Raw genomic sequence first — 144,179 nt, forward strand, 5'->3', positions numbered from 1 at the left:
TGTATTTATTATTTTTTATTGTTAATTGTGGTAAATAATTTCTTATTAATTAGTTATAATTGTTTGTTAATTATTAATAATTAATTGGTAAATATGTAAATTATGTTATTGTTTTAGGAGCATGTTGTCGGTTTAAAGAGGAGTAGGGTGGGAAGTAATGTAATAGTAATTAATGTATTTATATTTTTATATTTTTAATATTTATGTATTTACAAATTTATATTGTAAATTGTGATAAATAATATATTGTTAATTATTTATTAATTGGTTATTGATAAATATTAATTATTTATTAATTATGTTATTTGTGTGAGTGGGTTGTGTGTTGATAGGGGAGTAGGCTGGGAAGTAATTTAATTTCTATATTTGTTTTAATTTTTGTTTATTATAACATTTATTTTAAATTGATTTATAATGTTAATTGTGTGAATTAAATTAATATTCATTGTTTTTACATTGTTAATTTTAAATAAATAATTAATTAGGGTTATATTGTTATGTTTTACAACATTGGTGGTGTCATTTACTGGGAAATACGGTGGGAGGTAAAAAAATTTATATACATTTTTTGTTTGTTAATTATTTTTAATTATTTTACTGGAGTGGGAATTGTAAGTTATTCCTCTCCGCTATCCAACACTTTCCCTACTGTTGCACTCACTGGAGTGGGAATAGTAATTTTTACCCCTACGCTATCCAATACTTTCCCTACTGTTGCACTCACTGGAGTGGGAATAGTAATTTTTACTCCTATTCTATCCAATACTTTGCCTACTGTTGCACTTACTGGAGTGGGAATTATAATTTCTACCCCTACTTTATCCAACACTTTCCCTACTGTTGCACTCTCTGAAGTGCGAATAGTAATTTTAAACCCTACGCTAGCCAACACTTTCCCTACTGTTGCACTCTCTGGAGTGTGAATATTAATTGTTGCCTCTACTTTATCCAACACTTTCCCTACTGTTGCACTCACTGGAGTGGGAATAGTAATTTGTACCCCTACGCTATCCAACACTTTCCCTACTGTTGCACTCACTGGAGTGGGAATAGTAATTTTACCCCTCCGCTATCCACACTTTCCATACTGTTGCATGCAGTGGAGTGGGAATTGTAATTTTTACCCCTCCGCTATCCAACACTTTCCCTACTGTTGCACTCTCTGGAGAGGTAATAGTAATTTTTATGCCTATGCTATCCAACACTTTCCCTACTGTTGCACTATCTGGAGTGGGAATAGTAATTTTCACCCCTATGCTATCCAATACTTTCCCTACTGTTGCACTCACTGGAGTGGAAATAGTAATTTTTACCCCTCCGCTATCTAATATTTTCTTTACTGTTTCAGATAATGTAGTGTAAAATTTATTTTAAAAAGACTAAAAATATTTTAATCTTTTAATTTATTATATATATATATTATTTTTATTTTTGTGTTACTGGTGAATGTGTATATATATGCATTTACAATTTTTATATATTTCTAACAATTTATAATTTAATACAATAATTATTTATTAATATTACTAAGTACATATATATTATATTTTATATATATGTGTATGTTGAATTTTTGTTTAACATTATGGGCCTGATTCTGATGCGGTTAGGAAAGCATTCCCACCTAGGGCCTGATTCTGATGCTGTTAGGAAGGCCTCCTAACAGCATTTGCTCCTTCCAAATCGGATCGGGAACGTGTCTTCTCAACTGAGGGCCCAATTATGATGCGGTTAGGAACATATGCTCCCATTGAAGTCAATGGGAGTTCACCCAAATAGTATCGGGAAGTATCCGGATGCATCGTACTCCGTTGGTCGGACTCTCCTGATCCGAGTGGGTCGGAAACCATTTCCAAACCGATTCGTTCGGGAAGCTTTCCAACCCGCATCAGAATCGGGCCCTAAATGTAATACTTATAATTTTTAATAAGTTCTAATAATTCTATGTTTTTTTTATTATATGTATTATTTCCTTTATTTTACATTATTTTTTAATAAACATTAAAAAAAATGATATTTTTAACAAAAATATTTTTTCTCTCAATATTTTTTTACTTACCATTATGTAGATAGGACTTGGATATTCTGGACAATGATATTTTTGCATCAATATTTTTGTACCTCGATATTTTTGATCTCGATATACTGTTAGTGATCTGAAGTTCTTATATTCTTACCCGGAGACTGATGGGTAGAGCACAGCACCTACCCCTTGCAATACGTTGTAGGTGCTTTGTATCCTGTACCCACAGCTTGCACCCCTGCTCTACGTGCAGTGGTCTCCGCATGATATTCCTGGCAGCACTTTGGCAGTAATATCCCCATGTAAAAGGTTTACACCAGAGGTGTCAGCAGGGGCTCCATAGGTGTAAACATAGCGCTTTCCCTGACTGTAAATAGAGGCAGTTTGTTGGGGCCAGACCACTGACTTATGGCTGTGCATCAAACTATAATTGAGGTCCCATGTATGCGACTTCTTCTCCTTGGGTCTTTTGTAATGCGGGCTGGACTATCTGGTTTGCTTGCAAGACCAAGGTAGTGTAGTACAATAAAGTAAAATCATTCCCCTCTGAGACACACACAGGCCTGATTCTGAGCAGGTGGGTCATTATGAGATAATTTCCCAGAAACTTTTTGCGTTCTTGTTGAGCAGTTAATGGGCTCACACGCTCTGCTGTGCCTGATTCTTTTTAAGCACCAGTAACAATTTATAATCGTTACACAACTAGCCCCTGCTTACCTTCTGCATTCCATGGCTAACTCTGAGAGCTCTATTTGGTTCTCATTCTTTCCCAGCACACTCGTTGTCATACCATTCACGTGGGCTCCCCTTGCAGATAACATTTTGTCTGTTGAGGGACAGTGAAAAACATACTATGTTTTACTAATGATCTGTACAACAAGCACTACAACACTACTGTTGTTTGTCTTACCAAGATGGTAAATTTCCTTTAGATCTTTATGATTTTGATTATGGAGTAGGCCAAACTTGTACAGTTTTACTCGTGTGCATATTACTTACGTGCCAATATCAGATGAACTAATTTCAGCTCTGGATAGAGGCATGTGTATCTCCAGACCAGACGTCTCCAACCAGAAACTCGGGAGCTACTGTTAGCTCACCAGCACCCCCAAAGTAGCTCTCAGAGGTGAAGCCAAACCAATCCGATCTCAGGGATTCTGTGTGTATTAAAGAAGGCAGCACTGCTTGTTTCATTACCCGTAAGAGTTACAGACAGCCAAACCAATGGCAGGACCTCTTGATAACACTCAAACACACACTCTGTTGGCCTATCAATCAATCAATCAATCAATCAGGGATTTATAGAGTGCACTACTCCCTTGTGAGGGTCTCAAAGCGCTGGGGAGGGCATTTTGCAGCTCTGGTCATTCGAAAAGCCAGGTCTTGAAGCTCTTCCTGAATGCTTTCAGTGTAGGGCTTTGTCTGATGCTGAGGGGGTGTTCGTTCCAGGTCTTGGCCGTGATGTAGGAGAAGAATCTGCCTCTGTGGATGCGAGTGATTTCGGCCAAGGCCTGGTCAGCAGAGCGGAGGTATCTTTTGGAGGTGTAGAAGGAGATTCTTTCGTTGAGGTATTGGGGTCCGGTGTTGTGGAGGGCTTTGTAGGTGTGTGTGTGAGCAGCTTGAAGGTCTCTCTTTTCTCAAAGGGGAACCAGTGGAGGTCTCCTAGGTGCAGGGTGATGTGGTCTTGTCGTGGGATGCTGAGGACGAGTCTGGCTACCGTGTTCTGTCCGGTCTGGAGTTTGTGGAGCAGAGATTTGTTGATTCCGGCATGGAGGGCATTCCGGTAGTCCAGCCTGCTGGAGATGAGTGCATGGGTGACTGTCTTCCTGGATTAGGGGGGGATCCATTTAAAGGTCTTGCAAAGTATTCATGGGTGTTGAAGCATGTGGAGGCTACGGTGTTGGTCTATGGGTCTGCCACATGAACCATCTTTTTCCCCTTTAAATTTACGCAAGAAGGAGAATGGCCATGTTATATACCCTGCTCTATCAGTCACACCGTGTGTGTCATCAAAGAATAGTGGCAGCAGTAACCAGGGCTGACCCATCAATGCGTGTGACTGGAAGAACTAGAGTGAAAATGTGTTAGTTGGGAGCATGATCAACCAAAGAGATGAGGGAAGAGAGTATGCATCCAGGGCAGAGAAAATTAGAAGCATCACATTCATTTGTGTGAGGGTGTGTGACATTGTGTCCTTCCCTAATAAACAGTGATGGTTCCTTAAAGCTACTCCTAGTGTCAAGGGCTGCCAAATATGTATGCTGATCCCCATCATAAGAGTATTATCTCTGACGCAATTGTGCCCGTTCATTGTATAATTGTGCCATTGCCATTATATTTTCATCCTTGACTAGTTTGGGCATACAAGTCTAGTATTTACATACTTGCTGACTGACTTGCTTTTAGCCATTCCTGACTGAGTGGCAACTGCTTCTCCCATAATAATGTCCATAACTGATATATTTTGGGCAGCCAGCTGTGGCACAGTGGTAGCCCTGGTTTAATGGTGGGCATTATTAGCATAACAGATGCATTAATAGTGTTATGGTGAGCAAGCATGGCCTATGATTCCAATTCCTGGGTATTTGAAGCAGAATTTGTCCATCAGAGGCATTTTTACATGGCGGTACTCAACGGAAACGAAAAGCTGATGTTTAGGGACTGAATTTTCTAACAATAAAAACTGATTTGATTTCTACAGAAAAAAATATGCTTTTTCTGATAAGGTTTTTCTTTTGGAAAATTGAGTTTGATTGCTTAAAGTGGAAAGTGGTTTTGATAGAAAAATGTGTGTATTTTTAAAAACGAATATGCTAATGAAGACAAAATATTACAATTCTAAAACACATTTAAAGTTGCTAGCTGAATGATAATTCAATTTGAGGTGGGGAGACTTACTGCTGTACCCTTTGTGGCACACAGCATGTGATGATTAGAATTTTACTTGATTGCAAGCATTTTCCTAGCATTCTGCTGATACCTTCATCTGGAATGTTTGGGTGGTTACTACTGATAAAACGTTCTTAGGGTGGTCATAGTGTAATATTAATACATATCATCAGCATTTTACAGTGATAAAATATGCTAGTAGCTCGGCAGGACTTTCTTTGAGCAGAATTAGCTGTCACCACAGAAAAGGTTGGAGACCCCTGCTCCAGAACAATGCCAAGCACAGGAGACCATGCTTCATTAGTAAGCAATACATTGCCTATGAGGCTAGCTCTTCTACCTATTATGAAAGTGTTACTTGCTGGCACATCAGACCTAGTCCAACCATTCAAATAATAGGGGCCACATCCAGTGGTGGCTGACATCTACGGGGGCACTGGGGGATGGGGGGGCTGATGTGCTAATCTGTGTAAAATAATATAAAAAATGTAATAAACCTCACCAAACTCGGCGACATATATGCACTGAACCTCTTATTCTGCTGGCACAGGAACCGGATGCTGGAAATCCCTTGGCCAGTCCTGGTGCTGCTGTCACCAGCATGAGAGCAGCGCTAGGATTGATGGGAGTGGCATCACTCCCCAGTGCTCTGGAGGATTTGGCTTTAAAGACAGCTGGGTTAGAAATGTTTGAAGTGTGAATGGTGGGTGGCTGTTGAAAGATGGCTGGTCAGAAGGACTGCTGGTCAAAAAGACAGGCACACAGCCTCTGCCGGAACAGGACCGAGTACTGGAGGCTTGAGCATGCTGTGTCAGTGGATACGTGTTCACAAACTGTTGACATTGAATGGAACCGTGCCGGGGGGGGGGGAGATCCGGGAGGGTCGGGGTGGGAAGGGAGTTGGGGGGGGGCGGGAGTGAGGGTGGTTAATTGCATTCTTTTCTTACTTATATTTGATGTAAAAGACATGATGGATTGCAATGCGCTATGTACAGTCAAATGCTTTGGCAGTTGCCTCTGGGGAACAGAGCTCTGCGATCTCAATGCGATCTTTCAATAAAATTTGTTTAAAAAAAAAAAAAGACAGGCACACTTTAAAGAGTGCAATATCAGCCCTCTCTCATCCCGGCTGCTGTCACTTAGCAGCAGTCCTACCCTTACCCAGATGCGCAGCTCGGGACGAAGATGAAAAATAAAATGGTAATTAATTACCATTTTATTTTTAATGTCTAGGGCTTTGGTTTTTTCTTAAGTAGGGTGGCGCTCCTCCGCTCAAACGGAGGAGCCGCCCCTGGCCACATCTGACCAACATAGACTAAACACTCCCCATTGTACTGCACACCCCCATAAATCAGCACCCTCAGGGATCCCGGATACTCAGTCTACTTCAAGTAGCTTGAAATAAAACCTATTGATGAAGATTTTTATTTAGACAAGGAATACAGAACATTACCTAGTTACTGGAAAGATAGTTAAGAAGACTACCCAGATAAGATGTACAAGTAACACAAATAGTTAACCAGTTTCCAGGAATGCATTCTTATGATCCTTCGGCAATGGCACTCTAGTATGGTGTTCTTTTGGGGGACTGTAATTTATATTGTTATTGTAATATCATGCCTCTCATGCCTCATGGAGTGTCGCACATTGTGTGAAATGGTATCATGCACATTGGTTGTTTTACAATGCAGCCTTTAATATTTTGGTTGAATGATTGTTTGCTTTTTTTGTTTTTATACTAAATCCATGTATGCATTTGCAGTATCTGCTTAGACCCTCAGAAAACATGTAGAGGTTCCAGACATGCCATGGAGAGTCTTGTTACTTGTAAATAAAGCTTCTGGAATACTTGTTTGCCCCCTCTAGCGACCCTATACAATTGCACATAGATAAATATAAAAAAAAACCATGGAGACATTAAAAAAAGCTTTGGAAACCCAATATATCTGGCTTTGATGTTCTAACACACACAAAAAGCATTTGTGCCTGCTTGTATTTGCATGCGTTAGACTATGAAAGTCAGACCTATTGGCTTTGGCAAATATTTTTTAAACCGGAAAACGTAGGACGAATTACAACGGATAAGAAACCGGCGAAACAGGTGAAGAGCACAACAGGAGTATTTATACATGGGAAGTTATAATGTAAAATACACATAAATGAAAAGTCAATAGAAAAGGCACAGAGAGCACCGAAAGAAAGTAACAATGGGGAGCTAGACAGTGATTAAAACATTTTAAAAAAAACTGCTACAGTGAAAAAACAAAACAAAAATGATTGCTATCTCTATACCAGTGGTTCCCAAACGTTTTAGAACCACAACCCACTTTTTAGAACAAAAACATTCATGGCCCACCTACTTTTAATAGACAAGAGGCAGGCACTTTTTGAATGTAACTAAACCATCGAATGGTAGTGAATTTTCATTTAGGGGGAGCACATTCTCCATTGAACTTGCCACTAAATTTGCACAGACCTACATTTTTATTGATAAAACTATATAGCACACGAATGATAATGTCTGGAAATCGGGTTTCATTTTGATCTTATTAAAATCTGTTTTCAGTACACTTCAGAACTGCAAAAACGTGCTTCAGTTTGGCTTTGTTTACTGCTGGATGCACACGGTTCCTTTACAGGTATGTACACTTTGTTGTGTAATGCAAAAAATAACATCCTACATTGTCAAATAATTCGCTTTAAAAACTACTATCACTTTACAGTAAGAGAAATAAAAGTAAACACCACTCCCCATGATAAAAGATTAAAGCAGTCTGACATTTGACCTCCGTCTTTGAATCATTGGCAAATGTGACAAAATACACACAGGCTTTAAAGGGATCTTTAATTTAGTGCTCTGACTTTTGTCAGCCACCAAAAATGAGGTCAGGAACCACTAGTGGATCGAGACCTACAGTTTGGTAAACTCAGCTATATACATTGTATGTATGAGATAACTCATTTCATGTGCCATGATAGAGTATACATTGGAGCTATGAAATCATTCTATATGTATTGCACTGTTAGAATTTCATGTGGGTGGAATGATCAACTAAACAGACAATAAAATGAGGTGAGAGGTAAGTACTTCCCTGGGCGGAGCCAAAACCCAATTTAAGAATATTTTTAAAAATAAGCAAGAATAGATAAGGCAAGTGGCTGAGCTGCCAAGCCAGACCTAAAAACCTATTGGGCCATCGCAGAACCTTTTTGTAACTCTCCCTGAACAGCTATGAACTGTAACTACCCTTTTGGCATTTATGTTTTGCAATTGCACTTTTATGTAGTGCGGACATGTCCCGAAGGTATCAGAGCACTTTACAACAGTTGCATGATACAGGGGTGCAGCAAGTTACTGTTACAATAATTACATTCAGACGTATTGCATTGGTAGCTTCCTACCGGGAAAAAAGCAGCCGTTGGACAGGGACGTACATGGTTCAAGCACTGATGAAAATGATGGGGAAATAAAATGAAGTTAGTTCATCTCCTGGATAGAGTACTTAGATATGGTCAAGGGTTGACTGAAATGATGGGCAACCCCTATTTGATCTGGAGATTTTCAGTTTATTACTTAGATAGAGGGTGAAGAGGAGTGCAGAGCTCTGTGGGTAATGAAGGCTGTCTTGAATTGGGCCCAAGCTTCAATGGGAAGGGTTGGCAGGGTTAGCAGGGCCGGGGAAATGTGGTCACATTTCTGATATCTAGTACGAAGTTCGCTGCTGCATGGAGAGTTGCTCTCAGTGGGCCTAGGTGAACTTTGGGAATGCCTGAGAAATGAGCGATTCAATTGTCTAGTCTGGAGAGGACGAGAGACTACACCACTGTTTTGAGGTCTTGTTCCGGGATCAGTTGTCTGACGCCCCATTGCGGCCTGAGTTGGTGTTGTGTGCTTTTGGCCATGGCTGTGTCTATTAAGATGATTGTCAAGGGTGATACCAAGGGATCTAGCACTCTGGACAATGGCAGGGCAGCCATCCAGTACAGAGAAAGTTGGCCATCCATTCATGTACTGGGGATTTTGCTTTTGGAGGAGAGATCAAAAGAAATTCTGTTTTAGTTGGGTTGAGGTTTAGGTGATGGTTAGACATCTAGGTCTGAATCTTTAGGAGCGTGATTGAAAGGAGGGCAAGGTCTTCAGTGAAAGTGATTTTCATACATATTTGAGTGTTGTCAGCATAGAGGTGGAAGAGAATCCCAGCGTTTCTGAGAATCATACATGGTGGTTCTAGGTCCAGGTTAAAGAGGTTTGGGTAGAGAATCGAGCCTTGAGAGACCCCTTGATGTACATTAACTGGTCTCAAGAATGCTTTGCCCATTTTCACAATTTGGGACCTTAGCAAACAACTGAAACCTCACTGCTTCATTCTACACCAGAGTGAACCAACCCACGCCTAATCTAAATGTTGCAACGCATCCCAAATTGTCATATTCTCATTACTCCAGATGTTCTTGATCTTTTTCAGTTACAGATATTGCATCCCTGGCATCCATCAAACCACTCTCACTACTCACTACCAACATGAGCGTGAACTGCTATCTCGCTAACCCATCCCTGCTACAGTTGTCATGGTTTGTCTCTGTGTTGTTGCTTCTCTGTGAAGCACAGAAATGCCTTGCAGTGAGTGAGCGAGCGCTATAAAACACAAAACAATTACATAGGAATAGACCTGAACTGGAAAACAGACATCTAGCCAATCAGGCGAGCTGAGTACACAATCCAGGGTCAATGCTTGGGAAGGCTACAGCAGTAGCTGTTTTCCCTTTGCTGTGTACATCACAGCGATGAAGCCAGCTTGGATACACTTGCTGTATGATTTGAACCTTGCTTTCAATTCATAAATGTTATGAAACCAGAAGCACAGGGCCGAGCTGAGGATTTTAGATGTTGTGTTCTTTTCCACAGACTCATCATTTTATGGCATCTTTCCCAGGCGTATAAGCACGTCAGCCCCCAGCCAGGAGCAGTGTTTTCCACGGTTGGCCTGCTGAGGACAGGTTTTTCTGTGATGTCAGTGAGGAGATTTTGGAATTCAGCAAATCAGCCTTGGAGATGCGTGGGAAAAGGACAATGAAGAGCTGTTTTTATTTTGAATTTGTGAACACATCTTAACAGCACAGTTGATAAATGATAAGAAAGTGTTTTAAGTGATTTTAAGTGATTTTTTTCCTCCAGGTGGTCTGAAGTGGAATATCCTAGTTTCAAGCAAGATTTGGGGCCAGATGTCACAAAGGTTTTTGCACCTGCAAAATCTGCAGCAAACAGAGGGCCAGATTATTGATGCATTTTACCAGTCGCAAACGGCCCATCGCATTTTCCTATGTACCAACCGTATTTTGCGAGTCAGTAACCTATTACTGACTAGCAAAATAGGGTTTGCAAGTTGCTATTAGGAAGGGGCTTGCAAAAGGCGTCCCTTCCTAACAGCGAGTGCCACTGGTATGTATGAATGTTTTGCAACTCGGAATGTAGTTGGAATACATTTGCAGATTACCACCAAAAGCCATTCACAAACAGGAAAGAGTCCCCAAGGCACCCCCTCCCCTTTGTGAATTGGGGCTACAACATTTTTTCAGAGCAGGCAATGGCCCACTCGGGAAAAAAAAGTAAAGAAAACTTTTCATTTGCATTTCTGAAATGCATCCCTTTTTCCTTTAAGGCAAACAACATCTTCACTACCTCACCTCCCTTGACAGGGGTTTACTACAGCGTAATTGTATGAAGTTGTGGCGTACAATTACACAGTAATAAAAACATTTGGCGTACAATTACATAGTAATAAAAACATTTACAGCTATCCTTTTGTGGAAACCTGACAGGCATAAATGGAAACTTTTCTGCAGTATTTGACAGTCTCCCTCAACCATTGCCTGCTTGGTCACTGCTGGGACTGCTGTCAGCTGTGGGCTGACCGCTGCCTGTGGGTTTCACACATTTCAATCTCAGCCCCATGAACTTACTCCGTGACGGAAATGGGTGACATTCTGCATGAATTCACTTCCTGTGCATGCACCACCAACCAACCAAACACCAACCACTCTGGAAAATGATTGTTAGAGAAGCAAATGTGCTTTATAAGACACTGTTATTGTTCAGGATATGAGGGGGTTTGTGGCCTTCATTCAGTTTGGAGAATGCATTTTTAATTATTAAGCCTATTAAGTCATATAATGAGCAGCCTGTCTCACACATCGAAGCACATACATCAACCAGAGAGTTATATTTTTACATATTATGTTAGAATGCAATATATGCATCACGAAAAGAAATTTCGATATCACATTTGGAGTTAGTGATATTATATTCAGTAATGAAAATTATTATGCTACAATGAAAATACTGTTGCCACATAGCTTTATATACCGAAATGTGTTTGCTCAACAGTGAGAATAATTTAATAAAATTTGAACAAGATTTGCTGAATACAGAGAACTATTTATTAAATACCCAAATTGTCACATTTTACAATATTTATGTACCTTATCTCAAATACAATTTGTTTCATGGTAAAAACAAATTCAAGTTTTAGTGATTGCACTAGATATACTATATACAAAAACTGAGAAATGCACGAACCAGTGCTAAAATTAGTCATCAGTAGAATGACTGGACCCGGGTAACTTGATCAGGGCCGGACTGGGATCTCAAACCAGCCTGGGAAATTACGCCTGACCAGCCGTGGGGGTGGGTGGGGGGGGGGGGTTACACTGGTGCTGTGCTTTTGTTACAAGGGACTGATTTTGCAGCACTACTGCAAATCTGCCCCCCATGAACAAAAACAGCCCCCACTGGTCCAAAGCCGGCTCCATCCATCCGGCCCACCGGGGAAACGCCATGTGCCTGCTACGGCTAGTCCGGTCTTGACCTTGGTTCATCTTTCAGTAGCTCATTGCAATCCTGAGCAGAGTTATGCAGGCAGCACTAGGAACAATGTTTTCTGAAAGGATACACAACTAGCTGGAGCCCTAAGAAGAAAGGAGCTGGATGGCCAGTCAGCAGCATAGGAAGGGTGGGTGCGGTGGGTGTGGGCCGCCCCGGGTGTAATCACTGAGGGGGGTGACAAAATGGCAAAAATATGTGTTTTTAAAATAAAAAAGAAATTTTGAGGCTCACAACACTTTAAAAAAATATATATTATTTAAAACGAGTGGTGCGCAGCAAAGAATAAAACAGAAAGGCAAAGCTTCAAGTATCTTATTTTTCCTTCTTTTAATAATTTCAACTTGGGGGGGGTGACACGAAATTTTCCACACCGGGTACCACCTGACCTTGCTACACCACTGCAGGTCTTCATTTAAGCTGTTGGTGGCTGGTGGGGCCACTGACACTCATTTTTGGGGAGCAGAACTTTTTTTCCCCTCATCAGACATTTCCTGAGAACAAGAGAGGAAAAAATCACACAAATGGAAAAAAGGAGAAAGAAAAGGGCGGAAATACCATAATCAAGGGAAAAAGGTGGAACCTGAAAAAGTGAGAAAAAGAGGCAAGGGTGTCTGGTAGCGCATTGAACAGCGGTGGCTGGTACCGAATGGAGGCGGAGGGGCAGGGGTGGTGTGTGGGGAGGTGGGGGTGAGGTTAATTAATAAATGTAATTAAACTTGCCTGCTTGCCGCGTCCTCCTTGCTGCTCCTCCTTGTTGCGCCTCTCTTCCTCCTGCCGGCAGGAGCAGGAAGCAGCCAGGAAGCACTCAGGCTTCCCTGAGCCAAACACAACACTGCAATGCAGAATTGTGATTAGTCTGAGCGCTGTGGATTGGCGCTCAGATGGGGTATGGGGGCCGGGGCATGTTCTCCACCCAGGTTGTAATGCGGCCTGGGTAGAGAAGAGGGATAGTGCGCATGACTGTTATGGTCAGCCTGAGAGGTTTGGCCAAACAGTCATGTGCACTTAAGAGTGGGGTCAAACCACTCCTCGGCTGCTCTGTCAGCCCCGCCCAACCTCGCAAAGCTGCCGTGCACGAAAAAGGGAAAACTAAATCATAATAACTGAGTTATCATTTTATTTTTTATTATACCTCCTCTGCCTTAGCGGAGGAGGCGCCACTTGGATTAAAGAAGGCTGAGGTGTATTCAGGACTATGCAGCCTTGGTAATCAGTACACTATCATTTATTAGCACCGACGTGGGCTTCTGAGCAGTGCTTTTTGCACGGCACTCATTATATTTCTAATTGAGCACCGCTTGAGTCAACAAAAAACATTCTGCCATGGAAAGACATGCTGCCCATTGTTCTAAAAAACATGGATCTTTCCTTTAGTATACAAATTAATTCTGGCTGCATCAGTACTAAGGAGGAGAAAGTACAATTGTTTGAAGACAAAGAACTTTGTTACCCGTTAACAGCGGTTAATTTTGTGACATTTTAAAGTTTTTATTTCGGGTACACTTGCTTTAGAATTTCATTTCCATGCTCGTTGACCTTGTTTTACACCTCTTCTGGTGCACTTGTTGGCCTTTCTCTTATTCTGCCACAGAGAGGATGCTGGGCCTATAATTAGGATCCATGTGCTGTACAGCTGTATAGAACTGGGGTGAGGATGTGGCCTACCAGCTAGGGAGGCCGACCTTAAATCTGGGGAACTGGGTTTAAGTCTCTGCAAAGACGCTCAACATCCTGTGATTCTGGGCAAATCACTTAATATCTCCGTGCCTAACAAAAATAATGTGTCGTTATGTAATGCAACTGATGCTCCTGTAAAGCGCTCGGATACCTTCAGGTCAAGTTCGCAATATATAAAACTCCTAAAAAAAATAAAACGAAAATAAAACGGCAGAAGATTCCCTCAAAGACCGACACTGCACTACTCTGGGCCAGAAGTTGGGCCTCCTGCCAAGCAGCTCGGACAAACTTTGGGGGTAATGGGCAATGACCACTGTCCTCTTAGATTTAAAGTAGAGAGAAAAGTACAGCTTGTATGACAGGGGATTGGCTCACAGTGGTGAAGTAATGCAGGCTGGTCAGCAGGCCTTCTGGGGTTGTGGCACCCTGAGTAGAGTATGGCCAGGAAGGAGAGGGCAGAACAAGTTCACTATGTCATTGGTGCTGTGCTTTGAGAGTTGCTTGCCATTTGCTGTGGCTGTAGAGAGCCCAGTAATAGAGTGGGAGGTGGGGCTGGATGTGGGTGATGAGCATGCTACTCCTGTGTAGGGATGGATGGGGCGGGCTGCCCAGGAGAAAGCTGATTACCTGTAGGACCTTCATAAACCACAATGCTGCAAACATTCCAGGTTGGCACCCTGCCACTTCCTTTGCAATGATGATGGGATAGGCCTTCTCAGATTTTTCAGCTTCCCAAGGCTACTCCAGCATCATGGTCTGCCTAGGTGTATCTCTGTTCTTCTCTATGTGAGGCTCCCAGGAAGCTTCAGGCCTAGTTGTGGAAAGTGGAATTTTCATGTCAAACATGATGGGGCACATGCATCAATGTAGGCTTTTGCGATTCCTTAATTGCGATTATTAAGGAATCACAATTAAGGAATTGCAAAAGCCTATGCATGTAGGAATTGCTATAAAATTAACGATTCCAAACATTCCTTAATTGCGACTCGCAAATCGCGGGTCGCAATTAAGTAATGCCTTCCCATTCCTTCCTTGGGCCTATAGGCCCATAGGAAGGAATGGGAAATTGCATGCACAATTTGCGAGTATCCAATAGGTACTCGCCAATTGCGCATGCAATTTCAAGGGTGCAAGGGTGTCAAAAGGACAGGGAAAAGACCAGGGACAACAGTCCTCTTGAACTTGATGCAAAAATGTACACAAACTTCCTGGCCCAATAACTAGAGACATTCCTTCCGACATTAATGTATTTCAATCAGGCTTCATAAAGGCACGTCAGGCACATAATAACCCTAGACGGTCATCCACCTAATTGAAAAAGCAAAGAAGAAAAAGATCCCAGCATTCATCCCGGCGATCGATGCTGAGAAAGTATTTGATCAAATTAACTGGTGCTTCCCTAAAGAATACTATGGAGGTGATGGGGCTGGGTCCAAAGTTTATAACAATGGCCACGGTGGGGTACAATGCACCTAGATCGCGGGTCATCCTGAATGGATATATTTCTAAACCTTTTCAATTGGAGAGAGGTATGCACCAAAACTGTCCACTTTCCCCTGTTCAATTTACCCTTAGTATTGAGCCCCTAGCCACTCACATACACAATGGAGGGATGGCTAGGGAATACACTTAGCTGAGAGGAGCATAAGATCATATTTTATGCAGTTGACGTCCTCCTGACCCTATTACATCTCTTTCTAAAATACACAACTACTTATATCTCTTTGAAGAGGTCAGGTTTTAAAATCAATGTTTTAAAGGAACAGTGGTCCCTAGTATGATAATTAAGCAGCCACTCACAATAAAAAAGGCATTCCAAAAGCAATTTTCATGTGCATAAGTGACAGTGGGGTGCAAAAAACATGCTTTGTGCTCAGGAGAAGGTGATAGAAATACACAAGGAGCGTACCACAAATTACATATTTTGTAGACAGCCTGTATTTCTCAATATAATTAAAACAGGTCTGCACAGTTAGCACAGCTTTAACATCAATGTCACCGAATCAAAACTTCTGACCTTGACCCGTTAGTAGGGTGTCAGTAGATCCCCCCTACCCAGCCCATTCACAGTCCCATCTCCTGGTGTTGGGTATATTCAAGGGGAAGGGGCATTTAGCCCCCCTCCCAGAGTCATTTAAAGCCACAGGAACCCCATCTCCCGGGGCCAGTATATTTAAGAGAAGGGGGCACGTGACACCCTCACCAAGCCGTATTGCTTATGACCTCACATATTACATCGCTTATGACATGTTCTATGATGTCATTTTTGACATTACTGATGACATCTCAAATTGCATCATTGATGACAACACTGATGCTCCTCCCCTGGATCTTGCGCTGCTCCCTCACTGGACCCTGTCCTGCTTCTACTTATACTGTTCCCCAGGGAACCCTGCATTGCTTCCCACCCCTTTGACCGTGCGCTGCGCTTTACCCCAATGACTGAGTACTGCTCTCTTACCCCCTGACCTACCCCTTGACTCTGCACCCTATGGACCATGTGCCCCTGCTTCCTGGACCCCCAGATCCTTGGGCCATAGATACATTGTGATCCTGCACTACCTCAGTACCCTATATCCACAGGACCCTACACTGCTCTCACTAAAGCTGAGCGGTACTCCGCCTTCCAAAGAGATTTTCAATAAGCAAAACCCAACACCATTGGCATTGTCAATGCTTGTTCTAAACTATCTGGCTAAAGGAACAGTATTCGCGTTTTTCTGTGCAGTAACGCCGGGGTGAATGGATTGAAATGTTTTGTTTTTAATACGTTTTTAAAAAAAAGATTCATAGTCCTTCTTCTCAATTCCAAATTTTAAACGTTCTCATCTTTTGACAATCCTGTCCTGATTGCTTTCTAACTACATTTCTTAAAATATTCTTATGTGGTCCTAATTTGAGCCTGAGGAAATTAGGTTAAAAAAACTCCACGTATTTTCTTTCAATAACAACTAATTGTTTTTTTTCGCCTTAAATTGTTACAAGTAGACATTTTGCTTAGTGTTCTATGTCTATTATATAAATACGTTTTAATGCCTGGTTTGGAGTGAATCCCAGCAAAAAGTTATGTTTTAGATTGCAAGCCAAAACATATGTTTTCTGTTTAGCTACTATACTGGAGTTAAAATTGCATGCAGGTTTTTAACAAGGTTAAAGGGGTGGCCCTTCTATATGTCGTTCTGGACAGTCCCTGTTTATGTGGGATTTGTCATAATAGACTTTCAGTTTGCTTTTTCCCTTTTTATATGTCATTCCTTCAATACATTCATATTTCATACTTCAAACTCTCCATAATGGTGTGCCTATTTTTTTCAAAGCATGTTTTTAGTTACCCTTTTTAGGGCTATCGCGTGCCAAGACCTTTTGATTTTACTAACATTATATGAATAATAAACTTAGTGGAACATTTATTATTAATTCAGGTAATGGTGATATGGAGAATTTCTTCTGTCTTCCTGCGCTGGTGCACTGTTTGCCTTTAACACAGGCAGCTTTTCACCATGGTACAAAGGTGTCTGTCTATTGTGCAAAGATTACAGGCAGGATTGTTTTTGTACAGAAAGTGATACCGTTCTGCACAAGATAATCCTTAGAGGCATATGGAGCACAGGTGGAAAGAGGAACTAACAAGCAGATATAAAGGTATTTCTCCTCATTAGGTCTCTGTCGGGTGGACACACCTTTTTGATGCGAACCCAGAATTACAATCCTTTGTAAATCTGGGTGTGTGTCAAAACCCATGGGTGGATGCATGGGAATTTCCATATAGTAGTGCCGGAACAATTTTAGAGTGGGGTGCTTGCCAAAAAAAGTCACCTCACTACAGGTATAGTGGCTATATGTTTTTGAAAACACAACAATTGAAGCCAGAAGAAAAATGTTTGAAGGGCCCCTTTATTGTTCATTCTTCAGCTATACTCTTTCAAGTTTTATGGGGGTGCTATAGCACCTCCTGCACTGCTAGTTCCCATGCCACTGTGCCCATGCTCTACCTATGTAACTCCTACCTGATGCAAAGTAACGCAAGGGATCACTGTGCGTTGCCTTGTGTTACTTTGTATTTGCTAAACCACACAAAACCACACGAAGTGGCTTTATGTGGCTTAGTAAATATCAAATATGATTTGGCATCTAGGCTGCACCACAAAACTGACACAACCCTGGCGCAAAATCATAGTTAAGCTGGGCCTTAACTTATAGAGGCTTGCAGCCAGCCATCTTCATCCACTGGTCTGTTATTGTGTCATTAACAGTTTTATTCCACCAATTAGAGCATGAGTGCTGTAGTGGGTGAAAGAAACACTTCAGTCATTGGTCAGCCCTCTTCAGTCATTTGTTAACTGAACTATGAGTGATGGCATTCTGCCTTTTCACAAACAGGACATCCACCCACCAAATAGTTCCCATCAGTGCCCGGACTACTAGGGCAATGTGTGCTTTTCAAACCAAATATATATATATATTTTTATGTTTTCTCAAGCAAAACAGTTTTTAGATTGAGGAGAGCCTGGTAGCTTCCCCAGTAGTAACGTTTTGTAAAAACCACAACAAAAGATAACAAGCATTGACAAAGTCAAACAGCTGACAACTTGCTAGCACTGCAGATATGTCATGAGGCAGATATATCACCAAACACCTTGCTAGCACATTAACCTGTTCACTGAATAATAATAGAGCTACAGTGGATGTGACTAGGAAAGAGATGCTAGATGCCAGGACACAGGTTTTGGAAGATAATAAACATATATTCAGTGCACATTGGGGAAACAATAAAATGGCACACCAGCAGTTCAATTAAACATCCTGTGCAGATAATACTCTGCTTCAAATGCATGTCATGCTTTATCACCAGTGGTTCAAACTTGGGCAGGTTGCACCACAAGACAGCAATGCTGATTAATTCAAGACAGGACGAGTAAGAAATAGATGAAAATATAATATCAGGACTAAATGCATATCATAGCTGCAGAGTTTCAGATTTTAATGAGCGAGGAAAAACCCTAACACGATTACCAACAATAAAGCCACAACCTACAAATTAGACCTTGCCAATTCTATTTGTTGAAGAGCTTGCAGTCAGTGTAAAAACAGTTTCAATCGGGTCGGGGACAATCGATATTTGCCCGGCGGTATTGCCTCTGTGACCCTCTAGTTATTTAAATCAATGAAGAGGCAGGCGCTGGAGACTGGAAGGCAGGAAACAAGGCTTTTATTCTCTCCGGAGGAGAACACAACGAAACGGACAGAAGGTATCGTTCAGAGGTGCTCTAACTTACGTTTGAGGCCTGGCCCCTTATATACAGTGTTTTATGGTTGTATTGCAGTTTACATATATGTGACAAAGCTTTGATATACGGAAAGATATACCCGGAATCCCCCTTTGGGGCCCGTTCCCACACACATTTACAGTTGAAATCCCCACCCTAATCACAACAGGTGATGAGCATCGCGCAGCTGGATAATCCGCCGAGTCACAGAATGTGGGGGGTTTGATTGGATCTCATGGGGTGGGGGCTTTGATCAACCCGGGGATTTCTTTGATGGGGGGAAGCTTTCTATTGTACGGGGAGGGGCGAGGGTGGTATCGGCAGAGCTGGGTGTCGGCTTGGGAACGGGGAGGACAAAACGGGCACACGGGGAAAAAAAGGGGGTTTGCATCTAAGGGCCGGAGATCATGAAAGGAAAGCAGGGAGGTGTCGCGCTGGGAACAGGATGAGGGCCGGGGGCAGAGCAGCGCCGAAGAGGGGTTTATGACTCCAGGCAGGTGCAAGCAGGGGGGTGGTCAGCGGGCAGGCTTAGCGAAGGCAAAGGGCTATGTCAGGGGCCAGCGGCATGCAAAAGGGTTGGTTCTGATCGGGGCATTTTAAAATGGCGGGCGCGCACGACAAAAGTGTGGCATCAGGGGAAGAGGCAAGATGGCGCAGATAATGTTCACCAAAACGCACTAATTTTCCACAGTCCCTCCTTTAACATATTCAAGACATCTTGTTGGTTCATCTTCTACTCGGGTCTATTGTGGTAAGCATGAGAGAGAAAAACGGTAGGAAACCCAAGATAAAGAGTTGTAAACAATACATTTTGAGGTTTCTAGTTTTTAGGAGGTGCACCTATTTGATGAACTTTGATAAATTTGTTCAGCAGGAAAGTCATAGGAATGAAATACAAAAACGGCGAGCAGCAAGTACATATCATAACATAAACTGGCAGGTTAATACATATTTCGGATTCGGATTGGAGCAGGATCAATACAATGGTGGCTGGGAGAGAAATGAGGCGTAGAAAAAAACGGTGGTTTGAGGATGTCAAATGTTCGAAGTTTACGAGTTCTCATTGTTCTTTGTGATCTTTCGTTGGCGCTGTTGAGCACCGGCGGTGGAGCTACAAGTCCGGCTCTGTTCTAAGTTCTGCGTTGCAGGGCACGACCCTTTCCTCGCGTTTCTGGTCGGAAAGGTCCTTTTCGCCCTGTGTCCTTTGAGGTGATTGTCAGAAAGTTCCGATGGAAGAAGAGCGTTCAAGACAGTCCATAGGGTAGGTCAGAGGAAAAAGGGGATGGAGCAAGGCCAAATTAGGAACAAACTAGGGGAACGAGAGACTTCAAATAGGCGGGCGTGTGACGGAATTCGGAGAGCGGGGACTTGTCGACAGGCACTGGACGTCGAGCAGGGGCATCAGGTCGACCCTTTCTTTTCATGCTGTCGAAAACAGTGCCTCGTCCTGCAGCTCTTTTCAGTCGTGGTCTCGCCTTGGCTAATGTCGCAGGTGTCCCTTAGTCTGTAGTCGGGCCTCGTGCTCCCACATCCGGTCCTTCTCTCCTCCAACAGCAGTACCCTTAAACAAGTTTGAAAAGACAGTTTTTTAGAAAATTTTCGGATGACGATAATCAAAAAGTCTATTTCTCTCCCAGCTCCAGGCAAAGAATGAAAATGTCCGTCATTTTTAACGTTCACAACTGGCATATGAATGACCGGTGGCGGACCTGCTGGATTTACTATGACCTTCCTTCATAATCATTTATTACAGGCATGACGGTTCATCTGATGGTAACCCACCTTCGGGAGACAAATCTGGCAAAGATATGCCGTTCTCTAGAGTTTCACATTTACAAAAGGGTACAGTGAGTCGTCAACATGGTACTACACAGGTATTTTGCTGAGAGACGAACATGGCTAAACATTTCCTTTCTATCGGCGCATCCTGTTTTTCAGCTACTGCGAGGTTCATTTTGACGATTTCTTTACCTTGCTCTAGTCTGTTAACCTTGTAAAACATCATTCTGGGTCCTACGTAGCCTTTTACAGCCCGGTTACTTAACTAGGAAGGACAGGGGTTTTATGGGAGACAACCAGGGACATAGACAGGGGAGGCAACGGGGGTGATCGTTTTTCTGGTTTCGGTATTGCGACGATTCGGGGAGGGGAGGGTCGCGTATTCTGAGGTCCTTGTTTTATACTATAGGAGCCGTTGACATGTAGTTCCCTTATTTCGGGCCAGATTAGGGAACCTCTGTTGTCTTACCTGTCCTTTCCCTTACGGCCCAACCTGGGTTTATTGACTTCTAGCGGAAAAGGAGAGGTAATGACGCGGCCTCAGGGTGATTGCATTAAAGACAAATGTTTGTGCAAATACTGACGGTATTTGAAGCCAATTAGGTGGTGTGCTAGGGGTGGCGATCTGCCAATTTCGGGGCTAACCACTCGGGAGAGTGGTAGTGCAAAAAGAGAGAGAGAGAGAGAGAGAGAGAGAGAGAGAGAGAGAGAGAGAGAGAGAGAGAGTGAGAGAGTGAGAGAGAGAGTGTGCAACGGCAGGCTAAATAGTGCACGTGCAACGGAGAGGGCGGCAGTGCATTCAAGAAAGGCTATTTAGTGCATTACACAGTAAAGGGTATTCACGAGTCCACGTTAGAATCTTGTAATCATGCAGTTTGAGCATTAGACAGGGTAGAGGGGACGTGCTTTGGGAAAAGGAAAGAAGAAAAAAGGAGGTACCATTTTGTCGCACTTTCTCGCATTCTCGGTCCTTTGACCAGTTGGGTCAATGCTTCAGTCACACACACACACACATTCCCTCACAGTTTCGCATCATACGTGACATGGGTTCATTCTTCCGGTCTGGTTTAAGGGTGGTCACTTTTTATCAGGTTGTGCTAATTTTTCGGGCTTGTTCGATACGTGAGGAGTTTGCAGGCGTGCTTGGGCACTACCCTGCGGCGCTAGTCCGTTTCGTGTATTTGGACATGGCAAGGTCTCAGATCTTCGCCACACCTCGGCTGTAATTTCTGACGTAACCTGCAGAGGGAGGAAAAGAGGGGGGGTGGGGGAGACAGCATTCGCGCGCATTCAAATACATGGATTCATAAGTCCTTTACTTACCTCTTACTCGTCTTTTCCTCCTTGGGGCAGGGTCCACGGGGATATGGTTTTCGGAGTCGAGGGGGGGTAGTGTGTTCATGTAGGGCGTGTGCGGGGAAACATAAAAAGGAAACCAGAGGTGCCTAGTGCGAGGTATCTAGTCAAAGGATATATCTTACTATCGGGATCCTTAAACCTCTTTCGACGCCGTGGCGTTCTAAAGTTCTTCGGTTCTTGGGTCCCTGCTACTTCGGAACGTTGTACTTTACAATATTTACATTATTTCATTTCACCCTCCTTTTACATTCCCTCATTTACACCATTCGTTTTACCCATCCTTGGAAGTCACGGTCTTCCTCTACGCGAGAGTTCATGAGTCAGTCGCGTACTTTTAATGCGGAGCGTCGGGTTGTCGATCCGATCCGTCCTCCAAGGCCGGGCAACCATCTTCCTTTAACCTTAAAGAGAGAGCAGAGTAGGGTGCACAGAAAAAGAACTTTCCTACCCATCCCATATTGTTTTAAAATAAAACATGCAATACCCGTCCATAGTTTCAAAGACTTTAATTTGCAAATTCATTTCAGCATATGGATTAGGAGGGTGTGGTCGTATTTGGTCGGTCGTGGCAATGGCTAAAGTGCGTACAGTGGGGGGCGTCGTTTGCGACAGTAAAAAACATCGGAAAGTTTTACTCATTCATTTGTAAGAGACTAAAATGTCTATTAATTGGCCGGGGGTTCGGGGGCATATATTTTCATAATTTAGAAACATAATCATAACAGTTGTAATCAGATTTCCTATATACATACCGTACGCATGTATCGTAAATGAGGTTTACATCAGTTATAAAAATATAATACATTGTATATTCGTAATCAACGTTTGTAACGGGGATCTTTTCATACTGTTCGTCGAGTGAGCTCTCCTTGTCTTTTCTAGCCAAGTGTACAAAGGATCACAAAAATCTCAGAACATCAAGTTTATATTAGTGCGAAGGAACACCACGAGGTGTTCGTAGGTTCCGATTGATACCAGCGCCATTTTGGGCGGGGCCGGCACAGTCCGGAAGCAGCATCAGGGGGAAATGTTTCCATTACTGGCAGTTTGGACCAGAGTCCTTTTCGGCGGTTCTAGAATTCACGCTAACAGAAGGTGTGGCAATGTCATGTTTGTTTCGTTGGCGATCGAAGCAGCCGTCCCTTACCGGAAACCTGCTAAGGCCGAAGGCTCCGCCGGGGACCTTTGCATGATCTTCAAGGCTGCGGAGATGCTGTCGGAGATGGGGGCTCGTGCTCCATGGGACAAATGTTCGAGTTGTATGGCTGGCCAAAGTTACTCTAGTGGCCGGGACCCGCCTTCCAGCGGATCCAAACGCCATTTTGAGGCCCTACAGGGGCCACTCTCGTCGAGTTTGCAAGAATGGAAGAGACCCTTTGGAGTGAAGGGAAGAGGTCCCTGTTTTGTGAGAGCGGGACGTTCAGCTGGGGTGCAGCTGTGATGCCCCCACCTGGGGGGGCGAGGGAGGCTCGTTCACATCGTCTCCTTCTCCCGGTGCACTCCATGCCGCTCCTTTTCATCGCCCTGCATGAAGGCCTCTCCACATCCGGTGTTCCCCAAGCGTCACCATTGTACGTTCGGTGCTGCGCAAATACTGGGGTGCCACCATTGTGTGTTCGGTGCTGCGCAAGTACTGGGGTGCCACCATGGTGTGTCCGGTGCTGTGGAAGTATGGGCACCATCGCCTGACTGGGGGTGTTCGGCGCCGGGCTGGGGGCTGGGAAACCTCCTACCGGTGGAGGTGGGAGAGGCTCGTCCGCGTCGCCTCTCCCTCCCAGCCCAACTTGGACAAATTGTTGTGGAGGTACGTGCAGGACATCCCGCCGTCCAGGACTGCTGCGGCCGTGACGGAAGAGAAAAGGAAGAGGTGCCTCGCTCTCCTCTTGACATGTGGCGGGACTACCTTAGTCTTTCCAGGCCCGTTGCGGCCGGCCAAAGAGACATGTGGCGGGACTACCTGCAAATGCCCAGGCTGCGGGCTCCCGCCTCTTCTCCGGCTCCCCCATACGTTAAGATTTCCTGACCAAGAGTTGGCGGCGGGGCTCGCCTTATATGGGTTGCCGTTGGTTGGGCGTAGCCGTAACCCTACCCTATTTTGGAAGGTTCCAGAATGGGGGGGGGGCGAATGTTCTGTTTGACTTTCATTTTCTACAGTTTATCGTTATTATTCCTTGTTTGTTGTGTTAAATTAAAAGTTCAAGTTTATTAATGTTCTACGGATTTTGTTTTATCATTTCTTTCTTTCCAGGTTGCTTTTATGCTAAGTTTCTGCTAACAGGGGTCGAGTAACACGGAAACACGTGTAAAAGGGATGACGCAGATTTGTACATTACATACACACGAACTCAGACGGGGGACAGTACAAGTACGACATACAAAGACCCAAGACAAATATAAAAACAGTTATTGGTCATAATTATCTCTTTCCGTCTGTAAGTTTTTAAACGAGGCTGGGTTCCCGTCTTGACATTGCCCGACCTAGGAGAACTTGATCATGCCGCTGAGATTTTCCTGGCGAAATCTGTGCCATCGGGCATAATCAAACGTGGTGGTTCTGTCTGGCCTGTCTATGTAAGTCGGGTTCTTCTCTGTCTCGCGCCTTTTCTCGTACTGTCGGTCTGTCGTTCCTGTCGGTCCTCTGCTCCTACTCACGCTCAGTAGAGTCGGGCATTGGGCTTTCCAGTGTCCGACATACCTACAAAAAGCGCATTGGTCTGACCCTAAGTCTGGTCGTCCTTGGTATAGTGTCGGGGGGTAAGTTGTGGGTAGCGGTGTCCTGGGGTTGTCCTGTCGGTATATTTCCCTACTTGGTTTATCCTCGTCTTTTCTCTGTCGTTTCGTAGCCTCTCTGCGCCACATACCGAGACTGTCGAGCATAATTGGCGTCGTCTTATTATTTCGAAGGGCTATTTCTAACGTTTCTATTTTATCAAGGTCGAAGGATCCTGCCAGTGGCCACTGTTTGTCTTGGCTATCTTCGGTATACCTGTGCCATAATTTATTATAAGCTATGGTAACTAACCCATAGTTTATGAACATGTCCTTATTAGGGGTGCCTTCTAGTGGAGCCATATGGTCCACCTCTAACACCCGGTCCGGGCTAAACAGGCTATTTATCAATGGGGAGAAGACAGACATGACGGCTCGTAACGAGGGACTAAAAAGTCAGCACTGCCTATCTTATCACTAGGTGCAAAGACTAGACAGAATATTTCTATTCTACGTTGTTTGCAGGCAGTGAATACCTCATGGATCCCAAAAAAACCAATAGACCAACAAAATAACAATGGGGAGAATGAGTAGGACCGCAAAGATCTGCGTCACCTACCCTTTTCACTATCTGCAAAAAGGATGGTCTCTTCCCTGCTTGCAGACAGAGAATCTCCAGGAAACAATAGTTTGTGAACAACAGTTCAGTTTCAAGCAATTATTGAGTGGGGGAGAAAAAGAACAAGCACGGCTGCTACCCTACTTATCCTCCACTGCTTGCAAAGGGAGAGAGAGCCTGTTGCTTCTCCGTTTGCAGACAGTGAATCTCTAAATAAAAATAAACAAGGCAATACTAGTATTTTTTTGACAATCAATCAAAACAAATTCTTTCGCAATTTGTCGTGGCAACACGACCTTACCCGGACCATGTGGACAGTTTCTTGTCTTCCGAATCCAGCGCCCGATCGTCCTCTTTTTCTCGTATTTCTCACGGCACTCCTGATGGTTCCCAGTCAGGACCGTAGATCACTCGAGAGAGGTCTGTTCGGAACTAGTGAAGTTCGGATGATCGGCTGCCAGACGAGGGTCTATTGGGCAAGAGCTCTCCCGATCGTTGCAGTCGTTCACTCTGTCGTCGGGACCTCTCCCACTGGATCCACGAGTCGCTGATGGGCCCCACGTTGGGCGCCAATTGTAAAAACAGTTTCAATCGGGTCGGGGACAATCGATATTTGCCCGGCGGTATTGCCTCTGTGACCCTCTAGTTATTTAAATCAATGAAGAGGCAGGCGCTGGAGACTGGAAGGCAGGAAACAAGGCTTTTATTCTCTCCGGAGGAGAACACAACGAAACGGACAGAAGGTATCGTTCAGAGGTGCTCTAACTTACGTTTGAGGCCTGGCCCCTTATATACAGTGTTTTATGGTTTTATTGCAGTTTACATATATGTGACAAAGCTTTGATATACGGAAAGATATACCCGGAATCCCCCTTTGGGGCCCGTTCCCACACACATTTACAGTTGAAATCCCCACCCTAATCACAACAGGTGATGAGCATCGCGCAGCTGGATAATCCGCCGAGTCACAGAATGTGGGGGGTTTGATTGGATCTCATGGGGTGGGGGCTTTGATCAACCCGGGGATTTCTTTGATGGGGGGAAGCTTTCTATTGTACGGGGAGGGGCGAGGGTGGTATCGGCAGAGCTGGGTGTCGGCTTGGGAACGGGGAGGACAAAACGGGCACACAGGGAAAAAAAGGGGGTTTGCATCTAAGGGCCGGAGATCATGAAAGGAAAGCAGGGAGGTGTCGCGCTGGGAACAGGATGAGGGCCGGGGGCAGAGCAGCGCTGAAGAGGGGTTTATGACTCCAGGCAGGTGCAAGCAGGGGGGTGGTCAGCGGGCAGGCTTAGCGAAGGCAAAGGGCTATGTCAGGGGCCAGCGGCATGCAAAAGGGTTGGTTCTGATCGGGGCATTTTAAAATGGCGGGCGCGCACGACAAAAGTGTGGCATCAGGGGAAGAGGCAAGATGGCGCAGATAATGTTCACCAAAACGCACTAATTTTCCACATCAGTCTTGGAGAGGCAGTTTGGCTGTCGCACTGATCCTGAACTTCTTCAAACATGTATATGTGCATGTGCTTCTTTGAAACACTCCTCCTTATAATATTCTGCTTTAATGAGGGTAAGTGTAGTGCTTAGTTTGAGCTGGTGGTTTCTGGTGCTCAGCACCAGCACTTAATTGTCAGCACTGACTCAAGTTACAGTCCACCACATGGTGGCGCTATCTTTTTACGTTTGAGATGAGCACAACAAGTGTGTTGATTCGTCAAAATGCATAGAAATAGTCTGAATAGTATCACTTGTAGGAGTACAGTGGTTAGTAGCAGTGTTGGTACTGTCATTTTCAGCGCTGGCAGGGGCAATGGGTGGTGCACGCTGCCGGGGCCTCCTGAGAATGGCCCTGGCACATACTCTTTTTTACAAATTAATCGCTGGGCAAGAGGGGCCGTCGACATTGCAACTTAAGGTGTCCAGCAATAGACACAACAGAGGGACTACTGTCCTGACACTTGGACAGGATGACGAACACTTGGAAGGGTCGGTCCCTTGCAGTAATAGAATCATAAAAGAATAGTGTTTTCTAATTAAAGACCACGAACGATCTAAGGCCTTCTCCATCTGCACTCCCAGGATCTGGAACAACATCTCAATGTCCACCGGGACCACCCGAAACCTGCTCTAGTTTGGGAAAGAGCTGAAGACACGCTATACACATGTCATATATGTACATCCATACGTACATGATTAGTGGGAGGTAAATTTCTGCAGTTTCAGCTGATCAGCTACTTTATCAAAGGACGGTAAACAAGCATTGACAAGCTGAATATATGTGATAGCATTATGAAATATTAAGACAGAAACGATATTGAATGTATATGTCTATACTGATATGACTAAAACACATTACCTCTTCATCCATCTACCTCATCCCAGGCCTGATATACTTAAGGAGGCGATCTTACAATGAACAGAAGCCTCTGCATTATTTTACTGAAGAAGGCATTTCCTTTTTTGTTCAAGAGTACACCTTCTTCTGTTTTCATATGCATAGGATACAACCCAATTCCTTCCCTTGCACCCTTCACTCAAGTCCCTCCAAGATTCACCTCCTTTGTGTCTTCCCCAAATATGCTTACCTGTATTTTATCTCTAAAAACATTTGTTTACTTGCTCTCCATACATCGCTGTTCTGCAGGGTATAGCTGATTCCAGGATCAGCGCCATCTCAATAGGGCGCCATTGCTGGAGTGGGGCAGAGGGTAATGCGGCATCTCCTGGACTGGCAGCGTCATGGCACCTGACTGCGCTAACCGGTGCAGGTGCAGTATCCGCAGTGGGGGCAGAAAATAACATTGTGTCTCTTGGTCTGGGTGGCTTGTTTTGTCGCTTTGCTTCTCAGGGTCCTGCCATCGCCATGGCAGGAGATGGAGGGAGAGGATGGACCTACTTCAAGCATTGTGCTGGCACACTCAGAGCTGCAGCCAGAGGAAGGCGGGAGACATGGCGCAGAGCAACCTGTTGTGCTCAGAGGTGCTGTCGCTGGGGCAGAGAACAACATACCCTGAACATTAAACTCTGCCATTTTCCTCGAAAAGAAACTCGCCTCAAAGTTTTCACCTTCCAATGGGCTCCCAGCATTCAGAGTTCTACTATTGGATCTAGCTTCTGCTACTTGATTGTTCACCAACACATTTTCTCCAGTAGTTGACTTTTTACAGATGAAGGGGATAACATTTATTGCTTCAATATCAGATTAGTTTATGCTCTTTTTGGGGGTGAGGTACGGATTCCATTGCTGGGGGCCAAGGTATTGTTTGTGCAGCAGATCATAATTGGTAAATTGCAGAGTGATTTAGGATTGAGAACTGTAATGTCACTTTAACTACATTGTTTTCAGTAAATGTCAAATGGTTTTTTCCCATGTGAATGTGGTGTCTCCAGATGGCTGCACCACTTGAACCATATTGTTTTGACTTTTTTTCCCCAATGAATATCTATGTTTTTTTAGTATTAAATATCTTTTATTGAGCATTTCAACAAAATATGGGTACAATACATTTGTAAGAGGTCGCCAAGCAGACTGACGATTGCCAGGAATCCAGTGTAACGAAAGGGCGTTCAGCATGGTGCAGTACTGGACATTTGTCAGGCATGTTCCCGTGGCCAGGTCGTATGCCTAACCGCCTGTGAATCTAGCACCCCCACATACAACTTTTGACTAGACAGAGGGTTAGGTGAAGGGCTTGCACCCCACCATGCAGTGCACCCTACTGCGCATAAAGTCTGTGTCAGGTGTGGCATGGACTTAAGACCCAGGTTGTGGCCCTGGGTCCAACTGGCCAAGTGTTGTCGCAGTTGTGGGCAGGGCTAGCTGCAGTCCAGACCATGTGCCCAACTACCCATGTGTCACATTGTACCTTCTACCAGCCCGGATCCTACCCATAGACCTGGAGACTTATTTCTTTTTTTTTACACTTTTTTTACATTTATGAATTCCATGGAATTTGCAAATTCAGAGAAATAACTCCCATTTCTTAGTACAAAAAGCAGCCCAGTGCATGTGAATTCCTTACATTTTTCACATTAACAATACGCTAAGTGTTTTTTTGCCTATTTCTATCCATTTTGTCCATACCTTATAGCTACCCTCCTCGAGTGCTTAAAACCAGCCATTGTGTCTTCAGTTCTCTCTAAAGAATTTCTTTTTTTCCTGTACTGTTGACAAAGTGGTGTTGTCAGCATGGCAGGCAGCTTAAAGAATGACATATGTTGTATGAGTTGCTTTCCATAACCATTACATTTCAGTGGTTTTGCAATCAATTAATCAATCAATCAGAGTACTTGTAAAGCGCGCTACTTACCCGTGAGGGTCTCAAGGCGCTGAGGGGAGGGGGTGCCGCTACTGCTCGAAGAGCCAGGTCTTCAGGAGTCTTCTGAAGGCGAGTAGGTTTTGGGTCTGCCGTAGGTGGGTAGGGAGGGAACAGCGGCGAGTGCGAGGCTGGTGGAGCGGAGCTGGCGGGTGGGGGTGTAGAAGCCGAGTCTGCTGTTCAGGTAGGCTGGTCCGGCGTTGTGGAGTGCTTTGTGTGTGTGGGTGAGGAACTTGAAGGTGATCCTCTTGTCGACGGGGAGCCAGTGTAGGTCTCTCAGGTGGGGGATGATGTGGCTGCGGTGGGGGACATTGATGATCAGTCGGGCGGAGGCATTTTGGATGCGTTGTAGTCGTCGTAGGTGTTTGGCTGGGATTCCTGCTTAGAGTGCATTGCCGTAGTCCAGTCTGCTGCTGACGAGGGCCTGTGTCACCGTTCTTCTTGTTTCGGTCGGGATCCACTTGTAGATCCTGCAGAGCATGCGGAGGGTGTTGTAGCAAGAGGAGGAGACGGCGTTGACCTGTTTAGACATGGAGAGGGAGGAGTCGAGGATGAATCTTAGGTTGCGTGCATGGTCGGTGGGTGTCGGTGCTGTTCCCAGTGTGGTCGGCCACAAGGAGTCATCCCAGGCTGAGGGGGTGGGTCCGAGGATGAGTACCTCCGTCTTGTCCGAGTTCAGATTCAGACGGCTGTTCCTCATCCAGTCGGAGACAGCCTTCATTCCCTCGTGGAGGTTGGTTTTGGCAGTGTGCGGGTCCTTGATGATGGAGAGGATGAGCTGGGTATCGTCAGCGTAGGAGATGATATTGAGGTCGTGTTGGTGGGCCACTGGTGCGAGGGGGGCCATGTAGATGTTGAACAGTGTCGGGCTGAGGGATGCCGCAGATGATGTCGGTGGCCTCGGATCGGAAGGGTGGGAGGCGGACGTTCTGGGTTCTGCCGTAGAGGAAAGACGTGGTCCAGTCAAGGGCCTTCTCTTGGATTCTGGCTTCTAGGAGGCGTGTGTTTAGAGTGCGATGGCAGACCGCGTCGAAGGCGGCTGACAGGTCCAGGAGGATGAGGGCTGATGTTTCGCCGTTGTCTAGTTGGTGCCTGATGTCGTCTGTGGCGGCGATGAGGGCTGTCTCGGTGCTGTGGTTTCGTCTGAACGAGGACTTGGACAGTTCCAAGATGTTGTTGTCTTCCTGGTGGCGGGCCAGTTGCATATTGACGATTTTCTCGATGACCTTCGCCGGGAACGGGAGCAGGGAGATGGGCCGGAAGTTCTTGAGGTCCTTGGGGTCCATCTTGGGCTTCTTGAGGAGGGCGTTGATTTCAGCGTGTTTCCAGCTTTCCGTGAATGTCGCCGTTTCGAAGGAGATGTTGATGACCTTCCGTAGTTGGGGTGCGATGGCAGCGTCTGCTTTGTTGAATACGTGGTGTGGGCACGGGTCTGACGGAGATCCTGAGTGGATGGAGTTCATGACCTTACGTGTCTCATTGTGGTTGACGTTGCACCAGGAGGTCAGGCGGTTGGCGCTGGTGGTGTTCATAGGGGAGGTGGGGTCTTGCGTAGTCGGGGCAGTCATGGTGTTGAAGCTGTCATGAATGTCAGCGATTTTGCGGTGGAAGAAGATGGCCCGTAAGTTGCACAGTTCTTGTGAGGGCGGTATGTCGTTGGCATTGGGGCTGGGGTTGGAGAGTTCCTTTACAATGCTGAAAAGCTCTTTGCTGTCTTGTTCGTTGCTATCCAGGCGGTCTTTGAAGGAGGATCTCTTGGCTAATCTGATGAGGTGGTGATGTCTGCGGGTGGTGTCCTTGTAGGCTGCGTGGATGTCCGGAGTGCGTTCGTGGAGCCATATCTTCTCCAGTTTCCAGCATGCGCGTTTGGATGTCTGCAGCTCGTCGGTGAACCAGGTAGCTCTCTTGCTGGCGTGGTTGTTGGAGGGTTTCTTGATTGGGGCAAGGGTGTTGGTGCAGTCGTCAATCCACTGTCTGAGGTTGCGGGCTGCGGTGTCTGGGTTGGTGGGGTCGGTGGGTGTGTTTTGGGCGAAGGTGGTGATCAGCTGGTCTTCGGTGACTTTGCTCCAGCAGCAGCGAGGTAGCTGTTGGGTGCGGTGGTGCGTGATTGGTTTATTGAAGGTGAAACGGATGCTGCGGTGGTTGGTCCAGTGGAGTTCGGTGGTGTGGTCGAAGGTGACGTGGGTGCCTATGGATAAGACGGGGTCCAGCGTGTGGCCAGCGGAGTGGGTGGGTGGGGTGACGAGTTGTCTGAGGCCGAGGTTGTCGAGGTTGTCGATCAGGGTGGTGGAGTCGGCGTTGTTGTTGTTCTCGAGGTGGAAATTCAGGTCCCCGAGGAGGACGTAGTCCGTGGAGGCGAGTGCGTGGGTGCTGGCGAGGTCGGCGATGGAGTTGCTAAATTGAGCTCGGGGTCCAGGGGTTCTGTAGATGAGTGTTCCTCTGAGGGTGGTGTTGGGGTCGTGTGGATCCGGAAGTGCAGGTGTTCGGCAGTGTTGAGGGTGTCGTCTGCATGGGTGGCGACCTTGAGGATGGACTTGTGGACGATGGCTATTCCTCCTCCGATTCCGTTGGAGCGATGCCTGCGGTTGATCTTGTAGCCGTTCGGGATGGCTATGGCGATGTCGGGCGCCGAGGAGTCGTTTCACCAGGTCTCGGTTAGGAAGGCCGCGTCTGGTATCGAGCAGATCCCAGAGCTCGGCGGCATGTTTGCGTGCAGAGCGGGTGTTGAGGAGTATGCAGCGGAGGTGGTTGGGTCAAGTCCTTGGAGGTTTGGTGGCTCTGTCGCAGGTGAAACTGCAGGTGTGGCAGGAGAAAGGTCCATGAGTCTGTTTCGGGGCTGCTTGGAAGCAGGTGTTGTTTCGGCCGGCGTTGAGTGCGTAGAGGGTGCTGGTGTCGTAGCGGAGTCTGGTGTTGTGGCGTTCGCGGGTCCAGGGGTTCTGGCGCTGGGCGCAGTCCAGGCGCGGACAGGTGCAGAGGAGCTTGCCTTTGGCACACCTTCGGCGCACCCGCTGTGGGGCCTCCATAAGAGGGGGAAAGGGAGGGAGGAGCAGCTGGGAGGCGGGAGCGGGGTGTCCAATGGGGAGCAGGGGTGCGGGGCCGCAGGGACGCAGTGGCAGGAAGGAGCGGGAACCAGCAGGAAAACAGGCGGGCGGCAGGGAGCAGGTACGAGGCAGCTGGCGGCCGTGTGGTGGTGTGGTGAGCGACCTGCCTGCGAGTGTCAGAGCATGTGTTTTTCAGTGAATATCTAGTTTTTTTTAAAAATTAAAAAAATTATTAACTTTTTTTTCAAGCCCAGTTGTGCCACGGTGGTGCAGCCTTGCAGCCAACCTGACGCAAGCTACTAATGCCTTCTGCATATGGCCTGTGGTTGTGCACAATAGGTTTATGCTGAAAAGCTTTGCCTTTGTCCAGGTTGAGCATCCAACCCGCTGTCAGCAGCCAACCTCCGCTGCACATGCTTTAGCCGTGTGCAGCAGGTACTGGCTACAGGGCCTGGTCTTCACGAGGCCAAGCAACCAACCTGACATGACCCACCAATCCCTACTTCACATAGCACCTTTAGGAGTATAAACAATTAGCCAAGTAAACCAGCTGTTTGCGCTATATAAAACTTTATAAATAAAAAATAAAATAACGTTGCTGAATCCTGCTGACTGTGGTTTGGTATTAGTCATCATTAAAATGAACTATACATGCCAACATTTTAGACGGGGGAAAGTGGGAGATTTTTAAAAAAATAGTCAGGAGAATGTACTTCTCCCATTGACTTCTAATGAGGCCTGAATAGGGTCTATTGTCATGTACTGGGACTAAATGAAAATATGTTTTTTTTTACCTCACCTGTCAGGAGCACGGAGAAAGTGCTATGGCAGACAGAGAGAGCGTGACAAAAATATTTCTGCACTGGCCTACAGGAGCAAGTTACTGACAGTGCATACTCTGTCTGAAGAAGCCTGCAGGGGGATCGGGTTTTTGCACATATGAATCAGGAGGCAGGAGAATAGACTTGAAATTGGTAGTCTCCCACCTGAATCAGCAGGGTTGCCATGTATGCATACTGGGGGTACATTTATTGACTCCCTAAGAATTGCTAAAGGCACTTTTGAGTGACTCCGAAGGAATCATTGTCAATGTCACATATTATGATCAAATTCACAGGAATACCAAGTTGTTCCATTCTTACTTTGCTTGTCAAGGGAGGTAGACACTTCTCAAAGAAGTAAGGAGGATGTATTGAAGAAAAGAAAAAAGCTGTGTGTAAATTGTAAGGACTAATGCATCTATCCTGATTACCAAGCCTCTGTGAGTCTCAATCTATGGATCAGCATGGATCAGTGGCATTCACATGATTCCACACTCAAAAGATTTACACATGCCCGTATAACAATGACAAGAGGTAGGTGTAGTTTTCTGTTTGCTTTCAGTTGTAAATACGTAACTAAATGACTCAAAGAATGCTCCTCCAGAGAAAGTGTGCTCATGGAGAGTGTTTACAAAAAGCACCTTGACTTAAGAAGCATCTGGTTTTTCACAGCACCCTCGCACGATTCACTGAGCCAGCACACACACTGTGCAGCACTGACATGATCTGTCCATGCACGCCTGGTCCCCATGTGTGCCTAGGGCACTCTGCTCTATGCAAATAAACCCCACCGATGATTGATGACAGCCTTTCAGACCAGTCATCTTCACAATGCCATTATTTGTGTGTCCTTATTCTAAACGACAACTGCACCTGCTGTAAAGCATAAATGTGGTCGCTTGACTTCATGGATACGGGCAGATCGTGTAAATAATCAGTCTTCTAGCTGTGCGGTGCACATACGAAACTGATATAAAGCACAAAGGGGCAGATGTATCAAGACTTGTGCCACCGCACAGAAACGCAAACAGCGCAAAGTCTTGATAAAGTATTAACTTTCCAGGGCAAACCTTTTTTTTTAACACATTTTATTGGATTTTTATAAAAGGACAGGACTACCCAGGCCACCAAATATACAAACGATAAGAAATTAAATACATCCATAAACATAAGCAGAGACAATTGCACACTTCATCCCACCCCTCCAAACACAAATAAATACCCCACAAAACTGGCAAAAGAAATATAAAACATTGAATCAATTCCCTACACCAGCTCCATATCCCCGGATCTCTGCTGCAATTGTTGAGTGTGCTATGATAGTGGGAGTCATAACACTCGTCCTGTAATCGGCCCATTTCTGCCAGACCTCGGGGTGTTTTTGAGGGCAGACCCTGCACTGATATACTGCAACCTCCAGCCGTATGCAATGGTCCATCCCTTTCTTCCACACTGCAAGGGATGGTGGGGATTCCGCCTTCCACTCTCTGGCTATATCCCTTTTTGACAGGTTCAATCCCAGGAACAGGAACAGTCAGTTTTTTTCTGTTCCCCCCTATCCCCTTTGCAGTGTCAAGAAGAATCAGTTTGGGATCTAGGGGAAACCTCCCCAGACAGGATGTCCCATCTCACCAGAACCTATACAGCTCTGTGCAGCTCCACACTTCGTGAAGGAAATTGTTATGAGCCCCAATGTACCCCAATAGAGGCCTAGGTAGTTTCTTGACCTTTTACCCATATTTGTCTTACTTTGCCCTACATAACAGTTCTGGCACTCACCTTTTACCTATTTATGTGCCAAATAAATGTTGTGTGGTTTTCTTCGAAAACTAGCCTAATTTATTATGCGTGAGGATTCTTAGTATCATATCTTAATCCCCTGCCTAGGACATGCACAGCAGGATTGCCATCTTCTGTGTATTAACTCTGTACAAAAGTCCCCGCTTTCGTCATCCTTGAACGACAGAGCCACTGTACCATTAAACATCTAGGTAGAACCCCTGAAGGTACTTTTCAGGTATAAAAGAACCACATCTTCACTGGGCAACCAATCCGGATTCCGCAGCAACCACAGCACCGAGACAGCTCTACTCACTGCCATAGACGACAACCGCGCCCTCCTCAACCAAGGACACACCGTCGCCCTAATCCTACTCAGCCTCTCTGCAACACTGTATCCCACCGTACACTCACTGCCAGACTCTACAATACCGGCATACAGGGAACTGCCCTCAACTGGATCCGCTCCTTCCTCACTGGCAGAACCCAAATAACCAGACTGCCACCCTTCCGCTCTGACCCCACGGAAATCTGCAGAGTCCCCCAAGGATCATCGCTCAGCCCCACGCTCTTCAAAATCTACATGGCCCCCCTCGCCGCCATCGTCTGACAGCACGTTCTCAGCATTGTATCCTAAGCTGACGGCACCCAGCTCATCCTCTCTCTCTCCAAGGACCCCATCACCACCAGGCCCAACTTCCAGGAAGGAATGAAGGACGCTGCATCCTGGATCAGCAGCAGTTGCATGAAGCTCAACTCAGACAAGACAGAGGTCCTCATGATCGGACCCTCCCCCTCGGTATGGGACATCACCTGGTGGCCCACTGCCCTCTGCAGCCTCCCACCTCCATGGCCCATGCCTGAAACCTCGGCATCGTACTCGACTCATACTTCTCCATGACCCATCAGTTCAACGCTGTTGCCTCCAGCTGTTTCAATACCCTCTGCATCCTCCAAAAGACCTTCAAATTGATCTACCCGAATCAAGGAAGACCGTCACCCATGCACTCATAACCAACAGACTGGACTACGGAAATGCCGGACCCCAATATCCCAATGGAAGAATTTCCTTCCACGCACCCAAGAGAAACCTCTGGTCTGCTGACCTCATCCTTGCAGAAACCCAGTGCATCGGCAGAGCCAGAACAGGTGGAAGAGCCTTCTCCTACACTGCAGCCAAGACCTTGAACGAGCTCCTGGTCAACATCAGACGCACCCCCTCCCTGAAAATCTTCAGGAAGACACTCAAGACTTGGCTCTTCGACTGAACCGAGGTTTTCAAACTCCCCTCCCCCCAGCACCTTGAGACCCTCACGGGTGAGTAGCGTGCTTACAATTCCACTGATTGATTAATTGATTGAAGAGAAGCTTCCATGCTGATACAGGACGCTGAGATTCCTGTACGCAGAAACTCCAACATACATGGTCTGACATCACTTGTGGGGTGTCCAACTCAAGACCAAGACAGTGTCCTTTGTTCTCTCCCATTAGGTAATGGGATTGGCTTTTTCCTAGGGGGATTCTTGGCTATACACTCTACATACATGCTAGGTATATTTAAGTACACTTAGATAGGGGTAGCATTCATAGGAGTATGCATGATTACTTCCATGTATCTATATGCCTGCATATATTCACTGTTTTAGCACCATGGTAAAATTCTATTGTTTATTTACTCTGGCAGTGCTTGCAGTCATATATATCTGTTTCTGTCTAATGTTTGTCACAGCACACGTATTTTATACTAGAGTGACGCTGTTTCAATAAATGCTTATTGAAACGTCCCCATCGTTTATTCTGTGTATTTCTCTGAGACAAAGTGAACACGAGTGACAGAGCGAAAAGTAGTACACTGTTTCCACGATCCCTGAATGATCAAGGGCTGTTATGTTTGATAGTTGTCAGATACTATACGCTCCTTGGTAAGGTTAGGGGGCTTATGGTGGCATGGTAAGCTAGCTGGTCTAAAGGCTAACATATCCTTCGGGGGTGTCTGGAATCAGTCTGGACTCCAATCACATAATTTATGTTGTCTAAACGCACAGATACTATAAAGATTTATAGGAACAACACAACAAAAGTGCCCTCTGCCATCCCACATCTGAGGCTTGTCGGGGAGTAAATCACTCCTATGCACCACAAACAATGCCATGCGATGTATGATCTGGGGAGGTACTTGAATTGTATTAATCAGAGACAGGCTGAAATAGTAGCCCACGCATTGCCCCCAATGCTTCTGTCTAATTCACCAAGGTCTGCTTCCCATGTCTCCCGGAGGGTAGGAAGTGTGGTGGAGCTATTCGTGATTATCATCTGCTACACTTTCGCCAATTTGTGAGGTCCCAAGTCCCCCAGGAGAAGCTTACCCTCCAGTGGGTTAGATTCTGGAAGGTGTGTGAGTTTCCAGATATAAGGGGAGAGGGTATGACGGAGCTGTAGGTAATGATGGAACTGACTACGATGTAATCAGTTTGGAGCTCCTGGAAGGATTTAAAGACAGTTTCCCGCATCATCACCCCTAGAGTGGAGACTACGATTATGTCCCACCTCTGAAAGCCCTCCAACTGCACCACCTGTTTTAGCACTCTACCCTGCCACAATGGCATCCACTTTGTCAACTTCCTCCACCAGCCCATTCGCTGCAAAGAGCTCCTCCATACATTGAAAACAACATGTGTAGCTGGCAGAAGAGAGCGCAACCCCCTTCTGTCATAAAGTACACCAGTACGGGCATGTCGCCATTGCCCACCTCTCGACCGCATATGCCAGGTCGCTGTGTTGACCATACCATCAGTCTTTCAGAATCAGTAGTTGATATGCAGAATAGTAGAAGTGTATATCAGGGGCAAAACCTTTTTTGGACAGGAAAGTTGCCTTTAAAGTAGTAAAAAAAGCACATTGTGCAGCTTTCTAGCCTATAAGTCAAGGAGATATTCCAGAAGTAGTACTTGGGCACTCCCACATTACCACCCATGTTTATTTTTTTCTGTTGTGAAAGCCATATCTACAAGGATTACCAGATCTGGCTGTGTGGCAAAAATTACTGCCTCTTTGAAATAGGTACTAAGAAGGAGAGATGTTACATTTCTTTAAACATTTCAAATCATTTGATGCTTGTGGCAATGTAGAAATGATATAACACTGTCTAAGTTTGGAATTTTTTAGTACTGTAAAGAATCCTTCCAGAACAAACTCCCTTCCGGTAGAAACCCGATGCTAGACAACACCACACAACATTTCACTGAGGTGCAAAGGTGTGTGCATGGCAATAGGCACCCAGTGTGTGCACCAGGGTATGGAAAGATATCAACAGCAGGCCATATTTAGTAAATATGCATCTTTGGTTGCTGCATTGCGCTATTGTTTTTTTTTTTAGCAAATCTACCCCAAACAGTTAGCAAAATGAAAATTATATTCCTGTCTTGCTTAAGCATCATTTGCTTGAGTTGCTTAAGTGTAAAGCATTAGTTGAAATTTTGTGACGAGTTATTGCTTGCTTTCCCATGGATATAAGCGAGATATAACCCATGCTCTTAGTCATCCAAATATTGTCCACAACCTTGTCATAAAGTATTAAAAGTGGATTATATAATTACTATGTAATAACCCGGTCAAATCCCCCAGTGACTTTACAAATACTGAAATGGGGGCTAACATCGGTTCTCCGTTTATGTAAATATGCGTTGTGGACTAACCTGTCCATTTTGTAAATATCATTCTTGACCTTATGCATTTAACTTAAATACCCTAATCAATAAAAGTATCATGTGTTATTTGGATCCTTCTGTAGAACCAAGAAAAGCCCACCTCAAGGAGGAGTGGGGGCTTGGCGGGGTGGGAATTACCTGAGTCTACTCTTACCCTCCTTATATAATAAAGTGGACCCAGAAACCTTCGTCTGCAGAGAGAACCACCTTTATTACAATAGCCCGGGCTATGGAACAGAGTCCCAAGCTGGTCAGAGACAAAACCCAGGAGGCTGCTGCTTTACTCCACAGCGAACAAGCCTTATATACATTTTTATTCCACTCTTTTGGCATTCAGTCCATTGTTCAATCAGGGCGGTGCTTGTAGTTGATGACCTGATCAAGGTGGTGTTTGTAGTTGGTGACCTGATCAAGGCTCGGCATTCAGACCATTGTTCAATCAGCATGATCAAGACTTGGCATTCAGACAATTGTTCAATCAGCTTCATCAAGGCTTGGTCAGTCAGACCATTGTTCAATCAGCTTGATCAAGGCTCGGTCAGTCAGACCATTGTCCAGATGACCTGATCACGTCGTCAAGGATGTTTACCAAGCAGGGAGCAGAAGATGAAAAACAAGCATGTTTAAACAGGGCGTAGGTGTCTCATGGCTCTCTGTTGATGAATTGGTCAACTGCAAAGAACAGGGGCCTTGGGTATGTAATATTTTTTTTTAGCGTCAGATGCCATGCAACACTCCCAATGACCCCCTTAACTATGTGTCAAAGATCAGCAATTAAATTGGGTAAAATATAGGACATGCAGAAAGTGGCTGTTCCTCTGCTAAGACGGAGTCGCGTCACCCCACTGCTCAAAAATAAAAATAAAATTATAATAACATATTGTTATTATCATTTTCCTATTTCAGTCAGTGGCTCTCGGAGCAGGGCTGGCCAGTGCAGGAAAAGTGTGGTTTACACTGCCTAAGTGTGCATTACTGCTTACTTTGCATCTTCCCCACCAGGCTGTAATGCACAGCCTGGTGAGGAACCTGCCCAGCCTCCCATTCCCCGCCTGAGCATCGAACCAGGGCACTCAGACCAATCACAGCGCTGTAATGCAGTCTTGTGATTGTTAGAACGTGATCGGTGGTATGGTTGATAGGGTATAGGTGCCTCCAGGTAATTGCACTTTATATTTTAGGGTGAGTTCAGATATTGGTGTCGGTGCTGCAAGGTTGGGGAGAACCACCTGTCTCCCTAGGTTTCGGTGATCTGACCAACAAGACAAATTACAATATTATACCTCAGCACTCGTAAATTCAAAACATAATTTCAGAAATTATTAGCACACAAAAAGCAGTTCAATTTGTCCGTTTTTTTCTTTCTCCTTTTTTAATTGGTCTTCTTCTTGTTTGTTGTTCAAGATTTATTTCCCAAGCCAAGCCAACACGTGTTTCGTGGCCTCTTGTGTGAAGTACATGAGACTTGTTCACAAATTTGTTTAAGTCGATCTCATGCGCCGATCCGCGTCCTCGTACCCCACGCCGGTCGCACTCGAGTGGACCGGCGTGGGGTACGAGGATGCGGATAGGCGCATGAGATCGACTAAAACAAATTTGGGACACTGATATTGAGAGGCAACTGATGGAAATATACCCGACTTCTATTTTTTTGTGAAACTGATTTCGCCTCACGCCACAGGAGCACTTGTGGCCTGGAATTATCACCACATGTAGAACCAAAAGCCAGCGAAAACAAACAGCCATGAACAAGTCACACGTACTACCCACAAGAGGCGACAAAACACGTGTTGGCTTGGCTTGGGAAATAACTCTTGAACAACAAACAAGCAAGCAGAAGACCAATTAAAAAAGGAGAAAGAAAAAAACTGACAAATTGAACTGTTTTTTGTGTGCTAATAATTTCTGAAAAGATGTTTTGAATTTACGAGTGCTGAGGTACAATATTGTAATCAGTCTTGTGATTGGCTCATACAAGTTTGGGAGCCCGGGTGCTTCCTGCTGCTTCCTTCTGCCGGGACCGGAGACAGGAAGAAGAGGACGGAGGATAGGTTGCAGCCGGCCGTTTTCAGGTAGGTGTTTTTTATGTCTTTTTTCGTCCCAGCCCACCCTGGTCCAGTAGCAGCCGCTACTGTGGAATTGCAGCCCATAACTATTACAAATGTGTGCCATACTTCAAACACACTATACGTTTGGTACCCCTAAAAGGTTTACTAGTCTCACATTCTATTAAATACACACATCAGATCCTGCCTCATCTGCACATAGTGTCAACCTACATTCTACATGCTCTTTGGGTTTAGGATTTTCTGCATGGACTCTTCTGTGATCATGATTGTGCGGTTGCAAAGTTACAATACATTCAATGGCAAGTTGGTCTTCTCTAGTTTATGGACGGGTATGGCCCTCTGCTAATGAGGTAACCACTCTAGTCATGGGCATTTTTCATATAACTTAAACATAGTAATGGGGAAAAATGTCAAGGAGAGCTGTGATGGATGATTTTGTGTCACTTGAGTAGCAGTGAACAATTAGTATGACCCTGCTGCTACACATATTTGGAGCTGGACAGTAGATTGTTGACAATGATCGAGGTAATATGCTATATTTTACATAGTACAGGATTGAATCAATTACGATTTTTGTGTGTTTTTGCATAAAAAGAATGAAGTATTTTAGTATCAATATAACATTTTTACTCCAACACAACATTATATGGGTAGTAAGATGTTAGTGACTTGTGATCTCTGTAATTTAGGCCCCTTTATCTGTACCTATATTTATCTCAAAGGCCATAATAGACTCAGAGGCCTGCAGGATCATTTGAGATGTTATCAGTGATCTCATCAATAATGTCATTGAACATGTCATAAGTGATGTAATATGTGAGGTGATAATCGATGTTTGTTAGTATTGCACGTTATAGCATGCTCAGTAAACTATAACTGGTGAATTTCTGTCTTTTTTTGTTTTAAAACAATAGTTTTTATATTAATTTAAGGCCTAACTATAACATCACTGTTTTTTCAGTGAATTTCAATTTTTTTTAATGCAAGCTAAAATCTTAGAACCTTACATAACTCTACCATCATTTTAACCTTTATTTTTTTCAGTGAATTACTAAATTTTGTTTAATGTAAAGTAAGATATATTTCTAGACATAACTATAACATCACTTTAACCTTTGTTTTTTCGGGGTCACTGTTTTTTATCAATTCATATTTACCCAGCTTCCTTACTGAGCATACCTTTGACTGCGCGCAGTCGGGGGTTGGACACAGGGCCTGGACTCAAGGTCTGGCTTAACACCCTGCAGGTAGACAAAACTCCACCGCGCGGGGCCTTCTGCCTTGTATGGCATGAGCTTGGCCGCAAGGCCTGGCCGGTGGACAGTCCCTGTGAGTAGCCAACCCCCTCATGGACTTCCACCCTTCATTTTCCAAGTTTCCCCTCTGTTTATTGTGTTTTCAGGGTCCTGAGGTACACTGGAATCCTGTGGTACCTCACAGGAGGCCACGCTGGGCATCGCAGGAGACCTCCGGTACCTCTGCTGCACCGTGCCAGTCCCATGGGACCAAAGCGGGCGATTAGAAAAAAGCCCTCTCAGTCAATCAGATCAACCTATTTTTTTAATGTGCGATACTGCTGGACTCCTATGAAAACTCTGACCTCACTATACCTGCAAAGTGGCAATGCCACTATGCACTATATAAAGAAAATGGCAGACCTGATTGAGCACAAAAGGGAAATACAACAATACTGATTGACTTCCACTCTGGCCACCAGTAAATTGTGCTTCGGCTTGTAGGCTGGGCTCATGGGAAAATCCCCCAGTGCCCAACTTGATAGAAATACAGGGCTTCCTCCTGATGCTATTCCCCCAAACAATCTCTTTTTAATGCCCCATTGCAGTGCCTCTATTTAACAATACTGTTCCTCATAAATCATTCATACCAGAACTGAATGTATACATGAAGATACATAAAGCTATGCCATTCTAATCCCCATGTCTGTCTCTAGTATTTCTGTTATGAAGGCTGTGCCTACTTAGATGCAATTGTTAAGAATACCTGCAAAGAGGGTCTCAGAGCACCCGTAAAATAAATGCGCTAAACAGAGGCAAGGCACATGTGAATAGTATTTTAAATATAGACTTTCAATGGGAATCATGTGACATGTAAAACAGGCGTCAGAGCCTAAGAGCATGAGAAAATAATTCAGCTCAAGCACATGGGTAGAATTAAGACTTCAGAGAAAATGCACAGTAGAACCAGAGCAAAAACATGAGGACAGCACTGAGGCGATTTGATTGTGTACCGAGGAGCCCCATGGAAGTGGGTGGGCAGCTATACAGGTGGTTTCGATAGTCTTCCCAATGTTGTGGGCTCGGCAAGTGGCAGAGGAATGACAACAATGTTAGGCAATTCAAGGGACTATCAGGGTAAGCCATTATGTACCTGTAGCACTGATCATGCCTTCTCTGCTTGCCACACCAAGATCCACATGTTCTAGAAAATAGCAGCCCTTTTCCCCGGCAAATATCAGCAGGATTAACCTGAAGACATGTATCACAAACATTATAATTCTGAAATATGCGGTAACCGCACATACCAGAATTGATTGGCCCATCCGAAATAAGAGCCTAAACCAGGAGGCTATACTGGCAGAGTGGTGGACCATGTGTCTGCGAATTTTTGATAGGATTTCAGTTAATGCTTACATCTAAATGATCTCTAGGCGTTAGCCTGGGGCGAAATCTTCTTTGAAGCGATCATGATAGAATACAAAAAATTACCCGTTCAATGTTTCTTGACATAAAGATGCAATAAAGAAATTAATTCAAAGGTGAAAATGAAGCGGTTACATTTTGTGTGTTAACCACTGCATTGTCTGTAATAAAGTCTAATAGGACAATGGGATTTTCGTTACATTACTAGACTTAACATACTACAGTATCCAGCCCATGACAGCCACAGGTGGTGGCCTCCCTAATGAGGCGACTGTCCAACGAGCCAGGAGTCCAAAGACAGCCAGGCCGCTGAATAAACGATTTCCATGGCAGAGCCATTTTTGATTCTCACCCTCCTTATTATTATTAGTTTTCTTGTAACCTTTATAATGTTTGTTGGGGTACACCATTCGTTCTGCTAATGTATGATGAGTCTCCTTCTTGATTGCCTGAGGAGTAGTCACAACCCTGCACTAAATAGTACATGTGAAAGGTGGCAAGTGTCTCCTTTAGAGGGTCCCAGTGAGAAAGAACAAACATAAAGGGTAAAAAATACATCCTTGGCAATCATGTAGCTTTTGTTTGAGGATGACAGTATTTACAGAAGTTATTAGCAAGGCACTAAGCGTCCCCTAACACCAGGAAAGAGCAAAGACAGAATATCCAGCAGTAGGTCCTAGAAGAAGCTTAAACTGCAAGAAACAAAAATCATGTGTAAAATAGTAGCAAGGGGGCAAATAATGTGATGTAAAATAAGGAAATCCATAGAGGCACACACGTCACTTGTAAATCCCTTCCTTGTATATGACTGAACCAGGAAATGACATCACAGGAAACGACTCTGGAAATTTCAGATAGAAGTCTCTGGAAAACAAACAATCCCTGTAACCCCTGTACATTAGTCCCAACCTTGCCCTTGGTGTTTCTTTTTCGAAAGCCAAATATTTTCCCAAGCAGACCAAACAAACATGGCTGCCTGCTAAGAGGTGAGCTGTGATGAAAGTGCCAAAACATTGGATGCACTTTCATTACAGAGCCATGGCAGGCAGGTGGAAATTTCTAAATATGGTGAGCATTCCTTCATTGATTTTCTAAAGAAGAAAGATAAGGCTTGGGTATTGTTAATTTGATTAGGGCAGCACAACCAAAAGAAGCATTCAGTAAGTGTTCCTTGACTCCAGTCGATATGATTCCAGGAGGGTCAAGCGAACAGGGAATATTAGTTCACACCAATAGCCCTTTGCGTCGAAAGCCCCCAGGACAAGAGTTGCTGTTTGGAATACCTTGAAAAGGAAAAAAGCTAAGAAATGGTGTCCCCTAAATTGATCAAAGATGCTTTTTCTAGTTAAATAAATTCCAATGTTAGCTGAAATCTTAACTAATGATCTAGACCAGGTGGGCTTTCAGACTGGGGATGAGAGGAGAGATCTAACAAAAGTACATTTGATTTTTTCCTTGGTTGCAAATATAGTAGTGTGTGCCAAAGAGAAAATTTTATCATTTCTGTGGTGATAAACCAACTTTATTGTATTTTCACCATTTTCACAGAACACAACAGACATGCACAGGTACCGCTTCTACAATCCTCCCTGGCCCCCCCTGACATCAGAATCAGTACCGTATCTGTTCATTATCCACTAACCACTCGCCCTGTCCAAACCGTGGTATTCCCCCTTTTGCCCCACACTTTCCTGTGTTTTGTGGCCCTGCCCTTCATCAACCTGCTTTTCCTGCAGGTTGCACCAGTCTTCTCCAGCTTACCATTCGATCATTGTAGGGCGTTTAATGGATTTCCACTTCCATGCGATATCCCTCTCAGCGACCAAGAAGGCTGTACCAGGGAGCATACGCTCTGTCCTTGATCCACCCAATTCCTCCATCAGGCCCAGCAGAGCCACCTTTGCTTAGAGTTCCAGTTGTAGATTCAAGGTGCAGGAGAATTCTTGCTCAATCTTTCCCAGTATTTGGCTATCACTAGGCAAGCCCACACCCCATGAAAGAAGTCTGCGTCTGGCAAGCAGCGGCAGAAGCATCCCGCCTAGGAGATTATGCCTGCTCGGTTTAACCTCTGGGGGGGTCATGTATGTGAGATGCAGGTAATTGAGCTGGACCAATCTGAGTCTGGTGGAAATGGCCAGTACTTGATGGGCCATCTTGGCCTTTTGCCACTCTGCACCTTCCAACTCCTCCACTCACGCCTCTCACTTCTGTCTCAGCCTGTCGAAATGGTTCAATGCATTGAAAACTAGGGTGCAGTAAATCTGTGAGATGGCACCTGTTTGGGGCTTCCCTGTTAGCAATTTAGCCTCTAGAAGGCTAAACTCCAGAATGTCCGTGTCTGGTGGGATGTTGGCCAAAAGGGCATGTCGCCGCTGTATGTATTTGTGAAACTGAGTGTGCTACAATCAGAGTTGCTGTTGGATTTCTTGGAAAGTCTGTCTATGGCCACCTGTCTATACATCTCAGAGATGCATGACACCTATAGCGTCCCACTTTGAGAAACCCTCTAAGCCTGCAGTGTGATGCAGCCATTTCCCTTGCCAGAGGGGCGAGGGTCATCCTTGTCAGTCTACCATCGTAGCCCGTGAGATGGAGTGCTGACAGGGATGACCAGCTGAGGAATATCACCTGCGTAATTTCTGGCAGGGCTTGCTAGATTGCAGCCCCATACAGTATGGCCATTATCGTATCCAAGCCCAGCAAGGTTAGTTCCACTCAATACGCTGGGTCCCCCCCATTCCCTGTTAAACCTATAACTGATTATGACAAGCTGAGCTGCCATATAATAGCACTGAAGGTTCGCCATTCCCAGTCTGCCTACGTAGGGGGACTTCCCACAATGAGCCATTGCTATTTGGGTGCATCCGCCCGCCCACAGGAAATTCTGGAGCAAGGAGTTGAGTTACTGGAACCACTGCCTAGAGATTGGAAGGGGAAAATTCTGAAAGACATATAGGAAGCATGTCAACACCATAATTTTGAAGAGGGCCACCCATACCATCCCCTCTACAGAGATGGGAGATGTCTCCACATCTGTAGATCCCTCCTCATACTGGCCACCATGGGGGTCAGGTTAAGACTCAATGTCAATTCCGGGAGCAGAGATTTGTGGATGCGTAGATACTGGAATGACAGGTCCTCCCATACTGGGACCAGTAGGGATTTCGCTTCATTCACTCAGAGGCCTGAGGCCTATTCATAGATGTCGAGAAGTTCCAGACAATGCGGCACGAAGATTGCAGGACCGCTGAGAAAATGAGGACATCATCTTTGTGTAGTGCTATCCATTCCTCTGGCCCATCCCCCATGGCCATCCCTGTATACACACATCCCAACATATAAGTGTGGTCAAGGGATCAATTGCCAGTGCAAACAGTAGTGGAGAATGGGGGCAGCCTTGCCGGATGCCCCGACGGATGTGGGGGGAGGGCAATAATGAGGACTTGTGCAGATGGGTGGGAGCAAAGGAGTTTAATGGGACTATGGCGATAGGTCTCTAGAGTGGCCCATTCCATAATGCATTAAGAAAAGACCAGTCAAGCGCATCAAGGGCCTTCTCAACATCAATCAGGAACAGGACTGCCAGATGTAAGAGGAAGTGTGATTGAGAGAGCGCTACCTGGACTCTTCAGATGAAGTGGCGGGTGCTCCGAGCCAAGATAAAGCTGCACTTATCAGGGTGAATCAGTCAGGGTAGGGTAGGGTAGGGTCCATCCTGGGCGACTAGCCAAAATCTTAGCGAACACTTTGATCTCAGCGTTGATGAGGAGATTGGTCAGTAGGCAGCACATCTTTCAGGTGAAATACCTTTTTTGGGGAATCACGACAATGGTGACTCTATCTAGCTCTGGGAGAAAAGCTCTGACCTCAGCGGCTTCCTTGTAGAAAGCCAGCAGGTGCGGTAACAGGAGGGTACAAACATTTTGGAAATACTTGATCGGAAAACCATCAGGCCCAGGGTTTTACCCAGGGACATAGCAGATAAAGCTGCCTGATGTCTTCAGCCGTAAGTGAATGATCTAAGTCCCTAGCAAGGGACTGGGGGGTCGAGGGCAATGGGATCTCCTTCAAGATATGGCAGGTGACATCGGAGGGTGGCCTCAGCCTACACTCGTACAATGTCCAGAATTAATCCGCAAACAATCTCACAATCTATGAGGTGTAGATTCACGTTCGTCCATCAGAGTCAATGATCCGAGGGACCTACTTGGAAAGGAAAAAAAAAAAGAAAATTTTGATATGGCTAAGTTAAAAATCGTTTCTATAAGTATATGTGGGCTAAACGACCCACGGAAAAGACAGAATGTCGCAATAGGATTGAGATCAATGGGAGCTAACATCATGTGTCTTCAAGAGACTCACGTGGAGGCATCGCAACGCCATCTCTTACAAACGCTGGGATACAAACTTATTACAGCCACCACACAGGCAAGCAAGACACGTGGGGTAGCAATCCTGGCAAAAGGAGGAGGGCTTCAATGTACTCGCTCCGCGGCAGACAAACTTGGGAGATGGGCAATTACAGAATGTCAATACAGTTTGGGTAAGAAGTTAACCATCTGCTCTATCTATGGCTGTATCACGGATGACCCTGACCTACTGGAAGTCGTTTCTAGTGAACTATCGCACTGGCCACTCCCACTTGTAATCTCATGCGACTTTAACCTTAACCTACCCTCTGATTGGTCCTCCGGACCAAATTTCAAATACCAGGGGAGGAAGCCCAAGGTATTTAGGGCCTTTCAAACACTATACAACACACATGGGCTCTCCGACTGTTGGCAATCTAAATACCCTCATAAATCTGGGTATACGTTCTTCTCCCATCCACACCTCAAATTTGCCAGGTTAGACTATATGCTCGTCTCCCACACCCTTATTACCAAATGCCAAATCGACAAACTACCCAGGGCCCTGTCAGACCACAACCCATTAATCTTAAGTATTGACATCGACAAAATTCAAACAGATCAAAACAATTGGACATTTGAAAGGGCACTACTAATGAACGAGAATTACTGCCAACTTATTGAGAAATGGATACCGTAATTTCTGGCAGATAACCTGGGCAGCGCACCCCTAGACGTAGTGTGGGACACTTTAAAATCAGGCATCAGGGGAGAAACCCTGCACTTCTCAATAAGGAATAACAAAGCTGCCAAACAAAAGATAACTGAACTACAGGGGAAACTGATAGAGGCTGAGGAAGATCTTGTAAGAGCTATTGAAGGGGGTATAAATATAGAAACAGCATCGCGAAAAATCGCCATTACAAAAAATAGATTAACGGAAATATTTGCAGAAAAAGCAATCTGTAATGCCACGATCCAAAAAGAAAAAGTATATGAACTAAGCGAGAAAATAGGGCACCACCTCGCCATCCGCACGAGGCAAGAAAATACCGCCAACACAATCAAAGAGATTAAAGGCTGCAGCAATGTTCTCAAGCAAGACCCAGAAGAGATCAGGTCAGAATTTCAAAAATATTACCAAGATCTATATAAAGAAACCAATAAAGACCAAGAACGTATTAATGCATATTTAGAGCAGGTCACTGCACCTCAATTATCATACACTGACCAAGATAACTTAGCGACCACACCACGGTGGATGGAAATTCTGCTGTCCATCAACAGCTTAGCCAAAGGGAAGGCAGCTGGACTGGATGGAATTCCTGCCGAATTCTATGCAAGATTTCATAAATCACTAAAAAATATCTTAACTGATTTAATGATTCAAGTCTTCCTAGGGGGGGAACCACCAAAATCATGGGCACGGGCCAAAATCGTAGTGTTTCCAAAAAAAAAAAAGATCCATCAGAATTGGGATCCTATTGCCCGATCAACCTAATCAACTGCGATTTTAAAATTTACGCTAAACTTTTAGCCAGCAGACTCGCTCTAATCATCCACAAGATCATATCGGTCCGACAACATGGATTCATCCCCGGCAGATCCACGACGGATCATGTACAAAGAGTCATCACACTCTTTGACGTAGCAGAAGTTGCAGGAGACCCTATGGCGCTTATACTCTTGGACGCAGAGAAGGCTTTCGATAGGGTCTCCTGGCAATATTTATGGACGGCTATGTCAAAGAGTTTGATTGGGGAACGATTTATTAACGCTACACGCAACTTGTACCATTACCCAGAAGCAGTCATTATGATAAATGGTGGACTATCAAACAAGATAGACGTGACCAGAGGGACTAGACAGGGGTGCCCATGCTCTCCACTATTGTTCGCGATTGCTATCGACCCATTCATCCGCAAACTGGAGACTAATCCGGCTATTTTACCCATTAAGACACCATATGGAACCACCAAGACTCTAGCATACGCGGATGATATCGCGATCGTCACTAGTGATCCTTGTGTGGCCACCAAAATGATGGAAAAAGAAGCAGACCTTTTCGGCGCGATCTCAGGGTATAAACTAAATCAGGGCAAGACGCAGATAATTATAAATAAAAAAATCAATTATATAGACGAAAGGATTGTTGAGAACGCTGTATATCTAGGCGTAAAAATCACATCGAAACTAGACCAATTAGTTAAAATCAACATAGAACCACTCTTGAAAGAAACAACGGGGAATCTTAGCAAATTACACAATTTACACCTAACCTTAATAGGCAGATGTAATATCATCAAAATGATCTATCTCCCGAAATTGTTGTATTTTTTCCGCTCTATCTGCCTTAATTTTGATCTACACATATTCAAAAGAATAGACAACATATTCTCTCGATTTATATGGGGCTATACAAGATCACGTAGAGCTTACAGATATATATCACTCCCGCAAGAAAGAGGGGGACTCGCCGCCCCTAGCTTCAAGATTTACTGGTGGGCCACACTCCTGAAATATAGTAAGATCCTATTAATCCCAAATCTGAATCCTACACAAGAAGGGGACGTCCCAACTCCACAAGAACTCATTCTTGGCACTGAAGCGGGCGAACATCTATGGCGACTTACCTTTGATTGTCACTACAAAAAGGTCCGATTCAAAACAGCCGGTATATATAATGCATGGAGAGATATACGCAAGCTTCTCGGAATCGGCAGATATTCTTATTACACGAGCCTTCACCAGAATTATAATTTACCAAACATCTTCTCTGATAGCTATATGAAAAGATGGGTGAATATTGGGATCACTCGATGTGGGTGCTTCTTTACATCAGCAGGCTTTAAATCATTCGAAGAATTGAAGAATGAGTTCGGCTTAGAACACCGAGACTTCTTTAAATTCCTTCAAATAAGAGATTATCTAATAAAAAAAGGTGGTGGAAGTGCGGAATTCTATAAGATTCAAACTATAGAAATCCTTAATAGAAAGATCACAGCGAAAATAGGAGAAATATATATTAACTTGGTTTCCCTATTAACAGACGATATGGACAAACATATAATCAAATGGCAAAATAAGCTAGATCTGAACAAGAACTCAGTTCAACAGGCATTCCAACTCTATCACTCACTTTTAATGTCGCCTAAACTGCAAGTGCAATATTATAAAACCTTTTTCCAATTATATCACACACCCTATAAAATAGCCAAATGGAGCACAGGCAAAGGCACACAATGTCCTAGATGCTTGATAACAGCAGCCGACATAGTCCATCTTTTTGCCACATGTGAAAAATTAGGATCCCTTAGACACGAAATATCAACATTTTTATCCGAAATCTGGAACTCAAACATAGAAATTACAGTAGCTGAAATCATGTTAGGTAGGGACGGGAACAACAGGCCGAAAAAAATACAGGGGCTCATTTTGGTCTCCATGGCTGTTTATAGAATATGTTTAGCATCTAGCTGGCTGGATCCAAACCCCCGACCTTTTCACAGTGGCGGGCAAGACTCTTAGCTTCATACACTCTAGAGATAGCAATTTATCGGAGGAAGGGAGCAAAAAGAAAAAAAAAGGGTCTAGAAATCTGGGATCCCCTAACACAATGGATACGAAGTCAAGAACGATAAAATAGAATATAACACTTATGAAATATAAATAATGCCATTATACTCTAATGTTTAACAGTCATGTTTATGACTCTTGAACATGTCTGAATGTGATATTTTTTAATGTTTTCTTGTGATCTATCCTTCAATTCTTCTCTTTTTTTTTTCTTCTTCCCTATTTTCTTATGTTTTTTTTTCTCTCTCTTTCTTAAACTCTTTTTTTCAATCTGTGACAAGCAAACAGATGCCCGGATCGGAGAGGGTGGGGAGGGGGGCTCCGGGGCGGAGGGTTTATGCTGTAAAAAATCTCATAATAAAGAAATGTTTTTAAAAAAAAGGAAACGAACATCTCTGGTGGCTAGCTAGTACAGCAGCATCACCAATTTATCTCTGTGTTCATAAACTCGCTGAGTTGTCACTCTCCAACATTGTCATGTTTCATCCAGTGACAGCTGTTGTACCTGGGTCCTCTCCAGCGCCAACCACCAATCGCCAACTGCTGGTCAAGCTGCGCACAGGGATCTCTCATTGTACGACGCGCCAGGTTGAGGATTTGGGCCTCTAGGCCCATAATCTGCACTAGCTTCCTTTTCTCCCTACCCCTGATATGTACCTTTACTAGGCCTTGTAGTGTAAGTTTGCTAGCTGCCCACAACGTGCTGGCAGACTTCACTGTCCCTTTATTAATCTCAAAGTAGGAATGGATTTCCGACTCCATGTAGTCCAAGCTGCCCGGGTCCTGGAGATGTCACACATTACGACATCACATGGGCCAAAGAGTAGGTACAGGGAGACCCAATTGGGCGTTCAGTGGCACATGGGTAGGGACACCTAGAGGCAGTATGCTGATCACCGACAACTGCACGACAACTGTGGCCGGAAGCCAAAGAAGATAGGGGAGCTAGACTTTGGGCCGCCAAAGTGTGAGTATAGGCAGACTTGCATGGGTACCACTCCCATCAGGCATCATAGAGGCCCAGGGCCCGATTCACAGAACTAACTTAAGACAAAATCCTAAACTTACTACTTTTGGTATTCACAGAAGTTAGGATTTTGTCTTAAGTTTGTCTTAAGACAGACTTAAGACAGACTTAAGTTAGGATTTTGTCTTAAGTCTGTCTTAAGACAAACTTAAAACAAAATCCTAACTTCTGTAAATACCAAAAGTAGTAAGTTTAGGATTTTGTCTTAAGTTAGTTCTGTGAATCGGGCCCCCAGTGAGTCAGCCCAAGCCCCAGGGTGGCTGGACCAGGGCTGCCTCACCGGGCCCGGAGGGCTTAAGGAGTCCATCTCAGGATTCAGGACTGCATTGAAATCCCCTGCAAGGACAGTGGTGCCATGCAGGAGCACAAAGAGGAGTGATGTGAGTGTATTGTGTGGTGGGGAGCAACTGCTTCGAGACGTATACTGATAGGAAAGTGTAGAGTATGCCTTCCCAGGTACCCTCGACCCCAATGTATGTCCTCAATAGAGCCGTCTTTATGCTGGTTACCACCAAGGTGGAAGTTTATATGCAATAAAATGGCCACCACACTGGATTGGCGGGTGAACCCTAAGTGGCAGGGTATATTGTATCCACATCATAGAAGGAAGGGGCATTGTTCAGCCAGAAGGTGAGTCCCCTGTAGAAGGATAACCATTGGCCAGAAAAGTTTAGAATAGTGGAGGACAGCAGACCATTTTATATGGTCCAACTCGCCGTTCACATTCCATGACATTACTGTAATAACATCCATGGGGGTGGAGGGCCAATAGTGCATGTGGTACAGGTTGGCACAGTGGGTGTGGTGCGGGACAGGATAGTGTTGCCCCAGTTCAGCACTTATCGGACTTACAGTAGAAGAGAATGGCTAGCATGTATGTGTGTGGGGTGACTATGAGCTAGAAGCAGTGCATACCAACAAGTGTTAACACACTTAATTCCCTTATGCTCCAACCCCCATCCCCATTCTTCTACCCTTGAAGCATCTGTCACCCTAGAAGCTGCTATAGCAGTTGCCGCAACCAATGTCCGAGCCTAATCTTTAAAAGAAGACCTGCTGAGGAACAGGATTGAATATCAAACTGCCACATAAACCTTGTTGATGTGCACAATAGCCCCCTCTTTTCCAGCAGAAGGAAGCGAGCCCCAGTCCCTTGCTACTGCTTAAAAGCAAATTGTCATAACGATGGCCTTCCCACGCCATCCGGCTGGGACTCAAATAGTTCCAGTGTGGCTATCAGGTGCTCCCCTTGACTGCTCCCACCCACTGCACCTCCATCTACCTCCAAACCTGAAGAAGAGTCTCGACCCCCCGAGGGCTTGAGCGATGTTTGCGCAGCTATGATCATTTCTTCCTCAGCAGCAGTGAGGAGCATAAGGACCTTGCTGTTCTGGAGTCAGCTTCCCTAGGGGTTCCCATACTACAGAGGTCCTTCAATACCTCCATCCAGTCCCAGCCCTGCTCTGGTGTCTCAAAAAAGTGCACTGTGGATTTGAAAATCACCTTCAGTTTTGCAGGGAAGAGGACAATTTATTGAAGACTAAGAGCACAAAGCTTCTTTTTAACCTTGTCAAATAATCATCTGCATTGCTGTCCGCCTGTGTATAGTCGGAGAAGATGAGGATGCGCAAGTTCTGGAATGGAAGATTCTGCCTTACCCTGGCTTCTCGAACAATGGCGACTCTGTGCCGGAGGCTGAGTGTCCAGGGAGAACATTTTGTCATTAGGATTGAGTATCACTACTCCTCCTGAGGTAGAAAGTAAGGAGAACATTATAAATAAAACCATAGCCTATGATGAGGGTCTGACCGAGAAACAGAGAGAATGCATCTCATCCCACTCCAGTAATAAAACTATCCCTCGTCATCATCAGTACAATACCAGTCCCATGAGAAATGATAACATGAAGATTGTTATTTCTAATGAAACAAATTACTATAGGGCAACTTCCAGAGATGAAGATCTTAATAGGTACTCTTCTCTCACGGGTCAGGATGCAGAGGACCATCCTGGCTGAGCTGTTGATCAGTAGAATACTGTATTCATTCATAACATAAAAATAATAAGTTGGAATATTAATATATATACCAGAAAACAAGCATTTTCAATGCAATAGGTCTCACATTTGTGAAAGTTAGAGCTATTGGTGTTGTAAATGACAATGTTTGTTTTACTCACAGGTCTGTAAGCAAAAAAACCTAAGGGACAGCATATGCAGCATGACAAAGCAAGGCACAGCAACCTAAAATGGGTGTTAAGATGAATGAACATCAGGCAGCACAGCAGAAAGGTTGCGCAAGGCAGCAACTTTGAAACTTGGGTAACATGAATGTGTGAGTTTGTTACATACACCTCTATGAAGGAAAACACACTTATTAAGTCTAAAGCAAAACACTGGGATATGAGTGCGATACAGGATTCTGGATATGTTAAAAATAGTTAAAAAAATGTTTTAAATACATAGAATACTTACAGTAGAGGAGTGCTGGCTTCACGTTCCAAGACAAAAGCAAGGTGCATGGGCGGTATTATTAAAGTGAAAGTGCTGCATGGCGAGCTGGCAAAAATTAACAAAATTGTGTTGTAAAAGTTGATTTTGGCGCGCCGCACAGAATTTTTTTTTAAAAAAGGCCAACGTTTTAAATATCAACCGCCGTAGGCACAAATGGAAGGTGCGGCCGCTGTTATGAAAGTGAAAGCGTGGCATCGTGTGCAAGCACAAATGAAAAAAATTATGTTCGAAAATTGGCTGAGCCGGTTCTAAGTAAACAAAAGCACAACCGCCATATTAAAGATGAAGTGCTGTGTGCCACACGGAAAAAATAAAAGGTTTTTAATCCAGGCACTGTTACTGAGCAGCACACTAAGGGGAAAGTCACAATGCAGTGAGACACCAGGGCGGGTTGCCGAAGCAGGCTAGCATGTCGTGCCTCCTACAGCAACTACAAACAAAGCATAAACTAGCTAATTAGTGCTCAGTAATAGTTAATGAAGCATACAGAGTAAGGACACATGTCCTTATGGGAGCTTACAAGTGAAAAGAAGGAGGTACTAAAGAGGGAAAAGGAGGGACTAGTAAACAAATAAACCAATGAAATAAACACAATTCTAACAGACACTGAAAGGAGCCAATAAAATGCATGGACAGAACATGGACAGAGCCTAATTCCCAAATCTTGAATACAGCATGTCTCGAAGAGACAGCGCAAGCGCTCCCTGGGCGAGACCTAAAAAAAGAGGGTTACTTAGATATATTATTGAAGGATGTAGATATTACTTTTCTAAAGGAAACTTGGTTACAAGAGAACACAAGTATAAATGGCTTTATTGCCATCAATAGCCCAGGGACATAACATGGATGGGGACGCCTTTCAGCGGGTCTATTGATTCCACCAGTATCCACCAAAATAATTAAGAGAATTGTGTAAAGAGTACTGGACATGAGCAGATAACAAATACCAATAATGAAACTGAGTGTATATAATAATTAGATGAAACTGTTTGCATTAATAAATATTTACTTCCATAAAGTTGAACTTGTAAGTATAGGGAAATGGCTTGATGACCTTGATCCTTTATTCAATCATGTTTTTTACAGATATCCGAAGGCCATTTTGGCTATAGCAGGTGATTTTAATGCAAAATTGTTCCTAGGAATTTCTTATAGTCTGTTGCAAGATCTATTGGAAGTTATATAGTACCTGTGGCATCCTTCCCTGTGGGCATTGAAACTAATGATGATCTGCTTGATTGCCCATTTTCATGATGATATTCCTGCTGGTTGTCCTACAGATTACATGTATGTATTTGTTTGGCAATTAGGTTATTTTAAAGATTTTAAGGTATTGCACACAAAAAGTAGTGATTATCATGCAATTGAAGCAAGTTTATGTTTTATGGAAACATTGGTAAACAAGAAGGTTCTGCTCTTGGTTATGAACTTTCCTCGAAGGTTCACTAACCGTCTCGACCCTTTGCACATCAATCATCTGGCCACCTATCAGATTACAGAAAGCATGAATATTGATTATGAATTGTCTGAGGATAAAATAGCCTAGAATACGAATCATATAAGAAATGTAGTTGATTGTATTCGGATTCATGTAAATCATGATTGTTTGCGAAATAAAAAGGAAGCAAGGGTCTCAGCCCAATCATGGTTTGGCCATTCTTGTAACAAGTTAAAATCTGATCTGCGTAGGACACAGCAGAAATACAAACATGGCACCCCTCGTATTACAAAAGAAGAAGTCTGTTGTTTAAGAAATAAGTATAAATCTTATATAAAGCAAAAAACCCAGCTTTTTTTCATAATCTCGGGGAAGAAATGATTTGGATAATCTTATCAGGTGATCAGAAGACCTTCTGGAAAATAGTTACCAGTGTAAATAATGATAGCTCTGGTTTATTGACATGTATGGTTGCGGAAGATATATGGATGGCCTATTTTAAGGATTTATATGGATTTCCGGTCTTACTGAATTTTCCACCAAATTTCCCAATTGGTGCTATCCCATATGACTGATTCTCTCGGGGAAACAATCTTACCCACATTGTTATCCCTGAAATTGAGTAGAGCTGCAGGCCCAGACTATGTACCTGCTGTTATTATCAAATCGAATAGCACATGCTGGGCAGACTTGTTTTTGCATCTGTTTCACTGGATTATTTAATCTTGTCTATTTCCTGATACTTGGAAGGGCCCTGTGGTTAAACCAATATTGAAGAAAGGTGATGGTAGCCTGCATCTAATCAGTCTTTTGGATATTCCCAAAAAGGTTTTTCCAAAATGTTATTTTCTCACTTGGAAGAATGGGTGTTGTCAAACAACCTTCGGCCGATTGAACAGGGAGGATCCGGGAGGGACATTCCACCACCTATCAATGCTTTACCCTCTGTTCTATCATTAAGAAATTTTTAGATCTGAACCAGAGGCTGTGCTGTTGTTTTGTGGACTTCAGCACAGCCTATGATATGGTGGAAAGAGAGCGAGTTTAGGAGAAGCTAAGAAGCTTGAAAATCCCCAGGGATCTCCTATTTCTGATACAGTCATTGCAAACGACAAACTGGGCCCAGGTACAATTGGTCATTTCAGGCGGCTATGTAGCTGAATTCGCACAATGAACGGCCTGCCCCAAGGCTGTGTATTAGCACCTTCTCTTTTGAGTCAATTCAATTCAAAAGCTTTTATTCGATTTGTACATACAAATCATACAAGCAGAAATACATGATTGAAATATTAAAAAAACACCATATAATTATACCAAAAGGAAAAGAAGGCTAAAGTGCATCAGATTGGAAGTGATCCCACCTCTATAGGCCAACATCATTATAAAATACAAACATTCTTACATTAATTAGCTGGGGATCAGTAGGAGTTACTCACTAGACTTTTCATGGGGAACTGTACATTAAAAATTATTATAATCAATCAATACTGTGGTCAACTTCATGTTTAGCAATACCTTAATTACAGAAATTGATATAAAATTTAAAAGTGGGAACATATCTATACAGACAGGAGCGTTAAACAATAATATCATCATAAACAGATCCTGGCAGCTGTAGAGCATAAGTACAGACAGGTAAGTAGACAACATTATAATACAATACTTTTCCTGGCAGCTGTACATTTTAAAATAAAAGTAGCCAAAAAAAAACAAGTCTCCTCGTTCTCTAATGAAGATAAAAATATCAATGCTGTTTGTGTAGTGCAAATGTTATATTTAATAAAGATAGGTTTAAGGTATTTTAGCCTAAAGCACTGATAAAATTTGCAAAAAAGCAAAAAATGGCAACTACTCTGTCTAGAGGTGCTATCGCATGGACAGGGGATGTTTGAACTAGACTTTGTATTTGGAAAAGCAACCAAGTGGTGTACTATGCCCAATCTGACCCGTGTTAAAACGTACTGGTGAGAGGGGCGAGTCACAAATACAAGATAGGATTGTAGTCCGGGAGCTAGATTTAAGTCTTTATAAAATTTTATAGTAACAAGATTGCCAACGGCTTTGTCTCGTTCAGCCTTACGAAAATTAAGAAACATTATCTTGATTTCTTTTTTTGATATGGAGACAACCTTTTCAGGCTCACGAAACACATCAATATTAAAAAGAAGTAGATACCAACGATGAATGTATCTTAACCATGATACACGTGAGGAGTGATCCAGGCCTATACAGTCAAGGATAATGTCCTTGGTGAATCGAGTCTCTGGCTTAGCCCAAATAGAACGCCACAATAAGAGTGGCCGAACTGCTGCTAAGTCAGAAATATACTCGATCCCAACTTCTTCGTGAATCAGCTGGATGGAGGCAGAAGGGGGAACACATAACATCCTCCTTAAGAACTTGTTTTCCTCCTTCTGCAAGGAAATACCCTCACAGTGACCCCATACCCCTGCCCCATACAGAGCAGAGGAAACGCAGCATACATTATAAATGTTCATCATATCTAAAATACTTCGTGAGCCGAGTTTAGAGGCAAAACGAAATATGCTACTGGTAGACCGTAGCATTTTTGTTTTTACGGCCTCAAATTCCGCATTCCAAGACCCTCTATTATTATATGTTATTCCCAGATAACAAAAGGACTTTACAGAAGTTAGCTTTTCCTTATCAAGGAAGAAAGTGTGCTTTACCTGCTTGGCTGCCTGACCACATGACATTACATATGTCTTAGTTTTATTCACACGAAGCCGCCTAGCTTGAATGAACTGCATAAAATTATCAATTAGGCGCTGTAGGCCCAACTGTGTTCGCGATAAAAGAACAGCGTCATCCGCATAAAGTAACAGCGGAACAGGTTTACCATCAATCAAAGGGGCATCTGCTGGGATGTCAGTCAATGATCGGTCGACACCATTAATAAAAAGGGAAAATAAAAGCGGGGCTAAAACACAACCCTGACGTATGCCCCGTGACACTCTAAAGAACGGGGTACATTCGCCAAGGGTGCCATAGCGGACTTTACATGAGAGTTTTTCGTACAATCTAGCTAAAAAGTACACTATTTCCCTAGGTGCCCCGGCGTCAAGCAGAACCTCCCAGAGAATGTTATGGTTAACCAAATCAAAGGCGCTGCTCAAATCAGCAAAACATAAAAAGAGGTTGCCACTTTTGGCCACAGTATATTTACTAATTAAAAGGTCCAGATTTACGCATTGGTCCAGTGTACCCAGGCCTTTGCGAAAGCCATATTGGACTCTAGTTAAAATGTTAAAATCCGTTGCCCAGTCTTCTAGCCTCTTCAGCAAGATCCTACTCATCACCTTTACAGAGGCGTCCAGTAGTGAAATAGGACGATAATTAGAAGCCTCTGCCTTGTCACCTTTCTTGTGTAAGGGAATGATAATCGATTGACCCCAAGTAGAGGGAAATTCACTTTCGGCCGCACAATTGAAAACCCTCACCAAAATGGGAGCCCATAACGCTGTTTCGTCTTTGTATAAATCCAGCGGAACCCCATCGGGGCCAGGGGCCTTTCCTCCTTTACTTAAAGAGATAGCTTCCTGACATTCATCTAGTGTTATAGCCATCGGAAGGGGCAACCATGGGTTTATAAGTGGTGGTGATAACTCAGAGGTTGACCTTTCTGGATTAAATATTTTAGAGAAATGGTCAACCCAATCGCTACATGCCACGTATGAGGTCAGTTCTGGGACATTTTCTTTATTGAGAAACGGGCTGTTAATTGTTTCCCAATAGAGTTTACTATTTTTGGTCTCAGCCGCCTCCCTCAACTTATCCCATGCCTCAGACTGCAGAACCCTTTTCCTTTTATTAATAGCTGTTTTATAACAGGCCCTGAGATATTGTATGTCCGTCTTAACACGTGGTTTAGTGCCTAGTGCATTCTTTAGGTCACGGAGGGCGACTATACATGTCTTATCAAACCACCCCTGTTTTGGACCACTATTAGCTGACGGGGTCTTAGTAAAAATACCATCAATACAGCTATTCATAGATACAAAATAATCTGTTAGGCAGCCAGAATCACTGTCATCATCCAAGCAATAACTAATTTGGTTCTTGCAAAGCATAACGACCTCCTTCTGCTTGGTTTTGGAGTTTAAACCAGTCCATTTAACCCTCAGGCCCTTTGGTCTAACAGGCACTATATCAGTTATACATTTACCACCTGGAACTAATGAAGTACCATGCCCCAAGAGGGTGACTCGTAGGCTATTGTGGTCACTGAGACTTTCTTCATTCACATACAAATCCGTGTAGGCTCCACTGCTAGACAGCAAAATATGATCAATAAATGAACCTGCACCCCTGCCTGTAAATGTAGGGCATATAATTGCCTGATTATTAACATTGCAATTTAACAGGGTCAGATCTAGCATGGCTAGCATATTGTTTAAAGTGGAACCATAACTGCAGTGTTGAAAGTGGGGAGAGTCCTCCCTCCCCCCCTGATCTCCCCAATGGCTATTTAATGCTGCATCGAAACCACAGTTATTCCCATTGTACAGATGGCAGGGCTGCAAGTTAAAATCACCAGCCCAAACCACCTCAGCCTTTCTTTTCGAGATATCAAGAGCCTTATTGATTTCCCTTTCTAGAGGCAGTAAAATATCCCCCCTAGTAGCACCAAAATTATTATTATAAAAATTAACAATAACTAAATCAATGTTCTTCCTGCACTCCACCCTAATAACTTGGCTGTATGTCCCCACGGTTGTACTGTATTTAACCGTACATTCACACAGCTTAGTTGACATTAACAATAAAAGGCCCCCCTTAGCCCTACCCGAGCTAGATTTAGTTGCCCTAAGGCAGAAGGATACATACCCTTCGATGTTGATGGGGTCTGGACACCAAGTTTCTTGAAGTAGGATTAGATCAAAACCCTCACCCAAAAAACTGGTCCAAAAGGGTGTACCTAATTTGCCGGTAAGACCAGCGATGTTCCAAGAAATAAGAGAAATTCCTGCTGGTTTACCAGGATTACCTCCAACAGATATCTCCGACTGATTTGCTAGTCTTTTTGTGTCAGATTTGCCAGGGGTTTGTAAAGCTACCCGGTCATCCTCACCAAAGATGGGATACTGGCATATCCCTTGTCTCCTCTATGCTGAAGATTTAATATTAATGTACTAAACAGTGGTAGACCTGCAGCAGAAACTTAACGATCTAACACTCTACTTTAGGGAAATATAAAAAAAAAAATCTTGAAACGGCAAGATAACTATTTTTATGAGAAAGGTAATCAAACATAAATAGTTCTTGGATAAAAAAGCTAATTATGATGGGAAATTCATATGAATACCTAGGGTTGCGTTTTTAATGATGTTATGTCAATATGATGGTTTATGTGATTGTTATATGTTTTAATGATCCTGCTATTTATGTTTTATGGACATATGTCTTAATAAACTTACTATTATCCCCCGCAATCAATTTGCTGTTGTGTAGGCTGCCTGCATGTCATACATTTAAAATAGATATAAATTCCACATAACTTTTAACTTAGTGCCAGGTGGCACTGTTAACTGGGAATTTTAGAGTCCAGTACTAAAAATCCATTAGGTAAAGTTGTTTGCAATTTGCGCACCAATGTTTACTGAATGCATTTGTATTTTGTAAACCAACCTATGTACTAATAAGTCAGTTCACAAAATACAGTATAGTAATTGATCACAATTTGACCTACCTCATTAATGTTAGGGAAGTAGATTGCAAATTGCGATCCACTAAATTTGACTTCGATCACAGGGATGGTGGCCTGCTGAGGATGTATTTAAAACAAAATGAACAGTTTAAAATACGTTTTGTAGGGGTAGGCAATAGTCCATTAACCACTGCCTGATCCTAAAAATGGTTTTGTTAACATTCACAATGGGGTAGGGATCCCTAAAGGACCTAGACCCATTGAATAAATCGTACACGTCAGAAAAAGCCCAACCCTACCTAAGCAAGGCCTTAACACCGCAAGCCTGATCTAAAAGACTTTTTATGAGACTTACTACATCATGTATCGCTGATTTCAATTCAGCATGGCCCATAAGGGGGAAAATACAGAATGTAGGCTGTGCTCCTCCAAGAAGGAAGTTGCACCTCTTATGCTGCTGCCCCAATCTTAACAATGAACGTTGGCGACTCCTTCGTCCGATCTGTATTGTCCGAGGAGCAAAGACCTGGAGCGAAGTTTCAGCCTTATGTTTTTGCAAATCAAAAACTATGATCTAAGCAAGATTGGGGAAATTCACTCATCTGATCAGGGTTGCCATAACGGCCTCGCATAAACGCAATCCAGCTCTGGCAACTGGTACACCAAACCCTGCTGAAGCAAGCAGACTGGTCCCCGACAGGCACTGAGGAGTGCGCCCCTTTTTACCAGACCCATTAAGTCCATGCATTTTTAAATTTCTGATGTGGTCTTTTTAATCAAAATGAATTTCAAACAACACTTGGGACCGTGTAATATGTTTAAGATCATATGTCCAACTACAAAGCCAGGATATGGATGGAATGGGAGGGTGCAGGGGGTTGAGGGTGTAATTTGTTAAGCACAAATATGATTCTTTTAACGTCATTTGTTGTTACTGAAATGATTTTAATAAATTGATCAGTTAAAAATAAAACTAATTCAAACTGTATTTCCGAATGGGTTACCACCTCCTTTGAGGTAGTGGTAAAATATTAATGTTCTGTGACCAGATTTTGGTCACAAAACATTAATACAGACAATAAGGAACCAGTATTTTGAACCTTTAACACACCCCTTACAATACCACTTTGTAATGGTTTCCTAAACCAATTTAACAATTAGGAAAACTTTTTCCAAATCATTAAATGGACTTAGTACATTTAGAAAATGTTTTTAGCATTCACAAACCCTCTGATTTACTGAATAGGCGGTTTTGCATGTGCTAAAACTATTTGTACTTGAGGCCCATATTCTAGTCCTGTTTAAATCCTATCCTGGAATAAGGTAATGCTGTCCCTGATTTAGTTAATGTAAAGGACTTCCACGTTTTTGTAGCTATATACTTTCGACCTGGTTTATATGTTGGCAGAGAGGGAACCCTGTTGCAACTGTGTTCCCTCCCCGCTAACACAGCGTTCTGCCTGCCCAAATTAGATGTGGGTGGACCTTAAGTTTGGCTACAGCTACTCCATCTCTACCATAGCCAAAGTCCTCCGACGGTCTGGCGGAGAAAGGGCCACCGGTTATTTGGCTATATATTCATCCACCATATTAGGAAGGGTGGAAATATAGCAGTTTTTTTGCTGTCCACCACCACCAGGCAGACCCTGGCAGTGAGGGATTGTAAGAAAGAAATAATACCCCCTCACCATGAGAGATAACTCCCATGTAAGGGGGCATTATCTGTTTTATTTTCAAAAAGAAAATCTCACGTTGGGTGCAAGGCTCTGTCATGTTGGTGGCTTACAGCACCAAACTGTTAAAATCATTGACAGGAACCACTGTCACTGTGGGTCCTGGCAGTGCTTTAGATCTTGGCGCGCATTTCTAAATCTGGTGCTCCGTGTCTCCACCAGGGCGATGGAGTATTTACTCAGTCGCCCTGGCAGAACAACAGGCCATCTGCCAGTATATAAATCATGCCCTTTGCTCAACCTAAGAAACATTTCTTATTTGAAAAATAAGCACTTTTCATTTGCTATTCACTTTGGATCAATATAATGCATCACCGCTCATTATCCTGTAAAATAGGTAGCATTTGTAGGTATTTTGGGAAAAGAACAATGTTGAAGGTTAAATCTGGATAGATGACAAGGTGTAACCAAGTGGTATAATCATGTAGAGGTTTATTTGTAATCCATAGTTGTTCCATAGAAGATCTTAAGAAGGTAACTTAGTTGGTAAAGGGAATCCCACCAGGAGCTGCATGACTGCTGCTCAGCCCACTCTCTCCAACTGTCATTCTCCCTCACAAGCAATCACTCTCACACATTCCAATCACACTGTCATCAGGCATTCTAACATTCTACACACACAACTCATTCATCCTTGCTGAGCAGCTGTGAGAGGATGTACTAAGATAAATTAGATTACAACAAACAACCACTCTTCTTTTTCTTCCTGAAGGCAGTTTTATAGAAAACGTTTCCTTGCCAGGCCACCATGTATTTACTTTCTGCACTGTCGTTATTAACTAGGTTCGCCAAGCATTTGGAATTTCGAGCCGCTATATTAAGCTCTGTTTATAAACTGAAATAATAATAACTCACAGACCAGACTTCGAAGAATACATTTTCAAAATAGATTCATTATTTCAACTTTTTGATAGGAGTTCTCAAAAAAGATGTCATCTCTATGAAAACTGCAAATGTTATGCCATCAAGTGCATGTCTAAAGTGGAAAGGAGAAAACTGAACAGCAGAAAGGAAAGCAACACAGACTCAAAGTTGGAAAGCATCAAGAAGTGTGAAATCTGAGTGCTGTTGCCTAGACCACGCCTAAAGGTATCCACTTGTTATCCTTCGACAAACAAGAGGATTATACAAGAATAGGGCTATGATTATGAACTTGGTTGATAGCTAAGACAGAAAGTGCTGATCAGCTAACACAAATACTGTCACCACCCCTTGCTAGCTACCTGGGGGCACATGTACAAGCACATATCAACATGGTAACGTCACTTTTTGTGATGTTTCCGTGGCGATAGGGGTTTTGCCTTATTTACAAGGCAGTGTTACGCCACTTAACATGGTTTAACACTGCCTTGTAAATTTGGCCCCCTTTCACGCTATGCTTAGCATGAAAGGAGTGGGCAGTGGTGTTGCGGTGGGCGTTCCACGGCACTCCCATTGATTTTGATGCTGCCCCCTATTTACAAGGGTAGCGCAAATAGGAGGCATTGTCAAAGTTAAGACCAGGGAAAACCTGGTCTCAAGTTGGCGAAACAAGGAGAAATACTTTATTTCTCCTCGTTTTTGCTTTTTCCATGTGTACTGCCTTGTGCAGCACATATGGAAAAAGCAAAAAGCCTTGGATTGTTTATTTGTATGGAAGGTGACCCTTCCTGCACATAAACATTGTGACTTCCATGTGTGCTGCATTAAGCACCACAAATAGAAGTAACAAAATGGCGTTTCAAGATTGTTTATGTGCAGGAGGGACACCTTCCTACACATAAACAATCTTCCCTTGCATGCAGACACCTTTGCACTATGGTGCAAGGGTGCCTGCGTTGGCACTTCACTGCTAAGTGTAGCGCCAGTGCAGGGGGAAACGCAGGGCTGCACCATATTCTCGTAAATATGATGCAGCTTTGCGTTTCTGAAGTGGCGGAGTGAGGCGTTAAGCCATGATGGCTAACACCTCACTCCGCCACTTCTGTTGTACAAACCCCCATTAGTTTGTAGGCAAGTAATTTGGGAAATAAATTGTGGAAACATCATGTCTGCTGTAATTCTGAAACCTTTCATCAGCAACAAAACACTGCCCACGACACCTCTGACATTTACTGTGAGAGGTGATATTACTGGGTTTCTTTCACTGCACCTCCACATAATGATGGAGATATTATCCTAATGATGTGCAGTGGAAGAACTATTTAGAAACCTGATTACCAGTAATTTTTTTGCATTACACAGTTAATGCCCAGATCATAATTGGCTCCTAATGTGTACTCAGAGATATTTAATTCCGAGCTTACTTATCTCCCAGGAGCAGTTGTAATGAACATGAATTTGAAAACAAGAGGTCACTGCAACAAGACAAGAAAGCGGCAGAAGTAGAGGAAATATCAGGGCCCAGGAAGAAGTAATGTGCATCAAATGTGTTTGAACATATGTGCTATAGCATTTTAACTACTCAATAGATTCTACATCAGAGATGATTGACCCATTTCATCACCAGTGCACAATGAACCACATATGGAGCCACATAACAATACAGCTTACTCCAGCTGTGACGTGCTTCGTGTGCAATAATAAGACATTTACAAGTGGCTTCTTTGTATGCTGATCCTTAACTTCCTAGTGTTCTACTCCACTGTTGTTTCTGGTGAAATCTTGAATTTGAATTTGAATTTAAAAGGCTTGTATAGCGCATCATACACCATTACGGTTTCTTGGCGCTTTAGCGGCATGCAATAAAACAGGGATGGGACATTTAAAGTGGGAAGGCCTGAGTGAACAGAAAAGTTTTCAGTCCCTTACGAAAAAGGGAATATTGTTTTAAATTTCGGAGGTGGTCCGGCAGGGAGTTCCAGAATACCGGAGCCAGAAAGGAAAAGTTGGAACCTCCCCATTTTTTTCTGGTAAAACGGGGGACTTGCAGTAGGGCCCGATCCGACGAACGAAGGTGTCTAACAGGAACGTAGTTGGTTAGGAGAGAGGAAATGAAGGCCGGGGCCATTCCTTGTCGTGCCTGAAAGACCATGCACCCCATCTTGAAAAGCGAACGCTGCCGGACCGGCAGCCAGTGCAGTTCCTTCAACAGAGGTGTAGCATGATGGAACCGGGGAAGGCCATACACCAGCCGAGCTGCTTGGTTCTGCACAAGCTGGAGTTTACGGAGGCTGTATGCCGGAATGCCGTTGTAAAGGGCATTGGCATAGTCTAGCCGGGAGATGACCAAGGCAGACATAATGAGTTTGAGTGCCAGAGGGGAAAAGAAACGGGAAACAGTGCGGATAGTTCGAAGCATAAGAAAACAAGAAGAAACAACAGCACCAACCTGTGAGTGAAGAGTGAGCTGGTGGTTAATTTTTATGCCCAATGTTTTTACCGTAGAAGAAGGAAGGGGGGAGGTACCGAGAGTGAGGGGCCAAAAGGAAGAGTTCCAGGGACTGGGGGAGCCACCAGTAAGCACCAACTCGGTTTTATCCGGATTGAGCTTCAGATGGTTGTGGCTCATCCAGTCCCTGATAAAAATCATAATAGACTGAAAATTAGAGATAGCGTGGGGGGGAAGAAGAAAGGTCAAAAACCAGCTGGAGGTCGTCCGCATAGTTGTACACCGCGACCTCCCGCTGCTGGAGTGCAAAGATCAGAGGGTAGATGTAAAGATTAAACAATAAAGGGGAAAGAGAGGAACCTTGGGGAACACCACAAGTGATCTTCACAGGGTCTGCCGTGAACTCTCCCAGCCGGACCGCCTGTGTGCGATCCCGCAGGAAGGACGAGAGCCACACTAGTGCTGACCCTCCGATTCCCGCCGCTCCGATACGTGAAAGCAAGATGGAATGGTCCACCGTATCGAAAGCGGCGGAGAGGTCGAGGAGCACCAGGGCTTGATGTTTGTTTTGGTCCCGACCCTCCCTGAGGGTGTTTAGGACCGACACCACCACAGACTCGGTAGAGTGTTTGGGGCGGAAACCAGCCTGGCAAGATGCCAGGCCACCCGTAGCCTCAACATGGGAGCTAAGCACCGCGGCAACATGCCGCTCAAGCACTTTGCCCAGGTACGGCAGCAAAGAGATGGGCCGGTAGTTGGAAGAAATAGCTGAGTCGGCCCCTGTTTTTTTTAAGATGGGCACAATAGAAGCTACTTTAAGGGCCGGGGTCACAATTCCCTGTGAGAGGGAACTGTTTAAAAAGATAATCGGGGGCTGTGTGCAGACCGAGAAGATCTGCTGCAAGATACGAGCCGGGCAGATGTCAGCAGGTGATCCCGACTTAACTTTTAGCAGAATTTCCCGGAACCTAGTTTCCGTGATGGGAGGAATTGATATTAGACTGGGCGGCAAGGCTGGTGGGCAGGGGTCGGCATAAGAAGCGGAGGGAGGGGGAATGTTATTTTTAATGTTAAGCACCTTATCCAAAAAATAAGAATTTAATGAGTCACAGAGGGTTTGTGTAGGAAGGGGTTTGGATGTACTCCTCTTCTAGGTGAGAGTTTACCTTCAGCTGCACATCATGTTGTGGGTGGGCAGATAGGGAAGAGTCCCCTTGCTTACAGTGGTGAGGCCTTACTGCCAACATGCGAGTTGGATCTTGCACAATATCTGGAAGGTTACCATTGGTTCCAATGGAGGCCTGTGTAAGGTCAGAATTGCATATGTAATGTGAGCTTTGTAGGCATGGAATAGCCAGGCTGCTTGGTTCTGGACCAGTTGTTTTAGCAGCCTTTCAGCCTGTGAATATGTTGCACTAGGTCAGACATAATGGCAGTAGGACATGGAGCTGATGCACATTCCCCTGAACAACTCAACAATGGACAATTTTGTGTGGATTCTGATATGGATGCTCCAAGTCCTTACTTTCCCTTATGGTATGAACTATAGTGATGAGGCGACAAAAATCCTCGGTAATTGACTATTTGTTTCTTAGGCTTGCCATATTGTCAGTGAGATTGGGCAAAATTATTATATCTGGCCTTGGCATGTTCTAGTGCATAGGTAACAACATTGTTCCCATTCCTTGACTGGTTTTCAGATAGGGTTGTGCTTACAAATGATTGATACGTTTCCTATGACAAACTTTGAGTAGGCTCCAATAATATTTATTTTTGCTACAGCCATTTCAATGCCACACAGTCCATTGCACAAGTAGGTGGTGAGCATATTGTATGTAAGTAACCATACTTCCGCTGTTCTGACGGCTCTCACCAGCTAGCGATGACAGCACCAGAATCCACATTTTAAAGGCTACCGATGCCTCTGAGATTCCAATCATGGTGCTCTTTACCAGAAGCACTACAACAGAAAATGTTAAAACCACACTGCCATTTCAGAAATCCTGCAGTTCCTTTAACATGCCAATTGAAAAAAGGGCTAGCCGCAGACGGGCAGCGGAACTGCTGGACGCAATTCATTTGATTATTGTCATACACCATATTTGGTTGGTGTAGAAACTTCATCGGAGATGATGTCATAGGATTCTTTCTCAGCTGCATCCCATGTAGTGGCTCCTTTACTAGCCATGTAACCTCCTGGAGTCACCTGGATGAGCCAACCATCAAAATAAGGGTAACATCTGGCTGGATCGCGATGTATCACAATCACACAATGAGTGTTTTCACCCATTATCAGAATAAAGGAGACATAGGATACATGAAGCAACACATTTGAACTATTGGGCCACAAGCTAGAGACTAACAGGTTTGCAACTACTATAAGGGATAACAGGAGATCCCTGAGGGTGTTCAAGAGGTGTTTTACTGTCATAGGCAACACTTACAATTACCACCAAATGAACTTGCCCATTTCGTCGAGGTCCTTTCACTTTAAATGCTAATGTACCAAATTCCGAGATGGAAGCCTTTTGAAGATAGTATGTTCTTGAAAAGACGAGATTCAATTTGAGGATGTGTGTCCACTTGAAATTGCTCATAATGCAGCTGACTTGTGAAGGTGGTACAGAATATGATTTTATCTAAACTCTGACTCCAACCATGATGAGATAATTTTTTTGTAAGTGGTAAAAAGCACAACATAGACCTCACTTTGGCGTATGTGACAATTAAAGGCATTTGTGTTCAAAATCTTAACTCTGTGTTGGTAAAAGAAAGAAGGAATGTGTAAATATTGTAAACCCTTGACTTGTGGCCCGTGTGTTTTAGTTTTGGCATGGTGGTCCTTAGAACTAGCAGTCAAGAAACAACTGTGTGGTATTACAAGAACTTGGGTACTACCACAGGAACTGACAAACCATGTCACATATCCTGGGTCTGCAAAAAAGTTCTTCAATTGCCATACTTGCTTTCTCTGATCAAACCATAGCCCACCGCAGCAACAGTTTGTGTGCCTAGCATGATTCCATTTCTACACCAAATGATGTGCCTGTTGAATTAAGTGATGTCCAATTTCTCTTCTTCCTTACAAACTGAGCACTCTGCCTGTGTTAAAGGTATAGAGTGAGTATGGAGTTACATTTCCTGCCCTAAGCTCTCAACTTAGGACCCATAATGAAAGCAATTGACATAGTTCCAAAGAATCCACATTCTGTCAAACACTAAATCATAGTAACTTGTAGCAGGAAATCAGACAATAAACAATGACATTCTGTTTGTGTGAGGGAAACTTGCCATGTTTCTGTCCATGAAGTTTATATTCTCTCTAACTGAAGCATGCACTGTTTGTACCCATGTTATACTGGTTCAGTGTGAGGGGAGCTTGCAGTGCTGCTGCCACTGCTGTAACTGTTCAGTGTGAGATAAGCTTGAACTGTTGCCACCCCCAGTGGTGGCAGAGTGAGGTTTAAAGACAGGCTCACCTTTAGCATCAGATGATAGCTGCCATTCCTCCAGTTTAGGCTGAACGCACCACCCCACCCATCCAGTTTAGCGGCGCCGTCCAGACAGTCTAGGGTACCATCAGCAAGGTGGAGAAAGACTGTCCCCAGAAGCAAGAAATATGTCCCACTCTGAGGGTATGACCAGCAAAATATCACCTCATCTAGAGTTTGACAACTGAGGGAGGAGGGGCGTGGACATCCCTGGAAAGCATGGTCGCTTGTGAGCAGAACTCCATGTTCTGCGGCTGTCTCACTGCAATCCAGAGGGTCCGCCAGGGTCGCTTGGCTATCTAAATCACTGGTACTGCTGCTGCCCAGCAACACCATCTTGAGAAAGAAGCGCAGACGGTCTGTGGATGGTGGCTGATGCCCAGATGGAGCTGAGCAGGTGGCAGCAGGCAGCGGGCAGGTCCTCAGAAGCGACAGCAGCTGCTGGGTAGCCTGACGGCCTGCGTGTGCTCACACTGTTACATAGATATGGCAGAGAGCAGGGTGTCTGTCCTTGAGGATATGCCAACCACCCACGTCAAAGAGGAATCTCATCTAGAAAAGTTTCTTGTGAGTTTGGTGGCTATAAATGATAACTTAGAAGCCAGATCTTGGCAGAATAACATACTCCCAATAGTAGTGTCAGAGGCAACAGTGATAACCAGCTAGAGGTCTTTATAGAAACACTGCTGAAAGATCTGTCAACGTGGATAAAAACAGATGGTCGTTTCTTTTTTGAGTGGTTTTGAATACTGTAAATCATACCTGCAAGACCAATGGCTCTGTGGATTGACAGGTAAAGGAGTCATAAAAGAGAGAATGTTTCTTAATGAGGCTTAAACGCCAGTAGAATTGTACAAGATAGAGACTAAAATGTACATGTTTTCATACAAGTGCATCAATTTAGCACGAATGGGTATTCATAGCATTGAAAGCTGTCAGGTGCTCAAGTATGATTTTACACGTATTTGTGAAACAAATATGCTAATATACTAGTTTTGGCATATTTTTTCACAAACCCCTAAATAAATATGAAAAAATACAGTTTTAATTAACAAAACATACATTTGGATAATTACAGACGAAAATTTTTCTAAAATACTATAAAACCAGGAGTCCTATTTAAAACGAATACGTACCACGTATGAAATCAATAAAAAAGACTATGTCAACCTTGTTCTGGTTTGTATGATTAATCTGCTTTGAGATTCAACATGGTGGGCATCCTGCATGTCTCCTATTCGGAAACCAGTCATAGGTTCCTATGAGAAGGTCAATTTTGCAATAGAGTGCCTATAAAAAATATCAATAAGCGGTTTTCTATTAAATTCTTTGAAAATGACATATGTATCTACAGACAAAAATAGGATCCCTTCAGTTTGTTGATTCGAAACACCAAAAGTCAGTTGTTTCCAGGCAGATTTTTACATTTCAGATCTAAAAACTATTTAAAGTTACATATTCAATTAAATGACATCAAGCATTAAACTGCATCCAGCTCCTTCTTTTAGCCGCTGAACCTTTGCTCTGCTCCCAATATCAGCAGTCTCTTTTAGTCAATTATTTATTGACTATTCATGAGCAATTCACTTTATAATGCCCCCTCTCCTGTGGTTTGCATTGCATTAATAAATTGTTGTAGCCACTCCCGTGCACTCGATCCTTAAAAGGATCGCCCTCTTTTTGGCAGAAAGGTTATGCCAGGTTCCAACAAATACAGACCTATTCCCCTGTAGCCTTTCAAAGTACAATAAAGCTCTTAGCCTCAATACATTTACAGAGCACTCTGAAACACTCTTCAATGACCAGTACCATTTGACTTGTTCTTAACAGCAAGAAAAATGCATATCAATGTCCAGTGTCTCATATAGTTGTCTATGAAAAAATACTGACTTAAAGACAAGTCAGGGGCATAAGGAAAATTGCCTCCAGGTCCCAACCAATGCATTCACAATCTCCCTGACTTACACATCACCACACAAACCCCACAGCATCAGGTGTCGTCACAACATTCCAGATAAGCATTAACAATGTGACTCAAGCAACCCCTGCCCCTCCGCCAGTGCCCGAGAGCCAGAAATAGGTTGGCACCAAGCCAGTGTGTTAGTCTAGTCCAAACTTCCTTTTCATATTTAACATTGACACAATATATAGGACCACCAATCATGCTTGACAATTTCTTCCCTGCCACAGCTCTATCTCAGCATTTACCTACTGCCCAGCTTTAACCCAGACCAGGCTACATTTTGAGACAGCCGTCTCCTACTAACTGCTGAAATGCCGACCACTCCATACTGAGTACTAATGCGGAGCTGCTGTAATCCTCATTGTCGAAATTGCCATCAATGTGCAAGGGCCAATGTGATGTTTTGTCTCACTCATGCTGGAGCCCAGCCATTCTGTCACTTTGGACAAGAGACATTAGGCAATTGAGCCCTACCTCGTATTGCCAAGGATCTACTCACTATCGTCAGGCATCTCCAAACCACGAACATTCATCGATCGACACCAAACTAGATTTAAAATGAATAAGATAAATATTGTTAAGTACAAGTGGAGTGCTCATACCCCATTTGTTTAAACCCTCGTTAATACTTAAGGATCCTTGCTTTCTCAGTAGAGAATAGTTCCTCTCAACTAGATACCATTTGTGCTCTTCTTCCCCAGAACCAACCACCAACTAGGTAATCTGGGAACATTCTTACTGTAAAAGAGTCCCTAGGAACCTTAAATACACTTCAGAAAATCAGCTTTATGGGTTTGAACTAATCTATGCCAAAGGAGTCATTGTTCTATACCATTATGACCAGTCTGGATCTTTCTACACTGAATGCACTCTGTCCTCTTTCAATCAATCAATCAATCAATCAATCAATCAATCAATCAATCAATCGATCAACCAATCAATCAATTAAACAGTATTTAAAGAGCACAGCTAATCACCCACGAGGGTATTCAGATGCTGAGAACTTGGCTGCTAAGGGGTTCATTTGAACAGCAAGGTCTTGGGTCCTTTCTAGAATTCCAGAAGAGAGGATGAGGTCCGTAGGTGAAGGGGGAGGTTGTTTCCGGATTTCGCAGCAAGGTAGGTGAAGGAGTGTCCTCCACTGTTGCTTCAGAGGATGCAGGGGGTGTACAGGGGCAGCTCCTCCCCTAAGGCGGAGGAGCGTCGCCCCACTTGTTAAAATGCCCCCAGGGAATAATAAAATGGCAAAAAACATTATTACCATTTTATTTTTTATTGACTCTGCAAACCCCCATCCCGAGCTCCGTCTCAGGGCGGGGCGGGGCCGCTGTTGACTGGAAGCCGCAGAGAGGAGTAATGGTCTCAATACTTTAAAGTGCACATGTCTTTTGGCCGGCCGGCTTGTAACTGCCAGCCACACATGTGCAATGTAAACCTTTTAACCCAGCTGTCTTGAACAGCTGGGTTGAGACCGAGCAAAGGCCTTCAGTGCTCTTTGGAGTGCTGAGAAAGCCTGCTCCATCCAATCCTGGCACTGGTCTCACAACACAAGAGCAGGGCCAAAGGACAGCAAGTTAAACCAGCGCACCCCATGTTGCCAAAACCAGCACTCAAACCCCCTCACCCTCCCCCCTTCACCTGCCCACCAAATGGGTGCTTCCCCAGCCACTTCCACCCCTGTTGACGATATTGTGGAAGTTCAATATTAAATTATAATGTGCTATGCAATTCCTATGTGCACCCCGGCAGGCGCTCACTACAAATATTAAAAAATGCCTTCCTAATTGCCTTGGAACGCCTGCAATACCCTATTATCAGGGAGCCCACATCCAAACACTGAAGAGAATCGCCAACGTGAACTCCTGTTTACTAGACTGACGCTTTATTAAACTACACCCCAGCGCCAACCTAATTACTAATTGATGACACCCCATTAATATTGCAGACCTCCATTGCAACTGTATTAAGACTTCCTTGAAAGCATGAATGCTGTGCCGCTATGTGATGCCCGGCCCCCCAGGACCCACCTCGTTACTACCTTTTCCCGCGTCAGGCCCAGACGCGATTCGTTGACGCTCCTGAAGCTACCTTGAGAGGGTCCCGGGAGACAAAGAGGAGGAGACCCAAGACGTACTATCTTAAATAGCCCCCATAGGATTCGGTTTCCTTTTCGTCAGAGGGTCCATCCCTGCCCATATGTCACCTGCAGTCCCCCACCTCTCTAGCCCACAGGGAGCTCGGCTCGGTCCCGTGGCGCAACTAAGGGCGCCCCTCCTCTAGTCGTGGGGGGCGCCTGATCAATTAGATCAGGAAATGTGGGTCCAGACAAGCGCTGGTGCAGTCACTCTGTTGGGATAGGGACAGCTACCATATCGATCAGGGATGGCTTGTTAGGAGCACAACAAGGGTGCAAAGGCCAAATATCCACAGAGAGGTCCTCGTGTTGGACCCTGGAGGAGCGACGGCGCACCGTTAGTCCTACAGGCGGTTGTGGACCTGAGCAACCGGGGGTTGCCTGACAGGCTCTGCCCCCTTATGGGGCGTGAGCAAAGGGGTGGACTGTTGGTCCACCGGTGGGAGGGGTCTTCCCACACCAAAAATATGGCAAACACCGTTGGGCAGGGTCACGTTGTAATTTGGCTCATCAGGTGGCAGGCGGCGTGGGGCTGCCTGCCTTGGGATCGCCCATAATATAACCCATCAACGTTGGCATATATGTAATGCTAATAAACCTGCAGCAGTTTTCTCCACAAGGAAGGTGTCTTGTCTGGTTATTTCTCTAGGAGACTGCTGTATGGGGGGATGGTGAGTGTTGCCGATATTGGCACCATGCACAATGCACTGAGCATAGACCCCTGAAATCACCTCTGCGGCCACAGAACAGTCACCCAGTGAATGATGCCCTGATGCTCTCATGCTCCTGGAGTCAGTTAGCAGACAGGGCCGGGGATAACAGCCCTGTAGTCCCTCTGTCCCATGTTGCACCTTTCTGTTCCTTTGTGGGATTTGCACCTTTCATAATATCACCCGGCATTTTTTACATTATTGTGAAGCCACAGGAGGTTCTGCAAGTCCGAGCGTGGCTGTGTTGTCATTGTTCGGGCCCACAATGGCCTGATTGAGTGGTTCACCACAGCACATGTTTGAACACAGAGCTTCCCTGGCAGGATGGACGGGAGGGGCCAGCACCAGCACACATCACACCCTGGGCGGAGACTTCTTCTCACACTCGATTCCTTGTTAGTTCGCAGCAGCAGAAACCTTCTAAACATTGCACTTGCTGAAGAATACCCCGAGCATCCTTTTACAGTCGTAGACTTAAGAGTGAGGCCTTTAATGAGGAGCTTTCTGCCTGGAGAGTGAAGGCTGGAAAGACACGTTCCTATCGGGTGCAGCACCTGAGTTTCACATCCTCACACCAGACTCTGTGCTTAATGACATCACATACAAAGCTTACCAGAGCAGGAGTGTCAGCCCGTGCTGTGAGCCCATTTCCTTCTCTGCTGTGAAACCATACTCTTTACTTAGAGACTTATGCAGAGCTGGGCGGTGACAGAAACAACTCTGATTTCCAACTGTGGGGTCAGTAACTCACCACTGGGGTCTGCTTGAAATTGCGGGCAAAAGCCTTTGACACATTCCTCTCCGAATCTGAAGTAGGAGAGGATCTCCTTCGCGCCCTCTCGGATTCGTGATTCGGAAAGGATTGCACAAGTGCCCTGACGAGTCTGGAAGAATCTTCGGGCTTGTAAAAGGGCTTTGGACATTCTAAAGCGCCCTTTATGCATTCACAGACCCGGTGCTTTTGAAAATCACGGGGTTTGCAACTGCAAGCGGGCTGTGTGCACCAGGCCCATAGTGCTGCAGGCAAAAAGCACTGTCCATAATTCCAAGTCACATCCAGGGTGAGAAAGAGTGGGTGTCGGTAGGAAGCAAAATGTAGTAAACAGACATTTTGGAACCCCTCATCCCCTTCCCGGGAAAACTCACACGACTCTAGACTGACTGCCCTTAAAAGGAGGAGTGCGTGCAATTTGAACGTTTTTCAATGTGATGGGTGGTAGAAAAAAAGTACTGTAGATACAGGAAACCAGGAGGGCAGTGAGACCTGTTCTCATTTTTTGCTCTGTATTACTCGGAATGCTTCTGCTGTCCTGGCTTTGTTTCTGACCTTGGGGCATCTCATGATGGTGCCCATGGCTCCATATGGGTCGGAAGAATGTGGGTGGGTGAACCAAAGATTGGTCTATGGAGAGTGAAGAAAACATCTTTACCATTCATTCAAATTCCTTTAGTATCAGCTGTACTTTCTTACTTTATCAATACATTTTAACGTCCTGACCTGTCTCCCTTATAATAGATATTAATCGGTGCAGCAACCCACCACCCACTCTAACCTGGTGCTTGAGATGTAGATCTTCCCTGTATGATAACCCATCAGGACTTATGATCATCAATCTGAAAACTGCTCGCAATACAACTCACATTCCTCCAGAAGAGCTAACATCTTGGCACAAGCCTGCTGAACAATGTCATTGGGAACCATAGAAAGCAAAGTCCACATGTGTCAATCACATGTTTCACTGCAGGGTGAACATTTGTGATTTTGTGCATTACTGCAGCCACCTCTCATCCTCTTGCATGCATCCAACATGCACCAGAATTAGCACATATGCTTAAGAAACATTGGATTCAAGCCAGTCTGCAATGGCTAAGGAACGTTGGTAGTAAATGTGAACTACATACCACGCCGCCGTTTGGAGTGAGGGCCTCATTTATGAGGTTGCCATAGGGCAGCATCGCAGGTCATCATGCTGCACTACCCTAGGGCAAGAGAAAAGGGCAGGAATGTGCCGTATCTATCACACACGGCGCATTTCTTTCCTTTTTTCCAGCGCCGGCACACAATGGGCTGCCACCTTTGCCCCATGTCGCAAGGGTGCCTGCATTGTGGGGATTATTAATATTTTTGTGCAGGCAGGGAAACCTTCTTGCACAAAAACAATCACAAGAGGCTTTTCCTCTTTCTATGTGTGCAGCAAAATACAGCACACATAGAAAAATCTAAAACAAGGAGAAATAAAGATATTTCGCCTCGTTGTTCCTCCTTGCGCCTCCCCTTGGAAGGCTTACCTTTTTGGCACTGCCTCAGATTCACAATTTCTAGAAAATCTGGGGCAGTGTAAAAAAGTTCTGGATGTTTATGGGAACGCCCCCAGCAACACCTATTGCATGCCCTTTAATGCAGAAAACTGTGTTGAAGGGAACAATATTTATGAGGCAACATGAACCCCAAAAAAGTGGTTTAGTGCTGCCTCGTAAATATGGAACAGGCTCCTGCGTCGCGGAACGTCACAAAAATACGTACTTTGTTCCTTAAATCTAGTGTATTGGTGTCCAGATGTAACCTCCTCAGATTCTGTCTTCTTGTGCACGCACCTCCTCCACCCTATAGATAAAACATTTTATGTTAACTGAGTCTCTCACACCACAGGTGATCTTGAGCAGTTTGTGCTTACAACCTGTCCTTAAGCATTAAGCATGATATTTTCCTATATTTCAAAATTTTATGAATGACCGAAACCTAAAAAGGATTCTCCAGGGTTGAGTTTTAATTGTGTAGTTCTGCTCACCACCAATTCTGGATGTGCTCCTGTGCAAGCTGAAGATGAAAAGGGAAGCATTCATTCCAAGATGCAGTTATACTGAGAAAATTAAGTTTACATGTCGTGTTAGTTTGGAGAGTAGCGAACTTCAGAAATAATGACTTGACAAAAATACATCCAAGAATACTACGTGTAATTCTCCACCAAGCACTGCACATTTATTTCATATAAAGCAATTTCAATCACAAAATAACTGATCTGGGAGGGAGGCACACTTCAAAACAGCTCCCTCTAGCGTTGTAGATTGGAAACAAATCAGCGGGACCTGTGAAGCCCTTAATACTCCTCTGAAATATCAAGTAGGTAGATCCTGAACCTGCCCACGTGAATGAGTGATCAATGCAGTGCTTAATTTGTAAAAATGAATAAAAAATAGGCGCCAGGGCCCTCCTCAAAAGCTCACTGCAGCTCCCACCACTCACTGCCCCTGCCAGCGCTGCAAGTGACAGAACCAATACAAGTACTAACCATTGCACCAGGGCTTTAAGTGGGATGAAAAAACTGGGTGGTGTCTCTCACAGGGGTGTGGCCAATGTAATTAAGGGCGTGGCCTAAAAAAACCTACGCTAAAAATCTGTGCTTAGCGTAGTGTGGCGCCGACTTGTATTTTGCTGTTTCTGTCATTGCATCAAGATATATGATACAACAAATATCATACCTACAAAAAGTCAGGACTATTGGCGTTGTCAGTGGTTGTTGGTTGCATAAGATAAATATGCAGCAACTATGGCTAGTAAACATTATTGAAAAAGCTTTGACTTAAAGTCCTGGTGACACCACGACAATGTTGCTGCTTATGAGTTTCAAAAAGAGAAGGAAAATCCAGAGAGAAAATGACTCTCTTTAAAGGATTTCCCTTCCCCTTCAACGCTCACCTAGCATAACATCATGCCGTAACTTCTCCGCTAGTGAAAAGTGAGCAGTGTGAGCTCGCTACATCGATGTGCCTGTGAGGCTGTCACTGCAGTCTGGAAAAAAACGGACCGCCTGTGCCAGGGCACAAAACAGAGCCCAATAGAGACCTGTTTCGAGGCCCCCTTTAAAACTGAGACCCTGCCCACTTAAAGCCGTGCATTGTACTGCTAGAAGTGGGGCAACTCAAACTATCCCAGGCCACCCACAACTTTAATAAAGGTATGAGCGACAGATGTCATTCATTTTTAATGTATATTGACTTATTAAATACCGCTGCACTTAACTCAAAATCTGACAGAGAGTGTCGCCATGTGGTGGACTGTCTTTACAGCCAGTGCTGACAATTAAGTGCTGGCCCTGGGCTACGGAGACCATTGGTTTCAAGAACACGAAATTGGTTTCAAGAACTTGCAGGCAGATGGGCCTGCGCTTTAAGCCCCGGGCCATGGAATGCGCACAGCAGCCCTCGTCTGCCCTGCCATTAACTCGGATGCACCATTTTGCTTTCTTGCTGCCTCACAGAAACGTGACATTTTGAGCTCCTGATCAGTGCATCCGCCGGTCAGAATAATTTACCCCAGTTAAATTAAAGGAATTCACATTGGATCATGTATTTCATTTTCAAGTGTTCCAGAATTTTTGCAAGAACAGCACTGCAAATGAACCTCAGATGTTTGCGGTTTGTTAGACTCGAGTTACATGGAGGGCAGGAACATGTGTGGAACGGTAAGACCCAAGTTAGCTTGCATTTGGAACAGAGCAACGCAACCAGAAGTTGCGTCCTGCTGTGAACAAGAATGCCACCCACCAAGTCCATGGCGAACCTCTGGGAGACAGACTGAGCGCGTGCACAACCGGAGCTTACAGAACGGTGAGCGAGGGAAAGTGAAAGCGCGCCGTGCGCGCGCACATCGCCTGTCCTCTGAACGCGTGTGGACATCTCCTGCCCCCGTTCGGTCAAGAAACCGACAACAATAGGTCTCGCCAAGGCGTGCTGCGTCGCTAGGCGAGACCTAAAAAAGGTAGTATAAAATGTTTGATGATGTCAGGTGGGGTTTTGAAGTCTATTATGATAGTACTCACTGGACACCCCCTTTATTATTATTTTTTAAATCAGAGCTAGCAAAACACAGCTGAGTTTGCCCATGTTTTATAATACAGTGAAGCAAAACTTTAATTACATAGCGGGAAAAGCAACACAGTTTTTGAATTTTGGGTCAGTATAACAACCAGAGTCTCTGTTGTTGTCTGAGGAAGTCAGACTGCGCATAAGTCTTTTGATGGTGGTCCATTGTTTTGAAAAGAAGAGAATCAGTGGTGGAAAGTTCTCTGTTTTATGCCCCTCCGAAAGAATCTCCTTCTGAAACCAAAATGTTTCTTTCCTGTGTCTAAAAATGTATTATCTTGGGGGATGTTTTAGGGAACCTCCAAATGTTACAAAATTGTACTAACATTTATTTTGCATAGTTCCGATGCCCAGGAGGCCTGGTGCACCCAATAAAAACTACTTAAGAAAATGCTATGATCTCTTGACCTTTCATGTGCCCACTGTACCTACAGTGTTCTGGATTTATCAAGCCTGTACTTGCCATGCACATATTGTGCTTACCTAAGGCAAGTTGTGCTTGCCTCTTCCACAGACCCAAATTACTTGCTTTTGGTCATCCTGTAATCATCAAGACCACTATGTTCTCACTTGTGCTCAACTCACCCAACCTGTATTTGCCTTACCAACCCTTGCTTACATCATGCAAGCTGTGCTTTGCTCTTCTATGCTGCACTGAACCATCATACTTAATTTACTCATCCTGCCTTATTTGGCCCATCCTTCCTCACCCCATTCACTTGGTTCCTACCTGACCCATCCAGTGCAAGGCTCATCTGCCCTGTGCTTGCCTCAGCTACCTTGTGCAAGCCTTGCTTACCCTGGCCACCCCTCCTTTGTTGAACTCATTCACTTTGCACTGACATATGCTGGCTGAACCAACCTCTTTGCGTTCATCACAGTAACTTAAGTCCTCCATCACATGTATTACCACTCCAGTAGTCACTTCAGTTACCCAGTCCTTACTTTGGGTATCTCATGCTTGGAAAAGGTGTGGCGCAGAGGCCAATGTGCCTGACTCTGGACCACAGGGTTCACGGTTCGATCGCCGGCGGCTGGTCAGCCAGCGCCATGTGACTCTGGGCAATAGCTCGCTTAATCTTCCAGATGGCCCCCAGCGCCAGGAAACACTTCGGAGGTAGCTGTGCGCTTTCCGAATTCATGGTTATTATTATTATTATTATTATTATTATTATTATTATTATTATTATTATTATGCTTCCATTGAAGGTGCTGTGGAGGGTTTTGATTGACCAAGGTGGGAGCTTCCTATAAAGTACATTGTGCCGAAGACTAGATTGACAATGTTCTCTTTCATGTGGGTTGGTTCAGTGACTTCAGTTTTGATGTTTACTATGTGAAAAGTGGAGAAGGTAACAGAGAGAAAAAAAGATGTAAGAATGCATGCTGAAAGTTTTATCCCACAGAACGGAGGCCCAAAAATATTGGTGCATCATTATCCTGGTTTCTTTCTCAAATTGCCCACAGAACCTGCTGTTATGCAAGATAAGAAAATTCACATGACTTTTATGTTTCATATGTACATAGGCTCAGAGACGATCTCCATTGATATGAAATTGCAAAAATAATAAAGGTATCCTTTTGACAAGGGACGAAAAAATAAACAGTCTACAGATGACAGGAATATTTCTGTATTATCGTGCACAATTGCACACCAATACAATGTCACTCCAAAGAAATGCTTGCCTCCTACCTCTGCCTCTAGCCTCACCTCAACTGCCCCCACATTCACTGTTCAAATTGATGAGAAGCTGCACCAGGGCCAGACTGGAAACCCAAACCTGCATTTCCAATTTTTGACGGATCAGCCACCTTTCTGCCTTTGTTACTGGGGCCGATCAAACAGCACTGCTGCAAAATCAGGTCCCACCGTTCAAGCCTCCCGGGGAAACGCCCGATGCCCACTACGGCCAGTCCAGCTCTAAGCTGCAGTTATTTTTCCCATTTTTCAAGCACTGTTTGGAACCCAAATGCCTAACATTATCCAAACATTTCAGGCTCATTTCTCAGCCTCTGAGATGCACAGGTAATGTTCAGATTCATTTGCGCCAGAGACCAGGGTAAGGTAGGATGTGTTATGGCCATGCTCTTGTTTTCACCAGGCATGGGTGGACTAGGGTCACTGATGAAAGGTGAAGGTAGGAATGCATCAAGGATAGGAGGTAGATTAGGCTCCATCATTTGAGAGGCTGACTTTGATATTCTGATTGCCAGGGTGGCAAATGGCCTCCAAAATATGATGAACACATGTTTTATTTACCGTTCATATGACATGCACTAGCAGCTATGGGCGATTAGGTATTTTACATTTTTTAACTCACCACCATTAGGTACAGCTGGGAGGTAATTACAAGACCAATAAGGGAAGCATTTAATTAGAGAGTGTAGGGGTGGGGCAGAGAACAATGAAAACGCAAGCAGGGAAGGACGTATCAATAGAAAATGTGAAAATACGTGTCTGGTGGAAGGTTTCAGGTTAGCTCAGGAGTAGATGGAAAAAGCACAGTGCCTGATTTACAATGAGGCTGCACCACCGTAGCGTAACTTTTTGCAATGCTCTGGTTGCGTAAGGCGCTGCTCCATACTTAACAGGCAGCGCTAAGCTGCTTTGCATGGCTTAATACAGCCTTCTAAATATTGTTCCCTTTAGCACAGTTTTCTGTGTTAAAGGGGCGTGCAATGGCTGTTGCTGGGGGCATTCCCAGCAACACCCATGACTTTTTGACACTGTCCCAGATTTACAAGGAACTCAGAAGCAGTGCCAGAATCTTATGCCACCCAAGGGGAGGTGTAAGGGATGCACAACGAGGATAAATACCTTTATTTCTCCTTGTTTTTTCTTTTTCTGTGTGTGCTGCACTCTGCAGCACACATAAGAAAAGGAAAAAGCCTCTTGTGATTGTTTTTGTCAGGAAGGTTTCTCTTCCTGCACAAAAACAATCATCACTGCAACACAGGAACCCTTGCACCATGGCAAAAGGTGCCTGCGTTGGCACATGGCAGCCAACAGAAATTTTTAGGATAGACAAATCTTTTATTTAATTGAAAGCCTGTTCTAAGGTAGGGAACAGAGGAATGGTCAAAGCAGATTGCTAAATTTTTCTATGGAAAAATCTCTCTGATCCAACATGCTTTTTCAAACATATCAGAGGATGAGCTGAACTTCTACAATAGTGTCAATAGCAAATTTCACATCTTGGATCCCCCACCCCCTCTTGCCTTCCCGGTGCTTCAGTTGGAAGAATCATTGCTCCTCCTTCAAAGCATTAAGTCGGGCTCCCTTACCAACCTCTGTCCAGCTAACATCTTATCTTGTCTTTGGTAGCCTCTACAATCAACCCAATTGTACACCAGTTTTTTAACACTTCTCTTTCCACTGGCATTATGCCTAAACTGTGGAAGCATGCTAAGATTCTCCCTTTGATAAAAAAGACAAATGCTGATCTGATGGATCCTGCTAATTATAGGCCGATCTCCTTGCTTCCGGCCCTTTCTAAAACATTAGAAAAGCATGTAAACAAAGTCCTTAAAAAACATATTGAAGATGGGAAGCTTATTCATGAATCCCATTCTGGCTTTAGGGCAATTTTTAGTATGGAGTCTGCGTTGCTGCAAGTGACAGAATTCATCAGGGGTAAATTAGACGAGGGAGGCCAGGCCGTTCTGATAATACTAGATTTTCCAGCTGCCTTCGATACGGTCCCACATGAGAGGCTCTTAAACAGACTTAAAAACAGTGGCCTGGGTGGGACAGCCCTCACGTGGATGTCCTCCTATTTGGTAAACAGATCTCAGGACATCTGGATTCCACTGTGCACCTTGGCATCCTTGGTAGAGTAAGTGGGCGCCAAAATAGTTTCTTATGCTGATGACACTCAGCTTATCTTCTCTTGTGATAAAGGCTCAGACTTTGATCAATTCCTGCCTCTCAAAGGTTTTCAACGGGCTTAACGTTAACCAGCTCAAGTGCAACCTGGATAAAATGGAAGATGTTTTCTTTGGAAAACTAGAAACACCCAATGGGAGTTCCTGGTGGCCCAAGGATCAGCCGCCCCCGCCCGCTGAAAAAGAGAAAGTAAAAGACTTGGGAATAATCATAGACAAAACATTTTTGATGCATTTTCAGATCCCAAATCTTTCTGGTGCAGGCTTCAGTATACTCAGAATGCTAAAATAAAATTGTCGCTTCTACCGCTGGAGAGTAGAAGGATTGTGGTGTAAGCTCTTGTGACATCAAAGCTTGACTATGTCAACTGCCTGTACCTTGGTCTTTCTAAATCCTTGACCCAGCGTTCGCAAGTGGTTCAAAACGCGGCGGCCAGAGACATCGTGAGATCAAGATTTAGAGCTAGTATGACCCCGATTCTCACATCTTTACACTGGCTCCACATTAAAGAGCGTATTGACTTTAAGGCAATTACCATCTTTTTTAAAGCCTACCACAAGGGGCCTCCAAGGTGTGGGCCGGGTTTGGGCCCCTGGGGGCCATTTTTGTTACTGGGGGCTGGTAATATTGGCCCACTGTAACAAAATCAGCCAAAACCGGCCCTAGCAAACAGCTCAGACTCGCCTCCCTGTCTCATAGGGGGGCAGGCCGAGCAGGTAACCAGGGCCGGTTTGGTTCCCAGTCCAGCCCTGCTGGAGCCGGGTACTTAATTAAACGAGCTAACCATTACTCTACTTCTAGACCCTTGCGTTCTTCTAACGCCAATCTGGCCACTGTGCCCAAAACAAGCCTTGCTCGTACCGGCGGTAGATCTTTTGGTTTTCTGGGCGCAAAACTATGGAATAGCCTTCCGGTGATTCTGAGGCTTGACACAGACTTACTTTCCTTTAGAAAGAATCTAAAAACATGGCTTTTCAATCTATAATTGGCTTCTTCCACTTATTTTCTCCCCGCTGTCTATGCACCAGGACACTCTAGCTTGAGTAGCTGTGAGCTTTATTAAATACTGTATTTCATTTCATTTTCATTTAATTTCATTTCAATGTGCACCAGTGAAGGGGAAAAGGACAGGAATGCGCCGCATCGGAAAGATATGACCTTCATATAGTCTCTTATCTTTTCCAATTTTTGCACACTGTCTATTTAGCGCCAGGATGCTCCTTTCGGAGCGATTGTTGCGCTTTAGAAATACATAAAAATACAAATACAAAATACAAAGATACGGAACATTCCTGCTCTTTTATTTTGCCGTTGGGCAGCGCAGCAGGAAGGCCTGGGGCTCTGCCCTACGCCAAAACCTTGTAATTAAGGCCCAAAGGGCCGACTTCATAAAGGCATGCGAGAGTCATTAAAAACTACTCCTGTAGTACTACTTTCCATGCTCATAAATACTATTGTGTATCTGCCCAGTATTTTTGTAGTAGATTATTTAAGTATGGTGGTATTTTTTAATACTTTGGGACTAGTGTAACAAAACTTGAGGGGACCTCCATGCAAGGTAGTTGGAGGGGCCTCCTCCGGACTCAATCAGGAGCTCCCCAGACAATGTATTGTGCTGAGGGGGTCCCTGGAGATTGGGGGCCCACCGCAACACGGGAGCTCCGAGGGCCTGTGTTACGCCACTGACTTTGGGGTTGAATCACAAAAGCATTTATGAGTACAGGAAGGAGTAATACAGGAGTGTTTATTTAGGTACTCCTGCGTGCTTCTGAGAATTGTCCCCAAAATGTCTAACTCCCTGCTTGTAAATGCACATAGTTGGCCCAGTTGTCTCTATTTGCATTTATCGTTTACAAATAATCCCATTTTATTCCCATTTTAGATTTGTTGGGGCCAATTCATGGATTCATGAAGGAAGTACTCTTTTTACCTACTCCAAAATGCCTCTGAAAGGATACACCTAAGTGTTTAGCTGCTTTCTGAAGGTGAATAGAGAGAGTTGGGTTCTGAAGTTGGGAGAAAGCTGATGTTGCCACTCTGAAGCAGGATCTTCATGTGACCTTCCTTAATTCTCTGGATTTTTCAACTAATGTTAAAGATCAGAGGTAATATGCCTTTAACTGCCATGCCTAGTCTATACCCAGTATATTTAGTTAGTTAGTTGCTTATGGTTAGGAACGTGGGTTTCACAAATTTCTCCAGCTTTTTTTAAGTGTACCTGGGTCTGACATCATCTCCCTCAAATGCCCTATCTTCCCTGGAAGTTACCATTCGGAGAAAACCAGAAGTAAATTTGGGCTGAGTAAGCAATGAATGGAGTAAAAAAAGCAGTGGTGTGGAAAGCATATAAACATCTCTTGCCTTGTCAGATACAGTGGGACTGATCCACAAGAGAACTTATAATTTTCAGCAAATTTAGACTTTTGAGTAAGTTTACTGTGTTTCGATATTTACAAACTGCCCTTTTGTTAGAACTTAGGGCCATATTATCAAGAAAGGGCGGTACATTATCACCGCTTTTATTGGCAGAAAACTGACGCTAAAGCGGCGATAATGGGCTTGATAAGGTGGGCGTAGTTCGCGAAGTAGCGCTACGCGAAGCTACGCGAAGTGCACTTCGCACTACGCGAGCTATGCGTAGCACTACGCGAACTGCGTAGTACGATGTTCGCACTGTGCAAGCATCTGGGACTGTGCAGTCATTGAAAACGGCATCTTGCACAGTGCGAGCTGTACTTTTCTGCCGCTCAAGTAGATTTTTACTCGAGCATCAGCTTTCTCAACGCGGACTGGTAGTTTCTCATCGCGAGGGGTCGCGTGACCACTCGCAATGAGAAACCTGACCTCCCCGCGTTGAGAATCTCGCCGGGAGGTTTATTTTCCATGCTCGCGATCGGCAACTTGATGTTGCTGATCGTAAACAAGGAAAAAGTCTTGCGAGGATGTCATTTTGCTTGCTCGCGGTCGCCAACTTGACGTTGAGGACCGCGAGCAAGCAAAAAATTACCGCTGCGCGCATGTTCGCACTGTGCTACGTGCAGTTCGCGTAGTGCGAAGTTGCGCAAACTACGTGAGCGTAGCGTTGTGCTTTGCCCAGGGTTAGATAATATGCCCTTGTGAATTCCCATAGAAGCCCAGGTTAACAACAGAACCTGGGATTCTATGGGAATCCACAACAGCATATTATCAAGCCCATTATCGCCGCTTTAGCTGCAGTTTCCTGCCGATAAAAGTAGCGATAATGTATCGCCCTTTCTTGATAATATGGCCCGCACTTTTTTTTAGTACGTCCAGCATTGCACATGGCCAACCACTGGTACCACAACACCCTCCCATGGAAAATAATGCCAGTAAGGAATTATTACCAAAGTGTAAGTTACTACAAAACTGCAGTTTGTGACTACCCAAAAGTAGTAAACGTACTCAAGAGTGTACAAAAGTGCAGTTTGCAGTAAATAGTTAAGTAATACTGTAGCACTGCAAAACTTACTACAGGTCTTCCGTGCGCAGAAAATGTAGATGCCTTACTGGTAAAAACTTTACTAGGGGAAAGTTGACAGAAGAGCAGGAAACTTCACAATGGTATGTGAAGGGTGATAATTCTGATCTATGTGGATGAAGAAACGATTTCAGACGCTCCTTCTCAATACCTGAAGCAGGTGACCTACAGCTGTGCCCTGAAAGTACAAGACAAAGGACCTTAGTAGAGTAATAGAGCCTGGCTTTGCTGCCCTAAAGTCTTGGGTAGCAACTCACTTACCAGCGAGGGCTCCTCATAAAACTTTAGGCACTTGCTCCTACTTACTGTATACTTGACTGTTGCCTTGTGGGAAAGCGTATGCTCAACACAGCAGGCTTGAGCTTGTGATGGTGACTTACTAATGACCAATGCTAGGGACAGGTTCACTAAAATGATGCAATTCCGTGGCTGCAGCATTTCCTGTATAATTATGAAATCGCCTCAGTTGCCACATAAGTTATTCATCAGCTACTGCATGAATAGCAGATTGTAACAAAGAAAATGTGTTTCTAGTAGAAGCGGGTCAAAAGTTACTATAAACACAGTGATGCATGATGCAGGCAGTGAAAGGCCCAGCTTCTTATTGCTGTATGTGAGTTAGTTGCTGATAGCAATACTTCACCCCAAGGTCAACTTCTGTTTCCAGGAGCAGCGTGGGACTGTGTCTCAGCTGCCGTCTCCCAGATGCCGACTTCCAGCATATGGTGTGGGATCGCCTGGTGCTCCAACACACCTGAGGGAGGTGGCAAGGATCATATCAGATCTAGTCAATATCACAATACCACTCACACCGGAATTATGCCTGCAGGGCATTCGGCCTAGAGCCAAAGGGGAACAACTACATTTGCAGGTTCATAAAAGTAGCACTGGTCCTAGAAGGCCTGTGTGGCGCCTGACAAGAAGCTCTGGCGGTGGGCGCTTGCCCGCATTGTTTGCTGTTTTTTTGTTTAAAACCCAATAACAAAATGTAAAAAAAAAAAAATGTTGATAGCAATGACATTAAACTTTTGCCCAAACAGTGTAAACATGTATAAAAATACTGACCCAAATTGTGCCACCTTGCACCACATAATTTGCCTTTTCTTGCTGCATAGTTTAGAGAACATTACTGCATAATTTGGTCCTCCCCTCACATAATTCCAGAGGTCTTGGTTTTAAGCTTGAATGGTATATTGTGAAATGTTATGTCAGGTGCCATGGATCTGATTTGTCTGTTATGAAAAGTTACGGCAAAGGCAGTATCCCTGACTGGTTTATTGTCAAAAGTATATGTGAAAGACAGCACACCTTTAGTGGTGGTTTGGCAATAAACTGTGTGTAAACCTGTATAGAGTCATTTTGTTTTATGGAATCTCACAGATTAACGTAGTAGGCAAGGAGTTTTGTGTTGGTTACCCTCTTTGAAATACCCTGTAGAAAGCCGAGTGAGAATCCTTGTTAGCCCCTGTAAGTAGTGTTTGTACATTCATTTACGAACTGTAATTATGTACATATTTGTAATTTTATAGCTGCATACCTGATGGTTGCAAAACCGTATTCCCATTGCAGTAGTCCTTTAAGTGTGGATGAATACACTCCATTCAAGCATGCAGACAGACCAAGTGTTACAGGGAATGTCACAGATTAACTCTTTTAGGAGGGGTTGCACATTGCTTTACCTCTATATTTCTAATTTTAGGACTGCATGCCTGATGGATACCTTGTGGGAAAGCGTATGTGCAATACAACAGGCCTGAGTTGGTTATGGTAACAAGCCAGTGATAAAGGATATAAAACTGATTGGTTCATTGGGAAAAGGCATGAAAGCCATAGGTCTGATCTTTTACGAAATGTTATAACAAAGGCAGTAGGCCTGACATTTATTGTGAAAAGCATAAGTTAAATCTAATAGGCGTTCAACAGTGGACTGGTATACCACTTTGTGTAAAACCCTGTATACCGTTATGCTTTTTACAGGGAAACTCGCAGATTGCTGTGGTCGGTAATCATTTTGCTGTTGTTTGGCTCATTTGGCAAACCCTGCGGTTCAATATTTTTACTGTGATAATCCACGTTAGGCCCTCTTAGGAAAATATCTACATTGTTTTTTCACCTATAATTTTGTGCATGTTTTTATTTTTATGAATCGTTGCATGATGATTGCTTTGTAGTAATGCCTAGACTTAATATGGTGTGCCTGAGTTGGTTATGGTGACAGGTAAATGATAAATGCTATACAGCTGATTGGTTTATTAGGGAAGGTTATGACAGAGGCTAAAGGCCTGATGTGTATGCGGTTTAATACATTTGGTGTAAATATTTAAAGTGTAACAGACAATGTCAGCTATTCAGCGAAATCTGACCTATCTGGGTGCATCAGTACTACCATTACACTTCAGTAACCATGAGTTCAAAATCCTTTTCCCACATCTGTTAAGTCAAGCCCTCTGGGTCCTTTTCATTGGTGGATGTTACCAAACAGAGGTGTGCTACCATACGACCAGTATTCTGGGTAGTAATCAGATGAGTCAGTGCCCCATCACTCCAGGCTCATCTTGATGGTTCTTATTGTTGGCTTGAATTGTATGTTGTATTCGAAAGTACAGAAAGATGTTCGATCCAGTACCTCTCTCTAGCTCCCTAAATTGCACCAATGCAAGGAAGTTTTCCTCTCTGCAGATTTCCACTATTCTGCCAAGATCCAGATGGGAAAGCTCTGACCATGCTTTAGGCTCATCGTCGCTGGGCGTCACAGGCTTCCTCAGGTATGTATAAGATCGCTAGTCAATTTTTTCAATTTATAAAGCTTTATTCGACATTTGTCATAAAAGCATTCACCTAACCCTATACAATAAATACTAGATATAAAAATACTTCTAAAAATACATATTAAACATTAAATGCCGAATAAGACATAATAAAAAGTACATCAGAATTACACACATTATTACATTTAAAAAAAATTAAAATTCCTTTACATTAGAAAACAAAGGACAATAGTCCCATGTCGCAAAAACAGGATTTAAGGATATACATAATTTCATTGTAATGCAATAGCCGTTAATGATCGAGTACGGATTAGCCATGACCAAGCCAAAAATTTTGCTACACCAACCACAAGCAATGTTGAACAATCTGTTTCGAGTATCCTAAGGGCTTCGGAATGGCTTCGGGTACCCAACTTTGAGCACACCGGATTTAACCACTTACGTCTAGGGGGCAAATACAGTGGACAACAAAACAAGAAATGGGCGATATGTTCAGTTTCTTCTTTACAATGGTGACAATTCTCATCCCATGCCGGGGACCAATGCCTCTTAAACGCATTCAAAGGTAGTGTACCAATGCGGAATTGAAAGTAAAGTTTTCTGTCGTATGGTTTTTCAATAAGGTCCCAAAAAGGCTCATAGGAGGGATACATTTTTGCATTTAAAAAGCGAGATGTTAAATTTACGCTTGTACTGCCACTAAACATTGTACAATATACCATTTCCCAGTATAGCTCTTTTAGCTTTTCCTTAGTAGGAAAGCAAGCTAGGTCATTGTTGTCCCATAAATAGTCCAATTTCAATTTTGTAAGGAGCCCCCGCAACTCCCTTAACCATGGGATAATATGGAAACGATCAAATTTGATGACATCCCTCAATGCTGCTGCATAATGGTTTAATTCTGGGGTCACCATAACTCGTCTCCAATATAGGAGGGGCCGGAGCCTCGCTACATCCTCAACAGATTTCCTTCCCAGGTCTAGTTTTAACGGGATTGTTGGCGTACTTTGGGGGACCATTGTGATCCCTCTTAGAAACCTATTTTCTGCTCGGCCCAATTCACTCAGGTTTGAAAAACCCCATAGTTCCGATCCATATAAACAAGCCCCCAGGACTTTCATGGAATATATTTCCATCACGCAGTTTACCGGCTTTGTCAATGAGGTACGATGTTTTAATGAGATGGCACCTGCTAGTTGTCTAAATTTTAGTAGGGTTGTAGTTATGTGTTGCTTCCAGCTCATGTTTTCTTGCAGAGTGATACCTAGGTATGAGAAGGAGTCCACTCTTTCTAATGGTGTTCCTTTGTATTTTATTACACCCTTAAAAGAGGACTGCAAATTGAGGCACATGAATTTCGTTTTAGTAGTATTTAATTCTAGGCCCCTCTCATCACAATATACACCAAAGGCATCAACTACTTTTTGTAACCCACTAGGGGTGCGGGAAAGTAAAAGTGTATCATCCGCAAACATGAGGACTGGCACACGGGAGCCGGCAATTACAGGGGCGTCACTAGCAATCTTCTCTAGGTGTTCAACAATACCATTTATATAAATAGAGAAGAGGGTTGGCGCTAGGACACACCCTTGTCTCACCCCACGTTCAACCGGAAAGGGATCAGTTACATCTCCTTGTTTGCCCCATCGTATCCTTGCAAAATTATTTTCGTGCAGGCGAACGAGGAGTGTAAGCAATTCCTGGTTTAAGCCTGCGTCCGCCAAGGTCTGCCAGAGTTTTTCCCTGGGGACCAGGTCGAAAGCGGCTTTTAAATCTACAAAAACTGCATACAATGTCCCCTTCTTCAGGATAACATTTCTCCAATAGATTGTTAGAAAATGGAGGACTTGGTCGACGCTGCTAGTTAGGGGCCTGAACCCAGCTTGATAAGATGACAGAATGTTGTTTTCGTCGATCCATTGTTGCAGTTTATTTTGCAGTAGTCGACCCATTAGCTTTTGTGCTGTATCAATCAGGCTAATGGGTCTGTAATTTTTAGCCTGGGATCGGTCACCTTTCTTATATATAGGGATTATTTCGGCTCCCTTCCATGAGGCAGGCACTCTCCCTCCCATAGCCACTGCATTAGCCAACATTGTAAAGTAGCTGCACCATGACTTCCGATCAGATAAAAAAATATCGGCCGGAATTCCATCCATGCCTGGTGCTTTCCCCCCTGCTACACAGTCCAATACATCACTCACATCCCTCTCAACAAATAAAGGTACTTTATAGTAGACTTGCGGAGGTGGACTAACGTTATTAAACATGGGGTTACGGGCATACTGTGGTCGGAAGTATTCTATCCAACTGTTTTTTGCGACATTATTAGCAGGCTGGGGTGCTATGCCACCCTTTGCCCATTTTACTGAAGCCCAGAAGCGCTTGGAATCCTTGGAGGCACAAACCTCCTTTAGTTCACGCCAGCAATCCTCGTCCCAACGCTTCTTTGCTAGTTTTTGAACCTGCCTATACTGGTCTCTTGCCAGCCTTACTACTTCTGGCCTTCCTGATCTTAGTTCCCTGCTAAGATTATCTCGTGCTGCCCTACAGCTCTTATCATACCACCCTCTAGTTTCTTGGGCTTTCTTTATTTTATTTGTAGATATTTTTTTAAGCAAAAAGCTTTGGATTCTAGAGAAGAGTATCTCATGGGCAGCCATCATATAGTCAATAAAATCGGTCTGTCCATAATGAGACTTAATCTTAGCAACTTCGCCCACCACTACTTTCCTAAGGGTTTCCAGTTTAGGAATATCTTCTAGGAGCATGCTCCACTTCAAATATCGAGTGTTATTTGAGCTTACAAGGTCCCGTGTAACCATGTGATCCTCTATAGGATGCTCGGGTTTGTCATGGTAGGTATGTAGCGTCAGACACAATGGATTATGATCACTTTCAATCTTATCCTTCACTTCCATATCTACCAATTTGTCCCAAGCCCTTACATCCAGGAGTATATAATCTATCCTACTGGCTGATCGGCCATTATCAAAGGTATTATTCCCCCTGGGATCTGACAATGCTCGCCCATTGACTGCTCTAAGTCCTCTAGAAAGACAAAAACTTTTCAGTTGGATTGCTACCGTGCTCCATTTCCTAATTGCTGGGATATCTAGTTGGGGGATTCCCCACTTGGTATCCTCATCTTCGGCCAGGATCTTATCCTCCTCACCCAAGGGTTCAAAGGTGGTATTAAAATCCCCGCCTATTAATATATGGGTGGGGTCTGGCAGCAATTCAATATGGTTCTCAAGGCACGTTAGGGTCTCTGATGATTTACCCCTGGCAACTCCCCTCGAATAGAGATTAAACAGGGCTAATTGCTGACCATTTTGCCAGGTGATATCAAGTGCCAAAATGTCATTAGAGGGTATAGACCTTTGTTTAACCGAACAATTCAAAGTTTGGCGTACCCAAATTAACAGGCCCCCCGAGGGACGTCCCACTCGATTTCTTAAAGCCGGGACGTAAAAATTCAAATACCCTTGCCTGAAAATTGGTGTAAGCGACCAAGTTTCTTGGAACATGACAATGTCGTAATAGTTAGTAAAGTCGACCCAGTCTGGGATGTTTTGTTTATTAGAAATTCCAGCTATGTTCCATGAGACAATTGATAATTTCGGTTTGGCCTTTAGGGTGTGAGCATGATCAATATCAGGGGCTTTTACTGTTTCTGTAGGATCTATTCCCGGTATCACATTATTACTCAATGTTGGTGACATCTCAATTTCTTCCAATAGCCTTTTCTGTCCCACCTGAACCCTATTTACTTCCTCTAGGACGGTGGTCCGAAATACATCTGGGACTATTGTAGGCTCGTCTAGCATGGGAGTCTTAACATATCTTTGGGCCAGGTGCATATCTAGGGTGGCGGAGGAGGCACATGCGAGTCAATCACACTCATTTAAATCAGTTAACACAGAATATTGGTTGTCCAAATTTAACCCCCACTCACATACTGGATTGGACCTAGCAATTCTATTTCCCACAACTGTCCATTTTGTTCTTAATATGCTCGGTTTGGCTACTATACCTCTTCTGCTATAGAAAAAATCCAGTGTCAATGGAACTATTTCAGCTGTCCTACGTTGTGGGGGGAGGATGTTCCGTAGGACATCAGGCAGGACTTCAGGTCCCTTAAAGTTCAAGACCACACAATCCCCTTGGAATTTCTTCGCCTTAGTACCTATCCACCTAACCCTTCTTGCTGTAAGCAGATCGTCAGATAGTTTTTCCTTGCCCCAGGGAGTTATATGCATATTACTACTAAGCCACTGAAGGGCCTTATTTCTTAAGAAATCTGGTGACTCAATCTGTCCAGTTTTCAGCAAGGGTGTGTTTGCTAGTACTAAAATAAGGGGCGAGGCCTCAACTATTAGTTCAACTGGGGCAGTTTCTGGATTCAGAATCTCAGGGATAGTATTGCCCATTAATTGGGCTGCATCTGGAACTAGGACCATATCAGGAGTGTTATCGAGCATGGGGCTAATTTGTTGGACTTGCTCAGAGGGAGCTTGTAGGCCAATATTCATGTTCACCCCAAGTGATTTCCCCGCCGTCTCCAGTTGTTCAAATTTAGTTACTACTAGGTTTGATATTTCCCCCACCCCCTCGTTGGTTTTCCTTAACAGGGACTCCAGCTTGTTGACCTTATTAGCTAATTGGTCAACTTTTGATATGAGGGGTTTCATTAAACCTAATAGTTTAGACTCTAATGTACCCATAAGCTTAATTAAGAGGGTATCCTCCCCTTCTTCATTTTCGTACTCCTCTTCCCTTATCCCATCCTCTATCCTTTTCTTTGTTCGTCTAGGGGGGGTTGCGGGTTTATTTTTACAAGAGCGTAGGCCACCTCTTCTAGGAGGTGCCTTGGTAATCCCTTTTTTAGCTCTTGGAGCGGGAACCGGTGTGGGGGGAGTGTTGCTCTCTATAACAAACTCCTCAATTGTTACAGATTTATCTTGGTCTTCTAGATTAATTAGGTCTGTAAAAGGGTCAAGTTGTTGGTCAGTAGGGGCCATGGATACATCAATGGGTGGTTGCTCATTTGGAACCTCAATAAGATCGGGGAAAATGAGATCGTCAGCGGCAGACTGAGTTACCCCTGATTGATTGAATTGAGCACAAGGTGGCGAATCCTCAATGCCCAAGGAGGACCTCCGATTGGTATTAATTTTTGACACTACCTGGACCAGGTAGTTGTGCATTGTATTAGCCGGGGTGGCAGGCGTTTTTTGCTTGGACATAATGAGCAAACAATAATAAACAGCGAGGCCCTGTGGGTTTATATAACAGTTATAGACTATAATACACTGTGGATATAGGTGAGTTTTACCTTGCCAAAGTTCAGTCTAAAAGATGGAAGTAAGAGAGGTGGCCCAGTCCAGTCTCTCACTGTCTAGAACGGGCCCGCCCTTGGCCCGGGCTTCGCCCGGCGTCCCGCGAGACGGGGGTGACGCGCAATTTGTACGCCTCCTGGCGCGTGGATGGCGCGGCGTGCGCCGCTTTGGCTGATGGGAAATGTAGTTCAGCCAGTCCCCCTCAGACCGCGCTCCGCTCGCCTACAGAGCTCAGATGACACCAGAGCTGGGCAGCGGGAGGCGGGAAGAGGACCGACAAGGCACGCTGGACTCCTGAAGATACTCCCCGGCAAACAGGCAAATAGGCAGCAAAGCAGGTAGGCGGCAGAGGTTTCCGCTTCAAAGGGCTTCCCACCCCTCGACCGGGGTGACGCGCAATTTGTACGCCTCCTGGCGCGTGGATGGCGCGGCGTGCGCCGCTTTGGCTGATGGGAAATGTAGTTCAGCCAGTCCCCCTCAGACCGCGCTCCGCTCGCCTACAGAGCTCAGATGACACCAGAGCTGGGCAGCGGGAGGCGAGAAGAGGACCGACAAGGCACGCTGGACTCCTGAAGATACTCCCCGGCAAACAGGCAAATAGGCAGCAAAGCAGGTAGGCGGCAGAGGTTTCCGCTTCAAAGGGCTTCCCACCCCTCGACCGGGGTGACGCGCAATTTGTACGCCTCCTGGCGCGTGGATGGCGCGGCGTGCGCCGCTTTGGCTGATGGGAAATGTAGTTCAGCCAGTCCCCCTCAGACCGCGCTCCGCTCGCCTACAGAGCTCAGATGACACCAGAGCTGGGCAGCGGGAGGCGGGAAGAGGACCGACAAGGCACGCTGGACTCCTGAAGATACTCCCCGGCAAACAGGCAAATAGGCAGCAAAGCAGGTAGGCGGCAGAGGTTTCCGCTTCAAAGGGCTTCCCACCCCTCGACCGGGGTGACGCGCAATTTGTACGCCTCCTGGCGCGTGGATGGCGCGGCGTGCGCCGCTTTGGCTGATGGGAAATGTAGTTCAGCCAGTCCCCCTCAGACCGCGCTCTGCTCGCCTACAGAGCTCAGATGACACCAGAGCTGGGCAGCGGGAGGCGGGAAGAGGACCGACAAGGCACGCTGGACTCCTGAAGATACTCCCCGGCAAACAGGCAAATAGGCAGCAAAGCAGGTAGGCGGCAGAGGTTTCCGCTTCAAAGGGCTTCCCACCCCTCGACCGGGGTGACGCGCAATTTGTACGCCTCCTGGCGCGTGGATGGCGCGGCGTGCGCCGCTTTGGCTGATGGGAAATGTAGTTCAGCCAGTCCCCCTCAGACCGCGCTCCGCTCGCCTACAGAGCTCAGATGACACCAGAGCTGGGCAGCGGGAGGCGGGAAGAGGACCGACAAGGCACGCTGGACTCCTGAAGATACTCCCCGGCAAACAGGCAAATAGGCAGCAAAGCAGGTAGGCGGCAGAGGTTTCCGCTTCAAAGGGCTTCCCCTAGTCAGCTCCACGGCCATATCATGCAGGCCACCATGTTCATCTGCCCTATTGGTCAGGTAACCAGCCCCATCCGAAACGTGTCCAGTAGGCATGGTGCTGCTATTTTCCATTCCCTCGCCATGTGTGGCAATTCAGGTCTTGGATGATATCAATATTGGGGTAAAATGTTCTTGGGCAAATAGTAGTAAAGCTCAGTGTCTGCTACTGCCATCCCTCCACAGGTATATAGAAGTGTCAACATTTCACATGCAATTTGCAGTTATTTATTCACTAACAATAATCTAAACAGAAGCAATCTAATGTTTTGGAAAAACTTTTGAGGAGTCGGATAGTGATGCTGTTGAATGAATATAAAAGGCTGAGAAACATTACCATCTTTGTAAGGACAATTCAGCCTGCCATAGATAGGGTCATATCCACCTCTCCACCTGCTCTTGTATCATAGTGATCACTGCCCTGTAGTTGTACCAAATAACAATGTCACAACCCTTGTGTGTCCTAATTTCTATATACCTCACAAACTCCTTCCATCATTGATTCCGAACTCAACCTGGAGACAGGTTGTATTGGGTGTGAGCAGAAAAATCTCTGATGTATTCCAGTTGATGTGAAGACTGGTTATCCCCTCAATGCTTATTATCTCCCTCACTATTGGTGATAGATTCACATGGGACACCTGGCACAAAGAAGGATGCCATCCGCTTACAGGGATATCAGCAATCGGCTTCCTCCCATGGACAGTCCCTTCTCCGACTAGTACAGATGTAAGAAGCTCCATTACAACTGCAAAAAGCAGCAACAACAGTAAGCAGTCCTGTCTGGAGCCCCTGGCGACAGCAATGGTCCTCGATGTACACCCATTTACCCTTACACATGCTGTTGACACCTTATATAATAAATTGAACCACTGCATGAAATCCACACCAAGATCTAGGCATTTGATCAGAAAACATAAAGTCTCATGCTAAGTAATCATATGCCTTTTCAGCATCTATGAAATTCACAACTACTGGTATTTCTGGGACAGGCTGGTGGAGAAGTCCAAACAATGTGTGACGATTGTGCACTGTTGACCATCCTGGTATAAGCCAGCCGGATTCAGTAGGACCATGCACAGAATGTAGGGTAGCAGGCGTTTTGTATGAATTAGGTTTACCTGCATCTTTGCGTCAAGATTTAATAACAAAGAGGGAGCATTTAGAGCGTGACTGGCCTGATTTTAACAATGTGATAGTGAGAACGTCCTCCTGTGTAGGCAGCAAAACTCATCGCTGCCTTGCTTCCTCTTAAACCTCCAACATGTGAGAAGTGAATAAGTCACTGTATTCTCCTTAGAATTATGCTGACAGCCAATTGCTGCTGGCTGCCTTAGAAACCACAAGGTTACTGTTTGCCTCTCTTATTGTGCCCACCAAAATGCATTGACATGGTGGTTCTCTTTCAGGTTGCTCTAGCCAGGCCATTGTAACCCACTTCATATCAATTTTTGACATTCCCACCGGTGCCGCATATATCTTTTTGTAATAATCCTGGAAGACACCTAGTATCTCATGATTTGACCACATGCTTCCCCAATCATCTACCTCAATCGCTAGAACATTCTGAAATGCCCAATGTGGCTGGGTTAACTGGGCCAGCATCCTGCTTAGTCTGTCACTCTCACCGGACCGTCTGACTAGTGTGTTCTTGCCCATTTATTTGACCTCATGATCTTTCACCTCGTGGTAGTCTGATATCAGAACATGTAATTTCCCTAAGAATACTCTGTCCCAGGTCTCATTTTATTCAATGTCCAATCCCCAGATGTTCTTCTTGTGTCTCCCAAGCATGTCAAGTAGAGCCCACACCACTCCAGACTGTTTTAAATGCTAGTTAGTCTTTTGTAGGTGTTAATGGCCTCCCAGACAATACACAGACTTTGAAATGAATTGACATTAACATCAACATATTCCGTTATGGCCTGCCTGATTTCAGCCTTGACGGGGAAACACCAGTCCCTTACTTCCATGCCAACCAGTGGCATTGAAATTTGCATCACCACCAAGGAGTAGTCGGAGAGAATGTGCATTACGATGGCCAAGCCTTTAACCCAAGTACAAGTGTCTCATGCTAGAAGCCATGAGTCAAGATGCGTCATTTACTATAGAATAATAGGTGTAGTCACGTGTGTCTGGGTTTTTCCAGACATCTGTCAGCCACTGTTTTAGGGGCAATTTGGATAGTGTTTTTGTTGTGACAATGTGTGTGCGGCTGTGGGTTTAGACCTGTTCAGTTAGGTATTGCTACCCAGACACCAAAAACAGCAACATCCCACCCAATACTGAGTTTCATATGTTTATGTTGCATGTGGGTGTGTGCCATGGTAAACACCTCGACAGTTTACACCCTCTGTTCTTATGTGAACTCTGAAGGAAGACATTCTGAAATTGCTCCGAATATAGTGCAATATAAATATCTGACCTTACACTATCACATTGTGGCATAGTATCTAACTTCTTATCAGATGGGAACCTGAGACACATTTATCTTATATAATTTCTCAGTCTTCTATGTTAGAATTTAATCTAGGTTTCAAGATCTGCATAGAGAAATGTATCATGTACTTTTTTGAAAGATATTCAAGAAGATATGAATGATTGACGTATGCAGCATATCTCAGAATTATAGGAGAGTCTTTGCCAATAAGTAAGTCCCATTAGATTGATTTTATACTATGAAAACACCAGAGAAATTTGTGTTGCCACATAAGTTGATCAGGAGTGATTCCACAAATATTTCAAGTTTGCCCACGGCTGTGGATTCTGTGAGGCCTATTATCCTGAAGTTGTTTCACCTAGCCCTCCCTTCCAGGTCCTCATTTTTGATGCAGATAAATTACAGGACTTTCTACAATTGTAGTAATTTTTCATCATGGTCCGTGGTGTAATCTTGCAGGTCAGAGGCCCGCTGCTTTGCCATATTTATCCTTGTTCTTCAAGATGGTCCATTCTTATGGACGGAGTGTTGATTTTACAGTATGTGGCCACTGCTAAGTGCTGGGATAAAAAGTGCCTTCTGCATTGTACGCACTGTCAGCTGTGTTCTCCCTCTCCATCCTTAATAATCAGCATGGACAAAGAAATGTCCATCAAAACTAAGGTGCACCACCAATCTGATGAGTGTAGCTTTCCTTGTTGACCAGCTGGCAGGAAGACCTTCAGCTGCCTTTCTTGTCCCCTTCGGCCCATCTCACCTCAGGCCTTCTAATTCAGTGCATGATTTACTGCTCCAGATGTTACTGCCCAGAGTTTCCTGTACAGTCTTATTTATGTCCAGAAGATGTTAATTCCCGGGCATATGGCACTTACTATGCCCTCCGATTAATTCAACCACTTCTTTGCATTCGCAGAGCGGACCTCATAAGCAGTCCTTTCCATTTTATAATCAGTCTTTTCCAATATTCTCAACTGCCACATAACCTGTGAATGCCCAATGGCCCGCTCTCATGCCACAATCTACCAGCTGTGTCCTGGGTAGTAACAATCCATTGCAATAATTGCACCCAATCACACAAAGCACTTTTGCTTTCTTAATATCAGTGTCCCAATTCGTGGGTTGCCTGAGAACAGGGCTGGGTCAGTTGTGCATCAAAGTACTCAAGTTAGGCGTACTGGGACCAACAGCTTTGAAGAACAATTGCCTCCATGCAGCATCTAGACTATTTTCCATGATGCCTTTGTGGACCCAAAATGGTGCACAGGCCCAAGCGCCTCAGCTCCTGGCCATCTGTGGCCATTTGCTCCCTGGCCCATTGTAAGCCCCTGCCACTCTTCTCTCTGCCAGTCACCACTGTGGCTGTGGTCATGTGAGGAAGCTGAGCAGGCTATCCATCTCAATCTGCAGTTGAAGAATTAGAAGTTTCTCCTGCTCATCAGAGGTCCCTTCTTCCACCGAGCCTTGAGAGGGGGGAGAGAACACTCTGACTCACCCCACCAATTTCAATCAAATCCCATCTTCCTCTTCTTCAGTGGGCACTGAACAGCGCACCCCATCTCATTCTTGCCAGGTGCCATTATTTCTAGTGTTTCTCCTTCATGGGGCTGAATGTTTTAGTATATGTAGGAAGGTGGATATCTGACTATGGTTACCCCCAAACTTTTTGCCTGGTGTTTAGCTGGTTTTTGACATAGTTGGCCTGGGATCCTGCTATTCAGGGCCCCAGGCTAATTGCTCTCTCCTTAAAATGGACTCCATGTACCTTAGGTACATACACAATTGGAACTGGTTCACCTTATTGGCCCCTGTAACAGTGTACCCAGGTACCCAGGGCATAGGTGCTTCCAAGGCCTACCAGGGGCGGCAGCATGTATTGTGCCACCCATGGCCTGGCCTCCATATTTGACACAACTGGCTGATCACTCAGCTGGGGTAAGTCGGTGTAACCACCCCTTACTTAGGTGTAGTATGCCTATACCTAACCTAAAATGGACACATATGTTCCTATCAGTCACTCCTATGGAAGGCCTCATCAATCCTGGAGGCAGAGTGCTTGGAAATATGTGAGATGGTGCTCTGGCATGAGCTGAGCCTGTCTGCAGCTTTCGGAACCATGTCCCTTAGCTGTTTCATGATACTGCCATACCATATACTCTTAAGTGCATTATGTAACCTCGCGGTTAAATGCTATCTTGGGTTTGGCTTTATCAAAACATGTCGAGTAAGGTGTCATACGAATTGGAATACTACCCCCTCGCCAGTTCTGGCGACGGGGGTAGCATTCCACCCTTCTAGAGGGACACGACATGTACCTAGCCTGAACCCCGGTTAAAGTTAAACAGAGCCTCAGCATCACAAAATGGATGCTGCCACCACAGACACAAGTCTGACCTCCTGCTGCTGGGAGTCCTTCCAGCGAGGGCAGCTTGGACAAAGGGTTTCCTGCCTGGGGAGGTGCTAGCACCACCCCAGACAGGATTTTGTGTATTGGGTAGGACAGGGCTGAATAGAATCAGACATGCCTGGGGCACACAAGGTGTCCCTGTGCATAGGCCAGTTCAAACCGGTGCTGGGGCTTTCCAGCCCCAGTCCTGGCACGAAACTGGACAAAGGAAAAGGGGTGTAACCACTCCCCTTCCTGGTTCCACCCAGAGGAGGGACCTAGTAGGTGATCCGGCCCCCCAGATTCGAATAAGAGTGGGAGCTGTGTCCTGAGACTTCAGATCATCCTGAATCAACTTGAAATACAGAAGAAGACTGGACTTCGACATTCTGCTGCACAGAAGACGGAAGAGAATCTCCCTTGTGGCCAAGGAGTGACCACCCTGTGAACACAGGCAACAACCAGCAACTCGACGTCTGCTTTGCCGCCGCCTCCCGCTGGAGCCCGAGCCCAGAGCCTGACAAGACTCAGACTCCCAGACTTCCCACAGCCCGATCCACAGTCCCTGCAAAGAAGGGACCTGTGGAGGCACCGAGAGACGTGGGACCGGACCTCTTGAAAGACCCCCGAGAAGCTGACTGCGCAGCACCTGAGGCACCCTCGATGCTGTGCTTTGGGGTTTTAGAAGCCCCAACCTCGAGCAGCCCTTGCACCGAAGATCAGCCCCCCAGGATCTCCACGATCTGCGTGGGGCCCTTTTGCACCGTGCCACTCGACGCGCCATCCCGGCCACTTGCCACGTGGCTAGCGGCCATCTTGGCAACGAAAACGACAAACTACACCACTGATCTGGTTGCTCCAGATTGGCCCCTGCTCCCCTGAAAAGGAGCACCCGCTCTGACCTTGCTGGTCCGAGTGAGAAGCTTGAATCACTTCCTGCGTGGCTTGCTTTAGCCAAGGCCTGTTTGCTCCAATCAAGTGGCCGACACCCCCATCAGCGAGAGCCTACGTGGGACAGCTCGTGACCGACTCCTGAACGTCCTTGACCTCTTCGTGTCCACGTGGCTGCAGAGACAATCTTCATGACATCACCTGTTTGCACCCGACATCGCCTGGTTCCGTCCTGGTTCCACGGTAGTCACTGGCTAGTGACTTTGAACATTGTCCCCTCTGCTTTCAGGTCTTCACCTCTTCAGATCCACCCTTGGATCCACCGGAACTCTTCACATCGAGCCGCCTGCAGCATCTTCAGCTCCAAGCACCATTGACCTGCGTGACGAAACCCGACACTACTTCGACCCTGTGCACCCGCTTCCTGTGGGTGAGGTAACTCAGCAACGCCGGTGTTCCCACACTGGTATACACCTCTAGTGTCTGTGTCTAAAGTTTCATCCTTCTAGGTCACTCGGAAGGTTCCTTAATAACTAACTTTGTAACTTTTACGCACCATTGACATTGCATTGGTAAAGCATGCACTTTCCGCACTGCACCCGAGTCCCGCGGGCCTTTCCCGACTTCTTCACTGCTAGTCCCGAACAGCTCCAGCGATTCCCCAGGCCCTAGGCCTCTTCACTTTCCCCATAGTGGTTCTTATACCACTATTTTAGTATATGGTTTAGGTGGCCCCTAGGGCTCATCCAAAATTGTGCAACTTTTGTGTATTTAAACTGTGTTTTGTTTTAACGCATTTGCTTCTGTGTTCATAAAGAGTATCAGGGTTATTTGTAGAAATAAATCTATATATATTTTCAATATATATCTGTGTGGTGTCCTTTCATTTGGTATTCAAGGGATTGTGTATGGTAAAACAGCTTGCTTCACATGCCTTTACAGAGTTTAGCCTAAGACTGCTTAGTCCATGCTACCCCTAGGATAGCTTGTCTATAAGGTTGACTTCACAACCTGCACCATAAGGGTTGCTTGGCATGGTACAAGGTGATCACTAGAACTAGTGAGCATCATATACCAGGCCAACTTCTCACATTGGTGGCAGCGGTGGGATTTGAGCTTGCTGTTGTTTTACCATTACAATCTTTGAAAATATCATTTGAAAGATCATACAGGTACCTGATAGGTACACTAAAACAAGACTAGATATACTTAAGTTCTACTGAACTTAGTTGTTGTAGAGGATAGGGAGTAGCACACCCTGACTACAACTACTAGATAGGTTTTGTAGGAAAACACAAGTGTAGGTAGATTGCAACACATCCACCACACTAGAGCGATGTCTGGAGCAGAGGGATCCACTGGAACCACCTCTGTTGAGAGTGACCCTCCAAGGGCACCATCCAAATTTGCTATCTTTCCATTTAAGGAACTGAGGCAACTGTGTTCCATGAGAGGAATCAAAACGGGTCCTACTCCTACAGCAGGACACCTCAGAGCGCTGTTAGACCAGTCTGAAGCTCTAAAGAACTCCAAACCAGGCCCCTCAGGGACTGGAGATGGAGGATCTCCCACTGAAGATGATAACCCTGATGCCCCTGCCCCTGTCATCCAGATAGATGAGGAAGACCAGACCCCTGGGAATACTCAGCCTGAGGAAGAAGAAGAGGAGGAGGAGGGAGAAGAAAGTGATTCTGATGATGGTAGAAATAGCCAGGTGTTAGTCAGCAGGCTTAACCAGGCTAACCTAAGCTTATTTGGGACTGAAGGTGGGTCCAACCCATTCAGACCCCCAAATGGACTTAACCAGGAGCATAGGAGGAGGAGGAATCACTCAGGTGAGTCCAATACTTCCCATGTTTCTAGAGGTTCTCATGGCAACTCCAGAAGGGAGTTGACTAGCCCTCAGAGAAGGGAACATGAGGCCAAAATGAGAGAGGCTGAACTTAGGATCCAGAGGCAAGAGTTAGAAGTTGCCCTGGCCAAAGAGAAACTTGCTAGAGCAAGGCAACCTAGAGAGAGTGGATTAGAATCCACTGGTGGCAGCACTATCCCTAAGGATAAAGACAGGTCCTATGACAATAGAAACCTGAGTAAGATTGTTCCCCCCTACCAAGTTGGGGATGATATCCACAAATGGATGACTGCACTTGAGAGAGCTTGCAAAGTACAGCAGGTCCCTCGGGAGCAGTGGGCAGCAATCTTGTGGCTCTCCTTTGAAAGTAGAGGCAGAGACAGACTCCTCACAGTTAGTGATGGGGATTCTAGAAACTACCTGGTCCTGAAGAGTGCTCTGATTGATGGGTTAGGCTTAACCACTGAACAGTACAGGTTAATGTTCAGAGACACCCAGAAGACACAGACTCAGGACTGGTCTGAATTTGTTGAATGTGCCACTAAGGCTCTGGAGGGCTGGTTGCTGGGAAGTAAGGTTACAGGACTATACAGGATTGTATAATTTAATTATGAGAGAGCAAATCTTAAGTAATTGTCAAAATCAGCTTCTACATCAGCACCTGGTTGACTCTGATCTGACCTCCCCACAAGAATTGGGTAGGAGGGCAGACAAATGGGTCAGAACCAGGATCAGGCCTAAGAACCAGGGTGGTGACCAAAAGAAAGAGACTACCAAGCCTCAAGAGAAGGGTGGGGATAAAAGTAAGGAACAGACTTCCCCAGGGCCCCAAAACTCCAAGGATGGGGGTGGGTCCCAAGACTCTTCTTCAACCCAGAAAAAGCCTTATTGTCATGTCTGTAAACAGGTTGGGCATTACAAAACAGACAGCTGTTGTCCCAAGAATGGCAATAAAGAGAATATACCTCCAAAGCCAGCTCCAACACCTCCTGTTACTGTCAGCAGTAATCCCCCAGGAAGTGGGAGCACACCCAGGAATCTGGGTGGGTTTACTTTTGGAGGACAGGTGGATTCTGGCCTAACCAGGTCCCCTACCTCAGATACTCTTGTCTATGAGACTGGCATGGGGTTTGCCAATTTCACTGCTTGCCCAAACACTTTGAGCAAGTATAGACAGGAGCCCCTCATCAATGGCTTGAAAGTTGAGGCCTTTAGAGACACAGGGGCTAGCATCACCATGTTGGCTGAATGTCTAGTCCCCTCAAGGCAACTTTTACCTGATGCCACATATCAGGTGACCAACATTGATGGAATAGAAACCAATCACCCCATGGCAGTAGTAAATCTTAGCTGGGGAGGTGTCACTGGCCCAAAGAGAGTGGCAGTGTCATCAAACTTGCCTGTAGATTGTCTACTGGGGAATGATTTAGAAATCTCAGCCTGGGCTGAGGTGGAACAAGAAACCCATTCTAAAATGGTAAATCTCCATGGAAAGGTTAGTGGGGCCGTGATGGCTACAGCCCCAATCCAAGATGTCCTTCCTGAAAAGGTTGGTAGGGCTGAGCAAACCTCAGCCCCATCTTTAGCTAACTTCCCTCCTGAAGAGATTAGCAGGGCTGTGATGGTAACAGCCCATACCCAAACTGAGTCTCCTCCTGAAAAGGTTGGTGGGGCTGTGATGGCCACAGCCCAAACTCAAACTGATACATGTGTTGTGAAGCCTGAAAAGATGGATCACTCCACACAAACAGAGAGCATTGAGGAGGAAGAGAAATCTCCCTCCCACCAGACTTTAGGAAAGGATCAGCCTCCTCAGGGAACTGATCTTACCCCTGATGAAGGAACTGTCCCAGAGGTTGTTAGGCCTGGCCTGACAGAGCCTCTGATGACAGTGGACCCTTCTCAGGTGGGAACCAGTCTGGAGCAGGTATCCTGCCCCCCTCTACCTTGCCTTGCTCAGCCCAGGGCTGCAGAGGACAAGAAGGACAGTGAGCCCCAAAGGGCCCCCTGTCAAATAAAGCACCCCCATCAACAGATCAGGGGCACCGAAACTAGTAGCCCTAGTGAGGTGAAAACTTTAAAAACTCCTGAGGGAGCCCCCTTAAAAGTAGTTAGGGACCTCCCACAGATGGATTCTGTTGGGCACAGCCAAACCTGGGACCCCAAGGCCCCAAACCTGACCTGTCCCTCCAGTAAGCCAACAAGAGGGACCCAGCCTCCAGCTTTAGGTAGCCAGAGGTTGACCCTGAGAGCACAGTGCAACTCAGTCAAAGAAAGAAAGGCACACATGGTGGAGAGTGATTGGAGGAAGCTGAGTCCTACAGAGGGATCTCACTTCAGTACTCCATCCAACACCAGCCTTTAACTTTGCAAAGACACACCACAGGTAGAGATTCCCTATGGTGGAGACCCTCAGATACCCTTAGGGTGAGGGATTGCTTAGTGGACCATGAGACAGGGGGTAACCAAGCCAGAGCTGGTACTTCCTTATATTGCCACTTAGGCAATATAGGCTTACCTGGTCAAGGATAGCCTTATCCCCTTTCGTTTGGGGGGGGGGGGGTTATGTAGGAAGGTGGATATCTGACTATGGTTACCCCCAAACTTTTTGCCTGGTGTTTAGCTGGTTTTTGACATAGTTGGCCTGGGATCCTGCTATTCAGGGCCCCAGGATAATTGCTCTCCTTAAAATGGACTCCATGTACCTTAGGTACATACACAATTGGAACTGGTTCACCTTATTGGCCCCTGTAACAGTGTACCCAGGTACCCAGGGCATAGGTGCTTCCAAGGCCTACCAGGGGCTGCAGCATGTATTGTGCCACCCATGGCCTGGCCTCCATATTTGACACAACTGGCTGATCACTCAGCTGGGGTAAGTCGGTGTAACCACCCCTTACTTAGGTGTAGTATGCCTATACCTAACCTAAAATGGACACATATGTTCCTATCAGTCACTCCTATGGAAGGCCTCATCAATCCTGGAGGCAGAGTGCTTGGAAATATGTGAGATGGTGCTCTGGCATGAGCTGAGCCTGTCTGCAGCTTTCGGAACCATGTCCTTTAGCTGTTTCATGATACTGCCATACCATATACTCTTAAGTGCATTATGAACCTCGCGGTTAAATGCTATCTTGGGTTTGGCTTTATCAAAACATGTCGAGTAAGGTGTCATACGAATTGGAATACTACCCCCTCGCCAGTTCTGGCAACGGGGGTAGCATTCCACCCTTCTAGAGGGACACGACATGTACCTAGCCTGAACCCCGGTTAAAGTTAAACAGAGCCTCAGCATCACAAAATGGATGCTGCCACCACAGACACAAGTCTGACCTCCTGCTGCTGGGAGTCCTTCCAGCGAGGGCAGCTTGGACAAAGGGTTTCCTGCCTGGGGAGGTGCTAGCACCACCCTAGACATGATTTTGTGTATTGGGTAGGACAGGGCTGAATAGAATCAGACATGCCTGGGGCACACAAGGTGTCCCTGTGCATAGGCCAGTTCAAACCGGTGCTGGGTCTTTCCAGCCCCAGTCCTGGCGCGAAACTGGACAAAGGAAAGGGGGTGTAACCACTCCCCTTCCTGGTTCCACCCAGAGGAGGGACCTAGTAGGTGATCCGGCCCCCCAGATTCGAATAAGAGTGGGAGCTGTGTCCTGAGACTTCAGATCATCCTGAATCAACTTGAAATACAGAAGAAGACTGGACTTCGACATTCTGCTGCACAGAAGATGGAAGAGAATCTCCCTTGTGGCCAAGGAGTGACCACCCTGTGAACACAGGCACCAACCAGCAACTCGATGTCTGCTTTGCCGCCGCCTCCCGCCGGAGCCCGAGCCCAGAGCCTGAAAGGACCCAGACTCCCAGACTTCTCACAGCCCGATCCACAGTCCCTGCAAAGAAGGGACCCGTGGAGGTACCGAGAGATGTGGGACCGGACCTCTTGAAAGACCCCCGAGAAGCTGACTGCGCAGCACCTGAGGCACCCTCGACGCTGTGCTTTGGGGTTTTAGAAGCCCTAACCTCGAGCAGCCCTTGCACCGAAGATCAGCCCCCCAGCATCTCCACGATCTGCGTGGGGCCCTTTTGCACTATGCCACTCGACGCGCCATCCCGGCCACTTGCCACGTGGCTAGCGGCCATCTTGGCGACGAAAACGACAAACTACACCACTGATCTGGTTGTTCCAGATTGGCCCCTGCTCCCCTGAAAAGGAGCACCCACTCTGACCTTGCTGGTCCGAGTGAGAAGCTTGAATCACTTCCTGCGTGGCTTGCTTTAGCCAAGGCCTGTTTGCTCCAATCAAGTTCCCGACACCGCCATCAGCGAGAACCTACGTGGGACAGCTCGTGACCGACTCCTGGACGTCCTTGATCTCTTCGTGTCCACGTGGCTGCAGAGACAATCTTCACGACATCACCTGTTTGCACCCGACATCGCCTGGTTCCGTCCTGGTTCCACGGTAGTCACTGGCTAGTGACTTTGAACATTGTCCCCTCTGCCTTCAGGTCTTCACCTCTTCAGATCCACCCTTGGATCCACCGGAACTCTTCACATCGAGCCGCCTGCAGCATCTTCAGCTCCAAGCACCATTGACCTGCGTGACGAAACCCGACACTACTTCGACCCTGTGCACCCGCTTCCTGTGGGTGAGGTAACTCAGCAACGCCGGTGTTCCCACACTGGTATACACCTCTAGTGTCTGTGTCTAAAGTTTCATCCTTCTAGGTCACTCGGAAGGTTCCTTAATAACTAACTTTGTAACTTTTACGCACCATTGACATTGCATTGGTAAAGCGTGCACTTTCCGCACTGCACCCGAGTCCCGCGGGCCTTTCCCGACTTCTTCACTGCTAGTCCCGAACAGCTCCAGCGATTCCCCAGGCCCTAGGCCTCTTCACTTTCCCCATAGTGGTTCTTATACCTCTATTTTAGTATATGGTTTAGGTGGCCCTTAGGGCTCATCCAAAATTGTGCAACTTTTGTGTATTTAAACTGTGTTTTGTTTTAACGCATTTGCTTCTGTGCTCATAAAGAGTATCAGGGTTATTTGTAGAAATAAATCTATATATATTTTCAAAATATATCTGTGTGGTGTCCTTTCATTTGGTATTCAAGGGATTGTGTATGGTAAAACAGCTTGCTTCACATGCCTTTACAGAGTTTAGCCTAAGACTGCTTAGTCCATGCTACCCCTAGGATAGCTTGTCTATAAGGTTGACTTCACAACCTGCACCATAAGGGTTGCTTGGCATGGTACAAGGTGATCACTAGAACTAGTGAGCATCATATACCAGGCCAACTTCTCACAGTATAGATATAACTGCAGGGTGATCTTAGGCAGCCTTCTCGTAATGCTGCTGGACACCGCTCTCTAAGAATGTATAAGTCATGGAAACTTGTGGGAATGTTCTTGCTCAAAACAGTAGGTCTGAGTTGGTTATTGTGTCAAGTCAATAATAGAGTTAGATGGCTGATTGGTTGTCTGGAAAGGTTTTATCAGATGCCATAGGTCTGCCCTGTTTATACTGAAATGGTAGGACTAAAGGAGGTGGCTTGACTTATTGGAATAAACATATGCGAAAGCCAATAGGCCTTTAAGAGGGGCTTGTTATTACACTGAGCTAAAGCATGTAGACATGTATTTTGTAACATATAATCTCACCATTTATCATAGTAGGCAAGGATTTTGGTGTTCATTACTCCTACTGACAAACCTTAGGGGTAGAAGATTTGCACTGTTAGAATCTTTGGTAGGTCCCTATAGGAGGAGTTTTATACTGTTTCGTCGCATTTGTATAATATATGTAACTTTTTAACCGTTTGCCTGAAGATTGTCTTCTGGGACAATGTATGTGCAATACACTAAGCTAAAGTTGGTTATGCTGGGAAGCCAGCTTTAAAGGCTATAGGCCTGACTGATGCATTACAAAAATGTATGTCCGATGCCATAGATCTAATCTGTTTATTATGAAAAGTTACAACAAAGGCTGTAAGTTTGACGTATTTATTATTATTAAAGAATATGTTATTAATTAAAGGTTGAGTATTACAATGATTGATCAATGTTTATTAAGACATATAACCTTGATGTAAAATTGTACATTTCAATAAAACTTTGAATGAAAGGTGTCTTTTCAGTCCTTCTACAGACCCAGGCCCAATTGATAACTGGAGAAAGCAGATGTCTGCAACACTCTGGTCGTTGAACATCAAAGAGGCACGTGTTGGTGATGACAATTGAGGACACAAGAGGTTTCAAATAAGTGGATAGAGTTTGAATTTGAGGACGTGGAGGGTGTCCAAATAATGCGAGTTGTTTGGAAGTACACTTTTAAATTTGCTGGCTGCATCCCTATGAGGGTTCATGCCATTTTTTGTTTTATTCTTTTAGTTTTATCATTGTGCAATAGTAACATCCTTCTTTTTGTAAGGCGGAAATGTGTGTGCCAAACATAAAAATGTATTCCACTTTGACTTAGTAACATGTTACTTTGGAATTATAATTTTATATTCAACAACGACTAATGTGTTTTGGGCTTATTCATTCCTAATTTACATATACATTTATTATTACACACTATCGGACCTTTTCACAAAGAGCTGCTGTGGACAAATTAGTATTCCGGCAGTACACTTGTGCACTGTGTTTACCTTTCTGAATTAGCTCCAAAACATCTCAAATGGAAATACAATGGGAGCATTCCTATTTAGGTAGGACAAATAGAAAGGCCTGATTCCTACTTGCACTTTTACTAATAAGAAGTTGGACGTTCACAAAGGCAAGGAGGAATACTCCTGTAGTACCACGTCCCGTAATCACACATGAGCAAGCACATGAACTCCCATATTAGAAGCCCGCAAGCTCCCATGTTAGAAGCACATACGCTCCCACTTTAGAAACACATAAGCTCCCACATTGGAAGCACACAAGCTCCCACATTAGAAGCACACTAGCTGCCACAAGAGCAAGCACAAAAGCACCCACAATAGAAGCCCACAAGCTCCCGCATTAGAAGCACACAAGTTTCTACATGAGCAAGCACACACGCTCCCACATTAGAAGCACACAAGCTCCCACATTAGAAGCACACAGGCTCCCACATTAGCAAGCACACGAGCTCCACAGATGAGCAAGCACATGAGCTCCCACATTAGAAGCACACAAGCTTCCACATTGGCAAGCACACGAGCTCCACAGATGAGCAAGCACATGAGCTCCCACATTAGAAGCACATGAGCTGACCACATGAGCAAGCACACGAGCTCCCACATTAGAAGCACACAAGCTCCAACATTAGAAGCACACAGGCTCCCACATTAGCAAGCACACAAGCTCCACAGATGAGCAAGCACATGAGCTCCCACATTAGAAGCACACGAGCTTCCACATTGGCAAGCACACGAGCTCCACAGATGAGCAAGCACATGAGCTCCCACATTAGAAGCACATGAGCTGCCCACATGAGCAAGCACACAAGCTCCCACATTAGAAGCACACAAGCTCCCACATTAGAATCACACAGGCTCCCACATTAGAAGCACTCAGGCTCCCACATTAGCAAGCACACGAGCTCCACAGATGAGCAAGCACATGAGCTCCCACATTAGAAGCACATGAGCTCCCACATGAGTAAGCACACAAGCTCCCACGTTAGAAGCACACAAGCTCCCACATTAGAATCACACAGGCTCCCACATTAGAAGCACACGAGCTTCCACATTGGCAAGCACACGAGCTCCACAGATGAGCAAGCACATGAGCTCCCACATTAGAAGCACATGAGCTGCCACATGAGTAAGCACACAAGCTCCCACATTAGAAGCACATGAGCTCCCACATTAGAAGCACACAAGCTCCCACATTAGCAAGCACACAAGCTCCACAGATGAGCAAGCACATCAGCTCCCACATTAGAAGCACATGAGCTGCCACATGAGCAAGCACACAAGCTCCCACATGAGCAAGCACACGAGCTCCCACATTAGAAGCACACAAGCTCCCACATTAGCAAGCACACGAGCTCCACAGATGAGCAAGCACATGAGCTCCCACATTAGAAGCACATGAGCTGCCACATGAGCAAGCACACAAGCTCCCACATGAGCAAGCACACGAGCTCCCACATTAGAAGCACACAGGCTCCCACATTAGCAAGCACACAAGCTCCACAGATGAGCAAGCACATGAGCTCCCACATTAGAAGCACACGAGCTTCCACATTGGCAAGCACACGAGCTCCACAGATGAGCAAGCACATGAGCTCCCACATTAGAAGCACATGAGCTGCCCACATGAGCAAGCACACAAGCTCCCACATTAGAAGCACACAAGCTCCCACATTAGAATCACACAGGCTCCCACATTAGAAGCACTCAGGCTCCCACATTAGCAAGCACACGAGCTCCACAGATGAGCAAGCACATGAGCTCCCACATTAGAAGCACATGAGCTCCCACATGAGTAAGCACACAAGCTCCCACATTAGAAGCACACAAGCTCCCACATTAGAATCACACAGGCTCCCACATTAGAAGCACACGAGCTTCCACATTGGCAAGCACACGAGCTCCACAGATGAGCAAGCACATGAGCTCCCACATTAGAAGCACATGAGCTGCCACATGAGTAAGCACACAAGCTCCCACATTAGAAGCACATGAGCTCCCACATTAGAAGCACATGAGCTCCCACATTAGAAGCACACAAGCTCCCACATTAGCAAGCACACAAGCTCCACAGATGAGCAAGCACATCAGCTCCCACATTAGAAGCACATGAGCTGCCACATGAGCAAGCACACAAGCTCCCACATGAGCAAGCACACGAGCTCCCACATTAGAAGCACACAAGCTCCCACATTAGCAAGCACACGAGCTCCACAGATGAGCAAGCACATGAGCTCCCACATTAGAAGCACATGAGCTGCCACATGAGCAAGCACACAAGCTCCCACATGAGCAAGCACACGAGCTCCCACATTAGAAGCATACTAGCGCCCACATGAGCAAGCACAAGAGCTCCCACATTAAAAGCACACAAGCTCCCACATTAGAAGCACAGGAGCTCCCACATTTCAAGCATAGGAGCTCCCACATGTTAAGCACAAGAGCTCCCTCCACATTAGAAGCACACAAGCTCCCACATTAGAAGCACAGGAGCTCCCACATTTCAAGCACAGGAGCTCCCACATTTTAAGCACAAGAGCTCCCTCCACATTAGAAGCACACGAGCTCCCGCATTAGATAGTAAAACGACAGAGATCTGTGCTTTGAGTCTGAGGAAAATCTTTCTGAATATGATTTGCAAAAAAAAATCCCGGCCCCTGTTTTATAATCGCGGAAGCCTAGCCTCAAGAGAACCTTTTGGCGTGAGCAGGCTGATCCTGTTTCGCTCCTGAAAACAAGTTTGAACAAGGTGAGGGGAACAGGAAACGCCTGTCCCACTTCTTCAAACTGAACTGGGACTAACTGGGACTGTTTGTGGACGAACCTGTTCGATTACAGGAAGATACAACTGCAAACATTGCTGCAGCTGAGTCTTGCAAAGAAGTTGAACTTGCTCTTCCATCCGCCATTTTTGTTTTGCTCTTCCAGGAGACCTGAAAGCCTTTTGCGTCGTTGTCTTTTATTTGTTTATTGTGTTTACCCAGGTGGGTCGAGTTTTTGACGTGATTGTATTACGTTCTGCAAATTGCCTCTGGGGCGTTTGTTAATGCGATGCTGTGTTTGGCACCGCAAACAATAAAGAGCTAAAAAACACACCGATGCCAGGAGAAATGTTTTAGTCCTGCTCTGCCAGTAATATTTAGCCTGTGAGAAGGTCAAAGGTATCCAAGTTTAGAGTTTCATGGGAACACGGGCGTGTTTGGACCCGACCCGAGAGCGTCGGCTTAATTTACCTGTTTGACAGGTAACAATTAGAAAGCGATAGCTGCCTATAGGTGGAATGTCGCCGATGAGGCCCAGCGCAGAGGGTCTGGTTTACCTGTTGGGCAGGTGCGGTCTGTGGAGCACGGATAGGCACGTGCACGCACCGCATTCCACAGACTCGCTTTTCTCTTTAAAAACAGGCCTGGCCGTGGGGCATACGAGGGCTGGGCTTGGCACCGGCAAAGAGTCGTTGGCAGAGGAGGGAAGACATATAAATAAATAATTCCCTTTCAGAGGAGGAAGAGAGAATGCAGGAATCACTCAGTGCCTTCAGCTTGTTTACCCGCCCTTCTGTTTGCATAAGGCAGAGCTTTTGTTTTATTTGCAGAGAGGCATTTTAGATTTCATGAAAGCTAGAAGCGTCGTAGGCTCTTCAAAATGTCTGAAAAAGGAGACGGGTACAAGGATGTCGGCGGCGCAAGTTTGTGCACTGTAATTAGTGTACAAACGGGGAACGCAACTGTCAATTTGCTGTGTTTTTTTCACAATACTGACATACTTTCCTTGCTACCCCCCTCAATGCGCTGCTTTTTTGCAATCTTTCACGTTTCACACCTCGCCTTAACTTTTTTTTCTGGCATTAATTAGGTCACGTGGCTAGCCAATGCTAAGAAATCACCTTACGATCTAGGTTTAGGTAAATTCTGGGAAGAGCCTTCCTCCAATAAGCTTTCTGCAACTAATGTTGTTAAAGCTAGAAAGTGGGAGAGAGCTGTTTGCGCCAAAGAAGAGGGGTGAGGGAAACAGAGGCTTTCTAACGGGTTTGACACCTGACCTCAAACAAAATTACAGGACTAAACCCTGCAGTCCTGTATGCAAATTTAAGTAAACACTGACTGTGTTTTGAGGTTTGAGCCTTGATAATGAAACTCAGCAGTGCCCCGGTTACTTACTGGTAATCTTTATTACCTCCTCATAAGTCTTCCTCGCCACATGATATACTTAGTAAGCATATACCGAAGTCGAGCTGCATTATGGGGACCATAAAGAAAACCACAGACCGCAGGGCGGCGCAAAAACCAAGTTTAATCCAAACATCAAACAGAGGAAAAAACAAACAGATGCCCAACAGGGCGGCGGAAATCAAGCGCAGGCAGAGCCAGCATGCAGAACAGCCACAGCAAAACCCCCAGCAGCTGGACAACCCAACCAACACCACTCGATAGTGATCCATGAACATGTAAGGAGAGGCCCACGTGGCGGCCCTTCAAATATCCTCAATAGAGACACCCTTGAAAAAGGTCCAGGAGACAGAAATACCACAGGTATACCTTCCCTTGATCCAGTGAGGAGCTTGAAGGATATCCTCTTGATGACCGGGAGCTAGTGCAGGTCTCTCAGGTGGGGTGTGATGTGGCTGCGGGGAGGGATGTTGAGGATCAGGCATGCAGAGGCTTTCTCGATGCGTTGGAGCCGTCTCAGGAGTTTGGCCGAGACTCCTGCGTAGGGGGCGTTTCCATAGCCAACCTGCTGCTGACGAGGCCTGGGTGACCGTTCCTCTTGTTTCAGTGGGGATCCACTTGTAGATCCTACGGAGCATGCGGAGGGTGTTGAAGCAGGAGGACGAGACGGCGTTGACTTGTTTAGTCCCCTCGATTGGCAATGGAGGGGACCTTGGGCAAAAATTTAGGATCAGGGCACAGGATAATACGATTTGGTAATACACCCAAGAAAGTAGGAGACCACAAAAACAACCCCAACTCCCCAATCCGACTAGCAGACACAATGGGCACTAAAAATTCCAGCATCATGGTAAAGAACTTCATGTCCACTGACCCCAAGGCTCAAAAGGAGTTGCCTCAAGGGCATGCGACACCAACAGGAGATCCCAGGCTGGGGCAGGACAAACCACCCGAGGACACTGAAGAAAACAACTACGCATCAACCGGGCCACCAATGGATATTGCTCATCCAAATGAGGACTTCAGTGAGGGGGCGCTAGAGGGTGCACGGCAAGATGGCTGCGCCATAGTGCAGCTCTGCCGGCCGGACTTATAATCCGTTTATAATCCTGCCCTTAAACGTGCCAGCCACAACCTGAAAACCCCGGTACCGTGCTACTGGCATACACTGGGTGCATAGCAGCGCTGCTGATGGTCTGTGGAGGAGCCTGTAGTGGGGAATGCACTTTCGCGAGGACCAGTGGCCTGAGACAACATGGCAGCTGGACATGATTGAATATCGCGTTGAACTTAAAATTGCACTCCAGAATTCAGGACACCTCTGAGTCCGTGCTGGGATGAGAAGTGCTGTGGGGGTCGTGCGCCACTGTGGCAGACAGTGAGAAAGTGTTTGTCAATTGTGCAAGGCCGGGAGGCCAAGGCGCGGACTGGTGACTCACCCGTGAGGTGTAACTGCTGCTCTGCTGCTGTGGTGCGGAGAGCCCTGTTCTCGCTGCTGTGACTGTAGCCAGGCCCAGGCAGGGGGGCCCTCCGGTCGGAAGCTATATGGTGAGGATGGCCGCTGCAATCGCATGATCTGTTGCCGTGGAAGGGATCGGCTGCCCGGAGCTGCGAGGCCTTCCACTGTCTGAGTGACTCTCAGGTTACTATGAACATATGCACATTGTCTGGGCCCTAATACGCATCAGCTTTTATATGGGAAGCTGGCTGGGGGAAACGACAAAAGGTGCTGGCTGCTTGTTCTATGAGATTGGCTGGACCCTATGAGGCCTGTTACTGCTGCTGTTGGCACTGAGGGGAGGACACATGTGAGCTCTGGTACCTGATTGCGGCTGCCATATATGGTGCTATGGGAATTAGGAGACAGTGTTTTGACTCCCAGCGCTAGTTTGGAAGGAGAGTGGGTGCCGTTGTACAATCCTTGGCGTATGCACATTAGCTACAGCGCTGATCAGGAGCTTGATGGTGGATAACTAATTGCGACTGGCTGAATTTATCCCTGCCTTGCTGCAGCTGCTGGCTGTGGAGGCACTGCGGAGCTGGCCCTCTGCATCTTGGGAGTGCTAGTGGCTCCTCAGATCCCCTGATTGCAGCGCAGGGCCACTCTGGATTCTGAGAGGTGCGGCTCAGGGGCTACCAATATGACCGGTGTGGAGCCTGACAGTGCAGCAGGATGAGCGGCCATAGTGGGCAAGACAGACAAGAACCAATCTCGCCTTACCTTTGAGATGCGAAAGCCTGGAGGTCACAGCAGAGGCCGACCTCTGACTCTGAACTGCACGCCCCAACAGAGGTCACCACATCGCTGGAAACGACACTTCTGGCTATGCAGAACAGCCTACAGTCGATCGACGGGAAGATTAATGCCTTAAATTTGCGCATGGATCTGATGTTGGCGAAGCTTGATAAACAGAGTGCCAGGCTGGGCGAGGCAGAGAAGCACATCTCTGACACAGAGGATGGGTTGAGAGGCATCTTGACTAAGGTCCTAAACATGGAAAAAGTCTTGGCTGTCATCTAGACCAAGAATGAGGACCTGGAGGCCAGGTCAAGTCAAAATAACCTTAGGATCACAGGTCTGCCTGAATCGACCAATACTGGGAAATTGGAGCTATTTGTGGAGGAAATGATCCAGGAGATCTTCTGGGCGGAGAACCAGTTGTCCATGCGAATCGTGGAGAGGGCGCATCGCTTACTAGCGGTGCGTCCAGTACCCGGAGCCCCGCCGCGGCCGATCATTGCACGGCTGCTGGATTATAGGGTCGTGGTCCTGTGCCTAGCATGTGAAAAAGGCTCTATAAACTACCATGGGAATCATTTGGCATTCTATCTGGATTTCACCGTGACTGTGCAGGCAGCGTGGCGTGAAGTCTTGCCATTTAAGAAGGTGGGGAGAACATTCTATATGCCATGCTATACCCTGCCCTGTTGAGAATTGGAACTGACGGATCTGCCAGAATCTATACAAGCTCTAAGTCCGTCATGGAATATGTAAAGTCATTAAAGAAACAACGACGAGACACAGCAAGCGACCCAGAAGTAGAGGAGCAATGAGGTGTAGTGTATGGTGGCGAACTCTTCCTTTGTGATTATGGCCCAGAAGTGGTGACTCTAGCAGCGCAGGCATGCAGTGCCTGGTGACTGAGATCTATGTACAAAGGGGTAACTTGGGGAGCTGCTGCCTCGCAGAGTATTGGTCTGTTGGACTCTGGGACTGATATTCGTATCACAAGGTTACTGGAGCTCTGAGAATTTAAGGTCTTTGGAGTGGACACTTATTGGATTGGCACCTTATGCTAATGGACAAGTTCGGCAACCTCCCTGCTCAGTGGGAGGGTGACTGCGCTCAAGTGTTACCTGATGGGTGTACCCCACTTTCATATTTGGGTAGTGTTTCATAGGGTGGTTCCGCTAGTTTTTTCATGGGGATGGCTTTAGCATGTTGTGGGCACTGAAGTGGGTGGGGGAGTTGGGTGGTTGGGTTCTGTTACAGGTGCACTGCAGTCTAAATGTAGTAGTGAACCAATGGTGGTCCGACCCATGGTATTTCCTCAGTATTGGAACATGTGTGTTATGTATATGAAATTGCATTCTCAGGTGGTACTGTTAAATTGATAAAATGGAATGTACGTGGTCTTAATAACCGCAAGAAAATCCGCAATGTATTAGCTTATTTCGATAGGCAGGATATCCAAGTGGCGTTTCTGCAGGAAACACATCTCACAAAACATACTGAACAAAATGTGGGGGCTCTCTGGGCGGTGCGATTGGCATTGTCATACTCTACGTACTCCAGGGGGGTGCTTGTGCTAGTCAAGCGGGGTACTCCGTTCACGCTGACTCATACTGAAGCTGATGAGCAGGGTAGGGAACTCCTGATACAGGGTAGTCTGGGTGGCACGAATATCCTATTTGTTAACACCTATTGGCTCAACATAAACAAACCCGCCTTCTACAATAATATTTAGAGGCATATTGCGTCTTCCCCTCCCTCTGCTGTGATATGGGGTGGTGACTTGAATGTATACCTAGACCCGCAGCTTGACCGCTCAGCTGACACGTCATAGCATGGGAAACAAGCTGCATTGGTAATTGCGGAAATAATGGAGACAGAGGGATTGGTGGATGTGTAGCAGGGCCAGAACCCTGTTGTGAAAGAGGGAACGTTTGTGTCGACAGTGCGTGGATCATGGTCCAGGCTGGATTATTGGCTGGTCGCCAAGGTTGTGAGTTCCTGGGTAGTGTCCGTGAAACATCTAGCGAAAACACTATCGGACCATGCCCTGGTACTCCTTGAGCTGGCTATGCCAGCGCATGCTAGGCTGCTGTTTCAGTGGAGGCTGCAGCCTTCGTCTCTGCTGGACCAAGTGTTCCGCGCCACGATATTGGCAGCTATCACAAACTTTTTCTTTTAAAATAAGGGCACCATAGACCAGGCGGGTACACTCTGGGAGGCTTTTAAAGTCACCATACGGGGTGAATGTATAGGTGCACAGGCATGTGTATTAAAATCAATGAGGAACAGGCTGCAGGACATAGATGACAGGATCCGGACGCTGGAATGTGAGTATGAACAGCACCCTTCACATGCACTGTTAGCACGAATCAGAGAATTAGTGACAGAGCATAATCAGGTTGCTGAGCAGAAGGTACAGCCCAGGTCCCCTAGGTATAAGTCGTGTCTCTATGGGGAGGGCGGCAAGCCAAGTCATTCTCTGGCACACAAATTGACCCTGCCAAGGACACAGGAACATATCGTAGAAATAGTGGACATTGACTCCATAGTACAGTACACCACTTCTGAGATCAGCAAAGTGTTTATTGATTTCTTCTCTAATGTATACGGGCACAAGTCGACTGTGCAGGACAGAGAGATATCCAGTTACCTAGATGACATTGCACTAGGCTGGTTGTCCCAGGGTCAGCTGGAGCCCTTTACGGTGGAGGATGTCCAGGAAGCTCTAATGTTGCTTCTGTCTGGTAAAGTGGCAGGGCTGGAAGCGTGGCCAGCGAATTTTACAAAATGTTTGCGGATGCTCTGGTCCCAAGACTACTAGAGTTGTTCGCTGAAGCATATGAAGGGGCGTTCTATCCCCCACCATGAGAGAGGCACTCATTGTAGTGCTTCTGAAGCCGGATAAGCAGGCCGACCGGTGCGAATCATAAAGGCTACTGTTCTTAATAAACATTGACTCAAATTTTCTTGCAAAAATCTTCGCCATTAAACTTCAACCTCTGGTCCAAATCAGATCCTATCCGATCAATTGGGATTTGTGCCCAAAAGATCAACAATACATAATATCTGCACTATTTTTGCCATGAGCTTCCAGCCGTGGCCATATTCCTAGACACGGCGAAAGCATTTGACTTGATACACTGGGGCTATATAGTTGTGGTGTTGCGAATGGTGATGCAGCTGTTTTTTTTTTAATAGGTGCGCCTCCTGTTCACACGCCCGGTGGCCAGGATGCGTGTTAATGGTGTGGCCTCACCTCCAATCACAATATTTAGGGGCATCAGGCAGGGCTGCCCCCTATCCCCGATGTTGTTCTCATTGGCGCTAGAGCCGCTTGCCTGTAAGATCCACCAGGGCCATGCCACTGCTGCACTGGGTTTCCGGCAGCACCTGCTAGCACTATAATTGTATGAGGACGAAATGTTGCTATATGTTAGGGAACCTGCTACACATCTGGCATTATTATTACGGTAATATATCCGGTTTGAGAGATACTCAGGGTTAGGCATAAACTGGGCAAAGTCCACTGTCTTGACCCTAACAGAATGTACTAGGGAGAGTGGGCTGGAATTCCGTCTGGCCTGGTCGGATGAGCCAGTCAGATACCTGGGTGAGTGCTTAGGTATCCTGACACTGTGATCAGCATGAATTATGGGCGAGTGATAGCCAAAATGACTGAGCAAGTTCCCAGGTGGACCAGACTTCCGCCGTCACTGGCAGATAGAATAGCAACTGTGAAGATAACAATCCTCACCAAATTGCTCTATCTGTTTGTGAATATTCCAATAGTCTTGAACAAGGCCGCATTTAAGACTTTACAGTCATGGTTGCTGTCATTGGTATGGGCAGGTAAGCAGTGGAGATGTAGCTGGGACACCCTGACACTGCTGTTTGAACGGGGGAGGTTTGAAACCCCTGATCTGTGATCGTATTATCTGTGTGCGCAAGTGTAATTTGCACACTATTGGTATTTCACACAGCGCTATTTGCCACACCTGGCAGTGGAGGAGGATATTGCCTACCCGGCTCTGTTTACAGCCATGGTACTGCACACTAAAGCCGAGGTAAGCAGGAAAGGAATAGATAAAGTCAAATGTATGATCCAAGCATAGAGGGCTCTGCATAATCGAGCAGATAAAGGGAGTTTGTATGCTCCAGCTATGCCTATTGCTGCACATCCGGGAATCTCAACTGCGCAGGAATGTGGTGCATTATGCACAATGCTGGAGTTGCTAAACTTGGGGACATGTATATTAATAGGCAGTTCTTATCCTTGGATGAATTTATAGCTAGACAAGCAAATAAGTCAATGCAAAGGTTCGATTATGCACAGTTGCGCTTGGCGGTCTGAGCATTGTGCCCTGATTTCATTAATGAGCCACAGATGCTGAAAGCATTACAAATTGTCTTAACAGTGGGGGAGGGTAAGGGCCTGATCACTAGATTATACAATGCCTCCAAAAGAGAGATTGCTTTGACTAGCTCTACTTCTCTCGATAAGTGCAACAATCAGCTGGCTGAGCCTGTGGTCTGGGAGGATTGGGAAGCATGCTGTGCATTGACTGGGCATCTGACTGCCAACTGCAACCTCCGAATAATACATTTTAAATTTCCGCAGCAACGGTATTATACTCCTAGATAATTGTTCAAATATGGATTGCGGAAAGATGCTCGATGTATGAGATGTGGGGACGAGGGGGCGGATTAAAACCATCTGGACTCGGATTGCAAGGCTATATATGACTTCTGGCAGCATGTGACTAGTGTGCTCTCTGTCATGACATTGAATGCAATTGAATGTAAACCTGAAATCTGTTTACTTGGGCTGGTGAAAAAGATTAAATCACCACCTGAAAATCGTAAACAGTGGAACAAAGGGACCAATGAGACAGGAGATGGTTTACTAATGGGTACAGGTGTAAATGAGCCCACAGCAGCACATTGATCGCTGCAGACATCAAACCCTGAAACCTCAACCACTGATACACTGGGACCGTATCCAGGGTGAGCAGACAACCCAGGTCCCTCTACAAGGTGTCTTTCCTCTCAGCCGGCACACACACCATGCCCCTTGACCATGTCCTGGAGACCCCCGATAAACACCAAGTCCTGGGTGGGACATAGATGTGACTTTTTGTGGTTGATCAGAAAGCTGTGGACCTCCAGAATCTCGCAGACCCTCTGGACTTGAAGAGTCACCTTGGAAAAAGAAGAGGTAGAAATCAGCCAGTCATCGAGGTACCGCAAAACACCTGAATCCTATGGATGAGCCCAACCAAGGGAGCCAGGACCTTAGTGAAGACCCTTGGGGCAGATGACAAACCAAAAGGCAATACCTGGAACTGGAAGTGCTCAGGGACCACACGGAACCTGAGGAACCACTGGGATGCAGGGTGAATGGGCATGTGCAGTAAAGCATCAAACAAATCCAAGGAAGCAACCATGTCCTCCTGAACCAGCAAGGGAAGGATCTCCTGTAAAGACAGCATCTTAAACTTAGCATGAGGGACAAACAAACTCACCCATTTCAAATCCAGCACAGGACAGAAGTCCCCTGAACCCTTCCTTTCCAGAAAAAGTATTGAGTAAACCCCCTCGACCCCTTTGATAGGCCGGAACTGGACGAATGACGCCTTTTTCGAAAAGATCCTGAATACCCGCCAAAAGCGCCTCCCTCTTTGGTGCAGCTGATGGCAAAAGAGTGTGATCAAAAAACTGTAGGGGTGGAGAGTCGAAGACAATTGTGTAGCTCTCCTTCCCTCCTTAACAATTCGGAGACTGACCTCGCCCAAGAATCTACGAAATCCAAAAATTGACTCCCCACAGGGAGCTGACCCGCAGGGCCCCATGGATAGTCAGGACTTCGAACCACCATCCGACTGCTGAGACTGGGCTTTGTGGGAAAAAGAGACACCCAGGCATCGACCCCTCCCCCGAAAGGGCAAGGTCCCCTTTGGAGCAAAAGATGGACCGAAGGTCCTCATGGTGCCAAAGAACCTCCCCCAAGAAAGACGGATGGGAGCCAACAGTTTCATATCCTCTGCTGATTTCGTCACCATCTCCTCCAGGGGAGCGCCAAACAGTTTAACCCCAGAAAAAGGAATCTTTTTTAGAAGGGACTTCTGTGCCACCTTGGCCTTCCAATGGCACAACCAGACCTGGCGCTGGGCCTCAATAGCAACGCCCGCAGAAGCTGCTGCGGCCCCAAGGGTATCAAAGGAAATGTCTGACAACAGTCTTGTCTGCTGCTCCATGATCACTAGGGTAGGCATGATGTCTTCCCCCTGCTCCATGAGTTTGGAGAGAATATTATTGTCCTGCAAAAGAGACTGAATAGTGTAGGAGAGATAATCAGACACTCTAATGGAGAAGTTGGCTGTGGCGTAAGACGTCTTCACCGCTGCCTCACCCCTTTTGTCCGCCGCCTCCAAAGGAGGGGTATCCTCTGAAATGACGGACCCGCCATTACAGAATCAACCTTCACAGCAGTGACAAAGTCATGGCACTTAGAGAGATAGCGCTGGAGACACTGTTTGTCCAACTCCTGTCAGTCATTGTCAATCACCTTCCTGATAGATGGGTGCAATGGCAGACTCTCAGGCTCACGCTTCTGGTACTGCATGAAAAAATCTTCTGCATCATCCTCAACCAGAGGTACTGAAAAAGTCAGGTTATCCTTATTATGCTTCAAGATTTCCTTCAGCTCCTGCCTCTGCACAAATCTGATTTGGATATCATCCTCCTCCCCTTCAGCCTGTGCACTGGTGGAAGGCTTAACGCGCTGCTTTTTAGGGGGAAGAGGGGTCCTCACACTCCTTAAGTGCCACAGCCACAGCAACCTGAATCATCTGCTGGATGGGCATCAAGGAAGGTGCCTCCACAGGAGCCTGCACACTAGGGCCTGCCTCCTTGTGGGGTCCCTCACCAGGCTTCTTTCTGACGCACACTGATAGGAAAAGAAAATCCCCCCTCAGTGACAAAGCATAAAAAGCGTACTATGTCGCACGAGAACACACAACCAAAAATCCTGCCGGTTGCCAAGCAACCCCAAAACAACCATAGGGTGCTCGCTGACAACGCAATGCAATGTCCACGCTTCCTGACAGATTACCGGCATGGCAGGAATACGTGATGCGTCAAGACTACAGTAGATCCGGGCCATCGTAAAAAACGCTGACCGCCCTACCGCAGCCCAGTAAACAAAAGCAGAGGGAGAGGACGCCCACCGACCCGTATGAGCATGCTGAAGCAGGGCCTCTATTACCAAGGAAGAGCCCGCTCCGCCAAGCTTCTAAGAAATGCTCAACAGACAAGGTAAAGGCGCAAACAAGAGCCTGCTTAGCAGGGCCGCCACCTTGAGCATCAGGGCCGGCTATGGTTTGACCCCACCCCACTTACCTGAAACTTGCTCTGGGAGAGTCTGCAGAGCAGAAACAAAAGAAACAGGAAGTGGGGTGGGTTGTGCTTCCTCTTTTCTGGGTCAAGACTCAAGGGTGAAGGAGGTTGGCTATGTTAGGGAGGGATGGAAGGACTAGAGTGCTAAATTGCTTGGAAGGTTCTGTTGGGGAGCTGGAGCTCACTAAGGGCCAGATGTAGGTAATTTCGATGTACCTACTCTTAAATACCGAATCATACCGATTCGGTATTTAAGAGTAGGTAAATTGGAAGTAGGCAGATGTAGGTAATTTTTATTTTACAATTACCGATTCTGTAAGATTCGGTATTTACTGAATCGGTAAATACCGAATCGGTATTTCCCATTGATTCCTTGAAGCCCATAGGAATCAATGTGAAATACCGAAATACCGAAATACCGATTCGGTATTTACCGAATCGGTAAATACCGAATCCTGGCAGGGGGAACGGGGTGTCACTTTGACACCCTGTAGCACCCCAATTGCAGGCTTGTGTTCCATGTGGCACACATACATGCCCTAAGGTCATGTCTGTGTGTCACATGGCATAGGTGTACATGCACAGATGTGCATGTACACTGGAATTCGGTATTTTACCACCCAATTGGATTGGGTGGTAAAATAAGAAATCCTAAGGGCCTGTGGCACTGCAAACTGTGCCACCTACATATGGATTAACAGAATCGGTATATTTACCGATTCGGAAAAATACCGAAGTGGTAAATTTACCGACTCGGTAAATATACCGATTCTGTAAATTCCGAGCCACCTACATGTCAAAAGCCAAATACCGGTCGGTAACGGCCGAAATCGGCCGTTACCGACCGGTAGTTGGCTACCTGCATCTACACCTACATCTGGCAGTATATCATGTGGCAAGGAAGACTTACAAGGAGTTCATAACAATTTCGTAAAAAAAAATAAACTTGTGATTGGTTTATGAAATTTTGATTACCGAGTTTCACTATCAATGTCCCAGACCATAATATACAGTCAGTGTTTACTGGGAGAGAGCTATTGCCCAGAATGGTTAGGCTACGTCTGCGGTAGTTGCAGAAGGCTCTTTTTACATAAGAGTGTGCCCAAAACTGAGGAATTTTTTTATCTTATTCGTCCGCTGCATGTGTGCAGGCTTTACTTACAGTTTAGGTACAGTACTTTGCCAACAGCTATGTATTCAGCGGAATGGGCTCCCTCCCCTGCAGGCAATGTCCACCATGTGCGAGGCATGCACACTATCTGACGAGACTGAGGAGCACTGCTCCTTTCTTGACCATACTATACTAGACCTAGGGCCAGGTGGATTGCTCCTTTGTGTCATCTGTTAGGTGTGTCACATGGCACTTATGCTTTTAGATTTTGTAAAAGAGATTTCACCCGCGTGGTAGTGACCGCATTATCTAAATTTCCATTGTTTGCGTGGTCAAATAGACTTACAGTGGCTGCTCGATTAACTACGATTATTTCTGCCTAAGAGATTTTTTATGTGCGTGAAATGGTTTGAGAAAATCGCATTGCGATGAGTGTGTGCAATGATTTGCTAGTTAAATGATTCTAACCAATGTTTTATACTTTTGTAGTTTTTTTTTATGTTTTGACATATTTTCTAATGAAATGTGCTTTATTTATTTTTGGATGTGTATTGATAAATTTTTAACGATGAAACATGATATTCAATCTGTCAATTAACTTGAACTTTTTTGTGTGTGTGGTTTTTCCTTTTTTGCCTTTTCCACTTTTCTTTTTTGCAAGCTCTACTCCGTTTTTAGAGCCACACCTCCCTCCCTGTCCGACAGGGGCGTATCTTAGTCATTTTGATTCAGGGGATGTGAAATGGAGATTTCACAGCCATCATTATACCATTGCTTGCTAATGCACTTGTGTGCCTAAGAGTTTGCATGAGTGTGACCTCAAAGTTGTAGCTATTTCACATGAGGTATTTCAAATAGCGTGAACTGAACCCAACTCAGAAGATCTTTGGGGCACTAGAGAAGGCATACTTTTCTATCAGTAGAAGCACTGAAACTTCCGGTGCCGAACATAGGACCCAATTCTGCAAGGAGTGTGTGTTTGAAACCAGACCAAGAAAAAGACAGAACATGAAGAAAAGGTGCATTATAGGAAGATGTCATTGGCGAAATGTATGATTTACATAAATACAGGGAAGGATGCACACCTTTGTCCTATACTACATTTACATCTAAAAAAAGTGCTGCCATTTTACCACTGTTAACTATCCTACTTTCCTCATTCCCGTCACATCAACAACTTTTTGTCATTTTCTGTGAGCCCCGATGCACCTCAAGAAAAATAAAGTACATTGTTGGAGAGCAGAAAGGATACAAATAGTGCTACATTTAAAAGGCTTCTCTGCACCACATAAGAGCCTCACAGTCCTTTGTATATTCCTGACCTGTTCTTTGTCGGACAATAGAGGAGAGGTGGGTGTATGCAAGGTCTGCAAAGTTTCATAGAGGCATGTCTGTTCTCTCAGGCTGCTAATTCCAGTGGGAAACTTGACCACAGACACCCTGGACCCAACTACCCACATCATTATCCATTTGTTAGGGGGGTGCCATACCCCAAACACACCATTTGGAGCTATGCCCCTGCTCTCCAACTTTTCTTTGTCTGTGGGCTTATATGTTTATCTACAGTGGTCGAAGTGCATAAAGAACAAGCAATTGCAACGCAATAGGTCTCACATTTACGAGAGTTTCAGCTATTGGTATTGTAAATGACAATGGCTTTTATTTATGAATTGTTTTTAAAACAGATAAATAAAAGGCATTGTCCTTTACAATGCCAATAGCTTAAACTCTCGCAAATGCAAGGCCTATTGCATTGCAAATGTGTTGGGCGCCAGTATTATAAAAATAAAATATAATGTGTTAGGAAAGAGCCTGTCCTGTCTGCAGCAGCAGGTAGGGCAAAGCTATTTGAGAGAATAGTGCTCGTAGGCTGTAATTAAAGCCTATCGAGTAACAACACACGTAAAAGGGGGTGTCGCCATGGGAGGTTACAAAATGAGACAAGGCAGTACTAAGGAGGGGCTACAAACCCTTTTTACCACAGTTTACAGTGGACAATGACACAAGACAATGAAAAATATAGGCTGACAGTGGGCAGAGTTTCAAGTCCCTACCTGAATATAGCATGCCTCGCACGGCAGACCTTAACAACTATGGGAACTGTGGTGCTGAGTGCAATGGTGGTAGGGTCAGCGAGCTTAAAAGCGGGGTCAACGGCGTGGCTATAAAGACAAAATATTCTATAGATTGTTTTGGCCTTTAACCTTCAGGTAACTACAAATAAAATAACGCACACCCTAAATGAAAAATAAATGCAGGTTAAGCAACTTGGCGGTAAATGCTCTATTTTACGTTATTAAACCTTTACTGCTTAATTTGATCACTGCAGATGTCTATGTGTGTAGCCAGAGAGCCACAGAATTGAATTTTCCTTTGTGCAGTGAAGAATAGGGACTGATCGATTTTTAGTGCAGCGCGGTCCCAACCTGTGACAGAAAACACAATTAATATGTAAATTGTTTTTTCAAACTTGCATTATACACTGTATAAGATGGTCTGGCACAAAATGAGCAAAAATATATACATTTAAGGTTAAAAAAAGTGCTTCAAAATAGAGAGATTTTAATAATAAGCACACTGCACATTGTGTAAAAAATCTTTAACTGTCAATTAAAAGCACACATTCCACACTTAAGCTAGTAATATATTTGCAGCACCTCTAAAAAATGAGGGGCATATTAACTAATCTTTCATGCAACATAGGGCAGCAAGAAAAGTTGCTGCGCTGTGTTCCATGAAAGGCAGAGAGAAGAAACACTCCATATTTACAAACTTATAGAGCATAGCTGCTATCTGCTTGCACTGGCACACACTGTGTACAGCCAGGCGCCAACACAGACACCTTTGTACTATAGTGCACGGATGCCTGTATTAGGGGTAGGATCGTTTTTGTGCAAGAAGGGAAACCTTCCTGCACAAAAACAACCTTGGAGGCATTTTCCTCTTTCCATGTGTGATGCAGAATGTATCACTTATAAAAAGAGGAAGCAACAAGGAGAAATAAAGATATTTCTCCTTGTTACACCTCACTGGGGACTGCATAGCAGTTTGACACATTCCCAGGTTTCCTAGTTTTAGTAAATCTGGGAATGTGCCAAAATCCACATGTGGATGCATCAGAATGCCCATGTTCCACCTAGGAAACGTCTCCCAGTTGCAGTGCAATGCAGTGCAGCTCAAGGGGCTGCGTTACGTGGTGTTGCTTTTTCTTTACAAAGCTATGCAAGGTGGCGCAAATCGCCCCTTGCGTAGCTTGGTAAATCTTAGTTAAGTACCTTTGTTGCTTTACGAAGACTTGTGTCACACATGCATGCACAAAACAAGAGCGTCTGCCATCAGCTGTGTGTAACTAGAGCCACAGAATTATTGAATCCTCATTTGTGCAGTGTAGAACAGTGCGTTGTCTATTTTTAGTGCTATGAGGTCCCAGTCTGTGACAGAAAGCCCAATTAATATGTAAGTTGTTATTTTAAAGTCGCACTACACACAGTATAAGATGGGCTGGCACAAAATGATTTACATTTAAGATGAAAAAAGTACTTTCAAATAGAGATTTTAGTAATAGGCAGACTGCACATTGTGTAAACATTTTTTAACTGTCCATTAAAAGCTCACATTCCACACTTGAGCTGGTAACATCTTTACAATAACTCTCAAAAAGAATGAGGGGGATATTAACTAATCTTTCACACAACATAGGGCAGCAAGCAAAGTTGCTGCACTGCGTTGCATGAAAAGCAGAGAGAAAAATGCTCCAAATTTACAAACATATGGATCATTTCTGCTTGCGCTGTCACACTCTGAGTACAGCCTAGTGCCAATGCAGACATCTTTGCACTATAAAGCACGGGTGCCTGCATTACGGGCAGGATCGTTTTTGTGCAGAAAGGGACTGCTACCACCCTAGGCTGAATCACTAAAATGCGGGGACCCCAGGCCCCGCTCTGCCCAGGGGCTAGATTACAACATAATGCGTAACTACCCCTTTCTCCACCACTCTGCACACATGCCTCATGGCACTCTACTAGTTGGGGAAAAATCCCCTTGGCCCCAAAGGGACCTTTGGGACATAGAAGCCCTCCTGGTACCTCCTGTAAGTCCTACACAGTTGTTTCCCAGAGAGGTGGTTGGTGCCCCAGCCCCCTTTCTCCACCACTTTGCAAACATGACTGCTAGTTTAGAAAACCTTCGAAATCCACTGAAAAAAACAAGGGTTACAGGGACAATATAGTTAGGAATAAGCATTTAAAAAACCTTAGAAATTCAATGAAAAAAACAAAGGTTACGAGGACGATATAGTTAGTAAAGAGAATTTGAAAAAACCTTAGAAATTCACACAAAAAAACAAAGGTTACAGGGACGTTATAGTTAGGGTCAGATTTTACTCCTACAAAGCTAGAAAAATTCAGCGGATATAGTTATCGGAGTTGAAGCGCGGCCAAGATGGCAGCGAGCACAGGCGTGCTGAACTGAGCTCTTCTCTGGGTCCGCCAAATAATCCTCCTTTATTCCTGCCCTGGCCGTGTAAATGCAGTGAACTACGCAGCACTGATGTCCCGATTGCAACATTGACCCCTGCACCCAAAAAACGGGCAGAAAAAGAGACTGCCGCCGACGACCGCCCGTACCCAGCCTGCAGCCATGGACCTTGAGTGAGGACGGCACGCCCATCCGTGCAGCAGATTGTCGTGCGTCGCCTGTGCTTCCTCCTTACTGGGGCACACGCGTGGAAGAGAAGGCTGTACTAAAGTGGGTGCTCCGCTGATCCCCACCGGTACTGCTAGGGGGTCCGGCGACCCACGGTACACACCCGCTACCACCTCTTTGAAGCAGTGAGACAGAGCCTGGGTGTTTCCTGCCGTGATCCGTCGATGGGGCAGTGTTAAACTGCGGGACCCGACGAGGAGCGGCCTCAACCGGAGAGTAGTTGCTGGGTGACACTGCACCTTGGATCACCTGCGATGGCAGGGGTGCGCTGGATTCGAGACACCAACGGGGTGGCGCAACTCCGGGGCCCACAAGACGCCACTGGGCCCACGCAGCAGCATTGTGGTGAGTTGGGGCCTGTCTACACGACTGATTCACGGTGCATGCTTCGCCTCATATTGGCGACTACAAGACCCTCACTCCCTGGAGGGCAGCAGCCTTACTCACCAGTCGGACTTGATTTTGGCGTTGAACTCCCTTCGCTCTAATGACTGTGGAGGTGGCTGTATGAGCAACAAAGACTTGCCTGCTGTACCTGCGGTCCCCCGGGACCCACCTCTTTGAATGATCCAACTGGGGGCCTCCTGGAAATTTTAATTGCTTTGATCAACGGTTCTCAAGGCTGGGCCCTTGGTGAGCCACAACATTATACAGGCGTCCATCCCATAAAGGGTTCCAGTGAGGGGTGATAGCAGGGGCGGTGGTCTGGACGAGAGGTGCTTTACTCACTGGCCCTCTCCGGTCCCTTGTTACCTCCTTGGCTAAACTGCCCTTGTTTGTCATTTCCTGTGACCCATATCTGCCGTAAGACTGCACGCCAAAAAAGGGAGACGCTTGATATTCCGGCTGATGTGTTGGTGACCCAGACCACATAAGTGACAGGTGCCCCGGTGCTGCGTTGCAAGAATTGCTTAATTGACCAGTGGGGGGTACCTGGTGACTCCCCCCCAACCTTTTCCTTAGGAGCCGCAGTTGGCAGACCAACTAGGTACAGGACTTCCCACGTCCATACTGTTGTGATGGGGAGGCCCAGAATGTACAGGACACAGTCTCAGTCACCGGATGCACCAAACCTTGCCCCTGGCGCAATGAATACTGTTCACACTGGGCCTTCGAATTCCATTAACTGCACTGATCAATCACATCGGTTTGATGACCTAATGGCAGCAATACTGGATATTAAAACCACTTTGGGCCCGAAGATAGATTCACTTAGTGTGGACATAGGGTTCTTAAGAGAGGGCCATAAAAAACTGAAAGTCAGAGTGGAGGAGTCGGAGTCTACTTTAGCATCTATGCGCCCCACAGTGGTCACGGCGACAACCCAGACCGTCCAACAAGAAGTGGAATACCTGAGGACACGCATTAAGGACCAGGTAAGCCGGTCTAGTAGAAATAACGTATGCGTAGTGGATCTACCGGAACGGGCGGTGCGCATTAACCTGGAGCTCTACCTGGAATCCTGGTTCTCCACTGATATTCTCCAGGGCAAGTGGTTGAACTTTTTCTCGGTGGAACGGGCACACAGGGTACCAGGGGGACCCCCCATGAACGGTTGCCCCCCAGGCCTGTGGTGGCGAGATTAATTAACTACCGGGACAGGAACCATATACTGCAGGTGACCAGAGCAGATCCTCATATCTGGAGGTCAAGAGATGCTTGCGTGAGCATGAAATGCAGTACTCACTGCAATATCCAGCCAAGTTGTGTATCCGCTACAAGGACAACACCATCTTCTGCGCCACTCCTGAGAAGGCATGGGCCTGGATTGATCAACATGGACTTGTCAGACACAATATTTTTTCTTACCTCTAACTTGCACAGGAACAGAGACGCTAGTTCCGAAATCCCTCCAGAAGATACCCGGAGATCCAAAGAATATACCTAGACTCCAGACTACCCTCCAGGGGGAAGGGGGAGTGGATAAAATAACAAACAAGAAGAGACTGTCCTGGAATTGGTTCTCTCTCTTTCATATTTTTCTCCTGTCCGACCTGCAGACCGTCTTTTTCTCTATGTGAATCTAAACATATAAACACAAATGTTATTTTCCTAACACCTACTCTAATCTATTCCTACTCTTTTTCTACACTACCTATACCTACCCCTTGTTCCAAGATCTGTGCTCCTCTTCTGTCTTTTCTTATTTGGTAATTCTTTTCTTTCTTACTTCTATAAAACACAGTTCGATACTTATCCTACAAAACAAATATAATTCTTAACAATCCTCTAAAATCTACCTGTAGTGTTTATTATTTATTTTTCTATATGTGTTTTCTACTTACTTCTCTTACTATGTTTTAATCTTATATATATATCCTATGTGTTTTCTTTCTTCTCTATTGTTTTTTCCCTTTTCTTCTATGAACTCTATATATACAGTTTTCTCTTAATTTCTATTGTAGTAATAATTCTTGTCCCTTATTTCTTTCTACCACGAGATTCTATGGACAACTTTTCTTCAGGAAAGGTAAGTATACAATGTCTTATATTCTTAAGTAACTTAATCAGTCATTTTACTCCTAAACACTTAGCTCTGATTTCTTCTCTTCCTTTTCTTCTCAGGAGTTGCCAGCGTGAAGAGAAATCCGAAGAGGGAAACGCTGTAGCCTTCAAATGAGCTGAGAGGAGGGGCGGTGACGAACTAACAGGAACACCCTCCCTGCATAATGCCTGGTAACGAAGGAAGTCGCTAGTAATTCCCTAACCCCTGATGGAGGATACGGAACGAGACTTGACGAAAACCCCGACGAGGTATCACTAGATTTTACAATTCCTACGGAGCTTCTCGTAAACAGGTTCTTGCTGCATAGAATCTTTAGTGAAGTGCGCAGTGTTTAGGTAGCGCGCGCTTCAAACTTCCTTCCATGCACCTGCTGTGTGAGAAGGAAAAAAAAAACACTAGACCGCGATCTCGTTTTCGAGATCGGCGGCCATCTTTGAATTCCAGGACCAAAGAAGGTCTGACCATCTTCTGTTTTTTTGCCACCTTTGAACAACCAGGCTATGACCTTTACTAACCGGTGTGCTCGCTATGATTAGCACACGGTTTGGAGGTCTAACAGGACTCACGCACACTGCGCCCACAACAGTGGCAGAAACTCGCCAACCATATAAACTGGTGGGTGCACGCGGAGACCGCAGAAAGGGCAAAGTACAGTGCCCGATGAAGGCACAGCTGTCTCAAGAGAGCTCACAAGCTATAAAGTCAGCAGAGCATATTGGCAGCCCGCACCCCCCCCCCACAGATCAGATTCGGACTCCGATGCTGCGTCAGATCAAGCGATATCAATGACTGCTTCACAACACCCATCGCTGTCGGGGGCGGACCCATACTCACCCCACAATCTGTGGAGGATACGGATGATTGACTGGGAGTCTCCATGAGAATCTGCTGCAGACCAATACGCGCCTACAATTTCTGCATGGAGAAGCGCATTTTACATTGTACTTGCCGCATATTATAGATAACTACATTACCAGCTGGGTCTCTATACAGCGGCTAACTGACAGCGGCACATGGAACTTCTGCGCCTCCCCTGAGAGCGATAAGTAGCTGATACAGCACCTTTACAACCTTCTATTTTCTTAATTTTCTGACATCCTTCTCTTTTAATTTCACACCCTTTTTTCCTTTTTTCAAAATTTTTTTTTCTCTTCTCCTATCCACTCCTACATTGTCTAATATTGCTGACAGAAATCTTGAGATGCTTCTTTTTGTTTCTTCTTCAATGTTATATGTAGTTTGGTTCAATTGCATTTCAGTGCAGATGGTCAATTGCCCGTTGGCAAGCCGGGCTGGGATGGGGAGTTGGGTTATTCTATCATTTGCCTTGACCTGTCTGGATCCATGTCTCGTACATTGTGTGAAAGATGACTGGCAACTCGGTGACTGCTGGGGTTGGGAAGTGTGAGCGATGAGAGACAAACCATCAATGGAGGGTGAGGGGTCGACCTCCGGCTCTACATTTGCCCTTATGTTTATTATTACTTAGATGGCTAGTACTGAATATATGCTATTTACCTGGAATGTACGTGGCCTGGCAGGTTGTGTTAAACGCCACAAGGTGTATCAATACGTACGCAGTCACAAGATCTCGTTCACAATATTACAAGAAGCACACCTAACTCTGCAAACTATGGTGTCCCTTCGTAAACGCTGGAGGGGCATGGTTATTAAAACCACAAATTCGGAATATGCTAGGGGCACCCTCATATGTGTGGCACCTGGAGTTCTTTTTAAAATATCACACTCCTTGACTGACACAAAAGGCCCCTATGCAACCCTGGAGGCCTCCTAAATGGGTCCCCACTAACACTGGTGTCCCTCTATGCTCCGAACTCAGGCCAAGCGTCTTTTCTACAGTAAATTACACCATCCATACTCACAGACCCTACGGGTGGAGACTACAACAGTGTACGGGACCTCACCTTGAACCGCTCGCGACCTCCACTTCCGGGGGCGCAGTCCGTTAAACTGGCACAACACATGAGGGATTGGACTGTTAACAAGCACCTTCACGATACATGGCAGAGCAAACACTTCGCACAGCGTACTTTCTCACATTACCCTGCACTACACGACCCCCACACAAGGATAAATGCCATATATTGCTCAGATAATGCTTTACACAGTGTGTCCCATGTGGAATATCTAGCGGGCACAATTTCAGATCATAGTCCACTACAGCTCCGCCTCTTATGGGGAGCGCAAAGACCTAGGGTGCTGACTTGGCATCTTCCTACTGCGGCACTTACCGACACGGTGTTTCACGCCACCCTGTCACAACACAATTACTCATACTTTCAGGACAATGCAGATAAAGCCTCAAATGTTGGGATAGAGTGGGATCCATTCAAGGCAGTCCTGAGAGAGAGGACACACCATCAAAACTACCTACGGTTCCCGCAAATCACTCTTAAATGACCTCCAGAAATATGAACTGGAGAAACAGAGATGCGAGCGGCTGTTCCTCACAGACCCCCATTGTGGTCAGTCGCTAGCCCAGGCTTGATTGTTGTATAAGGAAACACAAGATAACCTTTGCGCGCTGGACTACAAGTCATATCTCACCTGTCGACATACTGAAGGGGACAATGCTGGTAAAATGTTGGCGTGGTTACTAAAAACAGACTCTTCATAGCCCCCCATCACGGCAATATACATGCCTTCCGGACACATAGAGAACACCCAGGAAGCGATTAATACATCTTTCTATGACTATTATACCCAGCTGTATAGGGCCCCAGACACCGGAGACCCCGCCCTCATCCAGCAGTTCTTGTCGTACGTTCAACTGCCACAGGTAACGTGAGCACATTATGCCTCACTCGAAGCCCCTGTTACCACAGACGAGATCTTGGACGCAATTAAACATTTGGCAACGGGTAAGACCCTGAGGACAGATGGTTGGCCATCAGAGTTTTGCTCAGCTTACACCAAAAAAACTTGTCCCCCGATTGGCTGTATGGAAATGTGTTTGACAGGGGTGAACTCCCTCCTACTCTGAGAGAGGCAATGTTGGTAGTGTTGCCCAAACCGGGCAGAGACCCACTCCAGAAGGCTTCGTACCGCCCTTTGTCCATGCTGAATGTTGACTATAAGATTTTAGGCAACATGCTAGCCAATAGGTTGATTTAAGCAATGCCCATACTGGTTCATGAAGACCAGAATAGTTTCATTCCGGGGAGGAGCACTGGACTGAATTTACACCACCTTCTTTATGCTGCTAGAATGGTTTCGTACAGAGCCTGATATACCCTGGATAGCATCCCTAGACATTGAAAAGGCATTCGACACCCTGAGCTGGCACTACTTACTGGCAGTGATGCCCGGAATCTGTCCCAATTTTCTGAGGTGGGTAAGGATACTATACACAAAGCCCCAAGCCAGGGTGAAGACAGGTTGTACTATCTCTCTACCATTTGCAATAGAGCGGGGTACAAGGCAGGGCTGCCCTCTGTCACCCATTCTGTTTGCACTGGCTATGGAGCCATTGGTGTGTAGACTGCGCCAACGGGTACTTACCTAGGGCATATATGCTGGCCAGCAGTGGCATATAGTGACACTGTACGCAGATGACACATTAATTTATCTATGCGGCCAGATTGCTGTTCTGTGGGAATTTATGGTCCTGCTGGATCACCATGCACTATTGAGATTCAGAAAATCCCTCAAAACATGGCTGTACATCCAGGCCTACCAATAAACTTCTCCAGGTTCGGCATTTCCTAGTATCAGTGCCATGAAACCAACCGGTGTACGAGCACTTTATAAAACCCTTTTAACATAACATAACATAACATAAACCCTTTTAACATAACCAAAACAGTTACACGCACACACACCCACCAATTTACTCATGGAAATAGTAACACATACTCATTCACTTATACAGCTAGTGACGGAAGCACGCACTCCTCCATAAAGCCTCTCTCATATTTACTCACTCATACATACAGTCTCTCATACAACCCATCACTTACCTATACTGCCTTTCGCATACCCAGTTACTCACCCACACTGACACATGCACTCTATCACCGACAGCCATACAGACACTCACCCACCCATACACTTTCTCATACATGCACACAGTATCCCATACAGCCACTGACTCACTCACTCATCCATACAGCCAGTCACACACCTCCTCACCCACACAGACAACCACAGAGGTAGCCAGACAACCAATCAATTACCCATATAGCCATCTATGTACCCACTAACACACTCATATACCCAATTAGACATCAACTGACAGACAGATACATTCATTTACACAACCAGTCACTCACCTATACATTCACTGAGACACCTAATCACTGACTTATACATTCAGTCATACACTCACTGATTCACCAATACACCTTAGTATATATATTTAACACTCATAAACTTTTTTAAAACAGTCACTGGATGATTTCATCAGTGATATCACTTGAGATGTCATTAGTGATGTCACTGACCATGTTATCAGTGATGTAATATGTGAGGTCATAAGCAGTGCATTGCGGGGGGTGCGAGTTATAGTCAACCCAGGTAACTATAACGTCTGAATTTCTCTGGTTTTGTATGAGCACAATATGACCCCAACTATAACGTCCTTGTAACCTTTGTTTTTTTAGTTAATATATATATATAGTATAGTTGGCGCCATAAGGGTGGACAAGATACTGGCTTCACATAATTGGAATAGAGAATAAATATCGAAAGAAATTGAAATTTGTACAAATGCATGTGTTTTCACCAACTTAACCGCATGCGCGCTAGCGGTTTTCCCGCTGCGTGCTGCGATTCGCAAAAACCCGCGTTACGTGACGAGCTCAGCTCGGCATCCGCGTAGGGCAGGTTACGCCCATGACGAGCTGAGCTCGTCATCAGCCCCGAAGGGGTTAAAGTTCTTATGTTGACACATCAATTCCCCCTTTTTCAATGAATTCAGTAAAAAACATTGTAAGCAATCGGATATTTTTAAAGAGATAATTATTGTTCTAACTGATTAGCAAAAACAATCAGCAATAACGAAAAATCATTACGTCTGTTGCCTTTGTCTATTATTAGGAAGTACACGTGGTGTAAGGGGTTAAAAGATGCAGAGCTTTCGCAGCCCGGGTATGTGATTAAGACCGCGTGAATGCAGTTGAAACGCATCATGGGTGATGCATTTGCTTTTGTATATTTAATGGATTAAGATAATAAAATCAAATATCGCACCTTGAAGGTGCCTGTGCCTGTTTCATCAGTGAAGTGTGTTCAACGAAGGATTGGAATTTTGATATATTCGCACCAACAAAACCTTGATTCCAAGGAAGTACTCAGACATAAAGAAGTGCCCCCATCTTTTACAGAAGGGGGCACCTCTTTATGCAACTGGTGGAAAACTGGACAAGTGATGGGCACCATTGAAGCTTGTATGGACATATTGGATTGGGTACATTAATGTGTACATACATATGTTTAGCACATTTGGGCAGTTGCACACATTGATGAGGGTGACCAGTAGCTGTAGCTATTTGTACAGCGGGAGAGGCTCATTATGCCTACTTGGGCTCTATCGGCTTCAATTTATTTTGTCCATTGAAAACTTTATTTGTATTAGTGTTGTGACCTAGTATGAACAACGGGTGATGACGCTGAGCCTATCAGTAGGCTTGCAGCAACATTAACGGCCGCCTCAGCCAATGGATGTGCTGGTATTAGAGCACATCTTGCAATGTAATACAGGCGGCATCTCTACACTGCATTATTGTGTTTAAGAGAAAAGAGACGCAATATCGGCATTACCATGTATTATAAATGCAGATATGCTATTTAAAATTGCTGGTCTGAAAACATTTGTCGCTACAAGCCGTGTATGTATTTTGTGGGCTCTAATTCGCTATTATTGATATTTATGCAGAATATGTATTTTACATGTTGCAAAGACGTCATTCATGGTGTGTAGCAACACTAATTAAGAAAGAGTACTGAGATATAGTGTCCTTTCAAAATGGCCGCCAGATTTGCACAAGCTGTAATGGCGAAACGCGTCGCTTTTGCATTTTCCGGATAAATTTTACTGCAAGAAGCCTGGGTGTCTGAGTACTTCCTTGGAATCAAGGTTTTGTTGGTGCGAATACCGAGGATTGTTGGTATCCTAACTCTGGACCTCCTGTGAAAGCCGGTAATTTCTATACCGGAACTTGTGGACTGTATATATATCGATTTTTCCAACATTGAAGCACCCTTATTCTCAGGAACTTGCAAAAAGAGAAACGAACTCCAATTTCTTTGTGCCTGAAGATTTATTCAGTGCAAAAATGCCGCCATGATGTGTTTCGGGCTCTAAAGCCTTTGATCACATGACATGTTTTTTGATTTCTTTTCCCTTTTTAAAGTGACAGTGCAAAAGACAACCATGAAAACAGACTATTGTTCTGTTTTCTCATTCATCATTTAGTAGCAGGACATTCATTTGTGCATAACGTAACATTTTTTGCGCTATTATACAATTAAAAATGTCCAGAATGATATCTGTTTAAATACAAGATAAAAAACAACCTCAGCTTTATATACACAATTAAGTAAAAAGCCTCTTCTTGGTCCATTGGTTAAGATGGCTGGGGATATATACATTTTGGTCAGATTATAAACATTGTGCAGATTAGGCCTTTCCCCTTGTTGGTTTACTGCAATCCCCACATTTGCTGTTCTCATTTTAAACCAAAACATATCAAATGCTGAAAGTACCTTGGTACCTCATGTACCATGCTGCAAAATTTACACATCCAAATTAAGTCTTCTAAAATGCTACCTATGAACAGTGTTGTAAAAGTGTGTTAAAAAGTGCCTTAGTGCAACAGTTAATAAAAATGAAACCATATGAATTAACCGTGAAGTGATACTTTTAAAAATAAATTATGGGAATTGATACGGAGGTTGTGTGCGGATGAATGAGTGAGCAGCTAACTAAAATTTAAGTAGGAGTAATCCTACATACGGTTTCTTGTAACCGGTTAGCTGCACATTTTAAACTGTAAGAAAAGTTTTTATACACGTATTATTATACAGTAGTGCCCAATATGGCTCAACCTTACACCTTAGAGCCATGTATATAAGTCCTCTGTTGTATTGAGACCATTAGGAGTCTTACTATCAAACTCTAAGATGTATTGAGTTTCTAGTTTCCTGAGGTTGGCCTCTCTGTTACTGCCACGTCTTAAAGGTGGTATGGAATCCACAACAAAATATTTTAGATCTTGTATTTGATTGTTGTGGACTTCCCTGAAGTGGCGAGCAACTGGATAACTCGAGTCAAAGTTAGTAATAGCTCTCATGTGCTGGAGAACTCTCTTGTGGACTGGCAGTTTGGTAATGCCGATGTACTTGATCCACAGGAGAACTCCAACACATAAATGGCATATTCGGTTTTACAGGTCAAAGACTTGGAAATCAGTGTGGGAGCAGACCTGAAAAGGGTAATGTATGAGTTTTTGATAATGCCTAGTTTGCAAGCTTTGCAAGTCAAGCATTTTCTAAACCCTTTTTGTCCTGAGAGCCAATTCTTATTTGAAACAATCCCTGGGCTGCTCTTCACTAGGTAATCACTAGTTGAAGTTACCCTTCTGTACGTAACAATGGGGTTTTGGGGAATAATTCTCCCATTGTGGAATTGTTGCTTATTATATGCCAGTTTTATATTCGGCATATATCCCTTTCTCTGTTTACTGTATGTCAGAATGAGTCTAGGATTGTTAGTTTCAGAAGTGGACTTGGAATCAGGTTTTTTGTTGTTTTTGGACAAACGATCTTCCCTGCATAGTTGGTTGGTTTTACTGATTGCTGCATCTATGGTCGAGGATGAATATCCCCTGGCTAGGAAACGTTTTTTACACTGTTTCTGTGCCTGTATAAGGTCATCCTCTCTACTGCATAGCATAGTCTGCGCATCCGGAGCATTTCCCCATAGGGGTGCTATTTATTGTATGCTTTGGATGAAAACTGGATTCGTGCAGTAGAGTATTCCCTGCCGTGGGTTTGCGTAATAGACGTGTTTCAAGTTTGTTGTCGGCAACCAATACCTCTACATCTAAGAAATAAATAGACTGTTCACTGATGTTGTGTGTGAGGTGTAGATTGATGTCATTATTGATCAAGTTAGAGATAAAGGCCTCTGAACTGACAGTACCCTTTTAGGCATAGAGTGACGCATAAATTATGCAAAAACAAAGCAGCAAACTCTGGGTAGATCTCAAGTTTAGGTGGAAAGCAGCCCCTGTATAGAGCACTCTCAATACCAGCGAATTGCTGTAGGAATGGCAAAAGACTTTGTCCCTTTCTATCGCGGCATGGACGGCACTGTGCTAATCCTATGCTTAAACACTTTGATAGAAAAGCAGACACTTGTGGTGAGCAGATCTAGAGTGTCGCTGGTGTTGAGAGTGCTCTATACAGGAGCTGCTTTCCACCTAAACTTGAGAACTACCCAGAGTTCTCTGCTTCTTTTTTGCACATCTCCGATTTTCTTCACCGTTTTAACCCTTAACCCGAACGACACTTGTATTCTATAAGAATGAAACACAAACATTTATTATTTCATGAAAACATTTTCTCTACGCACCAACCCAATGCTGCTTCCATCCCTGCACAACCCATGTTAGATGAATTATTTTATATTCAGCCAATATTGATAACGTGCACCTTAAGTAGCATTAGTCTTTTACTTACATTAGCCATAAAACAAGTTTTGCGGCCTACTTGTCAATTTTGTTTTGCCCTTGCGCAGAAGCATTTCACTCATATTAGTCTCTTTCATTAGTTTTCCCCACTGCACATGTTTAGTAAAGATTAATGAGGGTTCAATCCGAGCAGCAGGTTTTATTTTACGCAAAAACCTTGCTCCATCAATCCCCCCTTTGATGGCGTTTTAAGCCATCACCAAAATACCCACCAATAAAGATGATCATCCTTTAGAAGGCAGATGTTCTTTCACATTTAATCATTATCCCATCTAAATCCTTTATAACTTCATAATAATTCCCTTTCAAATCTTCTAATTCTATTTCTTCTCTCTTTCCTTTCCTTGTTCTACGTTTATTATCTGAAGTATCTCTTTTGCATCTACAACATTTATAGATCAGAAAAATCATTAGTATTGCCATAGCCACTGCAACAATAGGTGTTAGTATTCTCCCTATAACACTAGTTACAAAAGTAGAAAACCAATTTCCTATTGAGGAAAACTTTTGTCAAGTTTCTCCCAAACACCATCAACCTTCAATTCAGACAAATCTTGATGAAGATCTGTAATATTCTTAATATACCCCTCAAGACTTCTATTCTTATCAGGGATATAAGTGCAACACTGTTGTATTTTCAAAATGTTGCAGACTCCACACTCTTTGGCCAAAATTACATCAAGGGCAAGTCGATTATGCAAAACTATTGACCTAATTGCAACCATTTCAGTATCTACCATTAAGAATCCTCCAGCAGTATCCGTTGGTAAACGTTCAACCACTGTGGACAATTCACTAACTCTAGTGAATTTAGAATAACTCCAACTGAAAGTATCAATTCTCCAAAAATACCTCCAACTATTTCTGAAAAACTTGCTTTCTTATTGCGTATTAATCCATTCTTTACTTCATTGATTCTATGATCCTTATCCATGTGGTATATATTCGGAAAGACTATACCAAGGTAACAACATCCATACCAATGTGCAGGCAGCCTATAATAGGCATTCTTACCACACACATAATACATTCCTGGAAAAACAGGATCATTTTATAATTTTTTTATTCCCCATTACCCATCCACCAGTAATTAGGAAAGTATGATCACATTCACTAGAACCAATGAAATAATTATTATAGTTAGTCTTTGGTCTAAGCAGCAAAGCTTCCCTCCTTTATACCAACCTAGAGACATTGCAGCGTAAGTCTTGCCTTTCTTGTAATTTTTCTTCTCTGAAACCCCAGGGAGGTACATGAGACTTTTGCTCGGTAGCTTTTCTTTGAAATTCCTGTCTTCTATCTTCTTCCATATTAATGAATTATATTTCTTCAAAGCCAAAACTACATGTGAGATTATGTCTGTGTGCATATACTGTGTCTAATGTCGTTGTAGAATGAAAGAATTCTCCCAGATATTCTGAATTTCTAACACTATTCACTTTATTCATATTCTTTCTAATTGGAAATTCGGGAAACACTAAATCCATATTTGCACACGTTTATGGTAGATACATACAAATGTCAGATATCAAAAGCAAAAGAATTCATACGGAATGAAACAAGGTGGACACAATTCAGTAGTTTTTTTCAAAGTGAAGTGTATTAGACCTTCCTTTTGGGAAGGATGACATCAAAGAAATAACCAGTCGACACTTATTTCGTCAGACGGGCCGTGAACCCGTGATTCTTCAGGGCTGTATAAGGTCAATTAGTACAAGTTCGTATGGCCGGTGATAAT

This window comes from Lissotriton helveticus, chromosome 4_1 (assembly GCF_964261635.1).
Source record: "Lissotriton helveticus chromosome 4_1, aLisHel1.1, whole genome shotgun sequence".
NCBI classification, from domain to species: Eukaryota; Metazoa; Chordata; class Amphibia; order Caudata; family Salamandridae; genus Lissotriton; species Lissotriton helveticus.